Source organism: Brassica napus, chromosome C6 (assembly GCF_020379485.1).
Source record: "Brassica napus cultivar Da-Ae chromosome C6, Da-Ae, whole genome shotgun sequence".
In the NCBI taxonomy this organism is placed as follows: domain Eukaryota; kingdom Viridiplantae; phylum Streptophyta; class Magnoliopsida; order Brassicales; family Brassicaceae; genus Brassica; species Brassica napus.
Window position 1 is genome coordinate 47483124 of NC_063449.1, and position 102154 is coordinate 47585277.

Sequence of the window (102154 nt, forward strand, 5' to 3'; positions counted from 1 at the left end):
TTCCATCGATTTATGGAGTATTATGAAGTTTTACTAAATTAATTGATACAAAATTATACTGATTCCCATATACCATGAAAGAGAGTTTAACATACATTAATACAAATGTAGAATGTGGTTAGAAATTTTAAAACAACACTAAAGATTATATGCTTCAGTATATAAAGCAATTATCAAAATTCAATATTTTTTGTAGGGGTTAACACATAGATTTTGAGAAAATTTCAAAAAATATGACAATATTGTTTTAATGCATAGTTGCATCTTGCACTAATATATGTTGATGTTGAAAGAGATTTGGAGCCTTTGTTGTCTCCGTTATTCAAGAAAATAGCGATTCTATAGTGGTTATTCCACCGATTTAGGGAGTATTATGAAGTTTTACTAAATTAATTGATAAAAGATTATAAAAATTTTCATATACCATGAAAGAGTGTTTAACATACATTAATACAAATAGAGAATGTGGTGAAATTTTAAACAACACTAAAATGTTTAGGCTTCAGTATATAGAGCGTTAAATGTAAAACTCAATATTTCCGTAAGGGTTAACACATAGATTTTGAGAAAAATTCAAAAAATATAACAATATTGGTTTAATGCATAGTTGCCTCCTGTACTAATATATGATGATGGTCAAAGAGGTTTGGAACCTTTGTTGTATACATTTCTCTAGAGAATAACGATTTTATAATAGTTAGTCCACTAATTTAGGGAGTGTATAAAGTTTTACTAAATTAACTTATAAAAAAAATTGAACGATGCTCATACACTATAAAAGAGAGTTTAGCATACATTAATACAAATGTAGAATGTGGTTAGAAATTTTAAAACAACACTAAAGATTATAGGCTTCAGTATATAAAGCATTTACCAAAAATTTAATATTTTTGTAGGGGTTAACACATAGATTTTGAGAAAATCTCAAAAAATATGACAATATTGTTTTAATGCATAGTTGCATCATGCACTAATATATGATGATGTTGAAAGAGGCTTGGAGCCTTTGTTGTCTCCGTTTTCAAGAAAATAGCAAGTTTATTGTTGTTATTCCATCGATTTATGGAGTATTATGAAGTTTTACTAAATTAATTGATACAAAATTATACTGATTCTCATATACCATGAAAGAGAGTTTAACATACATTAATACAAATGTAGAATATGGTTAGAAATTTTAAAACAACACTAAAGATTATATGCTTCAGTATATAAAGCAATTATCAAAATTCAATATTTTTTGTAGGGGTTGTTAACACATAGATTTTGAGAAAATTTCAAAAAATATGACAATATTATTTTAATGCATAGTTGCATCTTGCACTAATATATGATGGTATTGAAAGAGGTTTGGAGCCTTTGTTGTCTTCGTTATTCAAGAAAATAGCGATTTTATAGTGATTATTTCACCGATTTAAGGAGTATTATGAAGTTTTACTAAATTAATTGATTAAAAATTATAACAATTTCCATATACCATGAAAGAGAGTTTAACATACATTAATACAAATATAGAATGTGGTTAGAATTTTAAAAACAACACTAAAATGTTTAAACTTCAGTATATGGAGCGTTAAATTTAAAACTCAATATTTTCGTAGGGGTTAACAAATAGATTTTGAGAAAAATTCAAAAAAATATAACAATATGGCTTTAATGCATAGTTACCTCCTGTATTAATATATGATGATGGTCAAAGAGGTTTGTAACTTTTGTTGTATACATTTCTCTAGAGAATAACGATTTTATAATAGTTAGTCCACTAATTTAGGGAGTGTATAAAATTTTACTAAATTAACTTATAAAAAAAAATTGAACGATCCTCATACACTATTAAAGAGATTTTAGCATACATTAATACAAATGTAAAATGTGGTTAGAAATTTTAAAACAACACTAAAGATTATAGGCTTCAGTATATAAAGCATTTACCAAAATTTAATATTTTTGTAGGGGTTAACACATAGATTTTGAGAAAATCTCAAAAAATATAACAATATTGTTTTAATGCATAGTTGCATCATGCACTAATATATGATGATGTTGAAAGAGGTTTGGAGCCTTCGTTGTCTCCCTTTTCAAGAAAATAACAACTTTATAGTGGTTATTCCATCGATTTATGGAGTATTATGAAGTTTTACTAAATTAATTGATACAAAATTATACTGATTCTCATATACCTTAAAAGAGAGTTTAACATACATTAATACAAATGTAGAATGTGGTTATAAATTTTAAAACAACACTAAAGATTATATGCTTCAGTATATAAAGCAATTATCAAAATTCAATATTTTTTGTAGGGGTTCACACATTGATTTTGAGAAAAATTCAAAAAATATAACAATATTGCTTTAATGCATAGTTGCCTCCTGTACTAATATATAATGATGGTCAAAGAGGTTTGGAACCTTTGTTGTATACATTTCTTTAGAGAATAAAGATTTTATAATAGTTAGTCCACTAATTTAGGGAGTGTATAAAGTTTTACTAAATTAACTTATAAAAAAAAATTGAACGATGCTCATACACTATAAAAGAGAGTTTAGCATACATTAATAAAAATGTATAATGTGGTTAGAAATTTTAAAACAACACTAAAGATTATAGGCTTCAGTATATAAAGCATAGTTGTATCATGCACTAACAAATTATGATGTTGAAAGAGGTTTGGAGCCTTTGTTGTCTCTGTTTTTCAAGAAAATAGCAATTTTATAGTGGTTATTCAATCGATTTAGGAAGTATTACGAATTTACTAAATTAATTGATAAAAGATTATAACAATTCTCATATACCTTGAAAGAGTGTTTAACATACATTAATACAAATAGATAATGTGGTGAAATATTAAACAACACTAAAATGTTTAGGCTTCAATATATAGAGCGTTAAATGTAAAACTCAATATTTTCGTAGGGACACATTGATTTTGAGAAAAATTCAAAAAATATAACAATATTGCTTTAATGCATAGTTGCCTCCTGTACTAATATGTGATGATGGTCAAAGAGGTTTGGAACCTTTGTTGTATACAATTCTCTAGAGAATAACGATTTTATAATAGTTAGTCCACTAATTTAGGGAGTTTATGAAGTTTTACTAAATTAACTTATAAAAAAATTTGAACTATGATCATACACTATAAAAGAGAGTTTAGCATACATTAATACAAATGTAGAATGTGGTTAGAAATTTTAAAACAACACTAAAGATTATAGGCTTCAGTATATAAAGAAATTATCAAAATTCAATATTTTTTGTAGGGGTTAACACATAGATTTTGAGAAAATTTCAAAAAATATGACAATGTTGTTTTAATGCATAGTTGTATCATGCACTAACAAATTATGATGTTGAAAGAGGTTTGGAGCCTTTGTTGTCTCTGTTTTTCAAGAAAATAGCAACTTTATAGTGGTTATTCAATCGATTTAGGGAGTATTACGAATTTACTAAATTAATTGATAAAAGATTATAACAATTCTCATATACCATGAAAGAGTGTTTAACATACATTAATACAAATAGAGAATGTGGTGAAATTTTAAACAACACTAAAATGTTTAGGCTTCAGTATATAGAGCGTTAAATGTAAAACTCAATATTTTCGTAGGGGTTAACACATAGATTTTGAGAAAAATTTAAAAAATATAACAATATTGGTTTAATGCATAGTTGACTCCTGTACTAATATATGATGATGGTCAAAGAGGTTTGGAACCTTTGTTGTACACATTTCTCTAGAGAATAACGATTTTATAATAGTTAGTCCACTAATTTAGGGAGTTTATAAAGTTTTACTAAATTAACTTACAAAAAAAATTGAACGATGCTCATACACTATAAAAGAGAGTTTAGCATACATTAATACAAATGTAGAATGTGGTTAGAAATTTTAAAACAACACTAAAGATTATAGGCTTCAGTTTATAAAACATTTACCAAAATTTAATATAGGGGTTAACACATAGATTTTGAGAAAATCTCAAAAAATATGACAATATTGTTTTAATGCACAGTTACATCATGCACTAATATATGATGATGTTGAAAGAGGTTTGGAGCCTTTGTTGTCTCCGTTTTCAAGAAAATAGCAACTTTATAGTGGTTATTCCATCGATTTATGGAGTATTATGAAGTTTTACTAAATTAATTGATACAAAATTATACTGATTCCCATATACCATGAAAGAGAGTTTAACATACATTAATACAAATGTAGAATGTGGTTAGAAATTTTAAAACAACACTAAAGATTATATGCTTCAGTATATAAAGCAATTATCAAAATTCAATATTTTTTGTAGGGGTTAACACATAGATTTTGAGAAAATTTCAAAAAATATGACAATATTGTTTTAATGCATAGTTGCATCTTGCACTAATATATGTTGATGTTGAAAGAGATTTGGAGCCTTTGTTGTCTCCGTTATTCAAGAAAATAGCGATTCTATAGTGGTTATTCCACCGATTTAGGGAGTATTATGAAGTTTTACTAAATTAATTGATAAAAGATTATAAAAATTTTCATATACCATGAAAGAGTGTTTAACATACATTAATACAAATAGAGAATGTGGTGAAATTTTAAACAACACTAAAATGTTTAGGCTTCAGTATATAGAGCGTTAAATGTAAAACTCAATATTTTCGTAAGGGTTAACACATAGATTTTGAGAAAAATTCAAAAAATATAACAATATTGGTTTAATGCATAGTTGCCTCCTGTACTAATATATGATGATGGTCAAAGAGGTTTGGAACCTTTGTTGTATACATTTCTCTAGAGAATAACGATTTTATAATAGTTAGTCCACTAATTTAGGGAGTGTATAAAGTTTTACTAAATTAACTTATAAAAAAAATTGAACGATGCTCATACACTATAAAAGAGAGTTTAGCATACATTAATACAAATGTAGAATGTGGTTAGAAATTTTAAAACAACACTAAAGATTATAGGCTTCAGTATATAAAGCATTTACCAAAATTTAATATTTTTGTAGGGGTTAACACATAGATTTTGAGAAAATCTCAAAAAATATGACAATATTGTTTTAATGCATAGTTGCATCATGCACTAATATATGATGATGTTGAAAGAGGCTTGGAGCCTTTGTTGTCTCCGTTTTCAAGAAAATAGCAAGTTTATTGTTGTTATTCCATCGATTTATGGAGTATTATGAAGTTTTACTAAATTAATTGATACAAAATTATACTGATTCTCATATACCATGAAAGAGAGTTTAACATACATTAATACAAATGTAGAATATGGTTAGAAATTTTAAAACAACACTAAAGATTATATGCTTCAGTATATAAAGCAATTATCAAAATTCAATATTTTTTGTAGGGGTTGTTAACACATAGATTTTGTGAAAATTTCAAAAAATATGACAATATTATTTTAATGCATAGTTGCATCTTGCACTAATATATGATGGTATTGAAAGAGGTTTGAAGCCTTTGTTGTCTTCGTTATTCAAGAAAATAGCGATTTTATAGTGATTATTTCACCGATTTAAGGAGTATTATGAAGTTTTACTAAATTAATTGATTAAAAATTATAACAATTTCCATATACCATGAAAGAGAGTTTAACATACATTAATACAAATATAGAATGTGGTTAGAATTTTAAAAACAACACTAAAATGTTTAGACTTCAGTATATAGAGCGTTAAATTTAAAACTCAATATTTTCGTAGGGGTTAACACATAGATTTTGAGAAAAATTCAAAAAAATATAACAATATGGCTTTAATGCATAGTTACCTCCTGTATTAATATATGATGATGGTCAAAGAGGTTTGTAACTTTTGTTGTATACATTTCTCTAGAGAATAACGATTTTATAATAGTTAGTCCACTAATTTAGGGAGTGTATAAAGTTTTACTAAATTAACTTATAAAAAAAAATTGAACGATCCTCATACACTATTAAAGAGATTTTAGCATACATTAATACAAATGTAGAATGTGGTTAGAAATTTTAAAACAACACTAAAGATTATAGGCTTCAGTATATAAAGCATTTACCAAAATTTAATATTTTTGTAGGGGTTAACACATAGATTTTGAGAAAATCTCAAAAAATATAACAATATTGTTTTAATGCATAGTTGCATCATGCACTAATATATGATGATGTTGAAAGAGGTTTGGAGCCTTCGTTGTCTCCCTTTTCAAGAAAATAACAACTTTATAGTGGTTATTCCATCGATTTATGGAGTATTATGAAGTTTTACTAAATTAATTGATACAAAATTATACTGATTCTCATATACCTTGAAAGAGAGTTTAACATACATTAATACAAATGTAGAATGTGGTTATAAATTTTAAAACAACACTAAAGATTATATGCTTCAGTATATAAAGCAATTATCAAAATTCAATATTTTTTGTAGGGGGTTCACACATTGATTTTGAGAAAAATTCAAAAAATATAACAATATTGCTTTAATGCATAGTTGCCTCCTGTACTAATATATAATGATGGTCAAAGAGGTTTGGAACCTTTGTTGTATACATTTCTCTAGAGAATAACGATTTTATAATAGTTAGTCCACTAATTTAGGGAGTGTATAAAGTTTTACTAAATTAACTTATAAAAAAAAATTGAACGATGCTCATACACTATAAAAGAGAGTTTAGCATACATTAATAAAAATGTATAATGTGGTTAGAAATTTTAAAACAACACTAAAGATTATAGGCTTCAGTATATAAAGCATAGTTGTATCATGCACTAACAAATTATGATGTTGAAAGAGGTTTGGAGCCTTTGTTGTCTCTGTTTTTCAAGAAAATAGCAATTTTATAGTGGTTATTCAATCGATTTAGGAAGTATTACGAATTTACTAAATTAATTGATAAAAGATTATAACAATTCTCATATACCTTGAAAGAGTGTTTAACATACATTAATACAAATAGATAATGTGGTGAAATATTAAACAACACTAAAATGTTTAGGCTTCAATATATAGAGCGTTAAATGTAAAACTCAATATTTTCGTAGGGACACATTGATTTTGAGAAAAATTCAAAAAATATAACAATATTGCTTTAATGCATAGTTGCCTCCTGTACTAATATGTGATGATGGTCAAAGAGGTTTGGAACCTTTGTTGTATACAATTCTCTAGAGAATAACGATTTTATAATAGTTAGTCCACTAATTTAGGGAGTTTATGAAGTTTTACTAAATTAACTTATAAAAAATTTGAACTATGATCATACACTATAAAAGAGAGTTTAGCATACATTAATACAAATGTAGAATGTGGTTAGAAATTTTAAAACAACACTAAAGATTATAGGCTTCAGTATATAAAGCAATTATCAAAATTCAATATTTTTTGTAGGGGTTAACACATAGATTTTGAGAAAATTTCAAAAAATATGACAATGTTGTTTTAATGCATAGTTGTATCATGCACTAACAAATTATGATGTTGAAAGAGATTTGGAGCCTTTGTTGTCTCCGTTATTCAAGAAAATAGCGATTCTATAGTGGTTATTCCACCGATTTAGGGAGTATTATGAAGTTTTACTAAATTAATTGATAAAAGATTATAAAAATTTTCATATACCATGAAAGAGTGTTTAACATACATTAATACAAATAGAGAATGTGGTGAAATTTTAAACAACACTAAAATGTTTAGGCTTCAGTATATAGAGCGTTAAATGTAAAACTCAATATTTTCGTAGGGGTTAACACATAGATTTTGAGAAAAATTTAAAAAATATAACAATAATTGTTTAATGCATAGTTGACTCCTGTACTAATATATGATGATGGTCAAAGAGGTTTGGAACCTTTGTTGTACACATTTCTCTAGAGAATAACGATTTTATAATAGTTAGTCCACTAATTTAGGGAGTTTATAAAGTTTTACTAAATTAACTTACAAAAAAAATTGAACGATGCTCATACACTATAAAAGAGAGTTTAGCATACATTAATACAAATGTAGAATGTGGTTAGAAATTTTAAAACAACACTAAAGATTATAGGCTTCAGTATATAAAGCATTTACCAAAATTTAATATAGGGGTTAACACATAGATTTTGAGAAAATCTCAAAAAATATGACAATATTGTTTTAATGCATAGTTGCATCATGCACTAATATATGATGATGTTGAAAGAGGTTTGGAGCCTTTCTTGTCTCCGTTTTCAAGAAAATAGCAACTTTATAGTGGTTATTCCATCGATTTATGGAGTATTATGAAGTTTTACTAAATTAATTGATACAAAATTATACTGATTCCCATATACCATGAAAGAGAGTTTAACATACATTAATACAAATGTAGAATGTGGTTAGAAATTTTAAAACAACACTAAAGATTATATGCTTCAGTATATAAAGCAATTATCAAAATTCAATATTTTTTGTAGGGGTTAACACATAGATTTTGAGAAAATTTCAAAAAATATGACAATATTGTTTTAATGCATAGTTGCATCTTGCACTAATATATGTTGATGTTGAAAGAGATTTGGAGCCTTTGTTGTCTCCGTTATTCAAGAAAATAGCGATTCTATAGTGGTTATTCCACCGATTTAGGGAGTATTATGAAGTTTTACTAAATTAATTGATAAAAGATTATAAAAATTTTCATATACCATTAAAGAGTGTTTAACATACATTAATACAAATAGAGAATGTGGTGAAATTTTAAACAACACTAAAATGTTTAGGCTTCAGTATATAGAGCGTTAAATGTAAAACTCAATATTTTCGTAAGGGTTAACACATAGATTTTGAGAAAAATTCAAAAAATATAACAATATTGGTTTAATGCATAGTTGCCTCCTGTACTAATATATGATGATGGTCAAAGAGGTTTGGAACCTTTGTTGTATACATTTCTCTAGAGAATAACGATTTTATAATAGTTAGTCCACTAATTTAGGGAGTGTATAAAGTTTTACTAAATTAACTTATAAAAAAAATTGAACGATGCTCATACACTATAAAAGAGAGTTTAGCATACATTAATACAAATGTAGAATGTGGTTAGAATTTTAAAACAACACTAAAGATTATAGGCTTCAGTATATAAAGCATTTACCAAAAATTTAATATTTTTGTAGGGGTTAACACATAGATTTTGAGAAAATCTCAAAAAATATGACAATATTGTTTTAATGCATAGTTGCATCATGCACTAATATATGATGATGTTGAAAGAGGCTTGGAGCCTTTGTTGTCTCCGTTTTCAAGAAAATAGCAAGTTTATTGTTGTTATTCCATCGATTTATGGAGTATTATGAAGTTTTACTAAATTAATTGATACAAAATTATACTGATTCTCATGTACCATGAAAGAGAGTTTAACATACATTAATACAAATGTAGAATATGGTTAGAAATTTTAAAACAACACTAAAGATTATATGCTTCAGTATATAAAGCAATTATCAAAATTCAATATTTTTTGTAGGGGTTGTTAACACATAGATTTTGAGAAAATTTCAAAAAATATGACAATATTATTTTAATGCATAGTTGCATCTTGCACTAATATATGATGGTATTGAAAGAGGTTTGGAGCCTTTGTTGTCTTCGTTATTCAAGAAAATAGCGATTTTATAGTGATTATTTCACCGATTTAAGGAGTATTATGAAGTTTTACTAAATTAATTGATTAAAAATTATAACAATTTCCATATACCATGAAAGAGAGTTTAACATACATTAATACAAATATAGAATGTGGTTAGAATTTTAAAAACAACACTAAAATGTTTAGACTTCAGTATATAGAATGTTTAACATAAAACTCAATATTTTCGTAGGGGTTAACACATATATTTTGAGAACGTTTCAAATCTTCAAATAATATAAAAATATTGCTTTAATGCATAATTGCCTCATGCGCTAATATATGGTGATGGTTAAAGAGGTTTGGAACTTTTGTTGTCTTCATTTATCAAGTGAATAGCGATTTTATAATGGTTAGTCCACTAATTTAGGAAGTATATGAAATTTTACTAAATTAATTTAAAAACAAAATTAACGATGCTCATGTACCATGATAGATAGTTTAGCCTATATTAATACAAATGTAGAACGCGGTTAGAAATTTTAAAACAACACTAAAGATTATAGGCTTCAGTATATATAGCAATTATCAAAATTTAATATCTTTGTAGGGGTTAACACATAGATTTTGAGAAAATCTCAAAAAATATGACAATATTGTTTTAATGCATAGTTGCATCCTCCACTAACATATGATGATGTTAAAAGAGGTTTAGAGTCTTTGTTGTCTCCGTTTTTCAAGAAAATAGCAATTTTATAGTGGTTATTTCACCGATTTAAGGAGTATTATGAAGTTTTACTAAATTCATTGATTAAAAATTATAACGGTTCTCATATACCATGAAAGAGAGTTTAACATACATTAATACAAATGTAGAGTGTGGTTAGAAAATTTAAAACATCACTAAAATGTTTAGGCTTCAGTATATAGAGTGTTTATCGTAAAACTCAATATTTTCGTAGGTGTTTTTAACACATAGATTTTGAGAAAAAATAAAAAAAATATAACAATATTTCTTTAATGCATAGTTGCCTCCTGTAATAATATATGGTGATGGTCAAAATGGTTTGGAACCTTTGATGTCTCCATTTCTCTAGATAATAGCGATTTTATAATGGTTAGTCTAATAATTTAGGGAGTATGAAATTTTACAAAACTAATTTTAAAAGAAAAATGAACGATGCTCATGTACCATGAAAGAGAGTTTAGCATACATTAATACAAATCTAGAATGTGGTTAGAAATTTTATAACAACACTAAAGATTATAGGGTTCATTATATAAAGCATTTACCAAAATTCAATATTTTTGTATTGGTTAACACAACGATTTTGAGAAAATTTCAATAAATATAAAAATATTGTTTTAATGCATAGTTTTATCTTACACTAATATATGATGATGTCGAAAGAGGTTTAGAGCTTTTATTGTGTCTTTTTTTCAAGAAAATAGCGATTTTGTAGTGATTATTCCACTAATTTAGATATTATTGTGAAGTTTTACTAATTAATTGATAAAAAAATTAGAACGATTCTCACATACCACAAAAGAGAGTTTAGCATACATTAATACAAATTTAGAATGTCGTTAGAAAATTAGAACAACAATAAAAGTATAAGTTTCAGTGTATAGAGCGTTTAACGTAAAACTCAGTATTTTCGTAGGGAGTTTTGAGAAAAATTCAGAGAATATATCAATATTAATTTAATGCATAGTTGCCTCATGTAATAATATATGATGATGGTCAAAGAGGTTTGAAACCTTTGTTGTCTCCATTTCTCTAGAGAATAGCGATTTTATAAAGGTCCACTAATTTAAAGAGTATATAAAGTTTTGCTAAATTAATTTATAAAGAAAATTGGACGATTCTCAAGTACCATGAAAAAGAGTTTAACATACATTAATACAAATGTATAATGTGATTAGAAATTTTAAAACAACACTAAAGATTATAGGCTTCAGTATATAAATCATTTACTAAAATTCAATATTTTTGTAGTGTTTAACACTTATGTTTTGAGAAAATTTCAAAAAAAATATGACAATATTGTTTTAATGCATAGTTGCATCCTGGACTAACATATGATGATGTTTAAAGAGATTTAGAGCCTTGTTGTGCGCGTTTTTCAAGAAAATAGCGACTTTATAGTGGTTATTCCACAGATTTAGGGAGTATTATGAAGTTTTACTAAATTAATTGATAAAAAAAAAATAATGATTCCCATATACCATGAAAGATAGTCTAACATACATTAATACAAATGTATAATGTGGTTAGAAATTTTTAAACAACACTAAAATGTTTAGGTTTCAGTATATAGAGCGTTTAACATAAAACTCAATATTTTCGTAGGGGTTAATAGATTGATTTTGAGAAAAATTCAAAAATTCAAGAAATATAAAAATATTGCTTTAATGCATAGTTGCATCATGTACTAATATATGGTGATGGTCAAAGAGGTTTGAAACCTTTGTTGTCTTTATTTCTCTAGATGATAGCGATTTTATAACGGTTAGTCCACTAATTTAGGGAGTATATGAAATTTTACTAAATTATTTTAAAAAAAATTGAACGTTGCTCATGTACCATGAAAGAGAGTTTACCATAGATTAATACAAATGTAGAATGTGGTTAGAAATTTTAAAACAACACTAAAGATTATAGGGTTAAGTATATAAAGCATTTACCAAAATTCAATATTTTGTAGTGGTTAACGCATAGATTTTGGAAAATTTCAAAAAATATGACAATATTGTTTTAATGCATAGTTGCATCCTACACTAGTATATGATGATGTTGAAAGAGGTTTAGAGCCTTTGTTGTGTCCGTTTTTCAAGAAAATAGCGATTTGTAGTGGTTATTCCACTGATTTAGATAGTATTATATAAGTTTTACTAATTAATTGATAAAAAATAAGAATGATTCTCATATCCTATAAAAGAGAGTTTAACATGCATTAATACAAATTTAAAATGTCGTTAGAAAATTTAGAACAACAATAAAAAGTATAAGTTTCAGTGTATAGAGCTATTAACGTAAAACTCAATATTTTCGTAGGGGTTAACATCTAGATTTTGAGAAAAATTCAAAAACATAACAATATTGCTTTTAATGCATATTTTCCTCGTGTACTAATATATGATGATGGTCAAAGATGTTTTGAACCTTTGTTGTCTTCATTTCTCTAGAGAATAGTGATTTTCTAATGGTTAGTCCACTAATTTAGGGAGTATATGAAATTTTACTAAATTAATTTTTAAAAGAATTAAACGATACTCATGTACCATGAAAGATAGTTTAACATAGATTAATACAAATGTAGAATGTGGTTAGAAATTTTAAAACAACACTAAGGATTATAGGGTTCAGTATATAAATCATTTACCAAAATTCAATATTTTGTGGGGGTGCATAGTTGCATTCTACACTAATATATGATGCTTTTGAAAGAGGTTTAGAGCCTTTGTTGTGTCCGTTTTTCAAGAAAATAGCAATTTTGTAGTGGTTATTCCGCTGATTTAGATAATATTACGAAGTTTTACTAATTAATTGATAAAAAAAATTAGAACGATTCTGATACACCATAAAAGAGAGTTTAACAAACATTAATACAAATTTAGAATGTCGTTAGAAAATTTAGAACAACAATAAAAAGTATAAGTTTCAGTATATAGAGCGTTTAACGTAAAACTCAATATTTCCGTAGGGGTTGTTAACAGATAGATTTTGAGAGAAATTCAAAAAATACAACAATATTTCTTTAATGCATAGCCTCTTGTACTGATATATGATGATGGTCAAAGAGATTTGGAAGCTTTGTTGTCTTCATTTCTCTAGAGAATAACGATTTTATAATGGTTAGTCCACTAATTTAGGGAGTATATGAAATTTTTACTAAATTAATTTATAAAAAAAATTGAACGATGTCCATGTACCATGAAAGAGAGTTTAGCATACATTAATACAAATGTAAAATATGGTTAGAAATTTTAAAACAACACTATAAATTTTAGAAACCCTTCTTTTGTTGGACTTTGTGCGCACCATTCAATCCATCAGTTCTCACTTTTTTGGCGTTTTTTGGCGAGTTCATATCTCTAATTTAGGGTGTATCCGTATCACTCCCCCTCTCTCTCATGCTCTCTCTCTCTCCCGATCGCATGCTCTCTCGCCCCGCCCGCTCTCTCCCAGCCCTCTCTCTCGCCCCGCCCCATCTCTCTCTTTCTCCTCACCCTCTCTCTCTCTCCGCCCGCCTCATCTCTCCCCCCCTCTTCCGCTCTCTCAACCCACGCTCTCTCTCTCATCCCCTTCCCCCCTCTCTCTACCTCCCTCCCCCTTCTCTCAGCTCTCTCTCCCCCCTCTCCCGCTCTCATCACCCCTTCACTCTCCCCTCGTCCCCCCGCCCACCCGCTCTCCCCCCCCCCCCCCCCTCTCTCTCCCCCCCCCCCCTCTCTCGCCCCCTCTCCTCTCCTCTCTCTCTCCTCTCTTCTCTCCCTCTCCCGCTCTCTCTCTCTCCCTCCTCTCTCTCTCCCCCCCCTCTCTCTCTCCTCCCTCCCCCCTATCCTCCTCTCTCCTCCCCTCCCCTTCCCCCTTCTCTCCCGTCTCCTCCCCTCCTTCTCTCCCTCCTCTCTCTCTCCCACTCCTCCTCTCTCTCCCCCTCCCCTTCCTCTCCCTCTCCCTCCGTCTCTCCCTCTCTCCGCTTCTCTCTCTCCCTCCCCGCTTCCTCTCTCTCCTCTCCTCTCTCGCCTCCCCCCCTTCCTCCTCTCCCCTCCCCCCTTCCCCCTCCCCCCCCCCCTCTCTCTCCCCCTCTTCCTCCTTCTCTCTCCCCTCGCTCTCTCCCTCTCTCTCCTGCCCCCTCTCTCCTTCCTCTTCCCTCTCCGTCTCTCTCTTCCCCCTCTCTATCTCGCCCACCTCTCTCCTCTTCCTCCATCTCTCTCCCCCTCTCTCTCTCTCTCATCCCCTCCCTCTCTCTCCTCTCTCTCTCCTCTTCCCTCGTCTCCTCGTCCCTCTCTCCCAAACCCTCCTCTCCTCTCCCGCCCTCTCTCTCCCGGGCGGGCCGCTCTCCCCGGGCCAGGCCCGCTCTCCCTCCTACTCCCCGCCTCTCCCGTGGCCACCGCTCTCTCTCTCCCCCGCTCCCCCCGTTTGCCCTCCGCTCTCTCTCTCCCCCCTCCTCTCTCATCTCCTCTCCCTCTCCCACCTCTCTCTCCTCTCTCCCCTCTCGTCCCTCTCTCTCTCCTCCTTCTTCTCTCCGCTCATCCCTCCTCTCCCTCTCTCTCTCTCTCTCCTCCGCGCTATTCCACCTCTCTCCTCTCTCTCTCTCACCGTGCGCATCTCCCGCTCTTTCTCTCTCTCTCCTCTCGGTCCCTCTCTCTCCTGGTCTCCCTTCTCTCTCCTCTCTCTCTCCCCTCTCCTCTTCCTCTCTCCTCCCTCCCCCTCTCTCTCCTCTCCCTCCCCCTCCTCCCCCTCCCCCTCCCCCTCTCTCTCTTTCCCGCTCTCTCTCTCCCTCCCCCCCCCCTCTCTCTATCTCTCATACACACACATACATACACACATACATACATACATATAAGTTTGAAAAAAAAAAGAGAAATTTGGTAAAAGCATCATCGTTCCTTCGGCAAAAGAAGAAGAAGCCTGGGGGTATGATCGCCGACTTCTTGTTGTCTCTGGCAACAAGCTCTAACAGCTGAACCACAGATCTTAGAAATCAGACAAATGAATTTCGCTAAACAAAAAAATCAGATCTGAATCGAGAGACTTAACTTCTTCAGCAGCGAGAGGTACTCGAGCGATTCTCCCGACGGGGAATTGGAGAACCGGCTTTGATCGATTTCGAAACCGGTTTGGTCTCTGGGCGGTGGTTTCTCCATTGCACAGAAATGAGATTGAAAGATTTACAGAGAGAGCTTTAGTGTAAGAAAGGTTGGAGATTTGTATTCTTCTTCTTCGGTGTTTTTTTTTTAATAGGCGTTGTTGATCAGACATCGATATAATTGGAGAAGAAGAAAGGAGGAGAGGAAATAATGGTTTGGTTTTGTTGTCTGATTATAGTGTGTTTTGAGTTCGGTTTTGTTGTCTGATTAAAGTGTTTATGTGTCTTGGTGTGTTGCATATTTATAGAGAAGCTACAACGGCTATATTTCTCTCAAGTTTTGAGTCGGTTTCGATCGCCACAAACGCGTGCGTGCGTGCGTGCGGTTCTCTCCTAACGGTAATAATTTTGGAATCGAACCGGTCTTGCAACGACCTAAACCGGTCTTGCGAGTTCTTCTCGAAGTTATTGTTTCTTTGCATATATTAACTGATGAAGAAGAAGACGAGAAATGACTTCTTAATCTAAAAAGACAGATCTTTGCTTCTTGTTTTTCCACTTCTAGACAATTTGCGGGGTTGAACATGAAGCAAACACATTAATTATGCAATAATACCGCATACTCGGTTATGTGGAGTTTCAAATTCACGTAAAAATAAACAGCTTCTTTTTTTTGCTCAAAGTAGACAAGACTAAAAAGAAAACAAGTGAACAAGAATCCTCCAACAGCTTCTATTTACAGAGAAAGATCCCCCAAAGAGAGTATGCTTGCTAGTTGCTACTACTCAGATCTTTGCATTCACTTTGCTGTGAATCCTGTCTCCTGTACCCTGTGGCAATAAACTTATACATCAAGTGGATGTCCTTCGCCACTGTTTCTTGCTTTTCATCTGGCTCAACTTGAAAGGGCTCCAGCTTTTCCTGCGTTTTGAGGTCTCGCAAAACAGACCAGAAGCAAGAGCTTGTTGAAGCCACAGCTCAAACTCCTCTTCGTCCTCATCCATCATCTCCACGTCTAGATCCCATGGGAACCTACTCGAGTTTGACCTCTGCGTTGTCTTCTCTAACCCAACCATGTTCACATGAAAGCTTGGCCTATGCGTGTTTGGTCTACACGCCATTCCCTGTTTATTCATCAAAGTCAAAAATCAAAAACATGTTCATGTAAAATCTCAATCATCTTTCGCATAGAGATAAGAGAGAAACAGACCTGACATATGGCCCACTCTGAGACGTCAAAGATCTTGCTCTCCGCACAAACAAAAGCGCGTGGTATCTCAATCTTCAAGGACATGAAAAAAAACAAAGTGGTTAAGCTAAACCAAAACAAGATCTTCCATCATTACAAGCAACAAAGCTACTAACCTTATGTGCTCTCTCAAAGGGTAATGTCCCTTTGAGTTCAACCCACCCATCTCCATCTTTGGCTTGATGATATTGACCACAATCCTACATTTTTGTTTAACAGATTAAATTATCTGAAAAAAGAGCATTTAAATAACAAAAGAATGGTTTTGATTTAAATCACCTTGCACCATCTTGCCTTTGCTTTAGTCCTACTGGTGCATACCCATATGTGTGAATTGCCACATTTTGTACAATGTATCCGTCTCGACTCTTCTGCTCTATAACCAGCACCACTCTGCAAATGAAAAAAAAAGAAAAGTCTGACAAACACACACCAAAAAAAGATACTACAGAGAAGCTTAAAGGAAAGTAACTAAACCTGATGTGAAGAAGCATGAGATGTCTGACAAACACTCCTGGTCCTAGACTCTTCTTTTCTTAATTGCTCATCGTAATCTCTCTTCTTTACAATATCAGAAAGAACCTGAGGAAACAAAACAAAAACAAGTTCAAGCCTTTACATGTCACCAAGAACATAAACATCAACATTCCTACCTCGTAAGCACATTGAAGCTTCTTGAATGATTCACTAGCCAAAGGACTTCCCATATTTTTATCAGGATGAACCAACATTGCCTAGAAACAAACCAACATACTCTCTCATTAACCTTCACATAAACTGCATTAAAGAATTGGAAACAAAGAACCAAACCTTCTTTCTATACTCTTTCTTAAGCACAGCGTCATCAATCTTCTTATGCCTTGAAAACCCCAACGCTTCATAATGATTCACGCTCTTCAGTATCCTCTTCATTTCATCAGCTGACGAACTTGTATCCACTTTGACCATCTTAACACTAGTAATCTCCTTCACGGTGTTAACAACAGTTGTAGTAGGAGCAGTTGGTTCAGCTGATGACTTATTCTCGTGAACCTTTTTCTCTGTCTCTTCTTCTTCTTCTTCGACAGGAACTGAAGGATACTCAAATTCCCCTGGATAGTCTTCTTCTATAATCGTTTCTTCAGACTTCTTTGGCTCCTCAGGTTGTGGCTTTTCGCTTAGATTGTCACACCATTGAAGAAGACAGTTTAATACATCGTTGGACAAGAAGGCAAGATTCATTGAGAGCAGAACTCCAAGCCATCCGAGTCTGACTTTGACACAGTACATCGCATATCCAGCAGCCATTAGAACCACCAGACGGGCATGGTTTAAGGAGAATAAATAGCCTGAAATATAAAAAAAACTAGAGAAATTAACATCATGTAAAATAGTATAGATCATGAATACTATAAGACTCATTGACCAATAACCTGAAAAGCTACCCCAACAAACTAATCTTCTCCTAAATTGGTCAATGTTCAAAAAATCGCTAGGCGGTGATTAGACCGTTTCTATGCCGAGTTTCATTCAGACCGATTTTTAGAACACTAATTGTGGTTGTGTTGTATAACAGTAAAAGAGCATGAAAAATCGAAAACTTGCCTCCAACTATGAACAATGTTCCGGTGATCCAAAAGTTTGCATACATCCATAATATCAAAATACCAAACAGTCCTACAATAAAGAGCCCAGGAGTGCAACCCAAGTTCACAACAACAGCTGCAGCTGCTCCCTGCATAATATTCAATTCAATACAATATATCAAACACAACCAAATCTACAATGTAGTGTAGTATCAAAAAAAACTTCAGAATCAGTTTTGTTAGTAAACGTGACAATCCTATTCAAAGATCTAAAATCTAAAAAAAGAAAGGAGTTAAGAGTGTAAAGACAATACCATACTGAGGAGAACATAGAGCAAGCAAGACAAGGAAGTCAAGCTAAGGAAGCAACTCCACATGATCAGAAGCAAAGCAGCTGAGCCCAACTTAGCACTGCATCGGAAACCCCTCAAGATACAATCTTTCCAGTAAAGAATCCCCAGACGAAGCATCCCTAACAGCTTCCCACACCCACTGCACACCAATGGCCAGTGACGCTCCACAATATTAGGTTATGGAATGCTTAAATATTATTATCACGTAATGTGTACATATATATGAGAGTACATGATCAAATAAGGAAGGTAATATACAGCACTAAAGAGAGAGACGTTAGTGCATAATCCTAGGAAGTCTAATATATACTTTCTATATCTCTTACACACCCCCACAAGACGGACGGTCGGGAGAGAGTCCGATCTTGAGCATCAGTCTTTCAAATGCAGGTCGAGGAAGAGGCTTTGTAAGAAGATCGGCAAGTTGATCATGGCTGGAGACATGGGAGACTCGAAGTTGACCTGCTTGTATGTATTGTCGAACAAAATGATAATCTAATGCCAAGTGCTTCATGCGGGAGTGAAATACGGGGTTTGCGGCTAAGTAGGTGGCACCAATATTATCACAGTAAATGACTGGTAGGGTAGGAGATTTGATCCCAAGCTCAGTGAGGAGTGAAGCTACCCAGCACACTTCTGCAGTAGTAGAAGCGAGAGACCTGTATTCGGCTTCTGTCGAGGAGCGTGACACGCCACTCTGTTTCTTGGAGGACCATGCGATAGGGTTACGGCCAAGGTAGACAATGTACGCACCAGTGGAGGTATAATCATCCTTGTTTCCAGCCCAATCAGCGTCTGTAAATGCATGAAGAGATGGAGTGTTGTTGGCATGAAGGCGGATGCCTTTGGTCATAGTACCAGCAAGATATCTGAGGATTCTTTTGACTGCATTCCAGTGTTCATCGGTCGGTTTGTGCATGTATTGAGACATCTTGTTGACTGGAAAAGAAATGTCCGGTCTGGTGAGAGAGAGATATTGGAGACTGCCAACAACTGCTCGGTACTCAGTAGGATCGGCTAGAGGAATTCCAGAAAACAGAGTAATAGGTGTAGTGGAGCACATTGGCGTAGCAGTAGGTTTGCAACTCTCCATCTTTGTCCTATGAAGTAAATCTGCAATATAGCGAGTTTGAGTTAGTAGCATGCCTGTAGAGGATCTCGTTACTTCTATACCAAGAAAAAAAGATAGATCATCCAAGTCTTTAAGAGAAAAACGTTGAGATAGGGAGGAGATAAACTGGGACAAATGTGATTGACTGTTGCCAGTTACTATTAAATCATCCACATAAACAAGCATATAAAGAAGAACTCCCTGTTTTCTGTATATGAATAATGAAGCATCAGCCACGGAATTAAAGAATCCCGCCTGTAGAAGAAACTGCTTGAGCTCATTATACCAAGCTCGGGGAGCTTGTTTGAGCCCATAAATGGCTTTGCGAAGTCTGCAGACTGCATTGGGGTTGTCTTTGTTGATGAACCCTGGTGGTTGTGCCATATATACTTCATCTTTGAGTGTGCCTTGTAAGAAAGCATTGTTGACATCAAGTTGGCGGATGGGCCAGTTTGAGGAAACCGCAGTGCCTAATACTGTCCGGATGGTGGCTGGTTTAACTACGGGACTGAAGGTGTCATGGTAGTCAATTCCCGGCTTTTGTGTGAAGCCTTTGGCGACTAGTCGAGCTTTGTATCTAGCAATAGTCCCATCCGGATTTCTCTTGATTGTGAATATCCATTTGCAACCTACAACATTAAAACGAGAATCATCAGTCAAGTTCTCAAGATCCCAAGTATGATTACCAATTTGAGCATCGTATTCATCAGTCATGGCTTTCCGCCAGTGGGGACTCTTTAGAGCTTGAGCAACTGTTGTAGGTGGTGTTTCCGTTGTTTGAACCACTTTGGTGTGAAGATTCAGCTTTTGGACCGGTTTGCGAGGACGAGTGCTCTGTCTGGTCGGAGGAAGAGGACGATCTTGCGGAGGTTGCTGTGGGTTTGGTGGAGCAGGATCCGCTGAAGTTGTTGTCTGTGGCGTAGTGGTAGTAGACATGGGGTTTGTCATGTCAGGCAGTGTCGAAGACGGTTCTGGAGGAGCCTGTGTGGGATGCGTATGTCCTTCTTGTGGTGGAGGAACAGAACCTGCAGGATTAGTATGTATAGACACAAGCTTGACAGGAGGGTAAGTTGGAGTATCCATATCATCAGTATCATCAGACTCAAGATGCACAGGTAGAGAAAAAGGAAAAACATGTTCATGGAAGACTACATGTCTGGACGTGTAAATCCGAGACGTTGCTCTATCTAAACAAAAATATGCACTTTGTGTAATAGAGTAGCCTAAAAAGACACAAGGTGTTGATTTGGCATCCAACTTATGAGATGTGTAAGGTCGGAGCCAAGGAAAACATAAACATCCAAATACTCTCAGCTTTTGAAAATTTGGACTATGTCCATGAAGAGTTTGAAAAGGATTTTTAAACTCTAAAGCCGAGGAAGGCATTCTGTTAATCAAGTAAACAGCCGCTGCAAACGCAAATGTCCAATAGGACCGTGGCATCGATGCATGAGACAGGAGGGAAAGTCCTGTTTCAACAATATGTCGATGACGACGTTCTGCGATGCCATTATGTTCTGGTGTATGCGGCGGGCTTGTCATATGAGAAATGCCATGTTTTGCCAAAAAATCTCGCAGTCCAATATATTCACCCCCATTGTCAGTGTATAAGGTTCTTAGCTTGGTTTGAAATCGATTTTCAACCAATGCTTTAAACCGAGTGAAAACATCAAAGACTTGCGATTTAAGCTTTAAAGGATACAACCATGTGTATCTAGTGTAGTGATCTACAAAAATAACGTAATATTTGAAACCATCAACTGAAATTATAGGAGATGTCCAAACATCTGAAAACACTACATCTAGAGGTTGAGAAGAACGAAGAGTAGAGTTTTGAAAAGGTAACTTATGCATTTTATTAATCGAACAAGCATTGCATGGCTGAGCCATTAAAGCGTTTGAAACAAGAGGTAACTGAAATTGAGAAACTACTTTTTGAAGAATTGAAAAAGCTGGATGTCCCAAACGGGAATGCCAATCCGACAAGGTTGTCTTCACGGCAGAAGCAAATGCAAGAGAAGGTTTCGATGAGTTTGAGTGTGGCCAATGGTACGTTCCATCTCTAGGTTTCCCTTCGAGACGTAGTGTCCCTGTGTCCAAGTCCCTCACCTGAAAGAACGTTGGGGTAAAAGTAACAGAAACACTATTAGCAGTACACAATTGAAAAACAGAGATTAAATTTTTTTCAAGAGCAGGAACACATAAAACTTTATTTAAAAAGAAAGGTCGAGTATATGAGGGAAGTGAGAGGGAACCAGAGTGAGAGATGTTGAGGCCTGAACCATCTCCAAGTAACACACCATCACCACCACTGTATGGATTGTGGAGCGATAGGTTTGCTAAGTCAGAGGTCATATGGTGAGACGCCCCGGAGTCAAGTAACCATGTGGAGGAGTCAGACATCATGGCAGGATTAGCCGTCGGTGGCCATTGCTGAAATGGTGAAACATTGTTCCATGGACCGTTATTCCTCTGTGGAGTGTGCGCCTGTTGATTTGGTGCAGGACCACGGACGATATGAAACTGAGGACAGTACTTTGCACTGTGACCTTGTTGCCCACATGCTTGGCACCTGCCTAGATAGGGCTTCGTGAAGCGAGGTTGGTTGGTGTTCGGATTGTTGCGAGCCTGATTGTTGTTATTGTTGTTGCGCCTCCATTGTTGGTTGTTGTTCTGAGAGTAGCGAGTATCAGTAGCGTGGGCAACAATCGGTGTGACTGGAGCCGATTCACTAGACATGATGATGGCTTCTCTATTAAGTAACCGCTCATGAAGTTCCGCGTAGGAGATAGCTGTATCGCGGCCATGAATTGCGTCGACTTCCGGTTTGTAGTCATCACTGAGGCCAGCAAGGATCCTTTCAACGAGATCTTCATGATCCATAGGTTTACCCAAGAGGGCCAAATCATCGGCTTTGGATTTGATGAGGCGTAGATACTCGCTGATTGTCTTGGTGCCCTTAACACAGCGCTCGATCTGAAGTTTGAGTTGTCTGATATGGCCACGAGAGGCGTTTCCAAAGGTTGTGGTGAGCGTGTCCCAAACTTCTTTGGTTGTGTTAGCACTAGACACCACGGACTGAACAGCCAGAGAGATAGAGCCGATGATGGAGCTGTAAAGGAGACGATCTTGACGGCGCCATGGAGCATGAGCCGGATTTGGAGATGAGACACCGTTGAGCATGATTGTGGCCGGAGGGGCAGTGTTGGTGTCTTCAATGAAGTGTTGGAGCTCGTGTCCTTCTAGCAGAGCTCGGACCTGGCGACTCCACATCACATAGTTCACAGTGGTGAGCTTGGTGACGCTAGACATGTTAACGGAGAGCAGAGTGCTCTGAGGATCTTGTGTATTGAACACAGAGGTACGCTCAGCAGTTGACTCAGACATGATAGGAGAGGATCAGAATGAAGAGATAAAGAGAGGAGAAGAGAAGACGGCGGAAAAAAAAAAATTGGAGCCTATAGCTCTGATACCATATTAGGTTATGGAATGCTTAAATATTATTATCACGTAATGTGTACATATATATGAGAGTACATGATCAAATAAGGAAGGTAATATACAGCACTAAAGAGAGAGACGTTAGTGCATAATCCTAGGAAGTCTAATATATACTTTCTATATCTCTTACACACAAGCTCCCCTATCTTCTCCACAAAACGCCGGGCCGCAGAACAAGCGTTCGAGCACATATGTTTCTGAGACTGCATCCATTTCCAACCTTGTTTGACCAACCCAATATCCTCCATCTCTCAAAGCCAACCACTTTAATCCCTAAGCTCACAGAGACATTAACTTTAGGATTGATTGCTGTGAGAACAGAACCAAAGGGACTCACTCAACTAGCTTCTCCGACATGGGCTTGACAGAGAAGATACACACAGTACGGTCTCAGGCTTATTCGTTCAACGCCAGATCCCTTCACATGCAAGTTTCCCCCCTCCAAAGGCAAAGACAAAACTAAAAATGGAATCTTTCCCTTTCCTCTTTTAGAGCAAGACCAACAAGTCTTTGCTTCATTCAAAGACATTCCCTAAATTACCCATCAAGGTCCCACTTTTAAGAAATCGGATCCGCCAAGAATAGTAATTTTCCGGTGAGTAAGTAGCTTCGTCGGAGAATCACCACCGCCGACAAGAGCTTTCACGGGAGAGAGATAAACAAAAGTAAGAAGCTTTAGCTAAAGTTAGATTGGGAGGGGGGGGTAGCACTGGTAAGATTAAAGCTTCCAGAAACGCTAAAAGAGCTCGTGAAAGAAAATAAAAAAGCGAAAAAACAAAACTTTAAAAGTTTCAAAAGGTTCCGAGAGAGAGAGATGATGACGACAAAGTTTAGTGTATAGAGAGCGAGAGAGATGAAGGCGGAGAGGTTAAAGTCGTTAATTATTATAACTAGTCGTTGGCGTATTGATTAGCCTTTAGTTAGTGTTAAATGAACATACTTACTGCTACTGAAGTAGTGTATAATCTTGTGGGTCCCACTTTACTTCCAAGAGTGTGTAATCTCCTGCGGTTGCTCCTACTGTTTATACAGTACAGCTACGTTGACTCCGGTTTGATCCTGTAAAATGTTGAATACCAAAATCATGAATCTAACCGAACCGAACCGAACCGAATCTTATCTGTAATATTGCAAGTCAAACTGCAAAAAATAGTGAAATGTTCTGAACTTTTTTTTTTTAATTCGGTTTAGATCTATTGATCTATAGAAAAACAGCTTATCCAATAATTGCTTATTTAGTTATTCTATTGGCATTATATGATGTCCGTAAAATATTCTTGTGGAATTTGAAGAATTTGGTTCAGTTATGTGTTTTAGAGCATGTGCGTTTCTTCGTTCCATTTGGCATTATTTAGTTAAAGCATGTTCTGTTATATCTGTATCCATAGTACCGTGTGCTTATATTATTGGGAGTATGTGAATACAACAAAGATTCCAAATTCTTCTATCCATATGCCATACAAAATATATTTATGCTGTATTTTACAATTTGTTTGTATGTATATCTTTTTTTATGTATAACATTATTTATACTTTACTAAAATGAGTTTATCTTGAAAGTAATTTGTTATCCGCAAAGTTTATAATTATTTTTAAAAGAAGAGTTCAATGTTCCTTGACAGAACTACTGATATAGATCATTGACTTTTTTGGGTCCACATCCAATGGAAGCAGTCTCGATCGGGAAGAAATGTTTTTATTTAAGTTGTGGTGGGCGCATTTTAGATTCAATATATATGAAATATTTGATTGTAAGTTGTATTTTTGTATCTCTTCACGATTAGACGTGTAGCTAACAAATCGACTGATCAACCAAGTGTTAATTAAAACGACGTTGATTTGTATTATACCTTATAAATAATACTCTAGTTGATAGTATTCTAATGACTCGAGCAGAAGAGTATGCAGGGAAGAAGATAAACGAATACTAATCGTAGTCTTCTAAAGAATACTCTACTAAAGCACGCTGACCAGATCCTTGAGTGCAATCATATACTTCTGCGGATTTATATATGATAAATATGATTAGAACTTGTGTTGCTGTTAGGACTCTTATAATATTCAGACAAGGGTCAAGTTTGTTGATGTTTCCAGTTATGGAGAAGCCATGGTTGAAGGAGCATCAAACATTTATGATTTTATTAATGATCAAAGATACACAAACAAATCATCTACTTGTGTTGTTTGTCAACGGCAACGAGCGACTAGAAACGTGGTAGCCAGACGTAGTTGGAAGCTTGACAAATATGAGCTTCGTTGTATGCATCAACAAAGGAAAGACATTGCAAATCTCAGACAAACTAGTAGGGGTAACCAAGGCTGGTATTGAGATTTCAAGGGATATAAATAATTTAGTAAGGTTTTTTAGAAAATATATATTTTTATAAATTTAGGGATCAATACTATGTAATTTTTTATTAAAAAAAAAAATTGAAGGTCATAGATTAATATTTCAGTTGATGACGCCCAAAATAACATAAGTGTAATTAAGCAGCGGTAATCTGGTGGTAAGAAAAATGCGACAAAAATCTAAACTTGTTAACTTTTAATTCGTAGTTAGAAATTAAGTTGCATTTTGCTTAGTCAGACAAAATTAAACCATGGTTTAAGCGTTTTGAAGGTTACGATCTAGCTCTTGATTGGTAGAGCATTAGCATTATGTTCTACATTATCCAATCAACAATTGTTAGAAAAGCATTTAGAGAAGCATTACTAAATGTTAATGCTTTCTGGCAAATGTTCTCATATTAAGTTTTTAGAAGAGCATTTTCATTTATAATTTATAAAATTAAGGAAAATATATAATTAATTCATTTATTTTATTTAATAATATCATAAAATTATTTTTATATCTAGAAAATAAAATTTTGATTTCTAAAATATTATATATACATATATATATATACATATATTATATTAGAAATATATTCATTAAAAATAAATATATTTTATATTATATACTAATTTTTATAATAATTTTAAATAGCATATTCATACTGCTCTACCAATCATCATATTAAACAATTTAGCAAAAACATACAAATTCTGCAGCTACTGCTAATGCTAATGCACTATCAATCAAGGTCCTAGTCATAAAGTTCTAAAAATACATATATATGTATATATTTGTATTAGTATTTAATTGGGGATTTCTAAAGTTTACGAGAAACCAAATCGAAAGTTTCTAATTTTTAAAATGTGTGACTAGAACTCTCCATTAGAAGAACCATTAACCGGGGTGCTTAAATGGAGTGCTTAATAATTTTTGGATTTAACAAAACAAGAACATACCGTAACAAAATAAGAAGTGCTACTTGAGGGGTGATTAATTAAGATGTTGAAGAAGTGGTGCTTAAAGGGTGTTTAATCATTTATTAGTAAAACTTTGATTAAGCAACAACCCATTAGAAGTGTTAGGGTTAAAGATGGCCTAAGTTCCGGAGTGGAGCTGATCGTCTGTATTAACTCCCTAGAAGTTATTTGGGTTTTAGGTCTTCTAGGTCTTACACCTAGGCCTGGGACGGATCGGGTATCCGTGCAATTTTAAGGTATCCGGATCCGGATCCTTATCCGGCGGATCCATAATTTTACTATCCTTATCCGGATCCGGGGTTCTCGGATATCCGGGTGTCGGATATCCTTCTAAAAATTTTAATATCCGGCGGATATCCGGATCCGGATTTGGATCCTTAAAATAAATAAATAAAATATTAATATATAAAAAATATTAAAAATAATTTAAAAATAAAAATATATATAGTGTTTTTAATTATTTCTATGTATAATATTACAAAATTTACATGAAATATATATATACTATTATAAAAATGAAAATATATGAAATAAAATTAATTTTTATATATAGATATTACTATTTTGAAATAGATATTTATAAAACTTACGGATCCGGATATCCGGACTAAAAAAATCAAGATATCCGGATCCGGATCCGACTTTGACGGATCCAACATTTTACTATCCGGATCCGGATTCGGCCCCTCCGGATATCCGGATTTTCGGATCGGATCCGAATCGAATCCGGATCTCGGATAAAAGTCTCAGGCCTACCTACACCCACAGTTGCAACAAAAAAACTAGTATGGGTTGTAAAAGTAAATTAATTTGTATAAGGATCTAAATTGAAAATTAAAATAGTGACAATCCAACGTGGCAAAACTACTTCTTATTTGTTTAACGTGGCAAAACTTATGAACAACATAGACGAATCACCTTCACCAGTTGGAGATAACGTTAGTGAAGAAGATATCCAGATCATAGCCATACAGAAAACGCCACGTGTCCTGACAGGAATCACTTATCGCATCTCCTCTCATATTAGATGACCACACACATGCACTAGTGCGAGAGACGCACAGAGAGAAGAAATGGCTGCTTCAGTGATGCTTTCATCGGTGACGTTGAAACCCGCGGGTTTCACGGTGGAGAAGATGTCAGCAAGAGGATTGCCGACGCTCACAAGAGCTCCTTCTTCCTTCAAGATTGTCGCGAGTGGAGTTAAGAAGATCAAGACCGACAAGCCCTTTGGTCCGTATAATATGCACACCAGACTCTTACCTTGGTACACAAGCTACTGTTAATTAAAAACTATAGCTTATTCTGTTATATCGATTTGCTTGTAGGAGTTAACGGCAGCATGGACTTGAGGGACGGCCTCGACGCCTCCGGCAGAAAGGGCAAGGTTATATATATATATATACATAAGAACCGATGTAGATTAACGTTAAGAGTTACAAGTTTTATTTTTCTTAACTGATGCCGTTTTGATCTTAGGGATATGGTGTTTACAAATTCGTTGACAAGTACGGAGCTAACGTGGATGGATACAGGTGAAATGATTATAACACTTTTCATATTTTGTATAAGAGCCATAGAATATGTTGTTGACAACATGATGATTGTGTTTTGCAGTCCTATCTACAACGAGGACGAGTGGTCAGCGAGTGGTGATGTGTACAAGGGAGGAGTCACCGGATTAGCAATCTGGGCGGTGACACTCGCCGGAATTCTCGCGGGAGGAGCTCTTCTTGTGTACAACACAAGTGCTTTGGCTCAGTAAATCTATAAGATATGTGTGTAACCCATGTTTCTCTAAAATGTTTTTGTGTTATTCTTCTCTTAATGTTGTTGAAAACTCATAACATACTTTGAATCTATAAGAATTCTAGCTAGTGTTTTGTATACATATTCATCTATAGGTGCACAAGAACTTGAATACAACATTATATTAAGCCATCTCGCACGCCATTACCTGGCTGGTGCACTATCAAGTTTTCTACATCAACACCTAATGATTTAGAGGAAGCTGGATCAAAGACTTACTCTGCATCAACAAGCATTTGCATTGCCTCCAAGCTTCTGCATCGTCAGAAAGATATGTTTCAGCAACATACTCTGATGATATAAATATCAGATAATCAACTGATCGTAGTAGTTGCAACTGCATCAAGTGCTAGCAGCCTAGCATGGTCTTGCCACTACTTCTTGGTCCATATATCTGCGGTATTAAGTTCCAAATCAATCATCATTTTTTTTTGTTACAAATGAAAATACTACATTTTTCTCAGCAAGTGCACACCTTGATACCTTGACTACCCAACCCTTGGATGGGCCTCCACCTGATAAAATGGGCCTTCTTCTTGGTCAACCAAGGCTTTCATAATCCCATCTCCTAAACTTTCTTGAATCATAATTTTTAATAACAGTGCAACTAAAAAAGTCCCTCATCTTTCTTCTAAGCTACTCTATCTTTCCTCACTCTCAAATCTACGTTCACAAGAAATAGTCAATACCATTTTTTGTGTGACAAGCTTATAGTTAATTCTACTATTAAACAACTAGAACGATACAATAATGGTGTCACAGATGAAAAAGCTGTAGGCTGTAAGCTAGCAAGGTAATTCTTATCAAAAGACTATGAGAAAGTCGCGTGTTTTTCTTAGATATTTTGACAATCTTGCAGTTAATGTATGCGAAGATGTAAATGACTCTCTGCTGCGATCATTTCTAGATTTAGACTAAAGATACATATACAAGAAGAGGGAAGAATAATTTTATTAGCTATTCACTGTTTCACAGCTGGAAGTTGCTTTCAATCAAGGGTGTAAATCCAGTCAACAAACAACATTACGATGCTGGTTGATAAGGTGAAATCAATATGGCATTCAAATTGGCTACACTAAAAGTAGAAATCATTGAATCGACATGAACTGTGACTCAGAAAGTGATGAGACAAACTATGTACCTTCATGTTATTCCCTTTAAAATTCATGTAGTTAAGAGTGTCATGTGCAAATGGGTTTATAACTGCAAACAGAAAGGACAGTGATTCAACCCCATGATTAGTCTATAGTCCATCTTGAAATGGACACAACACCAGATTAAGAGAGACACACACACATTGCACCACCACTCATTGTATCGATACATACATGCACATGAAGTAAACACAAATAACTCCCCAAAACAGTAATTAAAGACCAAATCACAGGGAGATCTCAAAACGTGAAACCATTTTCCTTTAACCAAGGCAATTAGTAACATCTAACATCTAATAGCTACTGCTAGCTGTCAAAACGATTTCATACAGATTCGTATTTTGAGCGCAGTTATTATTATTTTCTTTTTATTGATAGATAAATCAAAAACACCCCTTATATCACGTGATCTTCTATACATCAATGATTTCATGCTTTTTTCAACCTTTATTACCTAATTCATAATATAAACTTTTTGGAAATTTCAGTTCATATAAAGAGAAAAAAAAGATACTACTATTACTTTTACTTTCCATTATTAAATAAACTATAGACAATTAAGGTAATTAAAAAGCTGCATTATTAAACTCTATCCTAATCCGTGTATTTAGCCGTTAAGAGGTTCCGCCACTGGCTCCCTCCAACAGCTGAAATACCGAAACTACCCTTATTGAGTCCGGTGAGATTCACGCGCCACCAGGCTCGTTTTATTTACTCGCAACGCTCCAAACTGTAGCCCAAAAAAACCTCTCTCTATCTGACTTCTCTCTCTCTCTCTCCTTTAGATCTGTAACCGTTTGTGATTCTCCGGCGACGACGGCGATACTTGCATGAGCGACGGTGATGGCTTCAGCTTGCGTTAACAACAATGTCACTGTCTCTCAGGATTTCTCCGCTTACGGTTGTTTCAACCCTCGAGCTTCTCCTTCCTCTTCCTCCTTCGGCCGCGAAGACGTTTCCGCCGCACCGGAGAAGCAGATTCCACCGGAGGACGGCGATTTCGAGTTTCGCCTCGAGGATCCGGTTGGGATGCTCCCGGCGGACGAGCTTTTCTCGCAGGGAAAACTCGTGACGAAGACGAAGCAGCAGACGACGGAGAAGGTGGAGACCGGAGAGAAATGGAGGAAGACGGAAGCTGAGATTGAGATCTCCGGCGGCGGCGACGGCGGTTTGTTTTCGCCCAAGGCGCCACGCTGTTCCAGTAGGTGGAGAGAGTTGTTGGGACTGAAACGATTCTCTCAAAACAGCAAAACGGCCGCGGCGACGTCGTTTAACTCGAACCCGAGTAGATCGTCCACGTCATCGTTAAAACAGTTTCTACACCGAAGCTCCAAAACGACGTCGGATGCTTCTCTCCCTCTCCTCAAGGACTGCTCAGACTCCGAATCTCACTCCATCTCCTCTTCCCGCATGTCCCTCTCCTCCTCCTCCTCCTCAGGCCACGACCACGACGACGTGCCTAGACTCTCCCTCGACGCGGAGAGACCTAACCATAACCATAACATAACCGGGAACCCCTTCGCTCCCTCTCGCAGCCAAAACGCAAACAATCCCCCGAGGATGAGGCTTGTGACGTCACGCGAGAGAGTGGGCCGAAGCCCAATACGGCCCCATGACTCAGCGATGAGCAGAGGAGTCTCCGTCGACAGCCCGAGGCTAAACTCCTCGGGGAAAATCGTGTTCCAGAGCCTCGAGCGGAGCTCGAGCTCCCCGAGCAGCTTCAACGGCGGGACGAGCGGGTACAGACACAGAGGGATGGAGAGGTCTTACAGCGCTAACGTGAGGGTGACTCCTGTCCTAAACGTCCCCGTCTGTTCGATCAGAGGCGGGTCTGTGATATTCGGACAGTTCTTCTCTCCCTCGAGTTCGTCATCATCGGCTTCAGCTTCTTCGTCGCAGCACAATAGAACAGGGAGCTTCTCAAGCAACCGAGGTCATCACGGTGGTATCAGTAGAGGGCGTAACTCCACTGATCGAATCTAAAATCGAAACAAACGATAGCTAGTAGTAATCCATGTTCTTTTAGCTTGAGGCTGTGTGTACATAGAGAATCTTTGCAATTTGTTAGGTTTTTTTTTGTCTAGGGTTCATCGACGTTTAACAGTAGTTGCTTGGTTCGGTTTGAGAGAGTGAGGTTGACGCGCTAGAGGGATGCATGTGGGTCAATAGGAAAACAGATTCTTTTTTCTCTCTCTCTCTCCCAGAGTGTTTGCTCTGTGTGTATTTGCGCTCTCCCCACGTTGGAGCTTATCTAAGCTGTCTCTTTCATGTGATATTTTTTTTTTAATTTTTAATATATTTTGTCGTTTAGTGAGTTTCGGAAATGACGCAGTTTTTTTGAGACTTTTTTTTTTTTTTTTGCGGTTTATTTTATTGTTATGTTAATCAAGGAAGGTTCGTTTAAGCATTAATGCTTGTGGATCTATATTGTTTGGTCATTGGTCAAGACAGTGTTTGGAATCACATGGTTAAGTTGTCAGGATTTTTTTCTCAAAATTTATTATGGTAATGGGGTACGTGAAAGGTACGAAACTGTGGGAAGATTACATAGACAATCAAGTCTAGTAGAAAAAGATAAGATTGGACCAGCAAGAGATTGGTATGTATACAAAGTGCAATACCCTAAGCCTCTATCACCTGTCTCTTTCCTCTGTACTTTGCCTTCCCTCTTTTGTTCCCTTCCTCCCCACTCACAGCAACTAAGGCAGTCAATTTTCAGCTAGGGTTTATAGCCTTGAGAAAGAAAAAAAGCGAATACTACTGCCTTGAAAGTTACATCTACATGATGATATATTAACTAGAGTATGCCAAGTTGCAAAAGTGATAAAGTAAGCTAGATTTGTGGGTTAAAGACAAACCTTTTGCAGAGTTCCCGAAATGGGTTTAGTTTTGTGAGTTTGTATGGGTTTACCCTCAAAGGAACCAATCAACTTTCTGGTCAGAGGCTCGGTCTTTTTGGGCATTTCATTTACATATTAATAAACACCCTCACAAGTTCCTCCCATCATTATCATCGATATATACACATCCTTATATAAAGTTTTAACTATGTTAAAGAAAAACATGTTCCTTATGTGCCCGCCGCCCTTGGGTTCGAGCCTTGGCCACTGCGAAATTTACATGTGGGCTGCAGCACCCGAGACCGAAGACCGTTACACGGTGAATCACATGGTGACGTCCTGGCAGCGTCCATGTTCACTTCGGTCTTTAATCTGGACCACCTCGGTGGGGCCAGGATATTCGGTTAGAAAAAAAAAAAAAACATGTTCGTTATGAAACAATATAGTGTGGTTAACTAGAGGAATATGTGACCCAGAGGCCATACACTCCTGTACAATTCAATATCATCGACCTTGTAGTGTAGAGAGACTATTTTATCTAAAAGGCTACGAGATCCAGTTAAATAGGCTTCAACCACGTGACCAGCACAGGAAGGGAAGACACGTGACTCACTGTCACACGCAAGTAAATATTTAAGGGGGCTCTATCGATTTTGTCGTCCAGCCACGTGACAAGATTTTGTTAACACAAGATATTAGTATTTGTAAAGGCTTTACCCAACAGAAACAAAAACGATATTATAAACAATACAGTTAACGGGCCGACATATTCGCTTTGAAATTCTGTTCTACATGATTGATTTTTTTTTTTTTTTTTTTTTTTCGTCAAACGGCCATTCTATTACTCAGGCTTGAGGTGGTCTGGGTAACCAGACCGGAACAGAACAACCAATGAAAAGTAACTCCCTATGGAAGGATCTAGCAGTCTTAGCTAAAAAATCTGAAAATTGATTCTGCGTTCGTGGGACATGAGTAATGCTGAACTCCGGGAAGCATATGTGTAGCGTCTCGATCTTCTCCAATTCTGTCGCAAAGCTTGGCCAAGCATGAGGTTCCTCTAGCATAGCAATCAGGTCCTTACAATCCGTCCCAAAGCTCTGACATGTTGAGTGCTGAAGCATATTCTCCATTGCCCACTGTAGTGCGTCAACTTCCGAGTGCAAGGCTGATTCACGTCGAGTAATATTTTTTAACCCCATAAGCTGAGCCTTCCCCCTACTGTCCATCCACACCCATCCACATCCACTAAAGTTGGCCGATGCTGTCCAAGATCCATCTAACAGGCATATGTTGCCCAAGCTTATGACTTGGGGGATCACCATATTGTTTCCTTGTGGCACTGGTTGTATCACTTCATTCGCCTCAAACCAGGCTCGACATTCACTCTCTGCATATCGAACTAACTCCAAAGGATCTCTATCTATCCCCCTGAATAGTTTTTCATTCCTAGCCTTCCATATATACCAAATTATCCAGGGATAAGGATCCCTGTCTTGTTCCGGCTCAATAATAGAGTTTTTCCTCCAAAATAGATAATCCATGTTCGTGTAGATGCTTGATACTGGAAATACCTCTGGGCCTGTTGGGGTTGCTGATAGGCTCCAAACTTGTAGCGCTGGCGGGCATTCAAAGATGGCATGAGTTACAGATTCTTCTAATTCTCCACACCTCGGGCAGTAATTATCACATCTCATATTGCGTCTTGCTAAATTCCTTGTTACTGCCACGTGCCCAGTCAACAACTGCCATATAAGATGACGTATCTTCGTAGGCGCCTTCAGCTTCCAAGCAAAAGCTTGAAGATTGGTGATACTTGGCTCCAAAACCTCATGTTCCTCCTCAACCTTTAATAAGTTCCGCGCCACCCAATATCCAGATTTAACTGTGTATTGTCCGTTTCTTGTGTAGCTCCAACAAAAGGAGTCGCGGCGATGAGATGAGCTTATGGCTAAACTCCTTATAAGCTGTATATCGTCCATGTTGACATAGCTCTCCAAAAGCCGAACATCCCATTCCTTCGTTGTCTGATTAATGAGATCGCTAACTCTCATGTTGGGGTGCATAACAGGCGCAACAGGAGCCGCCGGTCTTGATGGGATCAATACAAACAAACAGTATATTATTTTTTTGATTTTATTAGTAAAGCAATTAAATAAAATGAGAATTGTTTATTTTTTTACAAACTGGAAAAGAACAGATTTGATAAAAGCCCGCTAAAAGAACCAGTAGACCATATTAGATAGAAGCCCGTTAAAAGACAAGCAACCCCAAAACGCCGACGTTTCCTTAGTTCCCACGCTCACACGTAAGCCGGAGATTGACTCGTGTTTTGGACATCAAGTAGTGTCCGAAGCTGTTTTGTCTGTGTGAGCAACCATAGTGTTGTGATATAATATTACAATATAAATATATGCTAACTGTATGACTACTAACTACTACCTTGAATGTTGTTGGCAGAGAGCATGTGATCGATGTTATCAATACGCCTTTGTATAGATTTAAGCACCAGATTCATCGACGAGACTCTCTGTTTGACGCTCGAGATCCTCGACGCGTGCTGTACAATGAACGGCAACGGAGCGTTCTCCAGCAACTGATCGAGCTCTGTGTGTTTGTTTTCATCGCATTCAATTAACACAAAACCAAAACTAGATTCGATACCAACTTAACCGGATCGATTCGTAAACCAATGTAATTTCAGGAAATAAATTATTAAACCGGAGACGAAGAACGTAGCGAATCGATTTGGTTTAACACCGGTTAAGGAAGAGGGGATTGATTCGTACCTTGGACAAGTCGATCGAGCGAGCCGGAGAGTTTGTCTTGGCTACTGAGAGTATCGATTGATTTAGAGTCGAATTCCTTAATTACGGACTCTAGCATCGCCGATAGCCCTCGAGCCATAGCTTCTCCACCACCACCGCCTCCGATGTGACCATCTGCGGCGGTAGATGACGACGAGCTAGCCACATCAGCTGAATCGCGGCGGCTCGATTCAGATAGCTGCTCCATTTACCGGCGAACTTAAGATATACGTTTTGGCATTTAAGAAGTCTTATAAACAAGTTTTGTCCTTCAAATGACGAAATTACCCCTTAAAAGTTAACTTATTTATCATACATAGTATGAACTAGGGGAGACATTTAGACATTCATTCGGATTCCGATAGGGTATATAGAGTTTTCGAGTATTTCAATTTAGGGATAGGATATAAAATCTGTTCGGGTATTTTTTATATTTTCGGCTGGATTTAAATATTTTTAGTTTGGATTCAGATAATTCAGATCGAATTCGGTTATTTAAAATCACTTAAAAAATAAAATTGAAATTAGCATAAATATTGAAAGAAAGCAAAAAAAAAATCTAAATTAAATAAGATAAAGAACAAGGTATTATCTGATTGGATTCAGATATCCAATCTTCTCTAACTCAACATCCGTTCGGATACTTTATAGATCGGACCGGGTTCAAGTTAGGTTTTAGGGCCGGGTTTTGATTCGGTTTAAGAGTAAAATGCCTTGGCCTAGTATAAACTTTAGATTTTTTCTGGCTCGCTTAAAAAAACACAACAATGTGTTTCTTGATTCTTATTAATCTCTGTGACTCTGTCCTATTCAAGAACTGAACCTTACATGAACAAACCATCCTCTTAAAACTAAACATCATCTCTTAGTCAAAATGATACAAACAGTAAAAGGAAAATGTATATAATCAAGTTTAGCCTCATGATGATCTCTTTCAATCAAAATCTAAATTAAACTGCATCACAATCCTATCTACTGCATTCTGCCCCACAACCTTACGCGACCTCAGCTCTTCAAGAACCTCTCTTGCCAGCTCCAGCTCACCCTCATGAGCTATCCCTTCAACCACTATCACATACGTCGTCTCGTTCGGCATCCTCCTCCTCTCAACCATCATCTCAAACACCTCCAACGCCAAATCCGTCCTCCTTATCTTGCAAAACCCAAGAATCATCGCGTTGAAGTTATCCACCGTTGGTTTATTACAGCCCTCACTCTCCTCCATTATCGACAAAACCTCCATAGCTCCACCAAACATCCCTTCGTTACACAACCCCCTGATCAACGCCGAGTAGGTGTGCGAGTCAGGTTCGAACCCGCACCTAGTCATCTCGCACAAGAGCCGAAACGCAGCGAACGTGTTGCCTTTCCTGCAGAGGCTCGTGATCACGCTCTTGTAGAAATCGTGCGTGCAGCATCTCTGCCTCTTGCTCAAACTCTGTATTATGTAAAACGCTTCTCGCACCTTATTGTTATGCTCATCACACAACGCTCCTAACGCGTTGTATGTGCCTTCGTTAGGCTTACAGCGTCTGTAAATCATGTCGTCTAGACACTTCACGACGAGATCAACCTTCCCTTCCTTGCATAGACGCGCGATCACCGGGTTGTAGCTGGTTGCGGTGACTCCTCTCCCCATCTCGCTCAAAACCTCCATCGCCTGGTCCGTCCTTCCATGAAAAGCCAACGAGTTGATCAAAATGTTATAAGTAACAACCGAAGGAGACTTATCTCCACCGTCCATCTCAGCTAACAGCTCATTAGCCTCCTCCCACCTCCCATCACAGCACAAACACCTCAAACAGATATTATAACTAACAACATTAGGCTTAAACCCTTTCTCCGGCATCATCTCTCTAAACATCTTCAACGCGTCATCAGTCCTCCCTTCTTTACAAAAGCCAGTCAACAGCACATTGTAACAAACCAGATTAACCTCACCACCCTTCGCAACAATCTCCTCCAGGAGTTTAACAGCTTCATCAGTGCCGCGCTCTTTGTAAGCAGCCTCGAGGAGGAACGAGTAAGTGAAGGCGTTGGGAGCTAACCCTCTCTCCATGAGCCTCTCGACGAACTGGAGGCTCTGGCTGAGGCTCCCGAGCATGCAGAGGCCGCGGACAAGAGCGTTGTGAGTGACGGTGTTGGGAGGGAAGCCGTGGTGTTCCATTTTCTCGACGAGCTGCATCGCGTAGCCGACGTTGCCTCGCTTGCAGAGCTGGTTGACGAGGTAGGTGTAGGCGGAGGCGTCGGGGATGACGCCGGAGGTGACCATTAGCTCGATCACGCGGATGGCTTTTTTGAGCCTGTTGGCTTTGCAGAGGTCGTAGAGGAGCTGGGTGGAGTGTGTTACGTTGGGTTTTTGGCCTTTTGTGACGAGGGCTTGGAGGTGGGAGAAGTGGTTGTTTAGTCTCGGCTCGTCGCTTCTCGGGTCGTCGGGTTTCCAGCTGGATCCGGTGATGGTAAAGGCGGAGTCTTTGGGGGATAGCGTTATCTGGGTCGAAGCTAAAACCCTGGGGAAACCTTTGTTGACGGAGGGGAAGTGGGGGAAACCAGTGGGGAGGTGGGAGACGAACCCTACCGGAGATGGGTTCGCCGCCATGGATAAGATTGGGTTCAACAGAGTCGACATCTCCCTCGGCGAATAGAAAATGGAGAAGAGAGATGAAATGAAAGTTTTTGGGTTTTTTTAAGCAGAACCCAGAAAATAAAAGGATCACTACGCAAAACCTGTTTTCCTCTGGCTCTGTTGTCATCCACGCGTCAAAAACATGCGCGTGTTCCGCACACTCTTTGCATACACGTGAATGCTCTTAGCTTGAGAGAAGAAGATGCATGAACAATGAATATTAATTCATTTACTAAAAAGCATAACCCCAAATGTTTATTTCATGAATCATAGAAAATAGAATTATCAAAAACATGAAAAAGTTGCAAAAATGAGAAAAAAAAAAGAAAAACACATGACATGAACTAGACAGGAAGACATAAGACACACAATGACTTGGCTACAAAGTTCTGCAAAAGCTAAAAGACTTAGTTTCTCTGTACAGAGAGCAAACTTCAAATACAACTCCTCTTTCTCTGCTGCAAAAAAAAAGAGTGTTTGAACTGATTCTCTCTAACCTTTTCTTGTTACGGTATCTGCATGATCTTTATGCCTTCATATACAGACATTTGCGAGATATGGTGTCTGGATTCTATACTCTGGATACTATCGGCTCATGGCTGGCTCTGTTTTCTGGCTTCCGAGCATAGATTGTTTCAAAAACTCCATCAGTAACCTCTTCTGCTGCTCATCAATATGTGGGAAACTCGAACGTAGAAGCTCAATAGGCATTTCGCGGACAATGGCTTGCGCAGCTGCATCAGATATCTCACTAGCAAACTCTGGAGGCAGCTGCGAGTTCAGACTCTGCATGATGCCGTCGTATTTGCTGATGCAATACCTCATCAGAAGGTTGTAGAACTCGTTGAAAGAAGCACGCCATAGAGCCATGCCCGCGTTGTTGAAGTTATTACCCCGGAGAAGCTCTGAAGCCCTGTCGAGCGTAGATTTCAGTACAGTTGAAGCTCCGTCTCCAACAGGACTGCCTAGAGGACGGAGCGGTGGCTGCTCGGAAGAGCATGACACCGCTGCTAGACACGCGCTGATGGGTCCCAACTCCATCTTGTGGATGCACGAGTTTACGACGTTTGCAAGCTTGTTTGTGGTTTTGGCGATGTCAGGATCGGATGAGAGGACTCCAAACAGTGATCTCAAATGTCGGAAAATGCCCATGCAGACTATCCTCATTAGGTCGCTTCCAGGGAAGATAAGCTGAAGATACCTTACGAGTAGCTTCCGACCCTTTGGAAGAGAGATGATCCTTTGAAAGATGAAATCATCTTGCGACCTGCTTTGCCCATTCTTGGCGAGGGGATCAACGAGCTGCAGCGAAACGGCGAGGCTTTCCAGCAAAGCTTGCCGTTTTTGTTTCAACTGGTTTCCTCCATCGTGGAGTTGGCTAAACTGTAGGAAGCGATCAATGTCATCAACATCGAGGAGGAGGTTAAGACCATCCTCAATGCACACTCTAGCTGCAAGCATGGGTTCTTCATCAAGGGGCTTATCGGTAGCTTTGTTATCCGCATCACCAGATTTAGTTGAGTTTGGAGGGTCCATTTCAAGAAGGGGACGAGGCCTGCGGATCGAAGAGAAAGGAACTCTGCCAAGAGCATCGACCTGAAGAAACGCATGGGGCTCGTTGTTCGTCCGTGCACGTGGATGGAGGAGGTCCCTCAGATGATTTGGACAGAAATGATGTTTTAGATTTGCACCTGCAGATTTCTTCGCAAGACATGCTTGATGGTAGTAGTCATCAACGTAAGGATCATTGCTGTGTGTAGCAGCAAGCTGCGCTCTCAATATATTCTCTAGCTCGCCTGCTGACATATATTTGGAGCGGTATGGAGGCCATCCGCTATTTCTCCTCTGAACGCCACCATCAAAGCCGTGTTGATGGAAACGCATGTTCTGTCTGTTGCCTTGAGCCGACCCTGGTCTTGCTTCCCTTGGATCAACAAACCCAAGCATTCCATCATAACTTCCAGAGGATGATGATCGAGAAAGATGAGGATTAAATAACTGAGGCTGCATTGGATGTTGTGATCTATTCTGAGGGGGCATCAAACCGTTTTGATGAGACGGCTGTTGTAGCAACGCGTTGTTCATCCATTGAGCCTGAGGGCGGTTATTCAGGGGAAGATCTGGACGAAACTGAGGCACGTTTCCAGCGCGCTGGGGAGATCCATGATGCATGCCAGCCAACTGAGGCTGCAAAGTTGGGAACTGAGAAAAGATTGGCGATCCCATTTGAGGCCCACCAGAATGATATGGTGCAACATTTGGGTGTCCTAAACGCTGTTCTGGTGATATGCTGCTTGGAGGAGGGTATGAAACAAAAGATGACTTCGGGACAAGAATCGGATCACTGGGAAACTGTTGTTGATTGTGGTTTTGATGTAGCTGATGCCGGGGTTCGAGATGTGGTGTTGTTCTTTTAGGGTCCAGAGTAGAGAATGGTTGTCCCGACCAAGCCTTGTCATCTTTGATGGCATCAGAGTCCAGTAACTTCTGGCCATTCCAATCTGGTAACTCCTCCTTATAAGTCCAGTCAGGTGCTAAAGAATCTGAGAACCAAAAAGAAAAATTGATTAAACAACAAACCAAAGCCTTGCTTGTAAGATAGATGGAGAACCATGGCAATGTATTAACTCTGTAGGAAAAAAAAAGATAATAACAAGGAAAATGGAATGCCAAGCAGCTCAGTCTAGATCATAAAGTTAAAAGTAGAATAACGGGCATAGCCGCATAAATGTGATATATCAAATCAATGTAAATGCATCTATGAAACTCACTCTGTCTCGGTCGCCTATCAATGATTGGTCCCGTGTTTCTATAGACCTCAGGATCCCTATTCAACTGTAACATAATAGACAAAAAAAACCAAGAACAATGGCTTGGTCAACATTTTGAATATAAAAAAGAAACACAAACAGAAGGCTAGGATGCATGTGTATTCAATCATCAAGCGTGTTCAGTAAAGCTAAGCTAACCTTTGAGAAAGTAGTAGCAAGATCATCAACGTTAGACAGAGGCCTAGAATCTTCAACCTGGGGAGGATAAGGTAAAGTCACTCCGGAGTGTATAATAACCAAAGAAAAGTCTCTTATCTCTTCCACAATAGGGTGAGACTAACCTCTTCGTTGTCAAATGAAAAGCCTTCCCTTATTCCATTAAAAGACAGAATCTCATCTTCCTCTTCTTCCAGTCCACCAAGCTCAACCTCCTCCACAACATCGTTCCCAAAAAAGGCATACTGAGATGCATCAAACATTGAATCACCTGCACCACAGCAGAATCTTTCAATTAGATTGAAAATAGCAACTAAACAGTCCCTAATCTTCGTCGAGTACAGAGCAATGAAACGAATCAACTCAAGTTCGAGATACTAATCCACAGTTGAAGAACTAAATTCAAACTAAGATCCAGATTCAAATCTACAACAACCAGATAAAAACGATCTGGAGAAAGAAACAAACCTGAAGGATTATCTGCAACTTTCTTAAGATCGTCGATTCCAGGAGCTTGATTAGTATCCATAATCGAATCTACAAAACCCTATCTAATTCCTTTTTTTTTTTCTATACAACGAAGCGAACTAAGATTGTCAATCACGATTCCCTAATCCCTAAATATCAAAATTGCTAAGAATCGATTTCACGAACGAGCGAGCTTCTTTTACTGAGAGAATCAATACATATCGGAGAAGAAGAACCCTAGATGATGACAGGATATAGCGACGACGATGCCGACCTTCTTTTTTAATTTATGATTGGTTGATGCAAATATTATTAATATATTGCATTTCTAATCCCTTTAAAATGCCATAAAAATAAAGAAAAAATGAAAAATATATTTCAAGATAGAATTTATAAATTAAGATAGAATTTTTTTTTTTTTTTTTTAATTCTGGTATCTGGGCAGCCACATTCCCAACTATCCCTCGAAAATGGTCCAACGCCCCAACGGAAAGGATGTTAAATCCGTTGTGGCAAGGCTCGAACCCGGTTGGCGGGCAGTACAGCTGTACCTCCTTTACCACCAAGGTACGAGCGCTTGGTTAACTAAGATAGAATTTTTTAAGAAATCCTGTTAGATCATTGCTAAGATGTAATTTTAATTTGAATTTAAATTTATTTTTGAATTATTCTACTTTCCATGACTTTTGTGTGTAAATTAAGCCGTGACGGTTCATGTTTCGCAGACAAACCAACTCTGGTGAAATTGTTATACATGTTGGAACTTGTTATTATACATTTAAATTATCTCAGCTTGTTTTTTTCAGAATTGCGTGCTAAAGTAATTTGCTCATAGTTCCAGCTGGATATTTCAAGTAAATGTTCCGAGATGATATGGTCCATATTGATGTGATGTCCACATTGTATTTGTTTTCAGTTGATGGATTTGTTTTTTTTTTTTAATGCGCAGATGCAGGTCACTTCCGAGATATGATCTTTAGTGCGGCAGACGTAGCCGATCACCAATTCATATGCCTGCTCGTTCTCGTTCAAGGTCAATATATATATAGGCAGGGCCGCAGGTATGGTATACAGTACATATGAGACTCCTTCTCCTTGTCCTTGGCAACTATGGCAAAGAGGAGATCTATGTGTGTTCATCTGTTGTTTTAGCTTCCAAAATAGTAGTGTTTGTCTATTGTAAGTGTGGTCTGTTATAGTACACAATGTAATCTCCTTTTTGCTCTAAACAGGGGAAGAGGTAGAAGGTGATCATCGTCCTACTCTTGTTCCCCAAGCACCCTCAAGCCTTAAGGTATGGCTTGTTGCAACTTGCAAGCCCCTTTTATGCAAAAGAAATAAACATATGCCTTGTTGAATTATGTGTTGACGTTTTAGCCTGTGTAAATTTTTATAGGCTCCTATGACGATATTAAGGAGCCGCATTCCTAAGAGGTAAAACTGTTTTACTATTACTTCGCATTTTTAATGGTCGTTTACTGGTCTCTAGGAAACATTTTCTGGAGGAAAGTCTTGGTTAAGGAAAGTTGAGTTTATCCCCATTCCTAGCTATGCGTCTTTGTGTGTTCCAGAAGTATTCAGTGAGACCTTCACTTAGGCCTTGGACTAGATATATCTTTATGCAATTTGTGTCATTAGGTGTTTGCTGGTCCTTGGGTAAATATATATACTGTATGTCTCACACATGATTTAACAAATTGGATCAACATTCCCCCAACTATAATATCTCTATTAATTGTACGCTCACGTAGTTATGGATTTGTGTAAGTTTCTTTTAATAACAACACATAACTTCTTGTCTAATGTCTACTTTTGATTCACTTTTGATTCACTTTTGATTCAAACCGATTAACCAATTCTTTATTTGGTGAAAGTGAATCCGTGATCTGACAGCAACAACAACTACCACCACCTTTGTCTTTGTCTTCTTGGTTGGAGTTAATGTGGTTCATGATCTGATGGTAACAAGTCAGTAGACTCAGTACATTTAAATTTCATTTCGATGAATAGCTCTCCTCGTATTCATACACATTTATAAAATTTAAAATAATATATACAGTAATATTTTTACATTTATTACGTTTTTTTGTCTGAATGAATTAAAAGCAGTGGTGGTGGGATCATAATGCATCTTATAGCAGAAGGTGAGATTGAAAGCAGTAGTGGGAATCATGCAATCGACACATTGGTTCCTTTATTTAATTTGAAAGAAAAAAATGAAGGGACCACACACACTGTTCATAAGCACAACCACACATGACACCAAGTTAAAGTCTTATGCAGAAAACCTCTTCTCTTGTCTCCTAATGGGGCAACGATTTTCATGAAATAAATAAATAGAAATCTTGATATTGTGTTATAACGAAGTTAAGTTTCGATGATACGGCTAAGTAAGGTATTCTTTGGAGAGCAAGAAAGAGTGATGGCCCAACACATCTTTTAATTAAACCGGGACCTCTCAGACCTAACTCTTTTGATCATTGTGATTGTGAGTTCCAATCCATTTGGTAGATCCAAAGATGTATTGGTGCATTTGATAAATATCCAAAGATTAATAGGATGTAATATGTTAGGTCACGAGCTCCTCCTGTATGGACCATAGTACATGTGATATGTATGCAGTAGCAAAGTCCCAAACAATTAATTCAAACACATGCCTTCAGTGGAAAGCTTTAAGCCTCTTTTGAATTGTTGTAAGATATAGGTGTGTGATATGATGTTGGAACAAAAGTGCAACTAAAGTCACCAATTTCAAAAAACTTTGAAAAACGAATATTAATGACTTAGTGCATATGAACCGAAAGATATATGAGTATGGTATATATTTCACAAAAGCAAGAATTCTTTCTTTATAACAAATTGAATTATAGTGGTGCCTTTAAGGAAAGATGAAGTTTCTAGGTAAGGCACCCTTTAAGATTCTTACAATGGTTATGGATTTATTTTCTTCTTTTGAAATGATGATATACATCACATGAATACACACCAGCACCAACTTTAAGTTGAATAAAAAGTTATTTTAAAGAGGAAAGAAAGGATACAATACAACAAAGTCAAGGTGCAATGTCACTTGTTCTTAATCAAAGAGGAAACCACAGTTCAAGACTTTTTTGTTCTTTGGATAGACACTTCATATTACAAATATTACACTTTGATTAATTGTATGAGATAGACACCCATTAGTTAATGTCTCGTTACGATGTTAGTCATCTCATAATACACATCAAACTCGCATGAGGATCAATATCGATCTTATGAACCAAACACGTAAATCGTGCACCATGCCTACTCTTTTACTTTGCAAAATCTACTTTTCCAAAACTGGTATTTGTAAAAACAAATTAAGATGGTGGAGATTTGAATGCTTCTAAAAGACAAAGGCATATTGTTTTAACTTTTAATGCGTGGGAAAGAAAATATAACAAAGCACAAAAATGTAAAGAAGAAGTAGGAAAAAAGAGAGGAAGGACATATATCAAAGTAGGAATTAATTCTTGTGCGTCACTTTATATCTGATATCATCTTCAGGGACGAATATGTCTCCATCTCTCTTTCTTCATCTCTTGGGTTCTCTGTGTTTTTATTATACATAAGGATTGATGCTTTAATTTTTAGTTTATTTTGATGAAACTCAAGGATAACAAATCCAATTTAATTCAAACGTAGTTAAAATTATTTATTTTATAAGAAACTCATGAATAAAAAATACAGTTAAACTAGTTTTATAAGAAAATCATGAATAAAAATACAGTTGATCTTTAACTTCCATATTATCTAAAGAAAGTTAACATAATATCACACTACTTAAATAAATACAGCCTGTTATTTTATTAACTAATCTACAATAGTATAATAGTCATGAATTTACCATTAATAAAAACTATGAGTAAGATTTATCATTTAAATGGATTTCATTAACATTTTATTAAAAAAATCTAATGATAAATTAACAAAGGAAAAAAAATCAACTTTTTGGTTGATGTTAAATAAACAAGGGAAAATTGTTTTTTAAAGCAAAAAATGATAACTATGTCCTTTTATACTAATATATATTTTGTGCCATTTTTTCCTATAATATCCTTTAATTTTTTTGAATTTTTTTTTTAATAAATAGTAGTGTTACAAAAAAAATATTTAATAAATAGTTTTACGAACAAAAAAAAACCGGAAAATAGTAACTATTGATAAAATACCTATATGAACTTAGTGGTATTTTTTTCAGTTCTAAAAATGTTTAAATTATAATTTTCAGATTCTGTTCTAAATAAAGTAGAAATGGCATTCTACGAAGTAGAAAACGAAATTCACTTTTTTATTGAATCTACAATGTTTAGAATACGTGATCTACGTAAATAAGAGTATTCTAAAAATATTTAGAATACACATTCCGCGCTTAACCTACCGATCTAAAATCTTTAGAAATAAAAATCTACATATTAATATAAATCTAAAACACATAGAAAGTTTCTACAGATTTACTGTAAATCTAAAACATGTAGAAATCAAAATCTACACATTACTATAATTCTAAGAACATGTAGAAACCGATTTCTACATATTAGTTGTATTCTACGGATAAGAAATTAGTTCCTAAAAATATGGAAACAAAATATTTGGGAATATTCACTTTCATATTTTGAAAAAATCAACTTTAAAAAAAAAACAAAAAAAAGTGGTAACCTTCTTCTCAAGCGTCTTCTATATTCCATTGATTGTTCACAAAATTTTCACATTATTTCTACCATGATTCATATCTATGCTTTCACAGATCGATCGGTCTATAATTCGAGATCGGTCGATCTGTATGAAATCGACATTTGTCGATCGAATGAAATGGATCAGGTCGATCAGTATATGCTCTGCGTTTTTTTTTTTGCATAATGATCAGGTTCGATCGATCCGTTCGACCTTGTAATTTCGGATCGATCGATCCCGCTTGATCAAACTCTTTATTTATTATATATAAAAATTAAAATTCTAAGGGCATTATTGCCATTTTGAAAATAATTAGTCTATCGAAACATAAAATATATGAGATTAGTCTAAAAGAACGTAGTTATCATTTTTTCGCTTAAAAAAAACAATTTCCCAATAAATAAAGATACTCCATGAAAGTCGTAGAAAGGGTCAAACAGAAGTAGCCAGGATGTTTCACCACGTGGCATCACATGGCGCCAAACTCGTACGAAAAAAATATTACAAATACGGAAAAAGTAAGATTTTACCCATTTTAACGGACCGTACAAAAGACAAACAGTGGGTCCCAGTAAAAATTGTTCGCCACGCTGGAATGCTACATGGCAATACGCATGACTCCTAGTAACTTTTACACGTGTCATATCTGTATTGCATGTTTTCATCATACAAATGTAATTTCCATCATTTTACGGAGGGAAAAACCGTAAAATACGTTTCTAAATACCCCGAAATTCACGGTCCAACCGGTCTTCTCTATTTATTTGGTACGGTGGTAAACACAAACCGAATCCGAGCTTCATCGCTAATACTGCTATACACTATGACCAAAAACATAACCGAATCTGATTATCTTTATTTTTTGGGTGTATTTAAGCGGTATTTACCTTTAGAATAATCCTATAAGTTTCCGCCAGTTTCGCGACAAGTTACCCACTTGCAAAAAAACTATAACCGACAATGTTTTTAAATTACCACACTATAAGTGGAATAAAAAAAATTAAATTAAACAAATCAAAATCTTATTGTTGAGTAAGAACAACTTTGAACAAGATGATCAATTCAATTCAACTAACCACAGAGTATTAGGTAACTAAATACCAAAACCGTGCCAGAAAAAGTTAAAAAAAATATATTGAATTGAATTACAGAAAACGTGTTAAAATGAGAAGTTTATGGGAAAACGTTACCAAAAAGATATGGGTAAGCCAAATCAACATTACTATTTGATTCAAACCCTAAGAAAATGGTAGGTTAATTAAATTCAGCAATGTAAATTAGATTTACCTTTGAACAAATTAAATATTCGAAGTTTACCAAAAAAAGTATATTAAATATTCGAAATTGATTATTTTCTTTTTAAACAAAAAAGAATTGACTTTATCTCTCTCTCTATCTCCTCTGTTCACGTCGATGTGTATAAATAGGAAACAACCATTATGTTGAGGCTCGTTTCGATTTGGTCTCTTCTTTCAAAGAAAAAATAAAGATAAGAGACAAAAAAAAAAAAGCAAAGGCTCTCTCTCTTCACGCACATCAAAACAGCAAACCAAAAAAACGAAACGCATGCATTTCTAGTTTCCTCTCCCTTTAAAAATCTCCTCCTCCGTATTATCATCATCCTCTCTCTCTTTCCATGGCCGTCGATGCTCACCATCTTCTTCTCTCTACTCCTCAACTCTTCTCCAACAGGTTCGTCTCTAACTCTCTCTCTCTCTCTCTCTCTCTCTCTCTGATGTATTTTGATTTTTAGAGTTTCTTTTTGGGCATTGATGATTTTTTAATGTGCAGAGAGTTAATGATGCATAACAATAACGACAACGCCACCATGGAACCAACAACTAATGGCGGTTTCTGCACCAACACTACTCAAAACGGTTACGGCGTCGTTTCACCTTTCTCCGCCACGGACGATTCTCCTCCTCCTCCTCTTCTTCATCATATGTACGGCGCGTCCTCCACCGCCGATTCCTTCGCTAATTACTACGCGGACGGTGCTAATGTCCAGACGAGAAAACGCTCCAGAGACGACTCGAGATCCGATTACTATCCTCACCATCATCTTCTTCATGAGAGCACTGTATCACCATCGTACGTTACTCCTTACTCGTTCCTCGGCCAAGACATTGATCTCTCCTCTCACATCAATCAGCAGCAGCACGATATCGATCGATTCGTCTCCCTTCACGTAAGTCTAAACCGCGTCAATAACAAACGCACTAGAGTGATTAAGAAACTGATTGATTCTCTTCCGTTGTGATGATCAGATGGAGAGAGTGAAGTTCGAGATTCAAGAGAAGAGGAAGAGGCAAGCGAGGACGATCGTTGAGGCGATAGAGCACGGGCTCGCGAAACGGCTTCGAGTCAAGGAGGAAGAGCGAGAGAGAATCGGGAAAATAAACCACGCGCTCGAGGAGCGCGTGAAGTCGCTATCCATCGAGAACCAAATCTGGCGGGATCTCGCGCAGAGCAACGAAGCGACCGCTAACAACCTCCGCGCCAACCTCGAGGAGGTACTGGCGCAGGTTAATGATCTAGCCGGCGCAGGATTAGCTAACGTGAACGCTGATTGTGACGATGATGCGCAGTCGTGTTGCGGGAGTAGTTCGGGTGAAGAAACGGTTAGGCGCACGGTAGTGGCGAAAGGTAGGATGTGCAGAAGCTGTGGGGAGGAGGAATCGTGTGTGTTGGTCTTACCGTGCAGACACTTGTGCTTGTGTGGAGTCTGTGGGTCCAGTGTGCACACGTGTCCCATCTGTAGGTCTCCCAAAAACGCTAGCGTTCATGTTAACATGTCACCTTGACCCCCCGTTTATGGAAACTATCTTCTCTCTTTTTTTTTTTTGTTAATGGAAGTTTTTATTTTTTTTTCTCTTGAAACAATTAATTGTAAGGAAACTACTAGAAAATATTTTTTAGATAAGAATTCATGAGAAGAAACCTTTGCCATAAAGAAAGAGAAATCCTCATTGTTTAATTCAATATAGATTTTCATAGTAAAATCCAAAACATTTCTTAAATCAAAGTAATAAAAATGTGGAAATCAAAGAGCCAAAAAATAAAAATTTTATAACATAAACGATATTGTAACTTATATTGAAGAAACAGAAAGATTATCTAACTGATTTTTGTTAATTGTTTTATACTTTCATAATGTAGATGCGTATAAGATAATTATTATTATTGAAAAAAAAAAACAATAATCCCAGAACTGCAGGAAATAAAATTAAAGTGACAAAATAGATAATTGGTGCTGGTGTGGGACCGGCTATAACAGTACACTGTAGGGTTTAGAAGACACGCGCCGGCAGAGAAACGTGAGGGAGGAAGAAGAGGAAAGAGCAGTGGAGGAGGTAAAAAGCTGACACGTCGGACGCGCGCAAATGTCGCTGTTGTTCGTCCTGCGTACTACTCCTGACACTTTCTCTCTCTTAATTGTTTATTTTTTTCGATACTCCATTTGTTTTCTAGCAACTTGATTTGTGTTTACTTAAATTAATTAAATACGGGAATCCGAGATTAGTATATATTTATACGATTTATAGAGATGAATTAAATAAACTTATGATTCTAGTCTCAGACAGAAAAGCAATGGTGGTTAAACTATTATATAGTATGAAATCACACATATAGGTGTATAATATAATATCCTTTTGCATGTCAGTATCGAAAAACATTTGGTCTAACATATTTATGACGAACTAATCATATCTTACTAATAAATTATACATTTAAATATAAAAACTGAAAGCTAGCGTATATATATATAAGCAATTAAACGTAAAACTATTGATCAACCACTATACAGAAAACATTTCACAACATATAAGACAGTTAGAAAATAAGTTTAGTAATAGGATCGTCGTTGACAGAAGAAAAAAAAAAGTGCAATGACAATAATTAAATAGTTTAATTCAATCCAGTGCTAAGGGCAAAATCAAGTTGTATAAGTAAGATTTGAAGGTTGCTTTATACATGGTTAATCTGCTGAATAGTATCCAAAATATTAATAGATATTATTATTGTATTGTATTAAAAATGATTTAGATATTAAAAAAGTAAATAAAAGGGAGGAGGAGACGAGAAAGCGATGTGAAGAGATCATGCCAACATTAATAAAGAGGATATAGTCGTTGCACGAATAAAAAGTCTGAAAGCAAAATTTATCTCTTTTTTTCCTGTTTAATTTTATTTTTTTGTGCCTAGAGAAAATCAAAACCTAAAATATTGGTTTAACTGATGTTAATCATACGATTGTAAGTAGTGGTTTGCATATTTGAATATTAATTAGATTTAGATGTAGACATCTTTGTTTGTGCCTTCACATGCGGATCATCCAATGGAGGTGCATTATTCTAAACCATGATCATTTTGAAACGTTCAATATTATTTCTCCTTTTTAACAAGTCTTTCACATTATTAAAAAAAAAAAGAGAATGCACGTTAATTTAGACAGAACTAATATGCTAATTTTCTACGGCCGAAAGTTAGTATAGAGTTGGTTAAATCTTCCACTATCAATATTGTAACATTTTTTTTTGCACTTACACATTAACATGTGAGCTAGTGTGTTTGTATTTGTTGCATGCTTCAAAATAGAAATCTAGTTAAACATCGAAGAACGATATACATCTCTGCATAGATTCCCACATTATCACGTAACAGTTTGTTTTGTATGGTATTGTTATACAAGTGACTGCTCCACCGAGTTGTAAACTATATATACGGACAACCCGTGATTTTATGAGTTTTCTCACCCATTATTGTAATACTGAAAATGGAGATAAGAGTTTGTGAAGGTAAGGAACCAAACGTCACGTACACACTAAGCAACAAATGAGTCAAGAACAAAAATAAAGAGAGTGACGCTTGACCGATTGATGTTTATATAAATTACTTTATTATTTGGAAACTTTTGATGAATCTAAGGACCATTTCCCTACGGTTATGCTTTTATTTAAATAATGTATGTATATAAGCGAAACAAACGAAGCAAAAGTGGGAAGACTTGGTGTAAAGTGATGGGATATGCAAATGTTGAGGTGTTAGGGTTTGTGTCATTCAACTTGTCCACTTATATTTTAGATATTATTTTTTATTAACACCCATTTATTTATCCAAATTTTCGGTTTTAGTGGGGTTTCTCTATTTTTTCTTAAAGTAATTTTGTTTAATTATTACTCTGGAAGCTACGATTTTGATATAACTGTTTGGAGGGTTGGAGCTGTGAAAACTGTTTATCAAAACAATACTATTTGATTTCTATATAATTAACCTCTCATCCCATAAAACTTTCACCGATTAGGTTTCATATGGCATAAGAAAGAAATAACATATGGTTGAATGATGAATAAAGAAGTTGCAATGATCATTTTATGCTGTGAAATCATAGCTCATTGACGTTTTTATCCTGTGTTTGATTTCCTGTAAAGCAACTTTTAAACATTTACTTCGCAAATTTTAAGGAAACAATTCAGTTCAAATGGCAATTCAACTTTATCCATGGTATGTAACAAAAGTCAGCATAGGAGTTGAAAAAACCAATTTCGAGTTAACTAGTCTATATATATGAATATTTATAATAAAACGGTGGAAACATACAACATCATGCGAGTTCAATAATGCCAATAACTAATATATAGCTAGTTAGATACATGATTAAATCAAAAATCATCTTTAGAAGTGCAACATCCACTAAACTAAACGGTTTATTCCCCGTACATATGCGTATCATAGTGGAGTACATACATGATCTTATTATATATAAGATTATAGATTACATCAAAATGTCTTTGGAATAATTAAAGTTGAGAAATAGATGCTAAGAGGGGTCATGATGGGGAACACTAAAAACTTTATAGATTACCTTGTGAAAGGGGGCACTCATGAAATGGTCCAACCTCACTCACTACCCTATTGATTATAGTAGCTTTTACCTTTTTTTTGTTATTTGTCCTAAGAAAATAAAAAATTAATAAAGTTAAATTAGCAATTGTATGCTTATTGTTGGGGATTGGCCCCCACTTATCAGTTTTCACCCCTAGGCCATCAATGTGATCTGACTGCATAACTATGAATAAATGAGTCCTAATGGGAACAAAAACATTTTTCACCTCTTTTAGCCTTTTAACACACTCTTCTTGTTGTCAATGATGTGAATCAGAATCACAATCCCACTATGGGTAGAATAGATAAATTCAAAATTTCAAAGTGAGGAGTACCCACAAACCAATCTTTTTGTCAAATGACTCTTCATTTTCAGAGGTTGGTCTTTTGTACATTAAGGTCCAATTGTTGACCTCCATCGATAATAGATCACTTAGATTATCTATCACATGATTTTTCTTTGAAAATTTTACATTGGCAAACGATATTCTCTCTCTGTTCCCAAAAGTAAGATTTTCTAAAATTTATTTTTGTTCCAAATAAATAGATTTTCTATATTTTTAAAGTATTTTTGTATACTTTTGATAAACATTAACTGTGAATATTTGAATTGATTAAATTTTATTGGTGGATAGTTATTGTAAAATATATTGAAAAATAAAGTTTAAATTAAACTGTAAATATTTATTGTATTCTTAATAAACATGAAAACTCTAGAAAATCTTAATAAACGTGAAAACTCTAGAAAATCTTATTTTCGGGAAGGGAATGAGTATTAAACTTGAAGAAGAGATAGGATTTGGTAAAGGCAAACACAAAGACATCAATCTTAAATAATAATACCATATAAAGTTATAAACCCTAGGAGCATTTTTCTTCTTATTTTACTTGCGAATATCAATGACTTACCAATTTACCAAATGCCAAAAAATGAAAAATTAAATTTTTTTCTTTCTTTCTTTTTTGGCTCTTTATATTGGGTGGATTTGGTGTGAAGTATTCTGAAAGCACTGCAGAAAAAGCCACACAAGACATTTGTTTATTTCTCATCATTAGTACCATCCAATTTCAAAAGATGAATAATGTAGAAAGAATTATAAAAGAAAAATATAGTGTTAACAATCAGTCATATCCCACTGAACCACAAACACTGCAAAGCTCATGTGAATTAGATTTAGACCTCAAAGTGTTTCCCTTTTTGTATTCTTTTTACATATATTTAAATATCACAACAAATATATATGATTATGATCACAATAGACCTGCACAAATGTTCCTCTTATTGTTTTTTTTTGTGCAGAAATGATGTCAGATTCTATAATGTTATTATAAATCACAACATAACTTGGAACTTGATTTTGATGATGCAATAAGAAAGATATGAAAGAGTGGTATTATGAGTTATAGACCCATCTGAATACCTATAGAATATAGCAAAATCATTGCAGTCTATCTCTCTCGCACACTCTGATATCCCCACAACTATTAACTACTATTCATGGATACTCTTTTTTCTCTCTTGAACAGGGAAAAGTGTCTAGGAAAGTGTTTGTAACAGTTGTTTATTGTCTATATTAGGTGCCCATACATATCCCAAAGTCTAAGAAAAGAAGAGAAATTAAATTTTTAAAAGAAGAGAAAGAAAGCCAACTACCCAAATCATTTATGTAGTTTGGTTGGGGTTAGTGGGCAGGTATCATATCCAAGATGTAATAGGTTTATATAAAGTATATGTACACATATGCTACTTTTATGTTAATGTATATATGAAAGTCCTCTTCTTTTTCATGTGGATAGATATCATGGAAATCAGATTGGACTATGTCAATGGAATAAAAAGATCTTTTGTTCGGAAAAAGATAACTAAAGTGCTGATGTGGGTATCAAGAAACAATAAAAAGGAAACAAAAGAAAAGAGAAAATGGAGAATCAAAAGTTTGGTACAATGTCTATGATCCACATTTTGAAAATAGCAAAGGTCTAACAGTAAAAAAAACAAACATGCATGAGGAGCTTCAGGCTCAAGATGTCATCATCTTTATTCATTTAATCAGCACCGAGTAATGACCACAAAGCAACACTTATTAACATAATCATGGAATTAGTTGGTATAACACTATAACTAGACCAATACAAGAATTAGATGCATTAAAGTTTAAGATCTAGAATATGTACTAGTATCTAATACAGAAGAAGAAATGCAAATACTTCTGGAATATGTACTTGGCTTTTAATTGATCACTGAATTAGATTTGGGGATTTGAAAAAATGCTGAAAACGATTTTTCAAAAGAAAAAATGAGAGAGAGATTGGACCAAACAATGAAGGAAAATAATATTGGGTGATTGCATGATGTGTTCTTCTGTCCAAAACAGTACACATAATTCACAGAAAAAAATGGTTGGGACTGTAGTAGGACCACTCACCACTGTACAAAATAATGGACCATAGGAGTTTTTGTCCCCAAGATATCAAAACCTTCCATTCATGAATATGATACCCCTTAAAGTTTGATCTTTTATGTGTCAAGTTGTTTATAATGCATCATCATCATCATCTTAAAAAGTATCTAACTGGGGCAGGGCTCTCCCCCTTTGGTTTTAAAGAAACACCACGTCTTTGTCTGTGTACCAGACAAGTTTTCCAAGAACAATCAATAGAGAACCTGCTGAAGTATTTTTAGAAGAAGAAAAATTCAAATATCTAAAATGTGGTTATAAGTCTTTGTCAGTAGTTTTCTGTATAATCAAATGCAACATCAGCGTATCTGTTCCAATTCGTGGTTGATACGTTGAGATGTTAATGGATGATCCTTAAGTTTGGTCTGTGATTTGGCTTTATCAGGGAAAATGTAGAAAAGAGAATGAAAAAAAAATTGTATTAAATTAAAAGATGTGTGTTTACGTGATGCTTCAATCAACCTCAAGATTTTGTCTTTATGCTTTGAATTGTGTACCCTTCATTTAGATGAAGATGCCAAATGACAAGGACATGAATCCATTAACTTGCTAAAGTTTTCAAGAGAAAAAAAAAGAAGAAGAATCTGACTTTGGATGTTCTTTTGTGCCAATAGGTGTGGATTTCAAATTGATATGTTTCAACTATATATAGGTTAGTTAGCATGTTCAAACAAGACACGGAACCTAACTAAAGGACATAAACTGACAACTAACTACGCAGTTTATCACGAGAAACCAAGTGTTTATTTAGTCTTTATCCGTAAAGTAAAAATTGATTTATCATCAGCAGCCTGTTACCATCCAACACAATGAGAAAGAGAGTTTTGTTTGTTTATCTCAACAAAAACAAAACAGGGCCAGCAAAAATGAACGAGACAGGTCTTTGGTTCGTGTATTATAATGCACTCTGTGGTCTAATAATGAAAACACTGACCTTTTGTTCTCAGGTCTCTCAAATGGGGAGTGTGGAGTGCGATTTAATTGTCCTTCCCTTTGGCTCTTTTTCACATGATGCCTTCACAAAGCCACATGAGTTTCTGGACCCCCTCTCTCTTGCATTCAAAAGAAATGTTCCTTCGTGTGTGTTGTGTGTAAACACATAGAAGATTCTCCTTATCGTTTTCTCAAGAGAGTCGCGTACACTGAGTAAAAAACAAGTGTAGTTATAATTCACAACAACCTCCACATGGACAAGATTGTTCATAATCACATTCACAGTACATAGTCACATATCCCTTGGTACCGCGCTATGACACGTTCTAGCGTTCATCAAGATAGCATTCTCAATCAAACAGATAGTATTTACGGTTCTGTTTCTTGGACAAAAGTCAATAATATCTTACACAAGTAGTAGTACTCAACCATGCGATAATGACCAAGTGGCATTCGAGCTTTAGGTTGATAAGCAACATGGGTTAGAAAACACCCCACTACACTACACTATGTTACCACGCGGCGGATATGGACCCATTGTTTATGGCCCGTTTGAATATCCGGAAAGACGGTTCATACGTGGATTTCACTTCTCTTTAGGATTACTAGATGCATTTTTCCATAGATTCAAGGGGTTTGAACAAAAAAGAGAAGACAATGGACGGTAAATAATACATCAAACCAGGAGCTGAGGCAAAGAAGGACTTGTGAGGTCACATACCCGTAAAAATTTGGTGAATTTTTTTAGTGTATATTTTTCTAATATTATTTTAATCTTTTGTCATATTTTGGCATTCGACCCCACTAATTTATGTTTATGTTTTCATAAGTCCCATCAATTTTATCAGAATTTTTTTTTTTGTTAAAGTATCATATATTATCAAGTTTTGATAGTATAGATTTATATATTATGACCAGTAAAAAATGTTTCTAGCTCCCTTTAGACTAAATGTGATGTCTCTGGTTAAAGGTAACATCAGGAGATAACATTTGAAGACTGCAATTGATCATTACACACGCTCACTTCTCTCCGACCACAGAGTGAAACAAATCTCTCTTGGAACAATAACAAAGGACACTTCTCGATCAAACCTGAACCACCATAACCTTCTTTGAGAAACACTGTACCCCTTGCACCTTTGTTAGTAATGTAGAAGATCCCTTGATGCTTTATCAAGCAAAGTATTAGTCTTGACGGAAGCAAATACTCAGAGTGAAACGCGTCCAGCTGAGAGCAAGTCACTCTCTTCTCCATAGTTAAACTGAGCAGCTCGTGAAGCACGGCCACAACTCGTTTCCTAGCTTTAGGATCTGCAGAATCAAACCTTCTCGCGTTTAGGTAAGGTGATGGAAACTCCATCTTCTGCCACTTCTGAAACTCCTCTAGATAGCTCGCGTTAGGCCTAAAGCCAGGAGGAAACGAAACTTTGAACGCGTTTGGGCCCAAGAAGTTACCATCCTTTGTGATCCTAACCTTGTTTCTGTTCTCACTTGGTGGCTCGAGAACACGTGATAGCCTCTCTTCACGTGCGGTGATTGCTAGTGAAGAGTCCCAGTTCTCTAACACGAGATGAACTTTACCATTAACAACCTTTACAGAGAAAAAATCAGGATACTTGGGGATCAAGCTACTCTTAAAGTCATGAGGCAAACCCATTGCGGATTGAATAAACTCAACTTTCTCCAGAGGCACTCTACAATCAACAGACATCATCAGCAGCTTCCTGAGATTGTTGACAAGAATAGGCTCCATTGACTCTATAGCTTCGCTTTCCTCATCTGCAATCTTCTGAGCTTTCTCGGTTAGCATTACACAAGGAGGCTCTCTGTTTCCACCTCCAACGTGGAATATGGAAGGGTACTTCTCGATGGCAGCCATTAAGTTCCATTTGTGAACAAACCCAACGTGCTTCTCGAGATCCCTTAGGAGAATGGTTCCGTGTTTCTGGGATTGGATCATGGATTTGAGTTGGAGTATGAGAGATGGTTTCTTCTTCAGGTCTATGGCTTTGTCAAGCTCGTGAACTCTGTGGTATACTTTCTTCTTCGGTCTAAATCCTCCACCCGACTTGTGTCTCACCTGTACAGGAAACAGCGTCAAGTTTTCACTTTCTCTAAACACACTCTTCTTCAGAAAGTGGTTCAGACAGGAAGAAACCAAACATCTTCTGTACTGTAATGGTTTTGGCATTATATCGAACATGTTGTGTGCATACTCCCAAACACAGAACAGCACGACACTTTTGCAATTTGTCTGAAAAGCTATTACACACGCCAAAACGAATAGAATAATAAATACAAAACTCGGGGCCCGTCGTGTTATGTATAACTCAGCCCAATGGACCGAGCCAATAAAAGATGTAATACACCATAAATTGGGCCCGAAGAGCTATCGATAAGTCGGCCCATTAGTTTAGATTTTCACTCCTCCATATATACTCTTGCTCAGAAACTGAATCATACCGAAAAAAACCAAACATCTTCTGTACAGTAATGGTTTAGACACTTTATCGAACCCCCAATGTGCACAATCGCGACCAATTACAGAACAACACAACACTTGAGTTACAACTTGTCTGGAAAAAAAGATTACACTCACCAAAAGGAAAATAAAAACAAACTCGGGCCTATAAGAGAAGAGAAAACTGTAATTTTTCCATAGATTAGGCCTGATGAGTTATCTATAAAAAGGCCCAATGGGCCAAGCCCATAAAAGAAAGTTCAAATTTTCGCTCCCTTTTATAGCTTGTCTTCGAAGTCGGAGAGAGGAGTGACTTGTAGCTTCAAGCCTTTACGCTTCCTGATATCTGCTACAATAGCACAAGCCTGAGAACCATCCTCCATAGGATCCGAAGTCAACATGTCCCACTGATCGAAGATTGCCTGAGGAACCCGTAGTCACAATGATTTTACTAAGTGGCATTAATGTTTTCATGTTAGGAGATTAAGTATTAAATCCCTCCCCCTCCCCCACCTCCAAAATATAATTATGCAGATTATAATGGAAATTTTTTTACAAAAAATCTTAATGACCAAGTAAAACTGTTAGATGTAGATCTTCATAAAGAGGTTCGTAATAGTGGAGTCAAACATTTATATAAAGGATTTAGAGTGGTAAAGTCCGACGTAATGGATAAATAGACCAATGTATTTATGACAAAAAACATATTCGATATATACACATAGTGTTACCTAATACATATGTTTATTTCTTTACTTAGCATCATTAAAATTTAGGGAATTAAGTTCGACATCACTTTTATTTTGGTAATTCATAGTTTTCAAATGGAAAATATTATCTACTATATAGTATATACAACTATTCTTATTTTTTTTGCTATTTTTTATTTAGAGAATTAAGAACGTCATTTTTTTATTTCAAATAGACTATTTTGGTTTTTCGGTTAGAAAAAAAAAAGTTAACATACCAATGAAAGATTTAATATATATAGATATATAAATATTTGAATCATTTTGACCAATGCTAATTAGGAAATGCTTGAATGTTTTTTAATAAATGCGATTGGTTATTAGTTTAAGAAATTTATTCAAACTTAGAAAAATACTTAAGCTTCGAATGTACAACTTACAAACCGCACCGCAGTTAACATTAACAAAAAATTCTATATATGCATATGTATATTTATATGTTTTTGTTACTATTAAGACTGAGCCGTAGTCGTTGTTACCGATCAAACTCTTATTGTGTGCATTAATAAAAATTAGGTAATTCTTTTTTTGTAGCTTAATTAGGAAGTCCATTTAAAAGTGAAATTGACCATGACTTTTTTCTTGAATACGTAGACATATTGCATAGATTTAATACCTTTTGAACTCATCCCAAATCAAAATAATACTTAATATACATCCAAATTCTTTTAATAAAAATGAATTGTGACCACCAATCATATACCGTCTCTGCCTCTGCGTGTGCCACTACTCTCTTATAATACATTAAACCTACATTCGCATAATTGTCCGTTTCTCTCTATCCACTGTCTGAAACCAAACATGAAGTCTCTGCTTCGCCGCTACTCACAAGTCGCCGATTCCTCCTCTTCCTGCCACTCTTTTCCCTGCAACCAGATTCTCCGCCGCCATGTTCATCACCCGACATCGTTCTTGGTTAAACGAGCATCCGTCCCATCGAGCATCCCTTCAGGACTTGTGCCGGTCGACGTCGGCGAGAAGATGGAGCGGTTCTTGGTGAGTGCGGAGCTGCTTAACCACCCTGTGTTCGTCGGTTTGCTTAACCGATCTGCTCAGGAGTACGGTTACGCTCAGAAAGGTGTTCTTCATATCCCATGTAACGTCTTCGTGTTTGAGCGAGTCATTGAGGCTCTCCGATCTGGAACCTCTCAGTCTCGTGATGTGTCGGAGCTTGTTGCATCGTTAACAGGCGATGAAGATGTGTCTCTGTGGTTACCTGGAGTTACAGAGTAGCTGATGGTTGTCCTTCTTGATCTATAGCCAAGGATATTTTTGTTTGATCTTCTCCTTTTATTGTACTGATCAAAAAAAATATTTTTGATGATTGATAATGAGAAGTGTATTTTCGGTTTCATCTCCGAATGTTCTTTTTAATTCGATAAGTAAAATTAAAGTGGCGAAAACTATACGGATAATAAGCATTTGTTTAATCAAAACGCAAGTTATCCATTGTAGTGTAGTTTAACTATTAAATCTAATCATTTTTATAAGAAATTAAGTCTAAAAGGAATTGATTAATAAATGATAAAGATGTTGATTATACTGCCATGATATCTTCCCAGCACCTAACATTTCCCCAATAAATTGATTAAAAATGCTCAGATGCGAGTCATACAATTTTAAACAAATTGAAAGTATTTGTTTATTATATATAACTATGTAAGTATATACTAAGTCGTCATATAACTAATCAAGTGGATATTGATTTCAGAGAATCAGACAAGCTATTATTTATTTATATCTTGTACGTTAACCTTTTGAAATTTGGAATAATAACATGAACAAATGTTATATCATCGTCTTATGTAAATAGTGAGACAGTGACCTACATTAAGTTGTATGTATTTTTAAGAAATCAGCATCATGAATATGTCACGCAATGCTCTCAACTATGCGATGTAACATCCATTTCAACTATTTTTGTCAGTTGAAAATAAATAGCTAAATGAAACTTAGGATCTGAAAGAATGATTATCTCACAAGGTTTATTATGATTATTTTAAAAACTAGGATAAAATGTTCTCACATGGCCGTATCTTGCATGTACCGTTGTACGGGCTGGACTCTTCGTGGGAAACAATTTGCTCCTCTGTTCACAGATTACAGCATATATTTGGTAAGATTAACAATTCTGTTCAAGTACACGGTTTAGAGATGTGGCGACCTATGTGTGGTTAAAAGGATGATATCGCGTATCTTTTAAACTCTAAAGCACATGTATTAGACTACGTTGTTTTGTCCGAATGTTACTATTTTATACTACAACGTTGGTACGACGTACTAAGCGAGTTTTTAAATAGATGGAACTGGAATGATCGTAATCCTTTTTATTATCTACAAGATTCTTCCATGATTACCAAGGTGGCTGTGAATTAAAAAAAAAACTCACATTTTTTATAAGTAAAAAAAACACCCTGAATGAATCCACTTAAACAAAACTATTCTCAAAATTAGATTGAACAAAAATTTAAATGATGAATTTCTAGTTGAAGCAATGTATAACACTAAAAAAGACAAAAGTGGGTTTTTCAAAATTTCTTCTTAGATTTAGGGCTCTTCGGTTTCTTCTTCTCCACGTTACTCTGTTTCTTCGTTGGTTTCTTCTTCGCCATGTTACTCTGTTTCTTCTTCTCAAACTCCATTCTCACTCTCTCGTCCACTTTAATGCCTCGTAGAATGGTAAAATTCTCTTTCAGCTTCTTCTTGAGCTCAACCATGTCAGTTTCCGGAACATCCTCACCTTCACCACCACTCTCTCGTTTCCGTTTGTTGTTCAGTTTCCTAGACTCGCTCTTAGGCTCAAACGATTCCTTCAGAAGAGAGTAATCTGCAAACGCCTGCTGCGGAGTCACTGCAGAAAGAAACGTTTGGTTCTGAGAAGTGTTCATGTTGGAGATTGTTCCAGCCATCGTTGAGATCGCTGGGTGGTAGTGTTTGGTCAAGAGGTTGAGTTCCCAAAGCACTGATGCGAAAGCTCCGCTTAGGTTAGGATCTGTTGCGTATGGCTGATACTTCTGCAAATTGAGGTATTTGTATAAATATCCGAAAGTAAATTTGTATTTAATATGAGAGTAATGATTTGTGACGTACTGCGATTGAACCGGAAACAGAGCCGCCTCCAGCATCGTTCTCTAGAAGGTTTCTGCATTTGACGTTCCTCTGGAGGAGATTCTTCAAGGTGACAAGCGCTGTAAACATAATTGCAGAGTGAGAAACGGCTTTTGAGGATGAATGTGTTTAGTGATGTTTGTTACCTGACATAGACTCGGCACAGCCAAAGCATAGCGCGAATGTGGCTAAACGTTTTACAAAAGCAGCTGCTTTCTGCATGTCTTGGTGTCTGTCATCGCACAACATTATCTTCAGAGACTCGGCCAACACTTCACCTGAATCTCTGTTTCACATTCACAAAGGCGTCTCAAGAGTCAACTAGATTAAGCTTATATCTCGGTTAAAAAAGTTAAATAACAAACCTTCCAGGGCGGTACTCGAGAAGGAGGTTGTAAAGCTGGACAAAGAAGTCTTGCAAGTCGACGTTCAAGGCGTTTAAGTTGCTCCTCATGACTTTGAATGCGACGAGGCAACACCTCAGGCGTTCAGATACTGTCAACAGTTTCGAGTTTTTCTTCTTTGTGGTGGAGACGCTGCTGCTGGAAGCAAGCTTCTTTAGATAGTTCATGAGATCTCCGATGTAGTCCAAGTCCAATTGCTGAGTGAATTTCCCCAACCCATCCAAGCATGGAGCAAGCAAAGGGTGCGGACCAAAGGCGCCAGGATTCAAAGTTGTGTCTTCTTCTGTGCTGCTGCAATTAGTCGAAGTGACAACGTTAACAAACACACACAAAACATTGAGTAGGCAATGCAAAGCCTTACAAGAACTAATTTATCAATATATGGAAATACCTTTCGCCAACTGAAAACATTGTTTTTCTCAGGATACGGAAGTAAGTTTCAAAAACAGCAGATAGTGTCTCCGTCTGCATCTTTCGCCGCTCCATAGCATCTGGTTCAAAGGTAACTCCCCTGTAATCAGCATTAACCTGAAAAAAAGTCATCAAGGAGATACCACTTTAGATCAAAGGAACAGTTAGACCCGAAACTTCTGATGTTATTGGTCGTAAACGAGGGGAAACAATAGCAAAACCTCAAATTTCACACCAATAGATCTATTGCACAAAAGGAAAGTAAATTACCTCATCTCTGATCTTAGACATCATTTCTCGCTTGGATTTCTTCCTCTCATTTTCTTGCGCTTGGTTTTGCTCCTCTTGGTTATTCCTTTTATCATTTTTCTTAAATTTCTTCTTGTTGGCTTCCTCTCTGTCACGCTTTCCGATATCCTCGTCAAAGCGTATGGACATGAACACCTAAAGACAGATAAAACCAAAGGGGAAATGACAACAGAGCACAGACAAAGAGATGAGAAAATATAACCAGATTGTTCTTGGAGAATACTTTCCCAATAATTACACGTCTTGTATTAGGCTTACAATATATTTTCAAGTGAAAATGTTAGCTTTGAGATCTAGCCTTTTCACATCAGGAGCAGTTCTCACACCTCTACCCAGATAAATGGTGAATAGATATATGGTTTTTAGATTGTTGAAATAAGACCAATGGATATACCTCAATAGAGTTAGGATGAAGTTGGCAATTTTGAGATTTGACTTGATCAGCAATCAAGCGTACAGCTTGCACGGTCAGCTCACCGCCGTGTTTCCCTTCATTGGAGAAAAGAGACCTAATAGTAGAGCAACAGAGTCTCCTGCAAACACAACCATGCGCAACAAGTGAGTCAATTAGGGTCTAAATAGACGCAATTGCAGTAAAATGAAATGACTATGACAAAAGGGATATTAACACTTCTACTATGGGTTATAATCCATGAAATCTCAGTTGAAAATCATTAGAAATCTCTGAAAGAAAGTTAGAACAACCAGGACCTTACGACTTCGTCTGGGGAGCTAATATTTCTAACAACAGCAGTTAACAGGTTATCACGGAAGTTGAAGTGAGGTTTCGCATCCAGCAAAGTACAAATGCACCGATTGGCAACTTGGTTGTATACTGACTGCCTTTCAAAGGCCATCAACTTCTGCAGATATGACTGTTAAGGACATCAACAGCAAAGGCAAATGTGTTAGAAATATATTCAGAGGAATGAAATTAAATATAATCGATATTACCTTGTACGCTTTCAATAAAGTTGACTCATAGAACCGTGTTTTCTTTACTTCCTTTGAGACCTTCATCTCGAGCTCTTTGTCTGTAGGAAGTCTAATCCGATAGCTGGCACCACCAACAAAAACAAAGATATAAATTCCAACACCATAAAGGGAGAAAATTAAAAGACTGGCCAGCAAAAAAAAAGTGTGAGAAAGAAATTGATTAAATTACCCAGGAATAATATCTTTAAATACGGCCAACACAGATAACAAGCAAAGTTTCACTATCTTCGCATTCTCATCTTTGGAGATGTCTAACATTTCCTTTAAGGATCTTATGTTAGCCTCTGGATCAGAAAGTAGTAGCATTCCCAACTCTGCAAGTCTGTTTTTCTTATTTTCAAACGACTCTTCAGCAGATAGTTCTTCTTTCACTTCGGCCTGACAAAAGAAGAAAGTCATTCACATGTTAAGAAATGAATAAAGGAACGTATTAAAATCACAAAACCCTTAAGGTGATTTCGGTTTCTTTTATGGAAAGGTATTAGCAAGGTCAAGATGCAGAAAGCTATCAAATACGATGCTCATTAAAAAGGCATGTCAAAGAATGAAAAATTAAAACTTTTAGCAACTTAATATAATGGAAAAAAAATTAGAGAAACTCAAAACAGGCAATCACCAGAACTGCTGCTTGGGGTGTTTCCTCCTCTTGTATGATCTCTTCAGGCACTTCCGTCTCTTGTTTCTTTGCCTCCTTTTTACTCTTTTTAGCTTTTGCTCTCCTCTGAGATTTGTTCAATATATGTTCATCTTCCAGGACATCCTCTTCTGCTTCCTCTGGATCTGCTTCAGCTAGTTTTGACTTCTTTGTCACTGAACCATATGACATATCAAACACACAAGCAGAAGGCACAAAAACAGATGAGAATCCAAAGATTATGTCATCAAAACAAGTAAAAAAAAAATAGTTTCCGTTGATTACCAGTTCGAAAATGGAGCTTTCCATCTAAAGTCTTGACAGGGAGCACATCAACAGGATCCACTTGGATCTCGTTACTCTCTTTCTCTTCTTGTTGTACCTTCTTCTTTGATCTTTCTTCCTCATACTTATCCTCCACTGTCTTTGCTTCACCAACGCATTGCCTAGCATCACCAAAAACAAGATATCATCAACAAACAAGACCTCTTTGGCTCATAGCTTCCGAATATATATATTGAACACTAAACCAATTCGCCTATACTAAGCAACCACTAATACAGAATGAATCTGAGATTCGACCAGCTAAATCTCTCATAGATTCAAAATCGCACGAATAATTTCAAAGGAGCTATAGGCACCTGTTGATAGCAGTGGTGTCGATTCGAGAGACGAATCGGGCGTAATCCTTGTTCTCTTCGACGTACTTCACATCCTCGTCGGAAAACTCAATCTCCTCTTCTCTTACTTCCGGCGGAAGCTGCGGCGGAGGTATTGCCTTGTCTTTGCGACGATTTTTCCCCATTTAGTAGCAGTAGCAGCAGCAGCAGCGACGGAGAAGAGAGGTAGGTTTTGGTGAAATTGAAAATTAGGGTTCAGGGTTTTTGAGCTACGAGCGAGAATAGTTAAATAATTATATTGAGATGTAACAGTTTTTATATTGGGCCGGGCCCATTTATTGGTAGCTCTAAGTTTAAATGGACCCAAAGTGGTCTCTATGTGGATTGGTTTCCAGCTGAGAAGCTGCCTTGGTATTGAAAAATAATTAATTATTAATTTAATTTTTTGCATTTTCAGAGATTGACTAATCACATGAAAACATGTAAGATTTGTATTGTTCATACGGTATTGTTTTTTCTTATTCGTTTTTGGGGGTTTTGCATGAAAATCAAAGATGAAATAATTAAAATCCAAAGTTAATAAATGAAGGAAACAAGAAGCTGACATATGGACTTTTAATGTTTTCGTGAAGGAAAGAAACAAATTTCATAAATGTAAGCAGGAGCATTGATTACAATTTAATAGATGTCACGGTCCAAATTAATTGAATTCGTTTCCATGAGGATGACTTTCTTATCAATTTCTTTCTTTCTTCCTCATTTTTTTCATTCATTATATTATCTAAAATCCACGAAAGATAGCTTTAAATTGTGGCTTACTTTATGTTTACATGAAATCAGGACTATTATATTTTCAAACTAGCTTAAGATCCGCGCTTTGCGCAGAATCAACATTATATATATATATGATTTATGTATTAAATATTTTTACATATTATGAAATAATAAATATATATTAAATAATTAAAAATCAGTAACTATTAAATATATAATTATATTGGTACGAACATATAAATCAATTTTATTAATCCAAAAATATATTTTTTTTATATTTGATAGGGTATGTTATTAAATTTAAATGATACTAACATTGATAATATATTTTAGTATATTTTTAATATTAATGTCTATTAAATGATGATTTCTACTCATATAGTTTTTTTGATCATTTGTATCTTTTATAGAAAAAAAATTTAAATTACTGATAACAAAATTTTCATTATGGGATTAATATTTTTAGTAATTTATAAATTTTTTTAAAATAAGTTGTCCATGATCGTTCAAAACTTTTATCAAAAAAATTGTTCAAAGTAAATTTTGAAACTAAAATATTGTATTTTATATGGTTTATAGTTTAATTTAAAACGATATAAATATTAATCTTAATAATTAATTAGATTAGACTTTTTACTTATATAATTTTTGTAATCATTTGTATTTTTTCATAACAAAAATTTAAAACCATGGATCATAAAATTTGAATGTGAGATTTTTAACAGTTTTAGTAATTTACAGCCGTTTGTAAAATTTAAAATATAACATATACATAAAAATCTAAATTTTTATTATATGGTTATTGTGGTTGTTTAATTTATTTAATAGTTTAAAATTAAACAAATATAATAGAAGATACACTATTTTTTGTCAAATCTTTATTTTTCAAAATCATTAATTGACATATACTCTTTAGCCACATTAGGCAATTCCGTAAATTTTATTTAAGGAAATAATAAAGTACACTAATGATGAATTTATTGTTAGTTTAATAAAAAATTTATTATATAATTAGATGGACCAACATATTTCTCTAATAATTCTAATAATCATTCTAGTGATGATATGTGACTACAAAAAGAAGTAATATATCGAGGATTTTCAGTGAATATGACACCTATATATATTTTAAGATAGTGTTGTCATTTAGTTATAGATGTAAACCTAATTTCATAACAGTAGACGTACGAAGACTTTACGCTAGATTTTTATTTTGGATAAAGACGAATATCAAACTATATATTATACGTATCTGGAGAGTCTTTAAATGCCACACATTCAGAAATGTTAAATGCCAAAACTATGCTACGTACGAAGTATTATTATTTATGGTCCCACTCTGGTTTTATATAAAGTACCATTAATCAATCTCATCTACTCGTCGACCGTAATAAAATACTACCGCAAGACCTTTAGTCCATGCATCTACATGCATGTTGCATTACTACGTTTCCTTACGTTGACATATTATTTTTTTATAAATAAAAAGTTTATCATATTTATTATTGGTATTTTTAGTATACTTACCTGTGATTTATTATACGTTGGCTGCAGTTATTGATTATGCATACCAATATGTGTGCACTGTTGATTTAAGCAGTTGAAGGTAGGTCGGCATATTTTTAAATGACCTTATGATCAAATTAAATTCTCGAAACTTAACCACACAGGTATTACAACATTAAATTCTCTTAGAAATTGAAGAGTTGTCCCATTTAATTGGCCTTTTCTGTAATCAATTTTCGTCAAACACATTTGAATACTATTTCTGTTTTTTTTTGGTTTGTTGAAGGTATCATGCATGCAAACCTCTTCATAGTTTCATTTGTAGTCAATCAACTCTCTCTAAATCCACTTACCTTTTAGTTCAAAGAAGCATTTGGATTGGGGTAGTATGTTTTTTATATTTACAACATAAAGCTTGATTATAAATGTATTAATTATATACACGAGTAACAATTTTTAATAAGTTTACACCAACAATAAATTAACGAAACCAAGTGGTCTTGGCCTAGTGGTAAAGGACTCACAGCTGTGAGTACCGCCCTGGATTCGATTCCCCTTGGCCACCCGGGGCGCTTTAAGCGGTAAGAAAACGCGGATCCTGCGGGCCTCGTAGTGATTGGCCTAGAAAGCCTTTGGAATCACACTACGGTTATAAAAAAAAAAAAAAAAAAAAAAAATTAACGAATTTAGTTTATTTTAAAATTTAAAATTTATCATTATTAAATAAAAATATAATAAAAGCATTATAATCTATTTTTTCCGCAATATTTTTTTGTTAAAAGAAATTTATCTTCTGATAACGTATGTAGTATATAAACGAATTAACTGTCAACAACAAAAAGTGTTCTTTCTACAAAAGACAAAACGAATTTAGATGAACAAATACAATGAATGTAACTATCGTCCAACCAACCATGCATAGACTTTGTGTAATTCAAACTAAAATTGAATTTAACATAATCGTAATGCAATTAAATAACCAAGTGGTTTTGGCCTAGTGGTAAAGGGCTCGCAGCTGTGAGTACCGCTCTGAGTTCGATTCTGCGGGCCTCGTAGTGATTAGTCCTTGGGCCTAGAAAGCCTTTGGAATCACACTACGGTTATCAAAAAAAAAAAAAAAAAAATGCAATTAAATAGTTTGATCCAGCAAATTCCATATTTCCTTTTCTAAATAAATCTACCTAGTAGTAATTATTATTTTTTGATCGTTCAACTAACGCATTTACAGAATAGTAGTACCCTTAAAATTCCATCGCATCAATTTTTTGGTCTCTCTTTTCAAATTTTATCTATCATTTACAACATATCATCAAGACCCCCAAAGAATAAAAGATGTTCCAATTAAACCCCATAAGTTTCAAATTGATATGTTGAGATCAATCTTAACCTTCTTCTTCGTGGAAGAAGAACTCGTAGGCAGAGAAACAACGGTATCGCATCTCGGACATCTCGGGTTGTTCTTCATCACCAAAACGTAGCTCAAACATCCAGGACACCCAGCCGCTACCGGCGACGACGACGCAACCTCCGCCCCCCGATGATGATGACGATCGTCCGGCGATTGCCGTTTCTTCAACACAACCGGATCTCTCTCGGCTCTCTCTAGAGCTGATTTCACCTTGTCCAGCGTGCAAACGCTCTGGAAATTACGGTTCGGCGGGAGAGGCTTCAGCTCCGGCGAGGTGTCGTCGAAGAGGTTTAGCAACGGCTTGGCCTGAGAGTTTGTTGGATTCGGAGGGAACAAATTCAAATCCTGAAACGACGTCGTCGTCGTCGGTACGGTTTGATTGGATTGATCTGCGTTTGTTATCGACGACGAGCTCGTCGAGTTGCATCGCTGCAAATAAACCTTCCCTGACTGTTTCAAAAATTCAAAAATTCAAAAAATCAATCTCTCTGTTTCGTTCGATTCGAAATCAATTACAAAGCTAAGGAGAGAGTGATCGAATCGAAACGAACCTTGAGATCGAGACGCTTCTCCCATCCTGTGGGGACTTGGAGATCGAGGTCGAGCTCTAGTGACCGATCACCTCCCCCACCTCCTCCTCCTCTGCTGCTTCCGAGGAGATCGCGAGTCATCGGCGCCGTCGTCGATTTCGCGCCGGAGGATTCTTTCGCATCGTTGTAACCGTTTAGTAACCGTACGAGGGAGCTGACGTCAGCAGCCATACCAGAATCGAGAGAGATAAAGAGAGCGAGCGAGAGAGAGAGAGAGAGTAATGGACTGTGTAAAAAAAATGCGGAGAGGGGTTATATAGAAGGAGCCAATATTAAGAGCCGAATTGTAGAAATGAAGATTGTAGAGGAAAATTAAATGCAAATTTAATTATTTTATTAATTGCTGTAATTAATTTATCCTATACGTTTCATATTAAATATTTATTGTAGATTTCGAAATTTAGTTTTTGATGCATGTGTTCGATAAAATTTACAATTCCTAGTTTATTAATTAGCTATAAATAAAATAATATATTAATTCAAACAAAAAAATAAAATAATAGTATGTAATAAAAGAATTAGCATGCTAAACCATTGGCTAATTAGTTGTAAATTTTCTATACGTTTCATGTTAAATATTTATTGTAAATCTTGAATTTTATATTTTTAATGTATGTGTTTGATAAAATTTACAATTTCATTTATATTTTATTAATTTGCAATAAAAATATTAATTAGAGTAAAATATATAATAAAAACTAGCATGTAGTACTCAAAATTCTTAATCAGCTAATTTATGAGTGATATGGTATAACTAATTTGGCTATCTAAACCATTTAAAAATAGAGTTTGCTAGTAAAAGCAATGCACTATTATTCAATATTTACAAAAAAAAAAGTTGCTGAATTTGATTTTTATTGTTTTCTTTCAGAGTTGATTTACATTGCTTTCTCTGGTGTAGAAGCTATGTAGTATTAATGAGGAGGTTACATTTATCGTTGTACCATTATTGACTAGCATTTAAATTTAATGAATTTAATGTGTGTTGATCTCTCACCCTTTTTTTCTTTCCCCTACTTCACGCTCTACACGTTTTCTAACTATTCGATTTCTTACGTACCCTTACCATATTTTTGTCACATTTAACTTTCTATTTAATTTTACATCTTTATGACATTAAATTTATACATCCTCCTTCTTCACAACAGCAATATCGAACCCACTATTGATACCTAAATGTACTGTTTCTTATATGTTTCCTTATAATATACAGTAGTATTTTCTTGTAATTATTTTAGTAGTTTCTTGTACTGTTAGTTTTTTTTGCCAACTTTTGTAGTAATCGTCGAATGGAGGAGAGACAGAGCCAAAAGTGTCTTAAATGCGATAGTGAGAGCATTAAATGCTAAGCGTCTCTCCATAATTACTTTTCAAACCTTATTACTTCAATTAGTGATTTGACTAATTCCTTTTTGTTAGTCAACCGTGGTTAGTTAATGCTAGTACTAGTAGCACTGATTAGTGACTAATGTGCAATTAATTACGCAAGAAAATCGTTACAGATTTTTTAAAATCTTCATTTCAATTGCCGTTTCGAACTTTTTTCCATGTTGTTGGCTTTGAAAACACATTTCAGACACTTCCTAAATCGTGTTTAAATTACAATCACGGGAAAAATATACCGACGTTATTTATGTATTTTGCTTAATTGTTTGCAAGTCATCATTTAGAAAAGTATTTGTATAATTAATGGCAACAGAAATGGGAAGATATTAATTAATTGGCTTTTTTAGGAAATAGGAAGGTGTAAACATTTAAGAACAGACCCATATAGCTTTGAATAATAAGTTTCTTCCTTTATTTTTCTACAATTTTCTATTTAGGCTCTTAGGGTGACGAAGTGATGATGCTCACGGATGATATTCTTACATACCTAACATTTAATACCACCCTTTATTTACATACACAAATACTTTATCGGGATTGATCCATTGACGTAGGAAAGTTACTTCTAATAAATATCTCAACAAATTGTTTCAAAAAATGAAATAATATTTCAACAAACTTTTTCTGAACAATTTATATGTTATTTGGTGTACATTAATGTATATTCATAGAATATATAAACCAATGATTTTCGAGTTTTTTTTGTTTGTGAGGATACTTTTCCTAACCAGACGGCTGGTTCTAAATGTGTAACCGTATCAATATAAAATGCAATGTGTATTAAATTTGGTATATTAATGTATATGGCAGTGAGACTGGTCTTAGGATTTCAATGCATTTAAATGAAAGATTGGTGAGGTTATTAAATTGAAAATTAAATGAAATTAGATTTATTTTAATGCACATAATAAACCTTAAAATCCCAGGCATTTACTCACTCTGAAGTCTATTTAAGTATTAAAATATAAATTCTCCGTTTTATTTTCTTTTAGGTTGGAGTGGAATATTGGTTTCCTATTAAAATGTAGATATATTATTTGTAATACTGCATGATTTATTTGTAAGCGAAATACATACAGTATTTGTTTTGTATACATCCAAGCGCTGCACAAGCATTCCAATAAATATCCAAAATAGATTGATCGAGCACAGTGATAGAATATAGTATCAACAAATACTCACATGCTTGTAACAAAAAAATAACTCACATGTGAACAAGGAACTAAAGAGAGTTTCATAAACTAAAAAATTAGGTCGAGGTCGAGGTCGAGAATCAAGTGTTTTTACATCTATGGATCACCATCATATTCATATATCTGTAGCTCGTGGGTTTCAAAAAGATAGGCCCATGTAGAGTGTACTAAGCGCACTTAACTTAAGCCCCAACTATTATTCCTTTCATCTTGTTTTGAGTAAATGTACTTATGTCCGTTAATCCTTAATTCTTTTTCTAACACCAAATGCTTGTACTAAAATTGAAGGTCCAATGGAATAACTTTGTCACAACTGAAAAAATCTTCAATGGTAAACTGATAAATAAAAATAACTAAAAAATAACGAAGAACATATGTAAATAGATCCGTAATTTTTTTTTCACTCGAAGTTGCTAACTCGATGTCCGTTAATCCATAAAAACGAATAACTGAGAGTCCTTATTATCACTTCTATAAAGTAATAATATGATAATTAATAAAAGGTAAGTTTGATTCTATAGTTAACTTTTTGATAAATTAGTATCTCTTAAAATTAATAAAATATTATAATTTTGATGTTATTAGTTCATAAATTTTTATTGTATATTAATATATTAAATGACGTGTTAGTGATGCTATAGACTATAGATCTGCATGTCTCAGTTATTGGCTGTAAATCAAATGGAATAATTACAAAAATCTCTGGTAGAATCTAACTAATACTAAAACGGATATAAAGAGGAGTAGTCAGACTGTCCACGTCGTCATTTTAAATCAGCCAATAGAGTATCTGAAATTCGCCACGTCAAAAGCCCATAGCCCTTATAAAACCTACCTGCCAAAATCTCCTAGGCATCAATTTTTTTTTTGTCATCTGATAGATTAAGATTATATCAAACATTCGGTTACACGCATACAATAACGACATTGTCTGAAGTCAAGAGTCGACGAGGTAACAAGTACCACCCGAAGCCAAGAGCCGGCGAGGTAACAAGTACCACCCGGAGCCAAAAGATAAACATAACACACTCTTAAAGTTAATATATAACCATGAAAAAGGAGACAAAAGTCAGAAGAGTGATAACCAAGCTTCAGCAAGGAATGCTCAACCATGCACTCGAAGATGAACTTACCTAGCGAGACCTCATCAACCACTAACACCAGTAGAAAGGAGTAACAAGAAGGACTGGAAGCACACGAACATCACCAATACATATAACTGAACTAAAAGAGGTTAGAATCTTTAACCGTCGCTGTAAACACTCTTCAATCCCAACTAAGTCTCGCCATTGGACCTTGAAAGAGTTCTCCACGCGCCTCATACGCACCATCATACCATCACCCTAAGGCAAAGCCTAAAAAAGCTTCCCGACTACGTCTTATTCAACAGCCGGTAACTAGATAAAAACCACTCCAAATCCAACATTAACACGAGCAAATCAGCGGCAATCGACCATCACTGAAGCAAAAATTCCAGAAAAAACATCTATCTCCTTTCGATCCTCTCAAACACTAGAAATGGTCTCGCAAAGTGAAACAACTCTTTGACCCCTAAAATTAGACCTCTAGACACACAGTACTTACTAACACAATGGCGACAAGCCAAAATCGGCAAACAATACAACTCAAGCTAATGGGCCCTAATGATAAGCGTGACGTTCTTGGCCAAACATCAAAATCCGCCGAAGGCGCACACCGAGAAGGACTCACTACCACCGGCTTTCACTACTCCGTTCCTCAGCCACAAAACGAACACGAAGTCCGACTGAAAGTGCGGGTTCGGTAATGGACACGAGCTGGTTTAACAGATTCAGAAGTGTGGATCTCGAACCGCCGGGATGAGACCGAAGTCACTTTCCGGACGCTGGGACGTCGCCCTTGATGCATGTTGTCACCGAGAGCCAGTAGACAAACCTCTGTACACAAATCGTCGGTCCTCTCCTCTGTTTTGCTCACCGCTCCGCGGGACCAGAGAACTAAGGTGGGAGGCGTCTTGCTAAGACCGAGACGGATTCGCCGTAGATCTGAAATTGGGAAACTAGGTCTGGCAAACCCAAACCCTAAAAGCCGACTCCCTCCCCTTCTACCGTTCGACCAGCCTCGCTGCTACTCCAAGGATAGCCTGAGCCTTACGTCGTCGCCCACCCAAAGTGGATCTCCGACTTGACCCGACAAAACCAGAGTCGCAAGCATATCGGCAAGGGAAGATGCTTCGAGGGAGAGAGCAAAAAGAAAAAGAGAGGTAAGGGGAAGAGGAGGACCTCCGGCGCCGGAAAGGCCGGGCCGGAGTTACGGACTCTTTTATCGCGACTCTTTTTGCTCTGTTTCACTTCAAACGTATCTCACTACTTGTGGTCTATCTCCTAGGCATCAATTAAAACGACGCTTTCCAATTCCTGTAATCGTCGTTACAGACCCCATTTCTGATCAATTAATGATGCTCTTAAATCCTTTCTACATGGTTTCGTTCCATCTCCCCTTCATTCTCTTCTTATATAAATCTCTACATTTATGTTTAGGAGATTGTTTCTTGAGCGATCCTTCGGTCTGAGCCAGAGCTTGGGGATGCGAAATCACGCGCGTAATGCAGTCTGCACGGACTCCGGGGAAAGCAAGGAGTCAGTCGTGGACAGGGATCTGAACCTGACCGACGATGTGGAGAAGGTGACGGAGGAGGAGATCGTAGTTTCTGTGAATCGAACCTCCGAGAGAATTCTCCACCGGGAGGACGGCACGATCCGCGATCCAGAGCTCCACCGCCTGAAACGCGACGTCGAATTGATCACACGGGATAGCTTCAGAGTTCGGGTAAGATTTTCCGGCGGCAGCTTCGGAGTACGAGCCGGGAACTCCTTGGTACGCGACATGGAGGGTGGATCCATGAGCCGGCGCCGGCGAAAGATCTGTGTTTGTTAACGGATGAACCAATCCAGGCTTTCCGTTCTTCGTCTCTGACGGAACGAGGCTGAGATTGACAGAGCCGTTACTTGCTTTAATCATGCAAAGCGATTTCAGAGCTTCTTACTCAGTTTTCGCCGCTGGAACTAGATTGGATGTGCTGTTCTCCATGTACCTCAGATTTATAAGCAAATCTACAACCTGTTCTGATATTTCTGTTGAATTGCAGGTTATGGCTTTGAAGGAATGAGGACAGATTAATCTACGAGGAAGCAAAGGCCACAACCAAGTTCTTTATTTCTTGATCAAAAACATCTTATATCCTATGTAAATTATCTCTCTGTGATAACCTGAAGAACATATAATTTTTTTTTGTTGTATGTGATGGTCGAGAAAATGATTACATGATTTGGGATGTGGACTAATTAACATATTTTAATGATTCGACAATTAGTGATGCAGTAAGTAATTCTTTGTTTAACTTACCATTCGAATAATATTTGTGATTTTGTTGAGTCTTCACGTCTTAATAAATGAAATCAGAAGTTGCACATATAACAAATTAAGATTAATTTAACAGTTTAGTAAAAAAATGATTTTGCAAATTAAGTATATTAGTTTATACCACAGATACAATATGCAGATTAAATAGAAAAGTAATTTAAATTGTAATATATGTCAAGTGTAATAAATGTGAATATGTCATATTATTAAACAATGCATTTTAAGGTTTAAATTAAATATAAAAGTAATTTAAATTGTTTACTGTAAAATTCATTTATACTAGATAGAAAACCAAAAACACTTAGTAATCTCTTACAAACTGACCAAATCATCTATACATATTTTAAATCCATAAAAATTAAGCATGAACAACATAAATATTCCACACCAGAAACGGATGTCCCTTTAATCCAATAGGAACAAAATTATATATCCACAAGTGGAAGTGGTTTTATCATGTGGTAAATACTGATTCATTTATAATATTACACCATAAGTCCAATTTCATATCCAAGAAGAAAAATACAAATTATGTAGATTAGTGGAGAGACATGAACTTTCATAAATTAAGTAGCATTGTCGGATATAAAATCCTCTATGCAATATTTTCAAATTTGCATAATATTTCAGCAATAAAAAATAATATATATACACATATGTAAGATAGTATATATCCACAAAAGTAAAAAAAAAAACTCTATCATACACTCTCTTTTTAAATAGATGATGTTTTGAAGTATTTTGTTTGTTTTAGATTACAAGTCATTTCTATTTTTCAATTTAAATTTTTGTTCTTTTATGCTATGTAACGATTTATATTTTACATATTATTTTTGTGTTGAATGAATTACGGTTAAATGTTATTTTTTAGAAAATATATTAAATTATATATTTTCTAATATGTGTGCACAACTATATCGCGTTAGAGAAATAAAATGAAAAATAGTATTCCTTTGATTTTTTATTAGAAGTCGAGTGGCTTATACCATTCTACCACTTATTTAACATGTTATATTATTAAAAGTCTTGGACATCAGTAAATTAGTGGGTTTTACAAATTACCATGTTTTATAACATTTTGTAAGATATATAAGAACTTAAACTGATACAATTATAGAATATTGTAATATATGTTATGTCATATTATTAAACAATGCATTTTAAAGTTTAAATTAAATAGAAAAGTAATTTAAATTGTTTACTGTAAAATTCATTTATACTAGATAGAAAACCAAAAACACTTAGTAATCTCTTACAAACTGACCAAACCATCTATACATATTTTAAATCCATAAAAATTAAGCACGAACAACATAAATATTCCACAACAAAAACGGATGCCCCTTTAATCCAATAGGAACAAAATTATATATCCACAAGTGGAAGTGGGTTTATCATGTGGTAAATACTGGTTCATTTATAATATTACACCATAAGTCCAATTTCATATCCAAGAAGAAAAATACAAATTATGTAGATTAGTGGAGAGACATGAACTTTCATAAATTAAGTAGCATTGTCGGATATGAAATCCTCTATGCAATATTTTTAAATTTGCATAATATTTCAGCAATAAACAATAATATATATACACATATGTAAGATAGTATATATCCACAAATGTAAAAAAAACTCTATCATACACTCTCTTTTTGAAGTATTGAAGTATTTTGTTTGTTGTTTTGAATGTAAAAAAATTAAGTAGCATTGTCAGATGATGTTTTGAAGTATTTTGTTTGTTTTAGATTACAAGTCATTTCTATTTTTCAATTTAAATTTTTGTTCTTTTAAGCTATGTAACATTTTATATTTTACATATTATTTTTGTGTTGAATGAATTACGGTTAAATGTTATTTTGTAGAAAATATATCAAATTATATATTTTCTAATATGTGTGCACAACTATATCGCATTAGAGAAAAAACGAAAAATAGTATTCCTTTGATTTTGTATTAGAAGTCGAGTGGCTTATACCATTCTACCACTTATTTAACATGTTATATTAGTAAAAGTCTTGGACATCAGTAAATTAGTGGGTTTTACAAATTACCATGTTTTATAACAGTTTTTAAGATATATAAGAACTTAAAATGATACAATTATAGAATATTGTGGGAATGATTAGGGTTTGTGCCGAGGCAAGCCGTAAAATCTAAAACCTCAATGATTTTAACTGGAAAACATATGTTTCTTTGCTTATTTAGATTTGAGTCCAATGTATTTTAAGATTTAAGATAAATAGAATTCAATTTTATGCATTTATCTGAATTTACATTTACAAAGGGAATAAAATAATTATAAAAATATTAAGAAAATTTATGTACATATCTTTTTTGGTTAACAATGAACAAAACAATGTAAACAGTTCTGAAAGATAATTACAGTTGATTAGCCAAAAAAACAACATAATTTAAATATACCACTTACTATTAAAGATATTTAATCAAAAATTAATAAAGACATATACTAATAAAACCAGTAAATACTAAGTTGCAAAACAATTTATAAATATTTGTTGAAATGTGAAAATTTGTCATTTTCTTATAATATAATAATTAAAATACATATAAGTAAAATAACTTATCAACACCAAATTAAAAATAATTTAGGTCACATAGTTTATCATAGTTTTAAATTGGTAGAAAAGGAAGTTCTTAATTTTTAATTGTGTGATACAATGATAAATACATTAGAAGAATATAAAATATTTTTAAACTAATAGATAATAAAAACAAAATTAAATACAGAAAATAGAACAAAATAATTTACATAGCAATAAAAAAAAAATTTAAAAGACAAATAATTCGGGCGTAGGGTGGAAAAATGACCTAGTCAACTCTAAAAATATTAAACAACACGTTTATGAAGAGATAAGTTTTATTCTCATCACAAATCCATGTGCGTCATGCATGCGTGATGATTTGTTTTCTCTGCTAAACCTTTAGTGTATGCTTGATTATTTTGCCGTTATTTTTTTTTTAATTTGGAACTATTGGCTTTTTTTCTTGGACTTAATGCGTGATTACTTAAGCAAATGTCCTACCAACCCAAGGATGGATATAATATAATATTTATTGTTTGGGATCTCATGTTTTTCAATAATAGGTGTCTTATTGAAATTTCTTTAATCTTTAGTCCAACGTTAACTTCTACTTGAAAACTATTTTTAGGTGATTATTAGGTAATTTTTAGTTCCACTATCCTTGTGTTCCCTTTCATAAACCTACTTGTTTAATGTCATATTAGATCCTGACCCGCGCGCCAGCGAGGATATGAATTTTCAGTTTTTAATTATTTATTTTATTAAATGGTGTATTTGTAAAATTCATTCATATTATATTCATTAAGTAAATATATTTTTTTTTGCATCTTAAACTATCTATTTTTTTACGAATGTGTGATATCATATAAAAAAATATAAAAAAATGAGTATACATACTTAATTAGATAATTGTAAAAACATAAATTTTTCTTTCGTTTGCGATATCATATAAATAATGATCCGCCCAGTTAACAAAAATCATGATTTTTTTATGTGTAATTTTTTTTTTGATCATTTCCTTAAAACTATATTAAATTTTACATATTTTAATTAGAATATTTTTGATATCTTTACCTTTTTATTTGAAATGCAACTCAATATTTTTTTAAAAATTATAACAAAATATTTAAAAAATATTTTTAGAATTTGTTTGAAAAATATGAAAATTACATTTTAAATTAAAATTATCCTAAAATATGATAAGTTTTAATGTAAACGAAAACTCAAACTATGTCAAAAATTATTATATTCAATGATAATAACAATTTAAATTGATTATTTTTTAAAAAATACATTTACAAAAATATTGTTTGAAAGAAAATTCATTTCTCTTTCAAATATAAAATGAAAATATTATAATTAAATAATAAAAAATATAAATAAAAACCATAAATTTAGCAAATGACAACTGAGTTATATTATGCTAAAATTTTATTTCTAACAATTTAGCAAATGACAAATGAGTTATGAGCAAATAATAGCATATAATTTTATAAAAACATAGCCATTCTTAAATATTTTTTGAATAAATAAATATTTTTTAATTTAATCAACTGAAAATAATATCCGTACAATTGTGTGAGTCAAATTCTAGTTTTATTGATGCATGTTATATATTAGTGCTGTATGTTTTAGGTAACATTTTAATGATGCACAGTTTTTAAAATCTCCATTATTAAAATTATGCACGTAAGGATAACTCATGAGTTTTTTTTGTTGATTAAATGACATTATGTCCAAATTTATTTAAGTATATTTCATTAAGGTAACTGAAAAAGACAAACAATAAAATAGGAAGTTTAAATTCATTTAAGCATATTTCATTAATGTAACTGAAAAGACAAGTAATAAATTAGGCAGTTTTATTCGTTTTAGGATATTTCATAAATGCAACTGAAAAAAAACAAGCAAAAAAATTGAAAGTTTAATTAATGAAGTAAGAACATTTTCAAATGGGTACTTCTCTTTTAATAATATAGATTATCCTTGTTCGGAACTATGCTAGGCGCTAGTCGGGCGTTTAGCTACTTCGGGCTTAGCGAGTTACCAAATAATTGGGGAGTAATCAGGGATTAATTTTAAGACATTTTACTAATATATATTTGATTTGGCAACCAGTACCAATATTTTGACTTGTCCTGGTGGTTAGAAACGCGGATAAAGGACCTCGTAACCCGGTTTCGAATCCCATCTTGAACTTTTTTTTGCATTTTCTGGCTTTAATTCATTAAATGAGAAAATTACATGTATACCCTCGTCTCTTTGCTGAAGTTCTCTGCAACCCTAGCCGCCATCTATATGCTTCAAACACGATTTTTCATCTTTTTGTCAATTTTGTTCAAAGTTTCTCGGTTTAGCAACACATTTTTGTAATCTTAGGCACCGATTCACTGATTCCACAGTTAAATCGAAAAAAAATCAGTCCACCGCCTGGCCACTCCGATTTGCTCCTCCTCGCCACGGTGAGCACACGCCTAACGCTTATCCGGCAGAGAACTCATCAACTCGAACGCGTTTTCGAACAGAGCATATTATATATATCTTGTTATAAATTCGAAATAATTGTGTGAAAGATTATGCATTATTTTGAATTGGCATATGTGTTACTATTTATTGATAATTTGGTTTGATTACATGCAACGTCGTTAATTACTGATATCCCAGTGTATGTTAATGTTAATCATAGGATTGAATTTGAATTGGCAAAAAATATACAAATAACAAACACCTATTATGAACACACACAACACGGGCGCATAGCCTTATTCCATTAGCTACAAATCTAAACTTTAAAGTTACACTCGAAAACTGATTCTGACGTATGGATTACCAGTAGCAACATACGTGCTTTCATCATATAATCACAGAAAAAGTTTCCATCGTTTCGATAAGGTCCATACTCCATAAGGACGTTGAAAATACTATATCTCTTTTGTCCACTAATATTTTACTTTTTTCTAAAAAGATTGTAGTAAAGCTTTTCCACTCATAGTTTGTTCACCAACCTTCTGATTGAATGTTCAAAAAAAAAAAAAAACCTTCTGATTGATTACAAAGAGTTACATAAAAAAAGCAAAAAGCATAGACCGCCATGTTTTCTTATGTCGGCTTCATTTATACATTGAGTACTTGTATTTACTAATGTAGTTGTGAATGTTTTGCAGTGCTTAGAATGATTGTTTGGATTATTACTTGGAGTTGCCTTCTATTGTCGCTAACGGCATCTCTATCCCCACTCCTTTTTTTCTTTAAAATGAAGTAAAAGTGAATATGAAATAAAAAATGCTACATACCAACTTCATATTTCACGCCATAATAAAATTTACTCCATAAATAGAGTAATTTATTTTTTGTTTGTTCAGAAATGAAGTAGGGTTTAAGCAATTTTACTCAATTGTGAAGGAAAAAATGGAATTTTACATTGGAGATGCTCTGATACTTAGTATCACAACTACTTTGAATAATTTGGGATGGTTACAGATAAATTAATTAAGTAAGGAAGGTTTGGTGATATCAAGTAATTAACGTAGCCAAGTGCCAACAACAACACCAAACCCACCAAACATTAAACAAGTCAATAAAGACGTAAGTCTCTGACCTTTTCCACTCTTTTTAGTCTTTAGTTTGGTGAGATTGTGCACTGTGCTCACACATACTCCATCGCTTTTTGGTTATTTTCCGATGTGATTTGAAATTTCTTGAATAATATTTTATAACAATTAAATTTTCTATTTTCTCTAGCTCTCAATTTTTGACGTTATTTTATTTTATTTAAAGTTTAGAAAGCATACATTTTATATTTATCTTATGACGTATTTGTTCTGGTAAAAATAATCCAATTTACACTAATTAAATGTATATCCCTGACAAAATATAAATACTTAATTTCATGGCATGGGGGAAGATTCATTAAAAATTAAACAGCATTGTTCATGATAGTCAGTTTCTTAATTCTTGTGTTGGAAATACATGATTACGGGATGTCTATCTTCAAAAGTTGGTATTTATGCATGGAGAGCCAGATTGCTTACTTTTTTTTTTTTTTTGTAAACAAGGCCCAGATTGCTTACTTACACAAGACTTGCTGACAAAAATTAGTATTAACAAATCTCATTGCTTACCTTAAGCTAATTCTTAATTAATTACCAAGTTGTAGGTGTATAATTAGTCAAGACACTATATAATACTCACACCGTTTCATAATATATGATGTTTTGGTTTAGTGCACAAAAATTAAAAAAATTACATTCTTTTAAAAAGTACTTTAAAAAATATAATTTAAAATTCATTCAACTAGTTATAAAAGACCATAAATTCTTATTAACCAAACAATTTTCTATAAAGTTAAAGTTAACTTTAAAACTTCAAAACATCTTATATTTTGAAACAAAACAAATTTTTTAAAACATCATATAATTTAAAACGGAGAGAGTACGAAACAAATTGATATATGAAATTTTCTTTTTGCCACTTTCTACTATTATTTTCTTTTAAATAAAATATCAAAATTTTGTACTTTTGCAGTGGGGACGCTAGTTATAGTAATTGAAATAAATAAATTAAAATTAGTATGTATGATTTACTTGTAAAATAAATGTGAAAACTCATGGATCACGGTTAAAAGAGAAGATAAGTTGCATGCATCATGTGGATGCGAAATCAAGTATCAAAGAGAAAATGGAATCATACCAAATAATCAACCACACCACAGACAAACTTTTCCCATTCAACAAATCTGATTTGACATTTATCAGTTCCTTTGTTTACATTCATCTTTCTCATGTTAAGATCACACTCTTTCCTCTCACTTATATAAACAACCGAACCAATTCTATTTGGTAAAGAGAATCTCAAACTTGAGTGTATATATATAGCATATATATATAGAGAGAGGAGATAGAGAGAGAGAAAATGGGAAAAGGAAGAGCACCTTGTTGTGACAAGACCAAAGTGAAGAGAGGCCCATGGAGCCCAGAAGAAGACTTGAAACTCATCTCTTTCATTCAGAAGTTTGGTCATGAGAACTGGAGATCTCTCCCCAAACAATCTGGTATGTAGTAGCCTTGTCTTTAATAACCATGATCAAATCAAAACCTCTTTAATGGTTTTTCTTTTCTACTTGATTCTTAAAAGGTTTATTGAGGTGTGGGAAGAGTTGCCGTCTAAGATGGATTAACTACCTCAGACCAGATGTGAAACGAGGTAACTTTAGTGCAGAGGAAGAAGAAATGATTATCAAGCTTCACCAGAGCTATGGAAACAAGTAAACCACTCTATATATATATGCTCTGTTTATATGCTTCTTGATATTGACATTGGCCTTATGCATTTTTTTATTAGGTGGTCGAAAATCGCTTCTAAACTTCCAGGACGTACAGATAATGAGATCAAGAATGTGTGGCATACACATCTAAAGAAAAGACTGGTTAAGAGTTCAGCAAGTCCAGATGAACCGGCCTCTCCTTGTTCTAGTGATAAGACTCAAGCAGAAGACTGTTTGAACATAAAGACAACTCATGATTCTACTACTTCAGGGTCTTCTGGTGGTTCCAACAATTCAAACCAAGAAGATGATCCAAATATGAGTCTTATGTTTGAGTATAGCCAGTTTAATGATATTATAGAAGAGGTAGATAAGCCCGACCTACTGGAGATCCCCTTTGACTCAGATCTTGACATCTGGAGTTTCTTAGATGGTCCAAACGAGAACAGTTCAGTTTCAAGGGGAGAAGAAGAGTGTGATGAGGATGAAGTCAAGAAATGGTTGAAGCACTTGGAAAATGAACTGGGATTAGAAGAAGATGATAATCATCAACATCATAAAGAGGGAGCACAAGACAAAGATTCATCACTCTTGAAGACGTACGAGCTCATGATACATTAACAAGTCCAAAATGTGATTTACTTGACGTATTTTCTATTTTCATACGATGATCACAAAGAGACTTATTATTATGGATATCAATATTTAAAAGGAAAGTTAGGTAGTAGAGAAAACGTATCCCCATAATTAATTTATTGGCGTTTTCAGTGTATACATAATACATATACAAGTTGGTTAAAATATAAATAATACTAAAGCTTGAGACTAAACCATCTTCAAGATTCTTACTCAAGAAATTTCTAGAGAATATCGAAAAAAAATGATGGGTTACGTATTGGGTTAGTTTGATTAATTATTTGAAACGTCATTGCACATGTCTTGTAATAGATGTTTAGATGCAGCAACTACTTTTGCTGAATAACAAGTAAACAAGTGTGAACTCATCAACGAGTCAAGGAACCGTCCTTTTCTCCATACCTTCATACCTTCACTCATCTCAACGTATATAGTGCCAATCATTACTAATCAAGAAGATAATCTTAAGAATGTTGCATCTCTCCTAATGTTTCTTTAAAATCCAGTGGAGTTAAATAAAATCAAGTTGGTTATAAACTTATAATAGATCCAAAGTTTTACTTTGCAATCCTGTATAAATACAAGGACTCCTGTTTATAATTACAAATATAAGATTATTTTAAAATTTCATATAAACACAGGATTTATATAGTTTGAAGCTATGTATGAAGAGACAATGTTTATTTTGCAATCTTGTATAAATACAAAGACTACTATTTATAATTCCAAATATAAGATTATTTTGAAATTGCATATAAACACATGATTTATATAGTTTGAAGCTATGTATGAAGAGACAATGTTTATTTTGCAATCTTGTATAAATACAAAGACTAGTATTTATAATTTCAAATATAAGATTATTTTGAAATTTCATATAAACACAGGATTTAGTCTGGAGTTATATATGAAGACAATGTTTATTTTGCAATCTTGTATAAATACAAAGACTACTATTTGATGCAGTCTTGAAGATTGGTCGTTGGGATAGCGTGCAGTGGCATAACTGGATTAAGAGAAGCTGCTTTGAATGCATTGATCCTGATCTCATTTGGATTCTTTTAGCCAATGTGTATTATTCTCTCAAGAAGAAGAAGAGGGAGATGCCTCTTCGGCAGTCGCTGGAGTTTCGAGAGAGATATCAATGGTATTGCCTTCACCGCGAGAAGATTCTCCGGGGAGGTTTCTATATGTTGAGTATTGTGGTAGGACTAGGAGCTAGGGTTTTGAGGTGGAGTTTAGCTCCGTTGAGACCATCTTCAAGACAATGCAGTCTCTCGTCTTTGCTGACCAAATGCCTTGTTAATATAACCAGCTCGTAAATACAGTTGTTACTAAAAAAGTAACTAATATTTTTTCAAGTTAAAAGGGTGTTACATTCTATTGAGTAAAACAATGGGGCAATATTAGAAAAATAAAATAGTACGGGGTCTTAAATGAAATTTGAACCGACCCGACCCGAGAATCCTGAAATAAAAGTGAGATGTATGTCGTTTGTTTTGTTCCGTCGGAGGAAAAAAATGGGAAGCGAACGGAGCTCGATGGAGAAGAAGAAGAGAAGCAGAGCAAGGAGCGAAGATCCTTCGTCTTCTTCCGAGAGTATGCTCTTTCTTCTCTGTAGATAATACTTTCTGCTTCTGTTTCCCGAGAAAATCTAGGGATTTGTTGAATTGCTCTAAGTTAAGACCATTCTCAGTTTTTGAATTTGGAGTTTTGAGTCGATGGAAAGATTGAAACTTTGACTTGTTAGTTGAATTCGTTGTGTCTGTGGATGACTGTACGTGTTAAAGTTTGTGTCTTTTACGAATGGGCAGACGAAGAGAGAGTTAAGAGGCATAGAGGAACAGAGAAAGATGATGAGAGGAGAAGCAGGAGAAGTGAGAAGAAGAAGAAGGAGAAGAAATCTCACAAGCACCACCGATCAAGTTCATGTAATAATACTTCTTTAATCGTTTCCCATTATCTGACTTGATATGTTGTAGCAAATAGTTAAATTTGATGTCTTTACTGCTTCATATGGTAGATTCATAGCTTTATAGTCTATTAACAAAGCATCAGTGAGCTTTGGTTAAGGGATTGTTATAGGTAGGAAGAAAGTATCTTGTCTTGGTTACATATTAAACTGATCTTTCAGCACATTGCTCTTAGTTTGATGTTATAAGCATGAGGTGTAATCACGTGTCTTTGCCTTTCAGTTTGATTTGTGTTTCTTGCGGTTGTTACTGATAAAGAGTTTTTTTTCTTTCATGCTGACATATTGTTTTTTTTTAAATCTGATCAGCAAAGAAGTCTAAGGATGATAAGCACAAAAAGAAAGACGCAGAAGGTGACCACAAGCTAGTGAGTTCTGTTCTCTCTCTCACTCTTTTTTTTTTAATATAATGATATCTTGATTGTATGTATATCCACTCTTTAGTGTATTGCTTTGGAGACTCTTGTCTGAGGCATAATCATCTACATGAACACTCTGATAAGATATTTTCCTTTTCTCCAGAAAGAGGGGATCCCAGAGCTAACAAGTGAGGACTACTTCTCTAAGAACAACGAGTTTGCCACATGGCTGAAAGAGAAGAAGCGCACTTACTTCAATGATCTCACGACCGAGTCTGCACGGGAGTTGTTTTCTCGCTTTGTCAAGGCATGGAACAGAGGGAAGCTCGAGTCCCGATACTACGAGGGAATCTCCACTGCTCCACGAACAGCTCACAACTGGAAGATCAAGCAGAAGTGAAACAATCAAAACCTTCTTGCTGTTTGCTTCTTTTTGTACGTTTGGAGGTTGATGATACAAGACATACCTTCTCCAGTTTGTTCTACTCAGAGCTTTGTTACGGAACTTGTCAGATAGAGACGGATTTGTAGTTGGTTTTCATAGGAAGAGGAAACTTCACATATCCTACCCTAGGTTGGTCTACACACGGCTACAACTATCTATCACCTCTTCTCAAGAAATGTTTTAGCATTCGAAACATTCTTTCCCATTGCCGAAGCTTTCCATGAGAAATAAGAGCTAGACGGATCCACCTAATGAAATTCTGATATTAAGCTGTCTTTAAAGACAAGCAATGATGGTTATATATCTTTTTAATGTTGAACATACCTGATACAACTGTGGACCCTTGTCATCATACCCAGCCACTACTAGAGAAACTCCAAACGGCCTCACACAACTATTACAAAAAGGACAAGGAAACCGAAATTTAAAGCAAAGTTCACTAGTCTAGTTTATGTGTACAGTTTTGCTTTAACATTTTCGCATGCCATATCAATCTTAAATCTATGAGCTACTAAGAAACTCTTCTTAACCCGGTAGAGCGTATTGGGAGGAAGTAATCATATAGATTTTGAATTGTATTGACCTTATGCGTACCGAGTCTCCTCATCTTCCTCATCTTATACATATCCACAAGTGCACAAACTATAGCAGCATCCTTGACAAAGCCGGTTTCCAATACATAAGGAAACGTGAAGTAATCTGGAGAATACCCTTTCCAAAGCATTTTTATTCTTGAAAAAATGGATTGGATCAGGAAAAGGGGGGGGGGGGGGGGGGGGGGGGTCATAAAAACGAGGGCTGTGGATCCAATAAAAACCCGAAAAAAGTATTGTTACAGAAAGAGTATCCTACGACATACTTAAAAAATACAATACAAAGATTTGAAATATAGTTTAAAAAAAATCATGGTATTAAAAACGAGGGCTGTGGATCCAATAAAAAACTGAAAAAGTATTGTTACAGAAAGAGTATCCTACGACATACTTGAAAAATACAATACAAAGATTTGAAATATAGTTTAAAAAAAATCATGGTATTACTTAATTATTTTATTTTTATTTAACTACTAAATCATATTCATTGCAACGAAATATTTTAGGTCATAAAAACAAGGTGGGGGGGGGGGAATCCAATAAAAACAAAAAAAAACTATTGTTACATAAAGCTACGACATACTTAAAAAAAAATCATGGTATTACTTAATTATTTTATTTTTATTTAACTACTAATTCATATTTATCGCAACGAAATATTTTAGACATTGTTAATTAACAACTTCTATTTTTTGGTTTTTATTATTTATGGATCCTAAAATGAAAAATAGAAGGTTGGTGATGAATCACAAATCCGAAAGAGGTTTCATGGCCAAAGAATTATGAAAAATAGAATGTATCGGTTGTGTTCAAAATGACATTAAAAAAAATCGAAGAGAATTTCCGGAGATATTACTCAAAAGAATAAGAATAACACTCCTAGTCGATTGGAGTATAGGGTTTGGAATAGGGTTTAGGGTTTATTCATATATATATAGATGTATGTGTGTATGTATATGCGTATCTATATATGTAGATGCATAAGTATGTGTATATATAGGTTTAGGATTTAGGGTTAGGATTAGGGTTTAGCGTTTAGGGTTAGAAATAGGGTTTAGGGTTTGGAATAGGGTTTAGGGTTTTTTCATATATAGATGTATGTGCGTATGTATATGCGTATCTATATATGTATATGCATAAGTATGTGTATATATAGGTTTAGGATTTAGGGTTAGAATTAGGGTTTAGGGTTTGGGGTTAGGATTAGGGTTTAGGGTTAGGAATATACTCATATGTATATGTATGTGCGTACGTATATGCGTATCTATATATGTATATATGCGTAAGTATAGGTTTAGGGTTTAGGTTTAGGGTTAGGGTTTAGGGTTAGGGTTAGGGTTTAGGGTTTAGGGTTAGGGTTTAGGAATAGGGTTTAGGGTTAGGGTTTAGGGTTGAGAGTTAGGGTTAGGGTTAGGGATAATAGGGTTTAGGGTTTATTCGTATATATAATGTGCGTATGTATATGCGTATGTATATGCGTATCTATAAATGTATATGCGTATGTATATGCGTAAGTATATGTGTATGTATATGCGTATGTATATGCGTATCTATAAATGTATATGCGTATGTATATGCGTATCTATAAATGTATATGCGCATGTATGGGTAAGTATAGGTTTAGGGTTAGGGTTTAGGGTTAGGGTTAGGGTTTAGGGTTAGGGTTAGGGTTTAGGAATAGGGTTTAGGGTTTGGGTTAGGGTTTATGGTTGGGGTTTAGGGTTTAGGAATAGGGTTTAGGGTTTATTCATATATATAATGTGCGTATGTATATGCGTATCTATATATGTATATGCGTATGTATATATGCGTAAGTATATTTGTATATATAGGTTTAGGGTTTAGGGTTTAAGTATATGTATATATATGCGTAAGTATAGGTCTAGGGTTTAGGGTTAGGGTTAGGGTTTAGGGTTAGGGTTTAGGGTTAGGAATAGGGTTTAGGGTTTAGGAATAGGGTTTAGGGTTTGGGTTAGGGTTTAGGGTTGGGGTTTAGGTTTTAGGAATAGGGTTTAGGGTTTATTCATATATATAATGTGCGTATGTATATGCGTATCTATATATGTATATGCGTATGTATATATGCGTAAGTATATTTGTATATATAGGTTTAGGGTTTAGGGTTTAAGTATACGTGTATATATGCGTAAGTATAGGTCTAGGGTTTAGGGTTCGGGTTAGGGTTTAGGGTTAGGGTTTAGGGTTAGGGTTAGGGTTGAGGGTTTAGGAATAGGATTTAGGGTTAGGGATAGGGTTTAGGGTTTATTTGTAAATAAAATGTGCGTATGTATATGCGTATCTGTATATGTATATATGCGTAAGTATAGGTTTAGGGTTTAGGTTTAGGGTTAGGGTTTAGGGTTGAGGGTTTAGGGTTAGGGTTAGGGTTGAGGGTTAGGGTTAGGGTTAGGGTTTAGGGTTGAGGGTTTAGGGTTAGGGTTTAGGAATAGGGTATATGGTTAGGGTTAGGGTTTAGGGTTGAGAGTTAGGGTTAGTTAGGGATAGGGTTTAGGGTTTATTCGTATATATAATGTGCGTATGTATATGCGTATGTATATGCGTATCTATAAATGTATATGCGTATGTATATGCGTAAGTATATGTGTATGTATATGCGTATGTATATGCGTATCTATAAATGTATATGCGTATGTATATGCGTATCTATAAATGTATATGCGTATGTATGGGTAAGTATAGGTTTAGGGGTTAGGTTTAGGGTTTATGGTTAGGGTTTAGGGTTTAGGGTTTAGGGTTACGGTTTAGGGTTAGGGTTTAGGGTTTAGGGTTAGGGTTTAGGAATAGGGTTTAGGGTTTGGGTTAGGGTTTAGGGTTTATTCGTATATATAATGTGCGCATGTATATGCGTATGTATATGCGTAAGTATATGTGTATGTATATGCGTATGTATATGCGTATCTATAAATGTATATGCGTATGTATGGGTAAGTATAGGTTTAGGGTTTAGGGTTAGGGTTTATGGTTAGGGTTAGGAATATGGTTTAGGGTTTGGGTTAGGGTTTAGGGTTGGGGTTTAGGGTTTAGGAATAGAGTTTAGGGTTTATTCATATATATAATGTGCGTATGTATATGCGTATCTATATATGTATATGCGTATATATATATGCATAAGTATATTTGTATATATAGGTTTAGGGTTTAGGGTTTAAGTATATGTGTATATATGCGTAAGTATAGGTCTAGGGTTTAGGGTTTAGGGTTAGGGTTTTGGAACCTTCGTTGTCTCTAATTATCTAGAGAATAACGATTTTATAATGGTTAGTTCACTAATTTAGGGAGTATATGAAGCTTTACTAAATTAACTTATAAAAAAATTGAACTATACTCATGCACCATGAAAGAGAGTTTAGCATACATTAATACAAATGCATAATGTGGTTAGAAATTTTAAAACAACACTAAAGATTATAGGCTTCAGTATATAAAGCATTTACCAAAATTCAATATTTTTTATGGGTCAACACATAGATTTTAAGAAAATTTCAAAAAATATGACAATATTGTTTTAATGCATAGTTGCATCATGCACTAACATATGATGATGTTGAAAGAAGTTTGGAGCCTTTGTTATCTAGTTTTTCAAGAAAATACCGACTTTATAGTGGTTATTCCATCGATTTAGGGAGTATTATGAAGTTTTACTAAATTAATTGATAAAAAAAATTATAACGATTCTCATATACCGCCAAATAGAGTTTAACATACATTAATACAAATGTAGAATGTTTTTATAAATTTTAAAACAACACTAAAATGTTTAGGTTTCAGTATATATAGTGTTTAACGTAAAACTCAATATTTACGTATGGGTTAACACATAAATTTTGAAAAAAAATTCAAAAATTCAAAAAAATATAACAATAAAATTCAAAAATTCAAAAAAATATAACAATATTGCTTTAATGCATAGTTGTCTTCTCTAATAATATATGGTGATTGTCAAAGTGGTTTGGAACCTTTGTTGTTTTCATTTCTCTAGAGAATAACGATTTTATAATGGTTAGTCCACTAATTTAAGGAGTATATGAAATTTTACTAAATTAATTTTTAAAAAATTGAATTATGTTCATGTACTATGAAAGAGAGTTTACCATTCATTAATAAAAATGTAGAATGTGGTTAAAAAATTTAAAACAACAATAAAGAGTTTAGGCTTCAGTACTTAGAGCGTTTAAAGTAAAACTCAATATTTTCGTAGGGGTTAACACATAGATTTTGAGAAAAAAATCAAAAAATATAACAATATTTCTTTAATGCATAGTTGCCTCATGTACTAATATACGGTGATGTTCAAAGAGGTTTGGAACATTTGCTGTCTTCATTTCTCTAGAAAATAACGATTTAATATGTAACCCTAAACCCTCAACCCTAACCCTAACTAAATAAAATGTGCGTATGTATATATGCGTATCTGTATATGTATATATGCGTAAGTATAGGGTTAGGGTTTAGGGTTTAGGGTTAGGGTTAGGGTTGAGGGTTTAGGAATAGGGTTTAGGGTTAGGGATAGGGTTTAGGGTTTATTTGTAAATAAAATGTGCGTATGTATATATGCGTATCTGTATATGTTTATATGCGTAAGTATAGGGTTAGGGTTTAGGGTTTAGGGTTAGGGTTAGGGTTGAGGGTTGAGGGTTTAGGGTTTAGGGTTAGGGTTAGGGTTTAGGGTTGAGGGTTTAGGGTTAGGGCTTAGGAATAGTGTTTAGGGTTTGGGTTAGGGTTTAGGGTTGAGAGTTAGGGTTAGGGTTAGGGATAGGGTTTAGGGTTTATTCGTATATATAATGTGCGTATGTATATGCGTATGTATATGCGTATGTATATGCGTAAGTATATGTGTATGTATATGCGTATGTATATGCGTATCTATAAATGTATATGCGTATGTATGGGTAAGTATAGGTTTAGGGTTTAGGTTTAGGGTTTAGGGTTAGGGTTTAGGGTTAGGGTTTAGGGTTTAAGGTTTAGGGTTAGGGTTTAGGGTTAGGGTTAGGGTTAGGGTTTTGGGTTAGGGTTTAGGAATAGGGTTTAGGTTAGGGTTTAGGGTTGGAGTTTAGGGTTTAGGAATAGGGTTTAGGGTTAGAGATAGGGTTTAGGGTTTATTCATATATATAATGTGCGTATGTATATGCGTATCTATATATGTATATGCGTATGTATATATGCGTAAGTATATGTGTATATATAGGTTTAGGGTTTAGGGTTTAAGTATATGTGTATATATGCGTAAGTATAGGTTTAGGGTTTAGGGTTTAGGGTTTAGGGATAGGGTTTAGGGTTGTATATGTGTATATATAGGTTTAGGGTTAGGATTAGGGTTTAGGGTTAGAAATAAGGTTTAGGGTTTATTCGTATGTATAGATGTATGTACATGTGTATGCATATCTATATATGTATATGCGTATATATAGGTTTAGGGTTAGGTTTAGGGATTATGGTTAGGATTAGGGTTTAGGGTTATTCGTATGTATGTATATATGTATCTTTATATGTATATGCGTAAGTATATGTGTATATATATATATGTATGTGCATATGTATATATTCGTATATATATGTATCTATATATGTATATGCGTATGTATTTATGTATATATGTGTATATGTATAAATATTAGGGAAATGGTTAGGGTTAGGATCAGATTTTAGATTTAGAGTTTAGGGTTAGAAATAGGGTTTAGGATTAGGAAATGGGTTTAGGGTATATGTATATGTGTGTATAGATGTATGTACGTATGTATATGCATTTTTATAAATGTATATGCATATGTATATGTGTATATAATATATATGCGTCTGTAAGTATATATATATTTAAATGGTACGTATATGTATATTTTGGAATAATGCAAAATATTATTTATTTGTCTGTTTTAATTTTTCAGCAAAATTATTTATCAAAGTTAAAAACTAATTATTTCAAATGCCATGTATTATTTCAAAATTATTTTATTGTCCAACTATCTGTTTTTGGGTCAAACTTTACTTTCATTACTTGAAAACATTCAAACAGAGTTAGCTCCCAAAAGTGTGAGATCAACAACTATCTATCTAATGGCTAGTAAGAATATAATCAAACATAGATTATTATTTATGATTTTTTGCCAAAATTGTTAGTAATTGAAAAACAATTATAGTTTAACCAAATAGCATTAATTTTGATTTCAGAATTTGTTGATTTATCAGAAATTTTCATAAAATGATAATTTATATTTTTCTAGTTTCAGAAATCCTAAAACAGATTTTATAAACTTACTAAGAAAAAAATGAAAAAAAGAATGTAAATTTACTTGTGTTTCAAAATAAAAAAGAATGTAAATTTACTAAATAAGTAATTAGATTTTTAGTCTATTCAATACTTCATATAAAATGTAAATATAAATTAAATGATACTAAAATATTACAAAAGGAGAGAGAGAGTCCAAGGCTGATAATTTTGTATATCAACGGTCGAATTTATATCTTAATAAAGTTTCGGTCACATCTTGTAATCATTAGTCATTACCAAAAAGGAACAAGATAATAATTAAAAGAACAGGTTTCAGACATATTAAAGCATTTTATATTAAGTTTATGTTTGAATTCAAATTTCTGATGAGTTATAGTATGTCTGAATACAGTCAAAAAGTTTAATGAAACATACTATATATAAATCTCAGACAGAACCCCATGTTCTATTTGTTGTCGCAAATTTACATTATGTTTTTAAGATCAACCAAGCTAATATAAAATCTACTCTTCAAAGCTTGAAATGTTAAAAAGAACAAAAAATCAGATTGGGATTTCAAAAGTGTTACCGTTTTAGGGAAGCAGATAAGAAGATGATGACTCGGTGATATCTTCACACCTCTCTCTCTTGAGAAGAACCGTCGTCTGAGAGCCGACGACACAGACATAACATAGAAGCTAAGCTAGATCAGATCGGAAGAAGTACAAACGTAGATACTCTCTCATGTATAAGAATCGAGGAAGGAACTTACGGGGTACAGACAGATCCAGAGACTTTCTGGCTGTCGATTGATAGTCGTCTGTCGTTCCTCCCGCCGGTCATCATCTTGCTCTCCTCCTCCTTCCCGATCTTCCCCGTCCGTCTCGTAGCTGCTGCGCTCTCTCTATGAAATCCACAAAAAATTTCAGTAACTTGAACAGTTTTTCGGTCTGTATATGTTAGTTTTTTTTTCCCGACAACCTCTGTATGTGTAATAAGAGTTGATCATGTCATAGAGATTAACAAGTATATATTGGTTATTAGTTTCCATTTGTAGCCGTTAGTATTAAATTTATAGCCGTTATGTAAATGGTTACGTGTGTGACATGCGGTAGATTGGTTTCATTAAACAATTTATTTTAATTAGGTTTTAAATTAATAATAAAGTTGTTTTATCATCTAAAGCAAATGTAATTAATTAGGAAGAAATTTGACAAGTACGGAGGAGTTTAACTCCATATACCCCATACCCCTCACAAAAATTCCCCTTTGACCTTCTATTATAATATATTATATTTTTCATTTATTTTTAAATAGAAAAAGTGGTTAATTACGGTTTTATAATAGAGATATGATGTATTTACAGGATCCAACCACGAAAATCCGACCCAGACCAAGCAAACCGGTCAGATCCGACCCAGGTAGACCTAAACGTCATCGTTTTTGTGTATTTTCAACTCTCTTTATTTTTTTCAACTCTGGAAAACTACTCCATTTCTTTCGCGATAGAAAGGAGCCTTCAACGGCGACAAACCCTAAAATCCCCGACTCCTCCATTTTCTTCGTTTCTTCTTCTTTCTCTGTGATAATCGAGTTCGCCCATCTCTGAATTGACTTCATACGTATTTGTAAGTGATTTATTGTGGTTGATTCTCTGTGATATGTATTTTAGGTTAAAAAAATTTGGGGAAATTGGGAAAAAATTATCAATAGACGAAACTAAAGTATTGTGCTAGTTTGTGGTATGAAATTGGGAGAGACATGGTGAAATTGTGCGATTTATGTTATGAATATGTTATGATAGAAACTATTTTGGGGATTGATTTTAGACTCCTATTTTAGATGAAATTGTGCGATTTTCATATGTTTTTTTACTGAATAAGTTGAATTGGTAAGATGCTTGTTAAACCCGAGACTATAAATTAGGGATAAAATATATATGAATCGGATATGTTTGGTTTTAATGGGAGTTAATTGATGTTGTGTTGTTGTTTGCGGTTTGCATTTAGAGTGATTTAGTGTTGTAATGTCTTGTACAGGAAAGTTATGAAGGGAAATAAAAAGGTGGCAAAGAATAAGGGAGTCCCCAATGAAAGGCGTCGTCTATCTCTTAGGCCGAGAACGACCCCAATTGCAAAAACACCAGTAATTCCTGAGGGGAGTAAGAAGAGTAAGAATAGTAAGAAGAATACGCAAGAGAGAGAACCGAGTCATGTATCGCTCTCAGTCACAGATGAGTCCGAAAGGGAGGGGTCTGAAAGTGAGGTATATATTTTGTATTCATTGTAACTGTTAGTGAAAAATGCTGACTTGTAATTAGTAGTACTGCTAGACTTCTTGTATTACTAGCATTACTAACATTACTAGCATTACTAACATGTATATATGTATTTTCAGAGGAGTAAGAAGAGTACGCCATAGAGAGAACCGAGTTACCAATCGCGCTCAATCTCAGATGAATCCGAAAGGGAGGGGTCCGAAAGTGAGGTATATATTTTGTATCATTGTTACTGTTAGTGAGAAATGATGACTTGTAATTAGTAGTACTAATAGACTTCTTGTATTACTAGCATTACTAAGTACTAGCATTACTAAGACTTCTTGTATGTATTTTCATTGCAGGAGGAAATGCAACCACCGCAACCCCTTGAGTCATACTTCAAAAGCAGTGAGTTCACGAAGATTTGCAAGATACAAACCAAGTGCTATGTGAGCGCGACAGTAAAAGTCATCAAGGAGACGCTTAAGAAGGATCAGGCCGAATGGTTCACGAGCCATTCCCAGTTTCGACATTTCTTTCACATGCCAGAGGAACCAAACCTGAAGCTCCAAGGGATGTGGATGTTACTCCTGCACACCATTTGTACTCCAGAAGATGATGTTGCATGGTTTGCGGTTAATGGTGTACCCATCCGCTATTCTATGAGGGAGCACACCCTCATCTCTGGCTTAGACTGCACTGAGTATCCGAGAAAATATAAGAAGATCGGGGGTCATGAGTTTGTGAATTACTACTTCCATGACATAGAGAAGATCACCATCACTGATGTGAAGCAGAAGCTGTTGTCTATGCCGGATTGTCTAGATAAATTGAAGATGGCTGTCTTGTTTTTCCTTGGTACTGTTATCAGAGGAAAGCCAAGGTATGAGGGAAATTTAGACTCCTTCATATTGAGGATGGTGGATGATTTGGATGCTTGCAAAACATTTCCCTGGGGTCGTCTAACATTTGAAGATTCAATAAGGGAGATTAAGCGTGTGATGAACCATTTAAAGGGAGAAGTGACAAAAGATGCAGTCTCCTTTCCTGGTTTCATAGTCCCTTTAGAGGTAAGCATATAATTTAGTAAAAGTTTTAGTTGTTAAATAATTGAAAATCTGACATGTATGTGACACTGGATTCTATAGGTTCTGGCTTTTGAGTGTATTCCTGCTCTGGGGAAAGAGTTTAGAATCTATCAAAAGAATCCTTGTGCGGACTGTCCAAGGATGTGCAAGAGCCGGTTTACAAAGACCAGTATGAGGGGCTATCCTTTGGAAGACATATACCGAGCGCTTGGAGACACAAAGGTACATGTTTACAGTTATAGTAGAAGCTAGTAGAACATAAAATTTAATTAGTGTTATTTTTTTTTTTAGACTATTCACAGTGTGTTGGAACCAAAAATTGGTGAGGAAATGTTGTTGGCTCGTATCATTGACTTGGAACGAGAGTATGACCGTCAGGGCAGCCCAAGCGAGACTTGGAACCACTGGTTAACTGTGAAGCAGAAGAGTATTTGGTGGGAAGAGCTGTATGATTTAGATCAAGCTGCACGAGTGTTTACAAAAAAGAAGGACAAAGAAAAGGTGACGTTAGCAGAAGCATCATCCTCTGATTCGAGCTTGCAAGATCTGGAAAAGAGGCTTTTGGATTTCATGGGAGAAGCATTTGTTGGACTTAACTTTACGGTGGAGACAAAGCTGGAGGCTGTTGATTTGAGGCTGAGTGGAATTGAAAAGAACCAGCGGCTGTTGAGATGCAGGGCTAAAAAAATAGAAAAAAGGCTAACATCTATCGAGAATAAGGTGAGTGAGAAGCCGAATCGTGGTGAAGACATGGATTTTGAACAGTGCGATGGTACGGATTTTGGACAGTGGGATGGGAAGGAAAAAGATGATGCTGAGGAAAGAGAGAAGGAGAAGAGTGGAGAGGTTGATAAAGATAAGGAAAACAGCGAGACTGATGAGGAAAATGGTAGTGAGCGAGAGTTGAACGAACTGAAGGAGAGATGTAGAGTACATGCTGATGAACTATGGAGGAAAGTAGAGGCAGCTGAGGCTGAAGAGGATCAAGCAAATGACGAAAGGAAAGAGGCTGCAACCAATGAGGAAAGCATTGAGAACAGTGAGGATGATGAGAAAGTGGAGGCATCTGAGTCTCCAAACAGTGAGCCTCGTTTTGAGTCTCCGATCAATGAGCCTCGTTTTGAGTCTCCGATCAATGAGCCTCGGGTTGAGGCAGATAAAACTCCAACACCACCATCTGGTGGTAGGACTAAGGCAATGGCTGCGAGGAGAGTAGTTCATTCACCACCAAATACGTGGCCAGTAGTGGTGGAAGCCAAGGAAAAAGCTATTGAGAAAGCTGTGGAGTTAGAGAAAAAAACTAGTGAGGAAGTTGTGGAAGCAGAGGAAAAAACTAGTGAGAAAGCTATGGAGGCAGAGGAAAAAACTAGTGAGACAGTTGTGCAGGGAGAGGAAAAAACTACTGAGAAAGCTGTGGAGGCAGAGGAAAAAACTAGTGAGACAGTTGTGGAGGCAGAGGAAAAAACTAGTGAGAAAGCTGTGGAGGCAGAGGAAAAAACTAGTGAGAAACTTGTGGAGAGGATGGATGGGACCAAGGAAGCTACGAGGACTAGGATCAGACATAGATGCAAGGAGAAGACAATGACGTCTGGCAAACCGACTCCTAAGAGGAGGGGCAGACCAAGGAGGAGTATTGCTGATGCTGCACCAAAGAAGAGTGATTGCACACCACATGCATCTAAGGGAAGAGGGAAGAGGAAGTGTGAACCATCACAGTGGGTGCAGACTCCTTTCACGAGGGGGAAGAAGCCTAAAACAAAGGCTTAGCCTAGGAGAAGCCTTATGTATTTAAGATGTTAATTTAAGTATTTTGGATGTTTAAAACTTGGTAGGAGAATGCTTTATGTTTGGATGTTTAAAACTTGTAATGCTTTTGAATGTTGGTATGTTGCAAAAGACAGGTTTGGAAAACTATATTTACAGATGTTACTATGGCCAAAAATGAATTAGTTGGATAACTGGATTTACTGGGGGATCATTGAGACCAAACCAAAATATGTAAACATGTAAAATGCCAAAAAATAGCAAAAACGAAAAACACATGTAAAATGCCAAAATATTTAATATTTAAAAAAGTAAACACATGTAAAACGTGCAGCCGCCATATTTATATTTAGTATTATTTTAACACTTAGTAATACACGGTAATCTTCAAGGTATCAGTAATACTACTATCCTCATAGTAATACTTTGGCAATTTTGACGTTTATCTAGTTAAACTATCACACAATGGAAGATTTCGTAGTAAAACCAATGATTTTACGCCATAACTATCATTAAGAAGGACATTTACATAAATAATTTACCAGAAATACGTACTTTGTTTGATGTTCCTTACTCTACTTGAACCATTCACACACTAACATTGAAAGTTAAGGAAGTTTTTTGAGAAACTGATAAGCTTTTCTTAAACTATTGAAAACAAGCATCAAAAATAGTTTGAATCTACGTAGTTATCATATACACGGTCTATGCATTGAAAATAATCATCAAAAATAGTCTGAATCTACGTAGTTCTCATATACATGGACTATATATAATGGTTTAAATAACACATAATAATACAAGTAATTCTCAGTAGTCCAAATAACACATAATAACACCAGTAATTCTCAGTAGTTCAAATAACACATAATAACACCAGTAATTCTCAGTAGTCCAAATAACACATAATAATACCAGTACATCCTAGTAGTCCAAATAACACATAATAATACCAGTACATCCTAGTAGTCCAAATAAGACATAATAATAAATTTCAACAATCAAACACCTGAACCCGAACCACTTCCACATTCAAAATATGCTGCAAGACCTTCTCCTCTGGCTCTGCCCGTGCCTCTGCCACTCCCTCTACCACTCCCTCTACCACTCCCTTTGCCTCTTTTTCCTCTTCCACGAGATTCTCCTACTGATGGAAACCTTGTTTGTTGTGGTTTTCCTTTCTTGACTTCAAAATCCGGAGGAAGTATTTTATTTGCTCTAACTTCTTCTGGTATAACCCAATCAGACATATGAGGAACAGAATATATTGTCCTGTGATAAGCCAAAGCCCATTGCTCTACCAAATAGTACTTAGAACAATACTCAGATAGATGGAGTTCCTTTCCTGCTTTATGTGTCATGAATGTGGCAGCCGCGACTGCATGCACACATGGATATTTGTCTTTATCAAATTGCTCACAGCTACAAGTGTACATAGCCATATCAACGGTATAAACCTTCCCGTCAGCACCTTGCACACTGTACTCAAGATGGAAGCTGTTTAACTCTTTAACTGTGAGAAACCCTCTTTCAACACATCTTTTAGACATTTCCTCTTCCACAATAGGCACAAGCTTCAGGTTGTATGGTACTTCAGCTGCCTTCTTCCTATACTTGTTAAACCATTCAGCCATTTTTGCAATGATTACATCAAACATTGGCAGTAAGGTGTACATTCTCGCTCCCCTAATAACACCATTAAAAGATTCTACTGAATTGGTGGTGTCGACATTGTATCTATCTCCTTTAAAGTAACATCTAGCCCATTTCTTCTCTTCAACACTTTTGTCAAGATACGCCGCTGCACTTGGATACTTCCTGCGAAAAGCATGATAAAGGTACTGGAACTCAGCCCCTGTATAAGCATGTGCGCATTCTCTAAACTTGAACGCACAAGTATCTTTGTTGTTATGGACGTGGCCTTTAACATTCTGAGATAAATGCCATATACAATACCCATGTTCGGCCTCAGGGAACACTAGACGTACTGCCTTGATTAAGCTTCTGTTTCTATCTGAAAGAAACACCAATCCGGGGACATCAGTTATCGCTAATTTCAACTGTTCCATAAACCATATCCAGCTTTGATCATTCTCACCATCTGCTACACCAAATGCAATTGGGTAGTGGTGATGATCGGGATCTTGAGCTGTCGCAACAAGGAGAACTCCACCATAAACATTCTTGAGGTGTGTTGCATCCACAATGAGGACTTTCCTCATTGCACGGAACCCTTCTACGCTAGCTCCAAGTGCAAAAAACAGATACTTAAATCTTTGGTGCTCATCCACTTCTACAAGTGTTCTTGTGGCAATATTGGTTTGTTCCAGCATGTGCATATAACAGTGTAGTAAAGTAAAACTCTCTTCTGGACTCCCTCGCACTTCATTAGCAGCTTCTCTTTTTCCTCTCCATGCGGCGGTGTATGATACTTTCACACCAACTTTTCGATGAACCAAATCGATCAGAACTTTGGGAACTAGTGTGTCAAATGTACCAGGATAATCTTGAGCCAAAACAAATGCAACGATTTGTTTTGTGCCTTTCCTTCTATTACGCAGTGTTCTAGTAGTAACAATAGAACATGTATGCTGCTTGATATAACTTCTAACCGTCCAGAGATCTGAATTCTCTAACTTTGCAACTCGCACAAATCACTTGCAACCTTCTTTGGCTCCTCGACATTTAATCACAAATCTCTTAGTATCCGACTTCTTTATATCAAACTCAAAACATTTCTGATGTGAAGCTTTCTGAATATGAACTTTTGCTGCCTCCTTGGTGGTAAATTCTTGACCTAGAACCATATCTACACCATCATCCCATGGCTCATAGTTAGCTGCTGGTCTTACTTCTGTATCTTCAAACTCATTGCCATCTTTTCCGTTGCCATTCTCATGCATCTCAATGTCTTGGTGATAAGTGAGCACACCACCAAAAACGTCATTATCATTTGCATCATTCTCAGTACCATCTTCATCACCAGCCTCTCTTGTAACGACAAAACATGTATGCTGCTTGAAATAACTTCTAACCGACCAAATATCTGAATTCTTCACCATTGCAACTCGCACAAACCACTTGCACCCATCTTTGTCTCCTCGGCATTTAACCACAAATCTCTTAGTATCCGACTTAATTATATCAAACTCAAAACAATTTTGATATGACGCGGTTTGAATAAGAACTTTTGCTGCCTCCTTGGTTAAAAATTCTTGACCTATAACCAAATCCATACCATCATACCATGTCTGATTGACACCATCATGCATCTCAATGTTTTCGTCAAAAGTGAGCACACCACCATTACCATCTTCATCGCCAGCCTCTATAGTCTCTCTATCAGATATACCAACATAGGCATCAGTTTCATCATTCTCAGTACCATCCTCATCACCAGCCTCTATAGCCTCTCTATCAGATAGACCGACATAGCCATCAATTTCATCATCCTCTTCTGAAAATTTCACTTCTTCATTGATGAACTCCACATGTAGAACACTTCTACACTTCTCATGGTTTACTTGCAGTAGATAACCAAAGATTTCGTCATCATTCCGGATGTATGATGGCTTGTACGAATACAATACCATTGGAAAGTAACTAATCTTCACTTTCACCTTAGATTCATCTACCTTTATCTTTCTGCAAATACACTCAACCAAACCAGAGTAAGTGATCTCCTCCATTGACTTCCTAAACAAAATCGTGTGAATTTCATCTTCTCCTTCACCATCTCCTGAGATCCATTTTATTTCAGCCCCATCTTTCATATAATATCCCCCATAATCAAAACAAATGAATGTGCACTGCGGATTTTGCATTTTCCTGAGATAAAATAGAATACCATTAGTATTATCATTATTAGAGTAATTCCAGTAACTCTAGTAATTCAAGTAAATTCTAGTAAAACTATTTTGCCTTA

The 102154-nt window shown here is 35.3% G+C and overlaps 13 protein-coding genes and 2 long non-coding RNA genes across 16 annotated transcripts; 8 read left to right on the top strand and 7 right to left on the bottom strand.

The window, feature by feature from the left end:
• Positions 1–15955: 15955 nt before the first annotated feature.
• Positions 15956–18732, bottom strand: LOC125589187. Its single transcript, XM_048761598.1, has 9 exons — positions 18506–18732; positions 18211–18340; positions 17437–17954; positions 17280–17360; positions 17104–17208; positions 16906–17019; positions 16743–16826; positions 16588–16659; positions 15956–16501 (listed from the first exon to the last, which is right to left on the bottom strand). Exons 1-9 carry the CDS (start codon positions 18659–18661, stop codon positions 16229–16231), a joined length of 1533 nt encoding a protein of 510 aa, XP_048617555.1. The 5' UTR covers positions 18662–18732; the 3' UTR covers positions 15956–16228.
• Positions 18733–27375: 8643 nt separating this feature from the next.
• Positions 27376–28357, top strand: LOC125589188 (photosystem II 10 kDa polypeptide, chloroplastic-like). Its single transcript, XM_048761600.1, has 4 exons — positions 27376–27701; positions 27797–27855; positions 27948–28003; positions 28086–28357. Exons 1-4 carry the CDS (start codon positions 27542–27544, stop codon positions 28231–28233), a joined length of 423 nt encoding a protein of 140 aa, XP_048617557.1. The 5' UTR covers positions 27376–27541; the 3' UTR covers positions 28234–28357.
• A 1827-nt stretch (positions 28358–30184) lies between these two features.
• LOC106354762 (uncharacterized serine-rich protein C215.13) lies at positions 30185–31748 on the top strand. The gene has a single exon (XM_048761599.1). The coding sequence runs from the start codon at positions 30275–30277 to the stop codon at positions 31412–31414; it is 1140 nt and encodes a 379-aa protein (XP_048617556.1). The 5' UTR covers positions 30185–30274; the 3' UTR covers positions 31415–31748.
• A 2638-nt stretch (positions 31749–34386) lies between these two features.
• Positions 34387–35408, bottom strand: LOC125589189. Its single transcript, XM_048761601.1, has 3 exons — positions 35058–35408; positions 34711–34875; positions 34387–34633 (listed from the first exon to the last, which is right to left on the bottom strand). Exons 1-3 carry the CDS (start codon positions 35281–35283, stop codon positions 34608–34610), a joined length of 417 nt encoding a protein of 138 aa, XP_048617558.1. The 5' UTR covers positions 35284–35408; the 3' UTR covers positions 34387–34607.
• A 418-nt stretch (positions 35409–35826) lies between these two features.
• On the bottom strand, positions 35827–37776 carry LOC125589190 (pentatricopeptide repeat-containing protein At1g79080, chloroplastic-like). Its single transcript, XM_048761602.1, has one exon. The coding sequence runs from the start codon at positions 37702–37704 to the stop codon at positions 36010–36012; it is 1695 nt and encodes a 564-aa protein (XP_048617559.1). The 5' UTR covers positions 37705–37776; the 3' UTR covers positions 35827–36009.
• A 162-nt stretch (positions 37777–37938) lies between these two features.
• On the bottom strand, positions 37939–41428 carry LOC106354764 (protein PAT1 homolog). The gene is made up of 5 exons (XM_013794794.3): positions 41157–41428; positions 40814–40959; positions 40671–40727; positions 40473–40536; positions 37939–40244 (listed from the first exon to the last, which is right to left on the bottom strand). The coding sequence occupies exons 1-5, from the start codon at positions 41215–41217 to the stop codon at positions 38287–38289; spliced, it is 2286 nt and encodes a 761-aa protein (XP_013650248.2). The 5' UTR covers positions 41218–41428; the 3' UTR covers positions 37939–38286.
• A 292-nt stretch (positions 41429–41720) lies between these two features.
• LOC125589191 lies at positions 41721–44782 on the top strand. Of its 2 annotated transcripts, XR_007325364.1 has the most exons (5): positions 41721–42217; positions 42389–42450; positions 42553–42590; positions 43031–43124; positions 43266–44782. It is a non-coding gene; the product is annotated as an uncharacterized LOC125589191 (long non-coding RNA). The 2 variants fall into 2 exon arrangements; XR_007325365.1 differs by having other exon boundaries at positions 42553–44782.
• Positions 44783–47296: 2514 nt separating this feature from the next.
• On the top strand, positions 47297–48721 carry LOC125589194 (probable BOI-related E3 ubiquitin-protein ligase 2). Its single transcript, XM_048761605.1, has 3 exons — positions 47297–47543; positions 47643–48039; positions 48119–48721. The coding sequence occupies exons 1-3, from the start codon at positions 47488–47490 to the stop codon at positions 48653–48655; spliced, it is 990 nt and encodes a 329-aa protein (XP_048617562.1). The 5' UTR covers positions 47297–47487; the 3' UTR covers positions 48656–48721.
• LOC125589193 (protein WHAT'S THIS FACTOR 1 homolog, chloroplastic-like) lies at positions 48685–57716 on the bottom strand. The gene has a single exon (XM_048761604.1). It carries the CDS (start codon positions 57330–57332, stop codon positions 56106–56108), a length of 1227 nt encoding a protein of 408 aa, XP_048617561.1. The 5' UTR covers positions 57333–57716; the 3' UTR covers positions 48685–56105.
• Positions 57717–58307: 591 nt separating this feature from the next.
• LOC125589195 (auxin-responsive protein SAUR40-like) lies at positions 58308–59667 on the top strand. The gene has a single exon (XM_048761606.1). It carries the CDS (start codon positions 59141–59143, stop codon positions 59570–59572), a length of 432 nt encoding a protein of 143 aa, XP_048617563.1. The 5' UTR covers positions 58308–59140; the 3' UTR covers positions 59573–59667.
• Positions 59668–60711: 1044 nt separating this feature from the next.
• Positions 60712–65104, bottom strand: LOC125589192 (nucleolar complex-associated protein 3-like). Its single transcript, XM_048761603.1, has 13 exons — positions 64843–65104; positions 64487–64647; positions 64184–64377; positions 63737–63945; positions 63526–63628; positions 63283–63446; positions 62966–63104; positions 62533–62706; positions 62243–62379; positions 61813–62142; positions 61594–61733; positions 61430–61527; positions 60712–61353 (listed from the first exon to the last, which is right to left on the bottom strand). The coding sequence occupies exons 1-13, from the start codon at positions 65004–65006 to the stop codon at positions 60868–60870; spliced, it is 2499 nt and encodes an 832-aa protein (XP_048617560.1). The 5' UTR covers positions 65007–65104; the 3' UTR covers positions 60712–60867.
• A 3244-nt stretch (positions 65105–68348) lies between these two features.
• Positions 68349–69352, bottom strand: LOC106354768. Its single transcript, XM_013794799.3, has 2 exons — positions 69061–69352; positions 68349–68959 (listed from the first exon to the last, which is right to left on the bottom strand). The coding sequence occupies exons 1-2, from the start codon at positions 69268–69270 to the stop codon at positions 68459–68461; spliced, it is 711 nt and encodes a 236-aa protein (XP_013650253.2). The 5' UTR covers positions 69271–69352; the 3' UTR covers positions 68349–68458.
• A 573-nt stretch (positions 69353–69925) lies between these two features.
• LOC111213104 lies at positions 69926–75057 on the top strand. The gene is made up of 2 exons (XR_007325366.1): positions 69926–74076; positions 74198–75057. It is a non-coding gene; the product is annotated as an uncharacterized LOC111213104 (long non-coding RNA).
• Positions 75058–82436: 7379 nt separating this feature from the next.
• Positions 82437–83716, top strand: LOC111213103 (transcription factor MYB63). Its single transcript, XM_022714764.2, has 3 exons — positions 82437–82673; positions 82757–82886; positions 82964–83716. Exons 1-3 carry the CDS (start codon positions 82535–82537, stop codon positions 83505–83507), a joined length of 813 nt encoding a protein of 270 aa, XP_022570485.1. The 5' UTR covers positions 82437–82534; the 3' UTR covers positions 83508–83716.
• A 1268-nt stretch (positions 83717–84984) lies between these two features.
• LOC111213102 (style cell-cycle inhibitor 1) lies at positions 84985–86495 on the top strand. Its single transcript, XM_022714763.2, has 4 exons — positions 84985–85121; positions 85337–85453; positions 85804–85862; positions 86017–86495. The coding sequence occupies exons 1-4, from the start codon at positions 85010–85012 to the stop codon at positions 86251–86253; spliced, it is 525 nt and encodes a 174-aa protein (XP_022570484.1). The 5' UTR covers positions 84985–85009; the 3' UTR covers positions 86254–86495.
• The last annotated feature ends 15659 nt before the right edge of the window (positions 86496–102154 follow it).

Excerpts from the sequence above, each read along its gene's own strand:
- LOC125589187 (XM_048761598.1), bottom strand. The coding sequence starts at position 18,661 with ATGCTTCGTCTGGGGATTCTTTACTGGAAAGATTGTATCTTGAGGGGT. Across the intron at positions 17,361-17,436 it reads AGAAAGAGTATAGAAAGAAG|GCAATGTTGGTTCATCCTGA; the intron begins GTTTGGTTCTTT and ends GTTTGTTTCTAG. Across the intron at positions 17,209-17,279 it reads AGCTTCAATGTGCTTACGAG|GTTCTTTCTGATATTGTAAA; the intron begins GTAGGAATGTTG and ends TTGTTTCCTCAG.
- LOC125589188 (XM_048761600.1), top strand. The coding sequence starts at position 27,542 with ATGGCTGCTTCAGTGATGCTTTCATCGGTGACGTTGAAACCCGCGGGT. Across the intron at positions 27,702-27,796 it reads CAAGACCGACAAGCCCTTTG|GAGTTAACGGCAGCATGGAC; the intron begins GTCCGTATAATA and ends ATTTGCTTGTAG. Across the intron at positions 28,004-28,085 it reads GCTAACGTGGATGGATACAG|TCCTATCTACAACGAGGACG; the intron begins GTGAAATGATTA and ends TGTGTTTTGCAG.
- LOC106354762 (XM_048761599.1), top strand. The coding sequence starts at position 30,275 with ATGGCTTCAGCTTGCGTTAACAACAATGTCACTGTCTCTCAGGATTTC.
- LOC125589189 (XM_048761601.1), bottom strand. The coding sequence starts at position 35,283 with ATGGAGCAGCTATCTGAATCGAGCCGCCGCGATTCAGCTGATGTGGCT. Across the intron at positions 34,876-35,057 it reads GCTCGATCGACTTGTCCAAG|AGCTCGATCAGTTGCTGGAG; the intron begins GTACGAATCAAT and ends ACAAACACACAG. Across the intron at positions 34,634-34,710 it reads CTCTGCCAACAACATTCAAG|ACAAAACAGCTTCGGACACT; the intron begins GTAGTAGTTAGT and ends TTGCTCACACAG.
- LOC125589190 (XM_048761602.1), bottom strand. The coding sequence starts at position 37,704 with ATGTCGACTCTGTTGAACCCAATCTTATCCATGGCGGCGAACCCATCT.
- LOC106354764 (XM_013794794.3), bottom strand. The coding sequence starts at position 41,217 with ATGGATACTAATCAAGCTCCTGGAATCGACGATCTTAAGAAAGTTGCA. Across the intron at positions 40,728-40,813 it reads TTTCATTTGACAACGAAGAG|GTTGAAGATTCTAGGCCTCT; the intron begins GTTAGTCTCACC and ends TATCCTCCCCAG. Across the intron at positions 40,245-40,472 it reads TGATAGGCGACCGAGACAGA|ATTCTTTAGCACCTGACTGG; the intron begins GTGAGTTTCATA and ends TTTGGTTCTCAG.
- LOC125589194 (XM_048761605.1), top strand. The coding sequence starts at position 47,488 with ATGGCCGTCGATGCTCACCATCTTCTTCTCTCTACTCCTCAACTCTTC. Across the intron at positions 47,544-47,642 it reads CCTCAACTCTTCTCCAACAG|AGAGTTAATGATGCATAACA; the intron begins GTTCGTCTCTAA and ends TTTAATGTGCAG. Across the intron at positions 48,040-48,118 it reads ATCGATTCGTCTCCCTTCAC|ATGGAGAGAGTGAAGTTCGA; the intron begins GTAAGTCTAAAC and ends TGTGATGATCAG.
- LOC125589193 (XM_048761604.1), bottom strand. The coding sequence starts at position 57,332 with ATGTTCGATATAATGCCAAAACCATTACAGTACAGAAGATGTTTGGTT.
- LOC125589195 (XM_048761606.1), top strand. The coding sequence starts at position 59,141 with ATGAAGTCTCTGCTTCGCCGCTACTCACAAGTCGCCGATTCCTCCTCT.
- LOC125589192 (XM_048761603.1), bottom strand. The coding sequence starts at position 65,006 with ATGGGGAAAAATCGTCGCAAAGACAAGGCAATACCTCCGCCGCAGCTT. Across the intron at positions 64,648-64,842 it reads GACACCACTGCTATCAACAG|GCAATGCGTTGGTGAAGCAA; the intron begins GTGCCTATAGCT and ends TGGTGATGCTAG. Across the intron at positions 61,354-61,429 it reads CTGTTTCCGGTTCAATCGCA|AAGTATCAGCCATACGCAAC; the intron begins GTACGTCACAAA and ends CTCAATTTGCAG.
- LOC106354768 (XM_013794799.3), bottom strand. The coding sequence starts at position 69,270 with ATGGCTGCTGACGTCAGCTCCCTCGTACGGTTACTAAACGGTTACAAC. Across the intron at positions 68,960-69,060 it reads AGAAGCGTCTCGATCTCAAG|TCAGGGAAGGTTTATTTGCA; the intron begins GTTCGTTTCGAT and ends TTTTTGAAACAG.
- LOC111213103 (XM_022714764.2), top strand. The coding sequence starts at position 82,535 with ATGGGAAAAGGAAGAGCACCTTGTTGTGACAAGACCAAAGTGAAGAGA. Across the intron at positions 82,674-82,756 it reads ATCTCTCCCCAAACAATCTG|GTTTATTGAGGTGTGGGAAG; the intron begins GTATGTAGTAGC and ends GATTCTTAAAAG. Across the intron at positions 82,887-82,963 it reads CACCAGAGCTATGGAAACAA|GTGGTCGAAAATCGCTTCTA; the intron begins GTAAACCACTCT and ends TTTTTTTATTAG.
- LOC111213102 (XM_022714763.2), top strand. The coding sequence starts at position 85,010 with ATGTCGTTTGTTTTGTTCCGTCGGAGGAAAAAAATGGGAAGCGAACGG. Across the intron at positions 85,122-85,336 it reads TCCTTCGTCTTCTTCCGAGA|ACGAAGAGAGAGTTAAGAGG; the intron begins GTATGCTCTTTC and ends ACGAATGGGCAG. Across the intron at positions 85,863-86,016 it reads CAGAAGGTGACCACAAGCTA|AAAGAGGGGATCCCAGAGCT; the intron begins GTGAGTTCTGTT and ends CCTTTTCTCCAG.